Source organism: Magnolia sinica, chromosome 7 (assembly GCF_029962835.1).
Source record: "Magnolia sinica isolate HGM2019 chromosome 7, MsV1, whole genome shotgun sequence".
In the NCBI taxonomy this organism is placed as follows: Eukaryota; Viridiplantae; Streptophyta; class Magnoliopsida; order Magnoliales; family Magnoliaceae; genus Magnolia; species Magnolia sinica.
The window spans coordinates 73,624,677-73,768,855 of NC_080579.1; the positions used below are offsets into that span (position 1 = coordinate 73,624,677).

General features: G+C 41.8%; 1 long non-coding RNA gene across 1 annotated transcript in view; it reads left to right on the forward strand.

Moving 5' to 3' along the window:
• Positions 1-141,581: 141,581 nt before the first annotated feature.
• LOC131252132 (uncharacterized) overlaps positions 141,582-144,179 on the forward strand; it is a 15,082-nt gene continuing 12,484 nt past the window's right edge. Inside the window, exons 1-2 of the long non-coding RNA XR_009174206.1 lie at positions 141,582-141,904; positions 142,269-142,392. This is a non-coding gene — a long non-coding RNA (uncharacterized LOC131252132). The remainder of the gene's footprint in view (positions 141,905-142,268; positions 142,393-144,179) is intronic.

Genomic DNA, 144,179 nt, shown 5'->3' on the forward strand with positions numbered 1-144,179 from the left:
GCTTCAGCCCATAGATTTTTAGGTAAATTCATGCTATTCAACATTACATTAGCCATTTCATGAAGCACATGGTTTTTCCTTTCAACAACCCCATTTTGTTGAGGTGTCTTAGCTGTAGAAAACTCATGCGATATTCTGTGATCGCTACAGAACTTCTCAAAATTGCTATTTTCAAACTTCGATCCATGGTCACTTCGAATTTTAGAGATATTTATTTCTTTTTCAGTTTGGATATGTAAGTATCCTTTTCACTTCATCGAGAGTTTCAGACTTTTCTCTCATGAAAGCTAGCCATGTAAATCTGGAAAAATCATCCACATTACCAGAAAGTATTTCTTTCCACCTCGTCTCTTTGTTCTAGTTGGTCCAGTAAGATCCATATAGAGGAGTTCAAGGGGTTTAAATGTGGTGGAGTTCACTTTCTTGTGACTACTCTTTGATTATTTCCCGATTTGACATTCACCATAAATTTTATTCATTTTCTTCAATTTGGGTAGACCTCTTATTAGATCGGGCTTGCTCAGTGTATATAGATTCCGGTAGTTTACATGTCCAAGGCGTTTATGCCATAACTCGGTTTCATTAGTTTGGACTATGTAACAAGATAATTTAGACGACCTAGAATCACTTAAAATATAACAATTCTCAGATGTTCTTCGACCATTTAATATCATACAACCTTTCTCATTTAAGATCTCACATCCTTGATTAGTGAATTTGACACTATGCTTATTATCGCAGATTTGAGAAATATTCAAAAGAATGTGCTTAAGACCTTCTACGAATAAAAAAATTTTACAAGGAGGAAGATTGAAGAGTTGAACCGTACCTTGGCCAATTATTTTGCAATTGCTCCCATCACCAAATGTGATTGACCCATCAGTCATTTCTTTGTAGTTAGTGAATAAATCTTTGTCACCTGTCATGTGTCTAGAGCAACCACTGTTTAGGTACCACTTTGAAGGCGGTGTGGGCAGCTAGACATGTAACCTTAGGAACTCATTTCATTATCATTTTGGGTTTTAGAGCATTATTCGTTTTCCTTCGCTTATAGTTGTTATTAACTCTCACATTTGAGTTAGATTTGAGAAGCTCCTTGAAGTTGGTCCTATTTGAGTTAGATTTGAGAAGCTCCTTGAAAAGGTCCAATAAGTCCACAATTTTCTCAGCCAAAGGGTTATAATTCTGATTTCTAAGGTTGATATGGTTAGTTTTAACTTTGAAAGCTTGAAATTTTTTAGGATTGTTAAAACTGTTTTAATTTAAGCCTTTTCCCTTTGAGTTGGAAGATTCTCCTTTAACAAACTTAGGAGTTACAATCTTATTTTTCAGAGGCATATTTTTATCATAGCCCAGACTCACTTTATCTCCACATTTTCTAGATGCAGTTAGTAACTTTTCAAGTTTAGGGTATCCCTGGGCATACCTCCATGTATCCTTTGAACTCAAGAGGGAAGAAACTTCAAGTTTTAGTTTCTTATTCTCCGATCTTAAATTTTCAAGTTCAGATGTTTTGAAATTCAAGTCACATTTAGCTTTTTCAAAATAACCAGAAATATGCAACTTTTCTAAAACTAAGTTTTCAAAATTTTCTTTTTGAAGTTTTAAGTTTGATAGCAATCTTACAACTCTCCCTGTATAGGGCATTGTAGGTATCCTGAAGATCATCTTTGTTTTCAGGGTCACTCCTCAGATTTTCATATTTAGATGAGTCACAACTATCTGTGGAAGTGACTCTAGCTAAAGTCATTAAGGCCTTGACTTCACTTGCAGATTCGAGTTCTGAATCATCTAACTCAGCAGAGGCTTCAGAGCAGCACGATTCATCTCATGTGGCCAACATGCCAATTCTCTTTGGTTTGTCCCTTTTAGGGCACTTATTTGCCAAATGCCAATATTCATGATAGTTGAAGCATTGGCTATCTTTTAGTGATTTCCAATTTTTTGTTTTACCCTTTTTTCTTAGAGGGTTTTTGAAAATCAACTCTCTTTTTGCTTTTAAAAATCTTTAAAAAAATTTTAGCTAATAAGGCCATATCATCCTCTGAATTTTCATAATCAGAATTACTATCTTAAGAAATACATTTGGATGATTTAAGGGCTATAGACTTACCTTTTGGAACTTTGAAATTCAACTCGTAGGTTTGAAGTGAACCAACAAGTTCTTCCACCCTCATATTATAAGTGTCTCTAAGTTCCTGAATGGCAGTCACTTTGCAATTGAATCTCTCAGGAAGTAAGCACAGTATTTTTGCACAAACTTTGCTTTCTAGGATGCTATCACCAAGACTCCACATAGAGTTGACTATGTCATTCAGTTTTATATAGAAATCCATGAATGATTCATTTTCTTCCATATGTATTTCCTCAAACCTAGTGTTAAGGATCTAAACCTTAGACTTTTTTACAGTAGTCGTTTCCTCGTGTGTCATTTTTAGGATATCCCAAGCTTATTTTGCAGTATCACAAGATATAATTCTTTTGAACTCATCAGGTGATACTGTAAAAGTGATTGCATTTAAAGCTTTGGCATTAGCACTGCTCTCATTTTTCTGAGGTGTGGTCCACAGATAATAAGGTGATACTTGCATAGACTTGGTTCCATCACTGCCTAAAACTTCAGTCATTTGTGGTTTCCATTTGGTAACCGTTGCTTGCCACACTCTTTCATCAATGGATCTCAAAAATATCCTCATCCTAACTTTCCAATAAGCATAATTGGAGCCATCAAATGGTGGTGGCCTAGTGATGGAGAGGCTATCAAAATTTGACATATTAAGAACTCGACATTTCTTAGCTTAGGAAATTATTTTAATGAAATGGGCTATTAGGCTTTGATACTCCAAGTCCTAGATTTTTTTTTTTTTGGGGGTGAATAGGAGTATGCCAAATAAAAATAAAATGCAGAAAATAAACTCAAATAGCAGAAATCTAAAACAACCTCAAATGCACAAGTATTGAGAGATTGATACAAACGTTGTTCTAAGGACAACCTTATACCAAAAACCAATGGCTTATGGTAGGACAACCTGATTTTTAGAACATCGGTAAGTATCAAAAACTTAAACCGATATAGAGGTGAAAGAAATAAATCAATCTATTACAACATTCACCACATGTACATGAAAATAAATATAACATTCAGCACATCACATACATCACCATCATCATCATCATCATCCAAACTCTAAGAATTATAGTGGTTCGGGTGTACACCAACTGCTCTCAAATAGCCACCCTACTCTACTCCCAATATCCACAACCCACGGGATATCGACTTTCACTAAGAAAGAAGGTTTTCCAAGGTTCACCTTAAAACCTTTACAATTGTGTTTTCAATGGGCTATCACAATTAAAAACCCCACACAATGAGATTTTCTGGCTATCTCAGTCAAAACCAAAATGAAAGATTTTCTGGCAATCTTACAAACCATAATATAATAAATGAAATATACTTAATTGACAATTCTTCTTCGATGTAGCCCGGTAGAACCAATTCTTTGTAGATGTAGATGTTCAATGTTCAATCTCACAAATGAAAGGGTTCTAGGGCTAAATGAATTTTAATTAAATCCAACCTTTGGCTACTTGGATTCAATTTCTTGGATCTCAAAAAGGGTTAAAGCAAAATTCTCTTTATATCAAGTAGAATAAAATAACTAGAGATCAAGAAATTAAGAAACTAAAAAGCTGTTTAAAATGATTATAAATATCTCATAATAGCTTCACAATAGTGGGGACAAATCTCTTAGAGTGATGGCTTGAGTTAGCTTGGAATTAACCTAATATAAATATACAGCATTAATGACCTAATCCTAAAGTCTTTCTAGGGTTAGGTATACCTGAAATGTGAACATTGAACTTGTCAACTTGGTCGCTTTGGTAGATAAAATACTTGAAGTACTTTGAAGTTTGGAACTTGTACACTTTGAAGCTTAAGCTTGAATGCTTGAACTTAAGCTTGAGCACTTGAGCTTGTGCTTGTGTACTTGTACTTGAGCTTGTGTATGAAGTTGTACTTGCACTCTAACTTGTGTATGATCTTTGGTAGTTGAACATGGTCTTTAACTTGAAGATGTAGAAGCTTCTGATTGTTGATGTAGATGACACAAAAACTCATCTTTAAATGAAGGTGAACTTTCCATCTATTAAACTTAAAGGTGAACTTTCATCAATCAATCTTAAGTGGTTTGTCACTAAAAAATTTGACAACACAGGGTGATAGATCTAAAATATAGCACTTATAGGTCGGACATCCCTCCTCTCTATCATGGATGGTCCAGATGAAGGCCAAGATGTCAGGTGTGGATTTCCTATATGGAAGGGCTCGAACAGTGCCCTATTTTCTTGGTGTTTTTGTACGAGCTTTGCGATGAATGTCCTTTTGATTGGCTTGGGTGTAAAAACCAAGGTTTTGGTCAAACTTTCCTTCCGGACAAGATGAACGGTTCAGATCTCTCGAATAACTATGACGGTGGCCCACTAATCACAACACAGATGGTATCTTCGACAGAGAAGTCGACATCAGTCCAATTGTGGCTAGATCCATGTGCATGTGGGAGCTTTTCGGTGTGCGTAATGACCTAGGGTATGGTCACCCTTGCCCTAGCTTCAAGATGGACGGTTTGGATTAACCATCTGATCAAAGGTAGTAGGTCGTCGTCCATTATCTTGCATGTGGTGGGAGGACTCTCTCTCTCTTGTTTTCGAATAACGTCGGGTCAAACTCTTTTTAACCCGACTTCTTACTTGGTGTGCTGCTGGTGCATGTGTGTTGTGCACATGCATTGTAAGTGGGGTCCACTTATGATGTTTGTGAGCGAATACGTTCCATTTATATGAAGTGAAATGCCCCTCTACAGCTACCTATGAAGTTTCTTCACTCGATGGACACCAAAATCAATAGTACAGGCTAATTTGTCGATTGGGTCACTTTTATGATGATCTAAGGGTTGAAATTTAATGTGTATGGCTAATTTATGATACATAAGGAAGGGTTTAGAGTTTCACATTAAACGGATCGGGCGAACCATGTGATCCTGAATATAAGGGTCTAGGTTAATGCCATTTTCATAATTATTCCTAATCTAATAGTTTTGTGAAATTTAATGGGTCTGCATGATTGTAGGAACATTTCTAAGTAATTCTTATAAAAGTGCTTATGCCTAAATCATCATGGATGAAGGGTTATTCGTTGATTTAGTTAGTGGAACATACATGTATTTGACAATGTGATCAACGATCAGATGACTTGATTTGTGGGTGGGGATTGTTCTCAAGGGTTAGATACGTGTTAGAGAATAAATGTAAGGTTAGGATAATTAGATTGATATTGTATACATGTACATACCAAGTTAAAATCTCATGGTAATACTCGAGAACTTTTGATACTCGGGTATTGAAAAGTTTGGGGTGTTACACTTCATCTTTTCTCTAGATAAATTCAGGTCATACTTAATCATATCTAAAATAATAATTTTTACCGATCATACGACACTTAAGTATCTCTTTCAAAGAAGCATGCAAAGCCTCGCCTATCGAGATGGATCCTCATACTCCAAGAGTTTAACTTGGAATATGTGGTAAGAAAGGAGTAGAGAATGTGTTGGCTGACCACTTATCCTGACTTGTTATTTCGGATTCCATTGAGACATGATCGATTAAGGATACATTCCCAAGTGAACAATTATTTTCTATTTCTCAATTACCCTAGTATGCTGATATAGCTAACTATCTTGTGATAGGTAAACTGCCCATCCATTGCACGTCACAGGATAGGAAGAAATTTTTGGCCAAGGTACGTAGTTTTTTCCAAGATGATCCATACTTATTTAAGTATTACTCATATCAAATCATTAGGAGATGTGTTCCTAATAATAGACAAACCAGTGTCATCTCATTCTGTCACTCATAAGCTTGAGGAGGTCACTTTTCAGTAAAGAAAACCACTGCTAAAATTCTTAATGTGGTTTTTATAGGTCAATAATGTTCAAAGACACACATGAGTTTTGGAATGCAAGTGAACGATGTCAAAAGTTAGGAGGAATATTCCATTGAGATATGATGCCCTTAAACCCAATTTTAATTGTTGAAATCATTGATTGTTAGGGCATTGATTTTATGGGACCATTCCTTCCATCATTTGGACTTTTTTATATCCTCCTAATTGTGGATTATGTTTCAAAATGGGTGGAGGCAATTCCTTGTAAAACTAATGATTAGAAAATAGTTTTATGATTTTTGAAAGAGAATGTTTTGTCGAGGTTTGGATGCAGAGAGTCATCATTAGTGATGGAGGCTCCCACTTTCATAATAGGCCATTCAAGAATTTAATGAAGAAACATAGCATTATTGACAAAGTGGCTATATCATACAACCACCAACAAGTGAGCAAGTTGAAAGATCAAATAGGGAAATCAAAAATATATATATATATATATATTAAAAAAGACAGTAAACCCCAAACATAATGATTGGTCCCTAGACTGATTGATGCATTGTACGCTTACTGTACCGCATTCAAAAGCCCTATTGGAATATCTCCCTATAGAATTGTCTATGAGAAAGTTCGTCACTTGCTTGTGGAATTAGAACATAAAGCATATTGGGCCATAAGGAAGTTCAATTTTGACTTGGACAAAGCAAGCTCATTGCGTAAGCTCTAACTTGTAGAGTTAGAAGAAATTAGGAAAGAAGTGTATGATAATGCGAGAACATATAAATACTGCATGAAAGCATTCCATGACAAGAACATGATTAGAAAATCATTTGAACTACATCAGAAAGTCTTTTTGTATAATTATCAATTACATCTTTTTCCTGAAAAATTGATATCTAGATGGACTGACCCTTTCATTGTGAAAACTGTTTATCCCCATGGGGCTGTAGAAATAGAAAATCCAGTGAATGATAGTATTTTTAAAGTGAATGGTCAGTGATTGAACCCATTTGTTGAGAAGTTTTCTCTAGATGATGTGTCCATACCTCTAGAACATCTTGTGTATTAGGATTGATCTCTTAGTCTGCTGGAGATTCATTTTCCCTTACTTTTTAAAAAATTAGTTCCTTTAGTAGAATAGGTTGTTTGGTTTAGTTTAGTTTAAGTTTGTTGAAGTTTCGACCAAAAAGTTACAGTTGCAATTGTATTTGTTGTCTAATAGGTACTCTCTACCCTCTAACTAATTTCATTGTTATTGCTCTCATGTTATTATTGCATATGTTTTTAACATTGATGATATTGTATCATTTAGGTTAGGGGATGAGGTTTTCTTCAAAAAAAAAAAATCTTCAATTTTGGTCAACTTTTGCTTAACATTGTAGTTTTTGTGCTAAGAACTTTTTAAGAAGATTAAGTCCATGAATTCATGTGTTTTCGAGAGTAGTTTGAATATATATTGAAAATGCACTTAGTTTTGAGAATTTTTGAAGCCTAGAATCTAGTTTCTTAGTAGATTTAAAAATTAAGTTCTTTCTTCTTATTTTTCATTTAAAAAGTTTTAAACATTGATGAGTCATATAATTCACTTTTCACATTTAGCTTATATTTTTAGAGATTAAGTTTGATATGGTAATGTTGACTTCATATGATTATCTAAGTGTTAGGAATCAAGTATAATGAACCCTAACTGTGTGTTCTGAAAAAAAAAAAAAAAAAAACAAGAATAAGTGAAAAACTAGTTTAAAAATAGGTACATTGAAAAGGGCTACCCATTGAAATTAAGAAGTGAAAAAGAAGAATAATTGTCCATGAAGAGAATGAAATGAAAAATAAAAGAATGAAATAGATGGGGAATGAGAATAAGAAAAGAAAATAAGGAAATAGTATGAAAGTTGTCGATGAAAAAAATTGAAAAACTCAAATTTTTCATATAAAGGGTCAATTCATTGGATTCATTTATCTGTCCACTTTGGGTGATTTCACCATGCATAATGGAACTCAATGTTTGGGAAGTTTCAATTGAATGATAGATGATTTGAACTTGATTTGAATATTTCTTAAGTGCTAAAATCTAGATTGATAATAATTTCTAAACTTGTGTGCCTTGGAATTCTATTATCTAGATCATTTTATGGATTACAATAATTTATAGAATGAACTATTTCAAATAATATTTTTCTCTTAGATTTTGAAAATCTTTCGCATATTTTGCTAGGGACTAGCAAAATGCTGGTTGGGGTTTGTGTTGAGACTCAAATATTGCATATATATCCTCTCTTATGCATTTTCCCCCTTGTGTCCAAGTATTAAATTGAACCGATTAGATATATTTTCTTCGTGCGGGATGATTTCAAAACCAGAGTTCATTACAAGAAATGTCAAATTAAAGCCTAAAATAATACACTTTGAAGAGTTGAAGATTTGAAGGCTGGAGCTGAAAGATTGAAGTACTAAAGATCCAGGGAAATCAAGTATTGAGGCTGAGGAAAGCAACTAAAGAACATAAGCATTGAATTGAGGAATCAAATCAAAATTTGGGAGATTAAAGACCGAGTTTGATCGATAGAGGAATCCCTGATGCATCTCGACCGATTGTGGGAAAGACTTAAAGAAAAATTTAAAATTATTGCTAGAACTCGTTGGATAAAATTTGCCATGTTCAATCGATCAAAGTCGATGGATCGATCGATCAACACTTAACCGCTTTTCAAATTTTAATTCCAGGATGCTTTTGAGAATCATCGATCAAATGCTTGATCAATCAATCGACGATTCGTGCTACATTATAAATTTTAAGTCGATTTGAAATTTTCCTATATAAGGAGATGTTTTTAAGCTTTTTAATTACAAATTAAGTTATGGGGGAGAGTCCAAGTGAAGGCAAAACTCTTCTGGCGTCGTTCTTCTTCTTCAATCCTTCCTTAGTTTGTTTTTCTTTGATTTTGTTTAAGATGTTAGCCATGCTAAGCTAATATCTTAACTAAGGCTAATGGATGAAACTCTTAATGAATTTTGATATTTAATTCATTTTTAATTCAATTTATTAGTTTTTAATATTGAATTGTGATTGTATTGATTGAATTCCTAAATTAGAGAAGGAATTGAATTGTAAAATTTATTAATCTATTGTGAACTTCGGGTACAGTAGATGTTTTTTATTCTCTATGATCGATTGCCTAGATCAACATAAGAAATCAATCTATCTCAATCCATTTATCTTGTTGGATGTTTGTGATTAAATTTATATAGTCATTTTCTGATAAGAATGGATTGAAATTCGTTTCTAGTTGAGTGATCAACTTGAAGAAGACAAATTAGTTTTAGAATTTGTTAAGTGGGGATTCCTAAATCCTTAATTGTTCTTAATTATTGTTTAAACCCTCCTTTTGTTCTACTATATTAAAAACTAAGACAATCCATTTATTTCTAATTGTGTTCTTAACCACAAATCCTTGTGGAACAATATCGGTCTCACTGAGTTAATATTACCGCGCAATCCTGCACTTCGGATTGTTCAACATAAGACTGTCGTTGTATTTTCTTTTTGTTTTAAATTTTCTTTCGCTCTTTTTTATTTTTTTATTTTTTATTTTTATTTCTCATCTCATAGGTTCCATGGTAGATGACCCACTTTGTCCATTAATTTGGCCATATCATAGTGGGCCCAAGGAGCTTTAGATCAAACCACACTTTGTATTTTCCTTCATCCAGATTTGTGTGAACTAAACAACATGATAAAAGGCAAATAAGCATCACGGTGGGCCACTCAGCATGTCCACATTGTTTGGACAACGTACTTGCACATGTTGTCTTAATAGCATGGGCCACCCTGAGTGGACCCCACTTGAGTTAATAAAACAAGAAGGAAAAAGGGAAAATGAGAGAGAGAGAGAGAGCGTGTGAAGTGAGGCCCCGCGACTATGGGGCCCACATGCATGTATAATACACACATCAAGGAGTACCACACACTGTCCATTTTGGATAGGTGGGCCCCACCTTATAGTAAAAAGAAGGGATGGCATGGATTTACAATATATCCACAAGATGGGTTCCGAATAGTGGGCCAACATTAATAAAACGGGTAAATGACCCGTGCACTCACGTGGACGGTAAGATGGTGTGATCGAACGGTCCAGCAACTCCCCTACTCCTTAAGCCCTCTCTAATCCCCTCTAAATCGCTTTCTTTTATCTCAAACAATCTCTCTAATCTCTCTCTAATCTTTCTTTCTTTCTCACTCTCTCTAATCTTCCTTTCTTTCCCTAATATCTTTTTCTTTCTTTCTTTCTTGTTAGGGAATTGGGGATGTGTGAGGGGTTTGGGGGTTTGTTTGTAGAGATTTAATGATAAAGAGGGAAGAGAGAAAATAATGAACGGTAAAATGGGAGAAGAAAAGAGAGAGGGTGATGGGGTGGTATGAGTTGTGTATGGGTTAGCATGGGAGAGGGGATGGGATGGTATGGGATGTGTTGACCTTTCATGAGAGAAGGCATAGGGTAGGGACATTTTGGGTAAAATAGGTGGTAGGAGGGGGTAATGTAGGGGCATTATAGGTTTTTTGGCCTAAGGTAGGTGTTGAAGGTATGTGTGAAGGTGAGGGGTAGTTTAAGATTTTATGATTATTACTTTTTAGAGATTCCTTACTAGATTCCCTCGATGGGCCCCATGCCACGTGTACATGGCGTGACCTGGCTTGATTTGTGCTCACATACATATCTCTCAAATTAGGTATCGTAACGGATTGTGCCACACGACATTGAGATTGTATTATCTACGTAGTTGCTAGGGTACAAGTCTCGGGTCATTGTAGAACTAAAATAGGATTGCAGTCGGTGCTCGCCGATCTGGTCCATACGAGCCATACCGATGCTTGAAACTAAGCGTACTGTAAGACTCCATCCATTCCGTACCATCCGAGCTATACCGACACCCTTGGCCAGACTTGGACTATCTGTGCATTGTGCACACCCAGTTGATTGGAACCCCAAGACCTCGAAACCTATTTCATATCGATCACCCCATCGCTACGATCTGGAGGTACCACCCGTGCATCTGTACGAAGCTCCATTAGTGAGATATGCTGTGAAGAATCATTAGTGTATCATGTACACATGGCGCCATATATTGCATTACACACATGTGTACAATACATGTTATGCACAATGCGCATGTCACACATGGGTGAGAGAATTTCTACCCATGTGTATGATGTCACCCTCCCATGCCATCCCTTTCTCATGTGCTCCCCAAAGTCAACTTCTCTCCGTACCATACGCTATGCATGACATCATCACACCATGCCATCCCATGCCCCTTTAATCCACCATTAATTCCTAATCATGCATAAATTCCCATAATCCTAGACTAAGTTAACATCAATCACATTAGCCTAACCTAACCAAATTTTTATCCATTTCTCTACAAATACCCCTCCATCCCTTAGCATTTTTACATTTTCCTACAATAAGGGGCAAGAGAGAGAGAGAAAGAGAGAGAGAGAGAGGACTGATCTTGGTGGGCCATCATCTCCATCCATCCCATCCCTTCCATCCATCTCAACCATCCATCTAATCCATCAAGATGAGTACACCCCCCCTCCACTCTTATGGTTTGTTTTCTCTCTTGATTATTTGGATGATTAATAGTGGTGATGATATGATGATAACGATGTGATTAATGGTGTGGATGCATGGGAGAAAATAAAAGAAATAAATTAGTAATTTATTATAGAATTTATGAGGGACACATTGATAGTGGGCCGCACCAGAATTTTGTATGCCTTCAAAACTGTCCAAGTGTGGCCCATTGAGCTGGCCACACACACATACCCATGCACACACGTGCACATATCTAATAAAATAAAAATACAAAAGAGAAGGAGGACATTGCTGCCAGCGTCCCAGCTGCTTTAACCAGGCAGGGGCTGTGGGACCACAGCAAGCCCCTCCCCATGATGTATGTATTCAATCCACAACGTCCATTCAATTTTCCAGCTCATTTTAGCCCTTGAGCCGAACAATGAAGCCAATTTAAATCTTTGATAGGTCACACCATCAAAAAGGTTATTTTAATAGTGATAAACTGTTAGGGCCCACTGTGATGTTTTTGTACGTCAAAACATGCTGAATATTAGGCTCGTTAGATCTGTCATGAGCTAGAGGATGCAACCGATGGACTGGATTATCTTGATGTGGGCCCCACCTATGAAAAACCATGATAAATATATATGTGTGTGTGTGTGTGTGCCTGGATGCCACTTGCTGTCAGTGTCCAGAGGACGCTGTAGCAAGTAGCGACCTGCTGCTAGACCCTGGCAGGGGTGGTGGGTCCCACCATAGGCCCTACCGTGATGTATGTTGATCATCTACACCGTACATTCGATGGGTCCCCTCTATAAATGGGATGTCCCCAAAAATCATCCGTACACGGAACTTAAATGGCCCACACCATCTAGAATCTTGTGAAATTTGCAAGTTCTCTGGGTCTAATCATGAGGTATGCCTTATATCCCAACTGTCCATCCATTTGGTGAGTTCATCTTAAGGTTTGAGAAGAAAAATAAGACAGATCTAACTATCAAGTGGTCCACACTACAAAAAGCAGTGGGGATTGAACGTCTATCATTAAAACCCTTTTTGAGTCATAAAAGTTTTGGACCAATATGAAATTTGTTTTTCCTCTTAATTCAGGTCTTTGTGACCTTATGAACAGATTAGATGGAAAATAAATGTTATGGTGGGCCTTGTGAATTGTTTAACGGTGAAATTATTATCTCCACTGCTATTCGTGGTATGGTCTAGATAATCTTTGGATATGATTCATTTTTTATTTTTTTTGAATAATGCTCTAAAATTATCTTTAAATAGATGAATGATATAGATATAATAAATACATCACTTTGGGACCCATGTAACTTTGATCTCCTTGAACCATTCGTACAACTCGAAGCTTGAGCATATAAAAGCACTTGCTGGGGTCCACCTGAAATTTAGATGTATCTGAAACTTGGTCTGACCCCTCAACCAAGTGGGACACACATAATGATGGGCTAGATTCATGAACCACATCTCTGTGGGCCCAACAAATGATTATGAATATTTAATGGAGGGTAACCCTCTCAACTTGTGTGTGGTATGGCCCACTTTGATGTAGGTATTATGCCACTTAAACCACCCTGGCTATGAAATGATGTATATTTAAGATCCTCACTGTTTATCTATTTTATCAACCCTTTTGATGGTATGTTACCAAGAATCAAGCCCATCCAATGATTAGACAGCCACACGTTCTGAAATAATGTAAATTGAACTCTCATCACTAAAAATTTGTTATGGGCCATCCTGATGATGTATTAGATATTCAACCCATCTAGCCCATGTACCGGGTCCCCTTTAGGCCATTGTCCCAAAGATCAGTCAATCCGACCTGAAATGGACCATACAATACAAGGCTATGAGAATGAATGCCTAACCATTGAATCCAACCAAGACCACCATGATGTATCTATTTAATCCATGCGGACCATCCTCTTCCTCATATCATTTTAGGATTTGGACTAAAATAAAAGTAGACCTAAGTCTTAAGTGGGTTACACATAACTTAACCTCATGGAAAAGACCCATGATCTCCACCACATAGAACCCATTGTAAAGTCCATTGATGTGTGGGCCTAAGAATGTTAAGGCCCATTTTGAGTGAATGCCATGTGGGCTCATCAATGGTAGCCTTTGTTAGGCCAACCATTGGCCCTCTTCGGCAAGAGTTTATGATCTCCATGTGTTGAATTTATGCTATCTTAAATCACTTGAAATTGTGTTGTGTACACCCCTTCATCACTTGGCATGTGATATAGGTTGTATTGTGTTGCTGCCCTAGATTACCTAATTTTATAATGAGTGCATGACCCTTCACCACTTAGCACTTTGTTTAGAGTGTGACCCTAAGTAGTAGGATCATATAACATGTATTTAAACCCATAAACATGTTCAATTATAACAAATATGTAGACTCTAGTGGTGTGAGGGTGGATATACGTGTTTGGCCCCTTAATCATGTGGGCATGTGACGTATGTATGGAGACCTAATCATATACAATTGTGGAGTATATGTAGTTGTCTAACCGTATGATTGCGAAATGCACACAAGGCCAACTAACTACATGAATTCAGTTAGCATTGGTGACCTGTAATACCCCGTACTTTTCAGTACTTAGGTGTTACCAGGAAGACCAAATAATTCATTTTAAATGGGATGTAATTGTATACATATTATAATACAAAAATAATTTTATAATTATTTGTAAAAATACATATGTTACTTAAATTATTTAAATTGTGTATATTATTTAAACTATATATGAAACAAATTATATACCAACACATTATTATATAATTGATGTATATTAATTAACATTTACGTTTTATAATTTTAACTATATACTAATGTATTATACGATATATAAAATATATATCTTTAATAATAATTTTGCCATAGTAATATAAGCATATATAATCACGAAAGTACATTATAAATATTAATGATGGTAAAAAATACTTATCTTTGATTATTAATGTATTATACTAAACAAATATTAAATTATGTTTTTATTATATAATCTAAGACATAATTTACTAATATTATTATAATGAATGTATAAGAATATTACATAAATTAACTATAGTACACTTGGAATATTCTTAATGATAATTATGAATATATATATATATATATTACCAATTAAACTTTATTAATTGATAAATGATATTTAACATAAAATATAATATGTTAGTAATTATATTCAAATATAAAGTATTACAATACACCCACACACACACACACATATACATATTTATATGTAGGATGATATTAATATAAATGGTTAGTGGACCTGATTGGCCCACTAGTTAGGTGAATGGTTCTAATCGCGGGAGTGGACCTCAAATCACCATAACTCGACGGTGGTCGGCACTTAAGGGCCACAAATTAGATGATATGGCCCACCTAAGCCATGGATCCACCTCATTCTTTGGGTCAGGCCCCATTTTAAGTTGACAAAACAGATGAGCGAAGTGGTGTTGTGGCATAAAAAAGAGAGAGAGAAAGACAGTAAGAAGACATTGTGCGCAGAGAGGTACTGTGCGCAGATGATCATTGTGCAAAGAGAGGTATTGTGCGCTGATGATCATTGTTCGTAGTGGAGCATTTTGCGCCAAAAGTCCGCACAAAGGAGTCCGCACAAAGTCGTCTGCACAAAGGAGTCCGCATAGAGGGGAATCGGCACACAAGGGATACCGCGCAATGTCGACATGGCATGTTCACACGTGTGAAAGGGTTATAAATACCCCTTGACACCTTAGTAGGAGGTCTTTAGCAACCAATCAAGGAGAAGAAGATCCTGACGAGAGAGAGAGAGAGAGGTAAAGTCCGCATCCATTGTGTGAGACAGGTGTTGTGCAGCGCACAACACCGTTGGCGTACAACACTATTGGCGCACAACACTAGCAGGCACACAACACTACCGAGTGCACAACAAGGCGGGCACATAACACTATTGCTAAGCACACAGCAAGGCGGGCGCACAACGCTGCTGCCGAGCGCACAACAACCCAAATGCATGATAATACTTAATGCACAACAGTGTTCAGTGCACAACAGTCTGCAATATACGACGCTTCCAGCACATTTTGTCTTAGCGCATGATGTCTTTATTTGTTTTCCATTACAAGTCATGAATATTTTGTTTTGGAATCAAAGGAAAAAATGATGTAAAAGAACATGAAATAAAATAATAATGTGATTGTCTTCTTTATTTTCTTTTGTTTATCATTAAGTGAATGAAATCCCCAAATCAAATGCATTTGTTTCTTGTTCGAAACAAAATGACAAATCTGCTAGGGATTTTACCTCTCATATTCACTTAATGTTAACTTAAGAACAGTACAAAAGACAATCACAACTATTTGGCACCTATTAGGCGCCAAAATGGCGACTCTCAATGGGAACATCCTACCTTTCATCTTCAAAATACAATATGACTTAATATAAGTACTAATTTTTTATCGTTTTGTAAATGTGAGAGATTCAGGAGAAAGAATATTACAACCAACCAATCAATGGCAATCGTTTAGGGAAATACAGTTTTTTACTTCACTATGACAGGGTTTATCGTGGAGTATGCTGATAAACAAAACAGATGCTACAAAGATAAAGTGGTGACAAGCAAGCAAATAGAATCACGGGCAGCTGTTACAGTTGTAACTGCTTCGCCAGTAGCACAGGGAGAAAGATATGACTGGATTATCATCACTCACAGAAGGAGAAGGACCCAGAACGTCACTACAGTAGGAACAAACTCACCACTAAGAAGAGCTAGGGGGCCGATAACACGAAACATAGCTAGGAAACATCTTGAACTTGCCCTGTCAGCAATCTACCCCACACAAGTGATGATTCCTTTAGCCGCACAAGATTTCCCTACTTTACTTGTTAAGAGCCCCCGATGGACAAAAGAGCAGAAAGCGAGGGCTTTACTAACAAGCCCACTGGGATCCACATCTCCAATATCTGTCTTCCTACTCAACTGGTTATTCCGGTAATACATGAGGTTCAAGTGAGTCCCCTCTTTTGGCAACTCCCATAATGTCAATGCACTCCCCTCTTTCGACTACTGCCTCATCAGGGAATGGAGAGGTTGCCGTTCATATGGCTGGAACAAACCAAGGACCTTCTCCGACTATAGAGGATTGTATCGTTGAGATGGCAAAAGCACAAAAAGCATTAATAGAGGAATGTAGGAACCACCAAGAAGCCTTGGGAACTTTGACGCATAATGTGGCACGAATGACGACACCCCCAATGACCGATAACATAAACGAATGAGAACAACATCCTGAAGGGTTACAGCCGCCGTGGACTAGGTCACACGGGTCGGCCCCTATGATGAGAGCATTAACACAAGAAGAGGTATGACAGGTTGGTCGAAGAAGCAGTCAGATCAGAAAAGGAACGTGAGAGTGCAGGAAGATTTAGATATCAGACACCATAATCTAAGAGAAGTCGAAGATATCCCGTTCCAAATAATTTCAAGCATCCAGATTTTCAAAAGTTCAATGGGGATGGGTCGCCAGAGGAACATCTGATGCAATTTATTACTAGCATGGGGAATTTCTCCACAATATCACAATACCGCCTATGTTAGTTTGGATCATCCCTGACAAGTAAAGCGTTCCGATGGTATTCTAGTCTGGCACCAGGATCGATATGCATGTGGGAGTAGATGTTGGATGCCTTTATGTCAAACTTCTTCTCTTTAGAACGTAATGTCAATATTACAGAGTTGGCTTCAGTAAGGCAGAGAGAAGGGGAACCAGTGGAGAAATTTATAGACAGATGGAAGACATTGGGAGCCTCGTGCAGAAAGCTACCAGAAGAAAAAGAACAGGTCAAGATGTGCCTAAATTCCATGGAAATGGAAATTGCGTTCGATCTCACTAGTGCCGATATTAAGACCTTCCGTGACTTAGCCACCAAAGCCCATGCCCTAGAGCTGATGACCCGAAAAATACCAGTGTTTCATTACGAAACGACCAGAAGGGGACCCAGTAGGTTAATCACGAATACTGTGGACCACGATAAAAGGAGTCAAGAAATAAGAGCCTTTAGAGAAAAAAGGACAGAACGAAAGGAAGAATCAAATTGTCATAGAAGCAGGTTCGCCGGAAAAAGGCCCAGATCACTTAATTCTCACGAAGATTTTGCATTTAATAGGGAAGACGTTCTCCCTATGATGAATTAGTTCTTGAAAGTCAGTACGATAGAATTACCGGCGTCCAAACACCCTGAAGATGCAGGAAGATTAAGAGAAAGAGATTTTTGCCGCTACCATCGTTTAGGAGGGCATTCGACAGAAAATTATTACACATTAAAATGCATAATACAAAGAATGATAAACAGGGGGAAAATAGTGATTAGAAAAGAAAATGAAAGGGACGCAAAGGCAACGGTAAATGTATTGATTGCTTGGGAAATCGCACATGAAAGCGCAGAGAAAGAAAGTCACGAGATAACAAGGAAAGCTGCGGTAATTACGTTATGGTCAGGAAAAAGAATGACAAGTCACCCAAGGCAGAAAGTCATAACGACAAGGACTGAGGTCAGCAAGGACCAATGCGATAGTAACAAGAAAGAAGAGAAGAATGAAGTGATAAATGTGACTTATGACGTCATGAATCATTTGAAGGGTATACCAGCTCGGTTAAACGTTTACGACGCATTAAAGTTATCAGAAGATTTCAGGCAAAGACTGATTCAAGCACTATCCGACCACAATGTCAGAGAAACATTGCTGGTAGAAATGGAAAATGAAGAACGCAATGAGCGGGAAGACTGTATGCTAGTAGTCTCCTTCTCTGATGATGATCTAGCTTGTGATGCAGGGCATAATAAGCCATTGATGATAGTAGGTCATATTCATGGTAAAGAAGTAAAAAGGATTATGCTCGATAATGGATCTGCGATAAACCTGTTACCATTAACAATGTTGAATAAATTGGGTTACCGTCATTCTGATCTGCGCCCTAGTTGAATGATGATACTGGGCTTTAATGAAGATAGACAACGTGCACTCGATAAAATTATGATGACATTGGAAATAGGAAACTTAACTACTGATGTCATTTGTCATGTGATCACTGTGTCACGACATATAATCTTCTCTTGGGATGACCGTGGATACATCAGTACGGTATTATACCTTCTAGCCCTCATTAATGCTTTAAATACTATAGGGATGGGATACAGTATAAGGTGACAGCCGAAGCAAGACTGTACATGGAAGGTGAAGCCTTCTTCGTAGATGCCAGTTACTATGATGGATTTTCCAGAGGGGAAGAGAAAAAGAATGATGAAAGCAAAACCCTAAAAAATGCTCTTGTGAAAGCAATAAAAGGAAAATCCAAAAAGGCAGGATCATCTGAAACTTCAGAGGCAAAGAAGAAGCTCTATTTTTTGCTGAAACATTTGAGACAGCCAGGACAACTGCCCTTAACATTACCGTCACCTGAACAGTTGAAAATCCTATAGTCAAACTATACAGTAAATCTTGTAGTCAAACTATATAGTACCATTGCCATATGCCGAGTGAAACAAGCCATTCCTAGCTGTTAAAGGAAAGTTTCATGTCGTAGCCAATGTAAAATATCTGGAGCCGATTGTATTTTACACCTCTTCGAAAGAAAAGATGGAAATAAGGGCTGAGAGTAATATGTACCATGGAGAGTTGACATCTCACAATCTCAAGAATATACAGTCCGGCGAGCAGAAAAATGATTAAAAAAAGGGGGGGCTTCGATGATGATGAACCGACTGGCTTAAATCATGGGAAAGGAATTCAGGTCCCTATTGGAGTAGGGCAGAAGAGGAGAGAAAAATTTTAAGGATTAGGGGTAGAGTCTTCAGTAAATATGGTCACAGTCGATCAGGTATCAGAGGCAGATCTCAAAGTAAATAAACACCCTGAGACAGCTCCAAAGTAGGTAGAAGATGGGGGGCAGCCAACAATCGACAGTTTGTAAGAGGTAAATCTGGGCACGAAAGAAGAACTGAGAAATGCATTCATAAGTGCTGGTCTTCCTGAACAAGAAGCCGAAGAATACACCTGATTGCTGAAAGAAAATAAAGATGTTTTCGCATGGACATATGCTGAAATTCTGAGTTTGGAACCTTCAGTAACAGTACATCGATTAAATACTTCTAAGGACAAAAGGCCAATCAAGCAAGCCTAAAGGTGATTTCATCCAGATTTGGTCCCTCTGATAGAGGAAAAAGTGAGCAAGCTGATCAAAGTCAGATTCATTAGAGAGGTCAAATATCCCAAGTGGATATCGAATATTGTCCTAGTAAAAAAAGAAAAGCGGACAAATCAGGGTGTGCATAGATTTCAAGGACCTGAATGAGGCTTGCCCAAAGGATGACTTTCCCCTCCCAATAATGGAACTGTTGATTAACAGTATGACGCAATACATTGTCATGTCTTTCATAGATGGCTACGCTAGTTACAAGCAACTTAGGATAGCTCCTAAGGATGAAGAAGTAATAATATTCAGAACCTCATTAGGAATTTACTGCTACAAGGTTATGATGTTCAGTCTTAAGAATGTTAGGGTAACATATTAAAGGATGATGCAAAGTATCTTTTAAGATATGATGCACAAACATGTTGAATGTTATGTCGATGACCTGGTGGTTAGGTCAGGTAACCATCAGGAACATCGCGAGTATTTAGCATCGGTCTTCCGTCGACTCAGAAAGAAGTAGTTAAAGATGAACCCAGATAAATGTGCTTTGGGAGTGCTCTCAGGAAAGTTTCTCGGTTTCATCATTAGGCACAGGGGTATCAAAATTGACCCAGGGAAAGTTAAGGCCATCCAAGATATGCCCCTTCTGAAAACATTGAAGGAACTGAAGAACTTGCAAGGGAAATTGGTGTATATTCGTCATTTTATTTCAAATCTGGCAGGAGGATGTCAGCCGTTTTCCCATTTGATGAAGAAAGGAACAGAATTCATGTGGGACAAAGCCTGTCAGAATGCATTCGATTCAATAAAAGAATTGCTGAGATAGCCTCTAGGATTGACAGCTCCTATAAAAGGTAAACCACTTATCTTGTACATATCTATGGCTAAAAACTCGTTGGGAGATCTGTTAGTACAGGTAAAAGAAGATGGAAAAGAAACTGCTCTTTATTATCTGAGCCGAACTTTGATAAGCACGAAATGTAACTATTCTCCGATCAAGAAAGAATATCTGACACTGATATTTGCAGTACAGAAATTGAGACATTATTGTCTCTCCCATGACATAACTCTGATCTCAAGAGCCGATTCGATAAAATTTTTAATGACCAGGCTGATGTTATTAAGAAGATTGGCTAAATGGATGTTGTTACTTTTGGAATATACAATCACCTATGAACCGGCGAAAGCAGTGAATGGACAAGCAGTGACAGATTTCTTGGCAACGCATCTCGTAACAGAAAGTGAGACAATTTATGATGATTTTCCCGATCAGCAGGTAATGATGATTGAGTCACAAGGTTAATGGCAGATGTACTTCGATGGTGCTTCTTTAGTGTTAGGAGCAGGGGCAGGAGTTATTTCCATCACACCTTAGGGTGATTTATTACCATATTCTTTCACATTGGGCACTACTTACATGAACAATGAAGCCGAATATCAAGCTCTCATCATTGGAATGGAAATTGTGCATGAGATGAAAAAAGACGTTGCATATTTTTGGAGATTCCAAACTGATTATAAATCAACTAACGACTGATTTGAAATAAGAAAGCAAGAACTCTTGTCGTACTGTCGAAAAGCCCAGTAGTTACTAGAGCAATTCTGTCATGTTGAAATCAAGCACGTACCTCGATCTGAAAATACAATGGCAGACGCTCTGGCTAGTCTGGCAGCAGCCCTATCCTATTCAAACCGAAGTCCACTTCAGCCTCTCCCGAAGTTGTCAAAGCACTTCCTATATTACGTTTAGAGGTGACAATGGATGATTGGAGGCAACCATTCAAACATTACCTCAAATATGATATCTTCATAGAAGATCCAGTATAAAGGCAGCAAATTAGACAGAGATCAAATAGATTCATCATTTATAGTGAAGTGCTCTGTAGAAAATCTTACAACAGGATGCTGCTACGTTGTCTTAATGAACAAGAAGCAGGTCAAATGCTATGAGAAGCTCATTCTGGAGAATGCGGGGCACACCAGGCTAGATGAAATTTATTTCATCGAATACATCAAATGGGGTATTACTGGCCTACAATGTTCAAAGATGCAATAGATTATGCAAAAAGGTGCCACGAATGTCAAATCCACGGAGATGCCATGCATGTTCCCCCTGAAGATCTCCATCAAACGGTCACTTCTTGGCCTTTCACCGCTTGGGGACTTGATGCTATCAGACCCATAAATCCGCCTTCATCCAAAGGAAAACAGTATATTCTGGTAGCAACAGACTACTTCTCCAAGTGGACAGAAGTGATCGTATTGCACAATGTCAGAGAGAAAGATGTGGTCAATTTCATTAAACATGCGATAATATATCGTCATGGCATCCTGAAGAAGATTGTTACTGAAAATGTGTCAAAAGTTCGGTATCCACCATTCATTTTCAACACCTTACTATCCACCAAAAAATGGATTAGCAAAGTCATTTAACAAAATAATTATGAAAATATTGAAGAAGACGGTGATTGAAAATAAGCGCGACTAGGATGAAAAGTTGCAGGAGGCACTATAGGCGTACATGACCACTCACTTAACGGCAACAAGTGTAACACCGTATTCACTAGTTTATGGCGTAGAGGCGGTCGTTCTAATTGAAACACAAGTTGTATCGCTCAAAGTAGCAGTGCATCGGTCAATTACAGATGATGAAAATACAAAGATAAGGCTAAAAGAACTGGACCTACTCGATGAGAAGCATCTGGCAACCCAGCAGTGTTTACAGTCGTATCAAGCAAGAATATCGACTGCCTTTGATAAACGAGTGAAATATCGCTCTTTCAGGAAAGGGGATATGGTACTGATGTTGAAAATACCAATAGTGGCGACCCGCAGAATAGGGGGCAAGTTTGAACCTAAATGGGATGGGTCCTACATTATAAAAGAAGTATATTCAAATGGAGCATATAGAGTGGTTGATCAAGATGGACGGGGTATTAATATCGGGGTATCAATATACTAGTCAATGCGCGCTTCATCAAGAAATATTATCCTTAAAGATGGTTCCAATTTTAATCTAGAAGACTATCACCATAATGATTCTATATCAAAAGGGGGCACAGACAAGTGAAGTCATGTTTATATATTCTTTATCAAATGATTAAATAAAGGAGGAATTTCAGATATATCATCGAAGATTATATATCAGTGGTTTATTAAAAAGAAAGTAACCATCGTTGTCGTCATCAAATAAGCTTTGCTAAAACTCGTCAAAATTAGTATCATCACCAGGCCAATATATATACTGAGCATAGTGCAAATATCATCAACATTATCAGCAGTGGTGATATATTGATCAAAACACCTATTATTATTACAACAACGATGGCAACTTATCATTTAAGGTAGCCTAGCCAAGCCTATACGGTCAACTATGCATAAAGCCTATCTTCATCCCCATTTGGGCAGCGATGAGAAGCTAGTGGCCCTAAAAAGCATAGGAAAACCATCGTACACATACCTATGCGGGCAGCGAACCAGTGACTAAAAGCCCTAAAGGGCCAAAAAGTCCTCAACGGCTAATCACGCATAACACCCATGCCATCTGTATAGCTTTCCAGCAGCGTCATGGGGAACGGATGAAAGTGCCCTCCCGTGAATGGGTCTGACCTTGTAGATGAAGAAAATGCGGGTTGTAGTGTGCACTTTTTGGCCATTGTCCATAGATAGGCCAACCATGCATAAGTCTCCCCAAATTCTTGCCTTGATTTCAGTAGTAACTCATGAGGAAGGGCTTAAACCTACTCATTGATGGACTGACGGCCCTGGATTTAGTACCCCAAAGGTCGCCTTATGTGCCCTGTGAACTCTAGAGAGTTACCGCGGCCAACCCCGTGCATAAATCCAACCGAGTTCACGGCCTTAGTAGCTTCACTGGGCCTCTCTAATGGATTGCGGCTTGTGAACTCACCTAGTTGTGAGAAGTTTAGTGAACTCATGAGAGTTACTGAGACTATCACGTGAGACCCGACTCCAACTACTTATGAGTCTAAAAAACTGTGATTGCTCCACTACTCAAGAGTTTAAACTGTGTGCAAAGCTAATTAACTAACTTTAAAATGAAATAGTTCCGCCCATTGAAATAAAACATCACATAGGGATGTCATACAATGCACAAATATAAATAGTAGAAAATAACAAAGCATAAGTATGAAAGTGTTGCATCGACATGTATCTAAAAATCAGTTATTGTATTATCAAGAATGCATTTTGCTCTGAATAAAACACCATAGATTGTTTATGTATCACAATACAAAAAGGAGTTTACATACGATGTTTACAGATCTTCAGCTAGGTTTAATATTGATAAGTAATGTTGCAATTCTTCCTTTAATTAAAATTGTGTTGCAGTAGTCGTACGTTCAGCTTCAAGAATAATTCTAGCTTGATCGGGAATGCCAGCCAGTTCTGATTCCAAAGAAGCAACAACTTTCCTATTCTTTACTTGTTCATCCTGCTTAGTATCAATCATTTGAGTATTCATTTCAAGCTCCTCCTTGATTTGACAAATAGATAAATCTTCTGCTTCTTTCTGAGCCTTGAGTAATAGAATCTCTCTTTCAAGTATAGTAATTTGATCGTCAATGATCGCCTTATTTCTATCAGAAACTTTTAACTTCTAATAGAGAGATTGACTAACAGCGCTACGATTAGCAGGGACATCATCTGAATGAGAGAGTTTCTCCTTAAGTAGTGCCAATCCCTTCTGATGATTTAGAATTTCAGGAGCAATGATTATACCTCATGTTGCTTCTAAGTTTTTGGTGGAATCATGAAACTGTGATAAGGAATCATGAAGAGACTAAACATTGATGTGTGTCAAATAAGCCAAATGAGTGAGGACCGCTAGGGCACTATCCAAAAAGGGCTACTGGGCTAAATCTTTAAAGGTGTTGATAATGATAGAATTTGCATGCTTGAAGAGTCCCAGCATAAGAGGAGACACCTTTTCCAATGAGAGTTTATAAAAAACTGTAGCTACCGAGTTAGACCCTTCAGACCCGCTTGGAGTTGGCACAACAGAAGCTAAAAAAGGAAGAAGACAAGATTATAAGTTCAAAAGAAGATAATTATGTATATAATGATATACAATAAGAAGAGAGAATACGTACCCGATCTGGGGGCAATAACGGGAGTAGCTTGAATAGAACAAGTTGTGGGTGCTGCAGAGCTGGGAGCTTCCATAGTCACAACAGCATTGAAAGAAAGCTCTTGAGCTCCTACAATACATGAATTGAGAGTAGTTGGAGTTGGTATGTCAACCGGATCAGAAAAAATTCTAAACTTCGAGCTACTGACTGAATAGGAGAAGGACGTACAGTAAGAGACTTATCAGCCTGAATGGGGACATCAGATGTTGTGGGGACTATCGGTAAGGTTTCTTCTGTACTATGAAGAAGAAGTACATTTCCCATTGTTGCCTGAATTTTAGATGATTGAGCCTTTGTATCCCTTAATGTTGATGGTTCACGAGTAACCATATCAACGGTTTCCATAATACATGGAGAATAAGAGGCATCAAAAGAAAGAAAAATATTTGCACTAGAAGAATGGCCAGATTCTCCGTAATCAAGTTGCTCCTCATCTAGGGAGGTCACCAAAATCAGATGAGAAGCATCTGGATGAGCGACTGGAGCATCGAGAAGTGAAGACTTGACTCTAACATCGCCTTCTTCTCCAATATCCACCTTTGCACCAGTATCTTCATTTAAAGCATCTCCCTCATCAGTTAAGCTCGTAGTAGAAGACGTATCAGCGCTTGTAGTATTCACTAAATATTCTGATGAGCTGTCTTCCTTCGATATAGTTTATTTTCCCTTATAAGTAGTCTTCATAGGGAGAAGATGCGCACTTTAAGTAGGAGAAGGGGCCTGTTGTGCTAAAACTTCAGGAGACAATGACTTGGCATGCAAGTGAATCATGGGAGATGTAGTAATAACAATTTGACGTGCAGCAGGAGAATTTATGGCTGTAGCACGACTTGCTTTGGTTGTTGTAAGGTCCACAACAGGGATAACTGCGGTAGTTGTATGTTCAGTAGTATGAAAAATTGTAGAAGCGACGAGCTCTATAGTAGGAGGGATGATAGGAGCAAGGTGTGTAGGCTGATCTCCTCCTTCACGAGTAGGAGAAGTCAGAACGCCACCTGCAGTTTCAAATTCATTACGAGGAGTGGCTAATCTCTCTCACAATTTTATCAAATCCAAAGGAGAACTAAAAGTGATCCATCCTTCCAAAGTATTTGGAGGCTTTATTTCTCTATTGGGCTCTTCCATAGAAATTTTACGACGAAGTTGTCCCGGAATGGCAGCCTGATCTTGCTCGTTAAAATATCCAATCCCTTGCTCCGGCCTATAATTTCTCAAGAGTGGAGGAACCCAGATAGGCCGATCCACAGGAAAACAGTTGCGCACCAAGTATTAATGATGCGCCCACCACAGCATCCAGGAATATGAAGCTGTCACTCGATGATTATGCCTTGGAAGAAGGAATCGAGAGCCAAAATTCCTTATTAAGAGCTGCTTACATATTAAAGCTCAATTGTAGGGACGGACTCCATTACTTCTCATTGTATGTGTAACCTCCTCACTTGCCCGGGGCATAGCTTGATCATACCCAAATTTCCTGGCAAATCAACTCGGATAGTATGGTTCTTGCCAGAACTCTACTCCTCGCATGGGAAGACTGCAAGAATGAATACAAAGAAAGAAGGTTCTCTCCATAGGTGACATGTTGTTGTTACCCTCAACATCTCTGTCTTAAGCTTGATAATCCAAATAAAAAAGGGAAGATGTCAATAGATTCCATGTTGTCAATTTTATCCACTATCCAGTCATACCCCTTCCTTATCATCTTTCGCTTCAAGAAATGCCACAGGGGAAGATGATTGGGATGGACATAAGCCTTCTCCTAGTCATTATAAGCCCAGGGGAAATAAATGCCAAGCCATCCGAAAAAATAGTGCCATGGAGTAAAAGAAGATGTAACCCCTAATGCCGGGCTTGAGCAGTGCACCGCAGCATGACCAAAAACTCTATATAATGAGCATAAGATAGGAGGGCCCAGAGAATATTTTTTTCTACCTTTCGCCATTGCACATGCCGCCATGAATAAGGTTGGTTGAATGAAGTCTAGGCTTTTTAAGCTAGGAAGCATGACTAAACTCAGCCAGTAAGCGAAGAAGCGGCTAATTCGGTTTCAGTGGTGAATTCGGTCGGGCCCCTTATCTTTTTCCGATTGGCTTCCAGCTCGGCACAATGGCTGTCAGGGAACCTGAAAAAAGGGAAGAAGGGACAATTTATATATCTATAGGCAAGTGTCATTTGAAAGGTAAAAGAAAAATTTTAGAACAATTACACCGAATATTGGGAAAAATGTGCAAGCCATTGAAGAGGGGATATCTTATGGACATCAGCAAAATAAGACATTTCACAAAAAAGTTTGATTGTTGATGTTGTAATCTTAGGTGTTCTGTTAGGAGTAACATAGGCAAATTCCTCATTTGTAGGAACGTATTCATCAAGGAAGGATCCAGAGATAGGCAGGCTAACCATCCTATATAGATCCAATAAGGTGATGCTTACTTCTTCGAACGGAAGATGGAAAGAATTTGTAGTGAAAGACCAGTACTTCAGAAAGCCCTTATAAATCATCGTATCTTTTTGAAAAAACTCTGAGGTGGCTTCTATAGCATGATAAACCTTTGCTGCAATAAGGACGTCTTCGCACTTCTTTAAGATCGCTTTGGCCCATGAGGTGTAATATGGACGATCAGTCCAAAGACCCCACATCCTAAATTCTTCCTTACCCCACAGGGAGTCGCGATGACGAAAACGCTGTTGAATCGTTTTGAAGAAATGAGTGAAGTATAAGGAGTGAGGATTGTAACATGGTGTGAGGAAGCGCATATGTAACGCCCTGAAAATCGAGGGTCGAGCAAAGGCTCAACTCCCGAGATCTGATGCATCACTTATGTAACATAGATCACGATGTTTAAATGTTGTCCATATTAGTGCATTAAACATGAGTGAGATTATACTAAATTAACATATCATACTCTAAGTGCACTTAAATTAAGCAAGCGAAAGACTTAAATACTGGTATTATACTCATGAAAGTATTTCACCAGTCGGAGTATGAATCTGTTCCAAGCTGAATACATGCACGTATTGATCCAAAATTTACAAAATATCAAAATGTAATTGTTCAACTAATCCATGTAATCCCTATAATCCCGGCGACGTAGTTCTAGGTCTACACAAACCTGCTTCAAAGCAGCACATAGGATCCATCTAGGGTCGTCAATCCTAGTTAATCAGATACGATAGGCAAGTTGTAGGGCATCACCCCTAATGAAAGCAGTGGATAGGTAAGTTCATGAGTTTACACTCGAGGTTGTTACGGGGAGGCTCGTCACCTCAGCGTAGGCCTAGTTTATACTCGAGGTCACTATGGGAGGCTCGTCACCTGAACGTAGGCTGACAGCTCGAATACAGTGTCCCATACCACCGTATTCGGCTCACGAGTTTGGGTTACTCATTGGTCACTATGGGGAGGCTCGTCACCCCAACGTAGGCCGACAACTCGACTACGGTGTCCCATACCATCATGCCCGACTCATGAGTCATAGCGGATCGTGGTACCATGGTTGAAACGGGTTTTACATTGGTAAGAGGTACCTTAGATTTAAACAATAATGTCCTCACATGGTAAACACATATTAGGCCAATCAGGTAATTTGACAAGTGCGATTGGTATGAGTGCACGCTGAATTAATCGACATGGAGTGCATAAGCACTCCATGTGGCCTAACCACTATCGACAATCACCATGTGACTCAGATTCATCAAACGTAGTTAATGTGGTGAAACTAGTTTGACCACTCAATTGGGAACCGTTATTGATTGTATGGAATACGTAGTAGTCCCAACCATACTCAAATGTAATAAATAGTCATATATGTTAATCATAACAGCATTTAACAGACAATTCAAACATAATTCTCATTTGAACATTTTATCAAAAATATTGAATAGGTGGGTTATACATATGCATTTCATCCATAAATCAAGTAGTATCAATTTACATTACATGAAGGAAATCGTAGATATGGATGAGGTAGTTGAGAATCTTGTCTTAATACCTCTATTAGAAGCGATTCAACAAATAATTTCTCATTCATACATTTTATCAAACACTTTGACTACACATTACTATATGCACGAACTAATTTAGTTATAGCATATATTAGGGCAAGTCCTTTCACAAAGGAGTTGTCATACATACAACAAACATATATTCTAGATTATTAGTCATGACAAGCATAAATCATAATTGTAATTTCATTCAAACATTTCAACAAACACATGGAATGCATTATATATTCACATAGTTCACACACATGTATAATTTATCAAATGCATCGTAAATAAGATTATATAGCAGCAATCAATTCAGACATAAATCATTGCTGACATCGAAAGCCTTAAAAAACCATAACTTAAACATCTATAATTCGCTCCTTTCATTGGATTGCTCATTTCGAACTCTGTTCGAATCCTACGTTTCCGTCTACATAACAACGGCTACCTAAATCACGAAATAGATTAGTTATTTCGTCGGTTCCTCTTTTTGAATTTCTAAAACAAGATTTGGCTTAGGATTTTTTACCCAAATCGAAGTTAAAATTGATGGTGTAGCGATGGTGGGGTGGTGATTTGGTAGTGGTGTAGTGGGAGTGAATCCCAGTAATGATATACGGATCTCACTCTCTTCTCCTAACTCTTTTCTCTCCTTTTCTCTCTTATCTCTCCTAGGGTTAGAGAAAATTCGTATGGAATGAGAGAGGGGTGGTTTAAGGTCTTTAAATAGGCTTAAAAGTGATGTCAATGGCCCCAAGGCCATGGTATACTTAGGTTATAGCCAAAGGGTGCCTGTTTTTGACAAACAGGGCCCTTAGGAAGGTCCATTTCTCACCCACGTCATGGAGTAAGTTCCCTGACAATGGATCTAAGCCAGGACTATGTTTATTGCGCGATCGGGTTAGTGGATCAATCGTGGAGGACCTATATTAGATCAACAATCATCTTTCCTCGATCAGGGCCATAAGTATACCAATAGGTGAAGGAAAATTTCCCTGATCCATGGGTGTAGTTTGGTCAGAATCTAGCAGTCTGAAGTCTTTAATTTCATCTACAAGCGAACGACCCAATTCACTTAAGTTTGGCTATGTTCTTTAAAGATATTCGTGTTTTCCACACACTTCGTTCAAAGCTCAAGTTGTGCGTTTCTGGACACTAGTTGGGCTTGATTCCCACGATGCTTGTCAAGCCCAATAAGGTGGTCATAACCCTATAGTTTTGCAGTCATCAGACTTTTGACATGCGGTCCAGGTCTGATATGAAGTTTCGATGTGTTTTAGAGGGCAACTGGGTTTTGGAATTTTCCAAGGTTTTCAGGTAATGTTGAGCTAATGATTTTAATGGTTTTGGGTCTTGCAGTTTGTATGGATAGCAGTTTAAGCTAATCCACCGATTAATTTAGTTTAATACTTAGTTAATTTTTGTCTAATTTCAACAGTATATGGTCAGTAGGGATTTCTGCTTGAGGTGGTACTCAAGTCTTAGTACAGATTTTTCTAAGACGTTATAATCTACCCCCCTTAAAGAAAAATTTTATCTCCGAAATTAGTACCTTTTCATACTCCTTCAGGATCTGAGGGTAGCTCTTACGGACTTCGGTTTCTACTTCCCAAGTAGCCTCTTCCTCAATGTGGTGAGTCCACAATACTTTCACAAGTGGGATAACTTTGTTGCGTAGCACTTGCTCCTTCCTACCGAGAATTCGTGTTGGTCGCAGTACATAGGTAGCATCCTCGCTTAGTTGCACCTGCCCCCATTTGATAATATGGGAAGGATCATGAACTTATTTCTTCAGCATCGATACGTGAAATATGTTGTGCACGTCGGCGAGTGGTGTGAGCAAGGCGAGACGACATGCTACCACACCCACTCAATCCAGAATCTGGAATGGGCCTATGAATCTTCATGTAAGCTTCCCTTTCTTGCCAAAACAGAGTACTCCCTTCATGAGGAAAACCTTAAGAAACACATGGTCCCCAACCTCGAATTCCAACTGTCGCAGCCGGGTATCAGCGTAACTCTTTTGTCTACTCTGTGCTGCAAGGAATCGGCGCTTAATAATATCAATCTTTTCTGAGGTCGCCTGAACCAAATCTGGGCCAATCAAGCTCTTTTCGCCAACTTCTGCTGAACAATGTGGTGCTCGACATGGGCACCCATACAATGCTTCATAGGGAGCCATGCCAATGCTCACTTAGAAGCTGTTGTTATAAGCGAACTCGGCATAGAGAAGGCAGTCATCCCAACTGTCCTTGAAATCGAGCACACATGCTCTCAATATATCTTCCAATATCTGATTTACCCATTCTGTCTGTCCATTGGTCTGTGGGTGGAACGCGGTACTGAACTTCTATTTCATTCCCATTGTTTCCTGTATACGGGTCCAGAAAATGGACATGAATCGCGTGTCTTTATCCGACACAATCTACATAGGAACTCCATACGGTCGTACAATCTCCTTGATGTACAACTTGGCCAGATCATTTGCTGAGTTTAAAACTCTAATCGGGAGAAAATGAGCTGATTTTGTCAATCGTTCCACAATCACCCAAATGGAGTCATGTCCCATCCTCATCTTCGGTAACTCGAAAATGAAATCTATAGATATGAAGTCTCATTTCCATTCAGCTATGGGCATGGGCTGAAGTAAACCAAGAGGTCGGCGATGCTCGGCCTTGACCTACTGGCACGTGAGACAACGGGATACATAGTCCGCTATTTGGGCCTTCATTTTATCCCACCTATATGAACACTTCATGTCTCTATACATCTTTGTACTACCCAGATGCATTGTCATCCTTAAATTGTGAGTGGGGTCCAGGACTTCCTTCCTCAAATCATGGAGATTCGGGAGGCATAGGCAGCCACGGTATCTTAAACCTCCATCTAAACCAATTCTCCATTGGAACTCTTCATTGTTACTTGCTCTCTCTCTCATTTTCACCAATAATTCGTCTTCTCTCCGAGCCACAATGATTCAGTCATCAATAAGTGGTTGTAAGTAAATGTGTGTGATGCTCTAGAACGACTCCTCTACGGTAAGCTTCTGTTTGAAGTCTCGTACAAAATCTACCATATTCCATTCTTCTATCATCAGTGGAGCCGTAAATTTTATTATCTTCTTGCGGCTCAATGCATCTGCCACAAGGTTTGCCTTGCCAAGATGGTAGGAAACCTCAAAGTTGAAGTCTTTTAAGGTTTTCATCCAACGACGTTGCCTCATATTCAGGTCTCTCTGCGTGAATATGTATTTAAGGCTCTTGTGGTCGCAAAAGAGCTTGAACTCCTCTCCATAGAGGTGATGTCTCCAGAGCTTTAATGCAAAGATAACTACTGCCAATTCCAGGTCATGCGTAGGGTAGTTTTCTTCATGTTTCCTCAACTATCGTGATGCATAGGTAATCACTCTATCCTTTTGCATAAAGACACAACCCAAACCAACACGAGATGCGTCGGTGTATATAGCATATCTGACCCCTTGCTCTGGTAATACTAGCATAGGTGCAGACGTTAGCTTGTCCTTTAGTTTCTGAAAGGCTGCTTTTGCTTTCTCGTTCCAAGCAAACTTGAGATCCTTTCGAGTGAGTTGAGACAACGGTCTAGATATCTTGGAAAAGTCTTTGATGAATCGACGATAGTAGCCAACAAGTCTGAGAAAACTTCTCACTTCTGTAATCGAACTGAGCTGCTCCTAGTTCTGTAACGCGATCACCCTGGCAATGTCCACGGCAATACCTTCCTTGGACACTACGTGTCCCAAAAACTTGACCTCTTCCATCTAGAATTCGTATTTCTGGTACTGAGCAAACAACTGATTTTTCCTGAGAGTATTGAAGACTGATCGCAGGTGCTCTTCGTGATCCTTTCAGCTTTTGAAGTATATCGAAATGTCATCTATATATACAATGACGAATCAGTACAGATACGACCGAAACACCCAGTTCATAGGTCCATGAACACGACCGATGCATTTGTATGCCCGAACAACATCACGAGAAATTCATAGTGCCTAAAACTAGTTCTGAATGTTGTTTTTTGCACGTCTTCATTCCTGACACGCAACTGATGATACCATGACTGCAAGTTGATCTTGGAAACATACTGTGTCCCTTTCAACTGGTCAAACAGATCATCTATCCTGGGCAAAGGATACTTGTTTTTCATTGTCAATTGGTTCAACCTGCGATAATCAATACATAATCGCAGAGATCTGTCTTTCTTCTTTACAAATAATACGGGTGCTCCCCAAGGAGATATGTTAGGCCGTATAAAACCTGCAGCCAATGGATCATCAATCTGTCTCCTCAACTCCTCCATTTCACATGGAGGCATGCGATACGTAGGTAAGGAAATAGGTGTCGCACCAGGCACAAGGTTGATAGTAAAGTCGATCTCACACCGAGGAGGTAGTCCAGGTATTGTTCTGAATGCGTCTGTGAAATCTTAGACTATAGGGGTGTCCCCAAGTGTTGGACCATCAACATTCTCCAACAAGGAAGCGTAACAACTAATGTGATAGGGCCAACTGACCTGCACTGGGAAAGTAAAGGTCATGCCTTCATATCGGTGAGTCAGTCCATACCGAGGATGACATCCTAATGACATAGTGAGGCAATAATCAGGTCAACGAGCATATTTCTGCTTCCTAAGTCTATCGAGCAATCCTTACAAATCTTGGTAGTGTCTGAGAAGGTCCCTTTGGTGGTAAGGAGTATCACCCCAATCATAGGACTAGTTTCCAATACTAGTCGCTTGACTACTGCAGATGATATTATTGAAATGGTGGACCTGGTGTCCACTAATAGAAATACAGGTGGACCTTGAATGTGGGCAGTGACTTCAAAGGCCAAAGGCATTGCAGTTGCTGACTCATGTGCTTTAGCTGTAAGTGCATGTACATGCGCCTGCTGGGAATGATTAGGTTGTGTTACTATAGGTCATTGAGGTAGCCTACTTCGAGGTGTAGGTGGTCAGAAAAATGGTTGTACTAGTGGTGCAGATTACAGAGGTGGAGCTGATATAACTTGCGGCGACTGACGATTGATCTTTTATGGCGGCATGAAGTCATTGTCCCTCATCTTGGTAAAGCAATGTGTCCGTATGGCCCATCCTCTTACAATAGGTGCACTACAGTTCTGATCACCTCTGCTAGGTCAGTGGAGGTATAAGCCTAAGAGGCGAATCTGCACATGGTCTCTTACCGAGGAACGGTCGGTTTGGCAATTCAGGTCGAGGCCTCGGGCCCATGGGCATACGTGTAGGGGACAGTCTCTCGCCATCCCTCTTAACTTGTAGAGACAAGTTCACTAGCTCAACATAATTGGGAATGCTAACGCAACACATCTTCGTATGGATATCGAGATGCAAACCCTAAGAAAATTACCGCATTCTTATCGGCTCATCTGCTAGGATCAAAGGAGCCTATCTGGCTAGCTCCGTGAAATAATTCTCATACTCCGACACTGTCATTCCTCCTTATTAGAGGCAAAGGAACTCACCCTCCTTTTCATTACGGTAGGTGAGGGGGAAATTCTTTCCATGAAAGCATGTTTCAAATGCATCCCAAGTCCACACGTGTCCTGTGGGGACTGTTCGTAGGATGATATCCCACCATAGACTAGCCTCCGTTTCAAACATATAAATTACCAATTCAACTTGCTTTGTCTCAGTGCAGTGCGACGGCTTCAACATCTTAGAGATGCGATCTAGCTAGTATTCGGCTTCCTTGGGCCTGTGAGTGCCTGGAAAGGTGGGAGGTCAGAAACATTGGAAGAGCTCAAAAAGGCCATTGATATTCACATATCCAGCAGGTTGCACAAGTGGTGTAGGCGGGACCACATTCATGTTCTGGGCAATGGCCTCCACAATAGTGGCCTAAACTTGCTACTGCTGCTGCATCAAGAGCATCATCTACTCCAACCTATAAGGGGGAGGAGCCGCCTGAGGCATGTGTGGCATCGACGTAGATGTACGGTTCTGTTTAAGAACCGGTGGTGCACAAGGTGTTTGCCAATTAGTGGGGCCAGTGGTAGGCTGTGAATCCAGCATTGTCTCAAAGTTCGGGCCCAAGCTAGGGTCCGTATAGCTATTGCTTAGGGGAGGTGCCTCGTCAATCGATCCATCAAGTGTGAGATGTGTAGTGCTCTGAGTGTTCTTAAGGGGCATTCCGTATATACAACATAGGGTGCAACATGTGTGAGATTTAGAATAACAATACTCAATTTTCCAAGCATACTCCACAATCCAAATCAAAAGAAGCCCATGCATTTCATTTAACCAAAATTGTCACAATACATAAGATGTAGTCTTACATAGATCATGATAGAAGATGCATGTGAGCTAATCTAGTACAAGCTCTTAAACACTAAGCATTCTAATATCCAACTAAGCCGATAAGGGCTATTACATAAAAAGTAAAAAATGAAGTAAACCCAAAGACAACTGCAACGTACGCCTGGTCCTCTAACTCTGGTGAAGGTGGAGGAGCACCCTTATCTTACATGCAGCACAGGAGTGTCTTCAGAGTGCGAGACATCCTCTTGAATTTCTATTTCAAATAGGCCTGACTCTCTTAGACCTCTTGTCTCAAGGCGGCCTGGTTTTCTTCGATCTGAGCCATGCGGGCTTCTAAGGAGGCCCAATCACAGCGGTCTTCTTCTGTAGTAGGAGGTCCCCTATCTGAGTCTTGGGACCCCTCCTCTTCTTCCTCACTTCTTCTATTTCATTTTTTTCCTCTTCTTCACTAGTTTCTTCCTCTTCACTTTCCTCTTCTATTTCATCTTCATACTCCTCAAGTTGGGCTTGACGTTATCGAGGGCCAACTCCCATTTTGTTGAGTGTAGTGTCATTAATGAAGTGGATCGGCGCAAGCTCATCCATGTTAAGTCTGTAGCTGAAATTACGAGCAATCTTGCATATAAGTAGGCCGAATGGGAGTGAAGTATCTCCCCTAACAGAGCGTGCGATCTGGATTATCTGTAGAAGGGAGAAAGTAGGCAGACATGACTTGTTTCCCTGCCTAGCTCTGTACAAGAAGTGTACCATCAAACGAGTGCATTCGGTATGGTTGCTCCACCTAGGATACACATTGTACGTGAATATGTGGTGGAGTAGGCGGAAGTCTGTCATCATCTTGGTCGATGGGAGGCAATTGCCTCGCATCCAGTGAACCAGTTGACCACAAAGAAACTACGTGCAGTGATCTCTTTCTCTCACACTAGTGAGACGGGATTCACTAGCATGTACCTTGCCAATTCCAATTCCCATAATTCAGGCCATCACATTTAGATCGACTATGCCTTCCCGCCTTCCCACGAGAATAGTGAACTGTGGAGGCTCCAGTATTGGATTCTGTATATGGGCATAGAAGGCTCTGATAGTGCTTTCATACGCATGAGACTTGCCTTCAAATATGGGACCCCACCCGAATTCCAATAGGAGGTCAATCACTGGATATAGCCCAAATAGCCTCTCATTAATACGTGCTTCAAACACGACTTTATGGCTACGAAACTTACCAAGTCCAATGCCCGGCGGTAGAGATCTTTTGAGCGAAATTTGGGGATCAAGATCCCGTTTCGTCTTCGCTTTCGCTCGATGCTAGTGCTAGCCTCGACACTTGTCTGCTTCATCGAACGAGTAGGGCGGCTAGGCCTAGCTTCATCCGTTGACGCCCTCTTTTTTCCCATGAGGGAAAGGAGTGTGAAAATGGAGAAAATAGTGGTGACAAGCTCAAAAAGAGCCATTGAGTTGGAAAAGCTTGAGAATAGGGTGGATTTGGGAAGTGTGAAAGTTATGAGACGCAAAGGTGTAGGCTTTGTACTCAAATAGGTAAGAAATAGGAAGATGGGGAGTTGTATGAGATGGGTTTAAGGAAGATGGTGGAGGTGGGAGTGTAATGTAAAAGAAGAAGAAGCTTGGGGTGTATGGGAAGGAGATTTGAGAGAGAAAATAAGATTTTGGAGGGGTTTGGAGGGTTTGGAAGCTTGAAATAGGGAGACATGAAGCAAAAGGGAATAAATGGAGTGGCCCCATATGAAAACAAGGCCCCACACATGTGGGTGAGGCCGACGGGCCGCAGAAATAGCAGGCCCGTCATGGGCTGCTGGAGACCCGAGCGGCGCGCCGCGGTTAGGGCGGTGCCGCTAGCCTGGGGTGGTGGCCACCCCCCTCTCGGGGTGCCGAAAACACAAGGGGGACCCCCTGGGTCCCACCGTATTTTGTGGTTTGGACTCCTATACTCATGAGATGTGTTTTCTCATGCAATTTCGCACATATTTACACCCTTTGGCGTGTTTCTAGTTGGGATTTGCCAATTAGTAGCTTAAACCTGTCGATTAATGGTCTAAAAAGGAATTGGGATCATTTCACATGATCTCAGACTCATACAGGTTACATTTCAGCTGTCAATCTCGCCTGTTGGTGAAACTTGGGATCCTACGACTATTTCTACATTTTATCGCTCCCTCCTAAGTCGAAGTACGTCAATGTGTAACTTGTAATGCCCCGAAATTGAGGGTCGAACAAAGGCTCAACTCCCGAGATCCGATGCATCACTTATGCAACATAGATCATGATGTTTAAATGTTATTCATATTAATGCATTAAACATGAGTGAGATTATACTAAATTAATATATCATACTCCAGGTGCACTTAAATTAAGCAAGTAAAAGACTTAAGTAATGGTATTATAATTATGATAGTATTTCACTGATCGAAGTATGAATTTATTCCAAGCTGAATACATATAAGTGTTGATCCAGAATTTACAAAATATCAAAACGTGACTATTCAACTAATCCATGTAATCCCTGTAATCCCGATGACGTAGCTCCAGGTCTACATAGACCCGCCTAAAAGCTACACGTAAGAGAACTCTCCCTCCTCATCTAAGAAGTCCTGCTCCATCGCGTAAGCCTCGCCATAATCTGTATCTAAATCAGGGTCTAGTTGGTGTTTTAAAACACCGTCCTAGTGTGGGAGTGAGTGATCAACTCAGTGGTACTATAAGGCAAAGGTTAACATGTTATCAATTTAATCAAGCAATAATGATAAAGCAATACAACAAACATGTCCTAACTACTCTTGTTAATGTAGGAATGGTATGCTATAATGATGCATGCCCTCGCCTGCACTCCCTCAGCGACTTCATTTCACGATTGTGCATGGCAAACTCCTTAAACATGCGCTTTCTTGCCAAAACAATGTAATGCGGTGCATGGTCATGTTAGCCAAGTAGTTTATTAGGCTTATTCATACAACAGATTCGAGAAGCTAAGGTACCTCCCTTTATATCACTTACCCAAATAAGGATCCATCTAGGGTCATCAATCTTAGTTAATCACATATGATAGGCAAGTTGTAGGGCATCACCCCTGATGAAAGCAGTGGATAGATAAGTTCATAAGTTTACACGCGAGGTTGCTACGGGGAGGCTCGTCACCTCAACGTAGGCCTACTTTATACTTGAGGTCACTACAGGAGGCTCGTCACCTCAACGTAGGCTGATAACTCGAATACAGTGTCCCATACCACTATATTCGGCTCACGAGTTTGGGTTGCTCACTAGTCACTATGGGGAGTCTTGTCACCCCAGCGTAGGCCGACAACTCGACCATGGTGTCCCATACCACCATGCCCGACTGGAGAGTCTTAGCGGATTGTGGTACCATGGTTGAAACTGGCTTTCTATTGGTAAGCGGTACCTTAGATTCAAACAGTAGTGTCCACATATGGTAAACACATATTAGGCCAATTGGGTTATTTGACAAGTGCGATTGGTATGAGCGTACACTGAATTAATCAACATGGAGTGCATAAGCACTCTATGCTGCCTAACCACTATCAACAATCACCATGTGGCTCGAATTCATTGAACGTAATTAATGTGACGAAACTAGTTAGCCACTCAATCAGGAACCGTTACAGATTGCATGGACTACGTAGTAGTCCCAATCATACTCAAATGCAATAAATAATCACATATGTTAATCATAACAGCATTTAATGGATAATTCAAACATAATTCTCATTTGAGCATTTTATCAAACACATTGAATAGGTGGTTATACATATGCATTTCATCCATAAATCACGTAGTAGCAATTTACATTACATGAAGGAAATCGTAGATATGGATGAGGTAGTTGAGAATCTTGTCTCAATACCTTTATTAGAAGCGATTCAACAAACAATTTCTCATTCATACATTTTATCAAACACTTAGACTACACATTACTACATATATGAACTAATTTAGTTATAGCGTGTATTAGGGCAAGTCCTTTCACAAAGGAGTTGTCATACATACAACAAACATATATTCTAGATTATTAATCATGGCCAGCACAAATCATAATTGGAATGTCATTCAAACATTTCAACAAACACATGGAATGCATTATATATTCACATAGTTCACACATATGTATAATTTATCGAATACATCGTAACTAAGATCATATGGCAGCAATCAAGTCAGACATAGATCATTGCTGACAAAGAAAGCCTTGAAAACCATAACCTAAATGTTTATAGTCTACACCTTTCGTCGGATTGCTTGTTTCAAACTCGGTTCGAATCCTACGTTTTCGTCTACAGAACAACGGCTACCTAAATCATGAAATAGATTAGTTATTTCATCGATTCCTCTATTTGGATTTCTAAAACAAGATTAGGGTTAGGATTTCTTACCCAAATCGAAGTTAGAATCGATGGTGTAGCGATGGTGGGGTGGTGATTCGATACATGGTGTAGTGGGAGTGAATCCCAACAACGATCTATTGATCTCATTCTCTTCTCCTCACTCTTTTCTCTACTTTTCTCTATTCTCTCTCCTAAGGTCAGAGAAAATTCGTATGGAATGAGAAGGGGGGTGGTTTAAGGTCTTTAAATAGGCCCAAAAATAATGTCAATGGCCTCAGCATGGTATACTTAGGTTATAGCCAAAAGGTGCCTTTTTTTGACAAACAAGGCCCTTAAAAAGGTCCATTTCTCACCCATGTCATGGAGAAAGTTCCCTGACAATGGATCTAAGCCAGGACTGTGTTTTTGGCACGATCGGGTTAGTGGAATGACCGTGGAGGACCTGTATCAGATCAACAGTCATCATTCCTCGATCAGGGCCACAAGTATACCAATAGGTGCAGGAAAATTTTCCTGAACAATGTGTGTAGTTTGGTTAGAATCTGACGGTCTAAAGTCTTCAATTTCGCCCACAAGCGAACGACCCAATTCACTTAAGTTTGGCTATGTTCATTAAAGATATTCATGTTTCTCACACACTTCGCTCAAAGCTCTAGTTGGGCTCGATTCCAGCAATGCTTATTAAGCCCAATCAGGCGGTCATAACCCTATAGTTTCGCGGTCATCGGACTTTCGACTTGCGGTCCAGGTCTGATACAGAGTTTCGATATGTTCCCGAGGGCAACTGGGTTTTGAGATTTCCCTAAGTTTTTCAAGTAATGTTGAGCAATGATTTTAATGGTTTTGAGTCTTACGGTTTGTATGGATAGCGATTCAAGCTAATCCACTGATTAATTTAGTTTAATACTTAATTAATTTTTGTCTAATTTCCATAGTATACGGTCATTTAGGATTTCTACCTAAGGTGGTACTCGGGTCTTAGTATGGATTTTTCTAAGACGTTACAGCATATATCTTATCTGCCAGGTCTTTTGAGTTAAGCCTTTCTCTGTGAGATAGCCTTCAAGGATTTGCAGTTCTTTGATCACCTAATTTGACACATATAAAAGCCTGTTCTATGTCATATAGTCAGTCGGTTCACTTTGAATTATGGACCGGTGGCGCTGAAGTTGTAAAGGGAGAGTAATAGTCTCGTCTTTATAAGGGTTGCAAAATTTAATCGCTTCAGCATTTAGCTTGATTGAATCCTAGGCATTCTGGAAATGCCCTGGTTATGTTCCCAGATCTGTTCTTGAAAAACTTCATCTTTACTCCTTTCTCTTGTTCGCTTCGAAATCACAGGAGTAGGGGAAGCTTCAGCAGCAGAAGGACGGGTGTCGTCTGCACGAAAGTTGGCTATGGATTTCAACTAATTGTCCCAATCGAATTCCTGTCCTGTATAGGGGGTCCCTCTATCTCCTTCATCAGTACAGTTGTGCGGATGTGTTCAAATAGAAGTTGGATACAATCAGTGAAGTTAATAATGACGGGAGCTGGCTCTTTGAAAAAGGAAGAGTAGCCTTCAGTAGATCTCGGTCTTTTCTGACCACAAGTCTCGGCTGGTTGTGAGTTAGAAGGCCCAGTAGTACTTGGGGAGGCGAGAGGTCTTTTTAAACTAGCCATTGGAGATCTATACAGAAGTCAGTAAATAAATTAAAATTGGGAAGAGAAGTTTATTAAGGTAAGAGGGGAAGTATGAAATATTGTTAAAAAAGAAGGGGGCAAATAAATTTGGGGTCCAAGTCTGTATTTAATCACAAGTCGGTGTGCGTAAAACGTTATGCACAAAGTCATTGTGTGCTACTTGTCCTTGTGCGTTGAATTCTGACTGTGCACAGAGAAGCATTGTGCGTTAAATCCTATTGTGCGAGACAAGTGTTGTGCGGCGCACAACGATGTTGGTGTGAAGAATAGCTTGACATAGAAATAGTGTGCAGCAGGAAAAAAATGAAGTGGGGAAAAAGAGTAGAAGTCCTATATTTATAGGTGAGGTCTGGCCCGTTGTACACAAAACATTGTGTGGAAAATGTTGTGCGCAATTTGGTGAGTGCACAACAGAGAAAATGACTATGCGCCAAAGGATTTAATGATGCGCACAACAGAGGAAAGGAAAGCAAAAAATGGTTAGAATAAATTTTTTATACTGATCCTACATTATTTATTTTGTAGATATTAAAAAAATGCAGGATCAAGGGGGCATCGGTTGAGGCATAAAAAAGAGAGAGAGAAAGACAGTAAGAAGACATTGTATGCAGAGAGGTACTATGTGCAGAGTGGTATTGTGTGCTGATGATCATTGTGTGCAGTGGAGCATTGTGTGCCAAAAGTCTGCATAAAGGAGTCCACACAATGGCGTCTGCACAAAGGAGTCCACACAAAGGGGAATTGGCGCACAAGGGATACCGTGCAATGTCGACGTGGCATGTTCACACATGTGAAAGGGTTATAAATATCTGATGAGCCCTCAGTGGGAGGTCATTAGCAACCAATCAAGTAGAAGAAGAAGATCCCGATGAGAGAGAGAGGTAGAGTTTGCATCCACTGAGCCAGACAGGTGTTGTGCGGTGCACAATGCTATTAGCGCACAATACTAGCAGGCGTACAACACTTCCGAGAGCACAACAAGGCAAACACACAACACTTTGCCGAACGCACAGCAAGGTGGGCGCACAACGGTGCTGCCAACTGCATAGCAACCCAAATGCATGATAATACTTAGTGCACAGCAGTGTTCAGTACACAATAGTCTGCAATATACGGAGCTTCCAGCACATATTGTCTTAGCGCACAATGTCTTTATTTGTTTCCCATTATAAGTCATGAATATTCTATTTTGGAATCAAAGGAGAAAAGGATGTAAAAGAACTTGGAATAAAATAATAATGTGATTGTCTTCTTTATCTTCTTTTATTTATCATTAAGTGAATGAAAACCGCAAATCAAATGCATTTATTTCTTATTCGAAATAAGTGGATGGTTCAAAATCCTCATGGTGGACTCCACTTCACATGATGCATGTGCACAACAAATGCCCACCCGCCGTGCACTGGACCAAGGGTTCCAGTCAAATCGGGTTTGACCGATATTTCTAAAAGAAGGAAATTTCTTCTTTCCTTCTCCCACGCCCAGGTGTTTTTAAATGGGCGGATACCCATCCATTTGTGACCATTGTGGCCCACCATCAGTAAACACTTAGGAGATCCGAACCGTCCATGTTGTAGAGGACATGAAGGAGACCATTCCCTGCCAAATTTCAACTGTCGGATTGCACACGTGTGCACACAAAATGGGAAATCAGGCTAACAAACTCACTCATTTCCAAAATGGGAAATCTCCAATTTTTTCAGCTTTTCATGCTGGTAATTTACATGAAAGCTCGTCCTGGGATCTCAGTCATGCGTTAAAAGTCCATCCCAACCCTTCGTAATGGGACACCCTCGAGTATTGTTGAGTTTTTTCCCTCCGACCCCTCTGTTGGAACCAACCACTAGGAAACGTTAATAACCGTCCATTTTGTGGGTCTCACAAGTCCTTAGGAACCAATCCGGTCCTTCCAAAGATTTCAAATTGGGCAATAAGCTGTCCAACGAGAAACTGCCATGGATGAACCCATCATCTTCTTCGTTAGCTGGAAAAACCCACCACCAGTACATGGGCCCCACTTGCTGATCTAAACTGTCCATCAAGTGGACCATTACACCAGAAAACCATCTGTCTAAATGCCCTATAACCATGCACAAGGGATTCCACACGGTTAGCATTTCTTAAGGCACTTAGTTGGGGTGAAAACGTAGACAATAGCTAATCCCGGATTAGCATTCTAACTCCAACATGTTGCTAGCGTGGCTTATAAAACCCACTCTTTTTAGTGAGAGTGACCATTGTCCATCTCTACTCACTGTCGCCCCAAGCTACAGACTTGGTCTGGTTCCCTCCAACGAAAGAAGTAGAAAGTAGTGAGAGAGAGAGAGAGGAAGGTGTGGTGCCATTGGGTTGCTGCCCAAGTCCCATTCTACCGACTCACTGTGAGCTAGCTTATGGGATCGGTTGCTGACTTATCCGGTCATCAGAGAAGGGAGAAGGAGGAATAAGAAAGAGAAAGAGAGAAAAATAAAGGGAGAAGATGTAATGACCCTGAAAATTTTGTGTCGAGACCCGAGTACTACCTCTAGTTTCCTTAGAAGCTTTTTGGGGTAATTAGCATTATACTTGATTGCTTGTGAAATTTGCATTAATCACTTTAAATTTGATCTGCATGACTCAAAACCTGTAGAATAGTTAGTGTTATGTTACTCTGAAATCTGAGATTCATCGCTACAGCCAGTTGCTCTTAAAAATTTTTAAAAGTTCTGGATCGGACTTGGACCGTGCGTCGAAAGTCCGATAGCGATGATCTTAGGATATTGCGGTCACCATGTTGGGCTTGACCATCACCTCAAAAATCAAGTCCAGATGATGTTCTGGGCCAATTTATTTGAGTTCGGAGTGAAGAGTGTGAGAACGGTTGGAAATTAATTAAGATTTTATAAAATCTGAGTCGTGTCGCTTACGCGATGATTTTAAGCAATCTGACCGTTGGATTCTGACCCAATTTCACCCTCTGATCAGGGAAGGTGGCCCAGGCATGTCCTTGTGCTTGTGGACCTGATCGAAATTCGGTGACCATTGATTTGAGTGTGGTCTGCCACGGCTGATCTGAAGATCCGGTTGGTATGAAAACTCAGCTTGACTTAGATCCATGGTCAGTGAGCTTAAGTCCGACCTTTCGTGGTATTAAGCCCACTGGAAGTGCTTCGTTGGATTGAGAGAGGCTTGTTTTGGTTATACCCTAAGTATACCTTGGCCCTAGGGTTATTTTCATCAATGTTAGGCCTATTTATAGACCTTAAAACCCTAGCTCTCTTTTCCATACGAATTTCCTAACCCTAGCTTAGAAAGAGAGAGGGAAAAGAAAGAGAAAGTGAGAGAGAAGTTGGTGAATCATCTTAGATTCTTTTCTGTTCTTCTTCATCCTTAAACCTTCACTTTAGAATCGTTATTCCGGCGATTCTGAGTTCATCTTTGGGTAAGTTAACCTAACCCTAATCTGTGTTAGAGCTTAGAATAGTCTTTGTGTCATTGTAGCTCATTTCTATTCTTGACTTATGTTATCCTGTCGCCGTTGACGAAGACTTATCGTCTGAAATCAGTTCGGTGTTCTTTTCTAGATTAAGGTGCGGACTTTAATTGTATAGGTTATGGTTTTCAAGGCTTTCAATGTTAGTGAATGGTTTATTCTTGCTATGGATGAGATTTCACATGCCAAATGTTATGTTTATGTTGCGTTCCTGATATGCATGTGTTACATTGAGATTTGTGTATTCTGTGTATGTATAAAGTACTGTATGTGTATAAAATATGAACATGTGATTGCCATGATTATCTGTCGTGTACTTATGCTAATTGTATGTGCGACAACTCCTTAGTAAAAGGAATTGTTCAAATGCGTGTATTTTCAACATACGTCATGTATGTTGAACTAAGTATTCCAAGTGTTCGTAGAAATGTCTGAATGATCTAAAGTGTGATATATCAACCTAGTATGGGCGTTGAGAAGCAATTCTCAACTCTCCCACTAGTGTGTGTGAATTCCTTCATGCGAGTTACATTCCTTGCTGTTTAATTTCAAGTCTTACTTATGTGAAATTCCATGTTAAGTTGATATTCTTCAAATGCTTACGTACTACATGATTTGAGTTGTTGTTCCATTACTATTATAAATTGTAGATATGAATATCTGTTGTAGTGGAATGTGTGTGGGACTATGCATTAGTCCAGAAAATCGATAATCGGCCTTAAGTTCGTGGCTGAGGTTGCTTTCGCCACGTAGGACGTGATTAGAAGAACCCGAGTCGTATTAGAGTTGTCGGCAGTGGTTTGGCTACGCAGAGTGTTTGCGCATTCTATGTCGTTCAACCCAACCTGCACTCGTGCTAGTCGAGTTCGTCAAGTAACCCGATTGTCCGATGTATGTTCACCATGTATGGACGCTACTGTTTAAATCTAGGGTACCGAACTTACCAATGAAATCCTGCTAACCATGGTAGCTTGATCCGCTAAGACTCATGAGCCGGACATGGTGGTATGGGACACCGTGGTCGTGCTGTCGACCTACGCTGGGGTGACGAGCCTCCCCGTAGTGACCTCGAGCATGCCTAGATACCGCATTGAGGTGACGAGCCTTAGTGTAGTAACGATGGTATGATAGGCGTGCATTGATTGGTGACGAGCCCTTTGCAACGACATACAACTATATGATCGTATGAGATGTCTAGGACTAACGACCCTAGAATGGATCACTGTTTGGATGGTGATATGAGGAAGGTATCTTAGCCTCCCAATCCTGCTGTATGAAAAGGACTAATAACAACTTAGTAATCATGTTCATGCACCGCATTTGCATGTGCTTTGTAGACGTGGCGCACTTTGAGGTGATGTCATGCGTAACGTAAGATGAAGACGCTGAGGGTGTACGCGTGAGGGCACGCATCATTCTGCATACATCCTTGCATTAACAAGAGTACTTAGGACATATTTGATTGTTCTGCTTTATCATTACTGCTTGATTGAACTGATAACATGTTAACCTTTGCTTTATTGTTCCACTGAGTTGATCACTCACTCCCACGTTCTGGGGCGGTGTTAAACACCCACCAGACTCTGTCTTAGCTGCTGATGTTGCAGATGTTGATGCGACTTCTGAGGTAGAGCGGGAGATTGATGATGATGAGGCTGCTTTCTCTTTTATGCAGTTTTCAGATGGGTTTTAGTGAGCCTTGTTCTGATGCGCGGGATGCTGGAATTTCTTTTGAAAATTAAATGATGTAATTTGATACTTATAATTTTGATAGCAACACTTGAAATACGACCTGGTATGTATATGTACTTTAGGGATTTGCACCTGTACACATATATTTCTATAAGTCTTCTGCTTACTTTCTTCACTTATCCTTGAATTATATTTGTTATTTGGCTTAATCTATTCCATGTTTTATGCACTAATACAGACAACATACATCCATCATTAAATATGTTGCATAAGTGATGTTTTGGAACTCGGGAGTTAAGTTATGCTTGACCCCCGAATTTCAGGGCGTTACAAGTTGGTATCAGAGCATGATCTGGATTAAACCGGACCTCGGTTATGGTCACTCACCACACGTTGTTGCCACTTTAGTATATTTGGGTGCGAGCTTATCATAGATTGTGTGTTTGTGTTCCGTTGCTTCTATCGGTGAAAGTTTACTGAAAATGATCGCCGAGATCAAGTTTGTGCTCTCTCCCGATCACACACCGCGACCCGAAACCTTTCCTAGACCATATATTAATAAGTCTAGATGGTTTATCATCCCTTTTCAACCCTTTGATCTTCAAGAAATCTCTGTTTGTATCAGATTTCTGCCCGAATGGCCCGATAGGCGTCGAACCAAGCAAAAGGGCCGATCGGGGCATTTCCAGTGGGGCTCAGGGGGGGACCAACATCATTTTGAGCATAAGGGACCAGGAGGACCTCGCCCAAATGGTGAGCCATCGCCGGTCAGTCCAGAGACCGACGATGTCATCGCCGGTTCGGCGAGGGCTCGCCGATTAACGGGCCAGGTCGGGGGGGCCGGCACGGGCCAACGTGATTTTGGCCTAGTGTGGCCCACCCTTCCATGGTTCGATGATTAAAATCCCTTCTATACCCTACTTCCTTCACAAACCTCCCTCCCAAGCTCTCCTTTCCTTCAAGTTATTCTCCAAACTCCTCCAAATCTTCTTCTTTTACCATTTTCGTGCAAACCCTACCTACCCATCTCAAAACCCTCACCCCCATTGCTAATTTCACTCCATTTCCTTCTCATTTGAGCTCTCAATCCTCTTTTGGGATCTATAGTGTGTGGGAGCTTCCCCTTTTCTTCATATTTCTCTCTTTCTCTCATTTCTCATGGCCCTCTTTGAGTTTATCACGGCCATCTTTTCCATTTCCTCCCTTCTTTCTTTGATGGGGAAGAAGAGAGTGCCCGTGGATGAAGCCGAGCCTAGCCACCCAACCCGTGTATGGAGGCCGAGAGGTGTCACCGCGAGCACGACCACCACCTGTGAATTTCAGACCAAGCGGGACCTTGATCCTCGAGCTCTCATTGGTAGAACCTTGTTGGCAGAGTTGTCGCATGGAGTCTATAAAGGCCGTAGGGTCCTTTTTGAGGCTCATGTTGATCTGCGGCTGTTTGGTGAGTTTTTGTTGTTGGAGCGCTTGGAAGGGGCTGGTTGGTGTCCCTTGTTTGAGGGTGAGTATTGCCCGAATGCAAGTACTATTCAAACTTTTTATGTCATTATTCGTGATCCATCGCTGGAGCCTCTGCAATTCAAGATTCCTTGTGGTAGCGGTCGGGAGGCCACGGTCAACGTCGCTTTGATATCCCGACTCCTGAATGTGCCACTTGGTGAAGTGCATGCCAGTGAGAAGAATTTGAACAGTATGCGCGAGAGGGATCATCGCACCCGATCCTTGTGTGGTCGTCTGGTCGAATGGCAGCCTAATAGGAGTCTTCTGGCTACCAACATGACAGACGACTTCTGCTTACTTCACCACATGTGTACGTTCAATGTATATCCAAGGTGGAGCAATCGCAACGAGTGTACGCGCCTGATGGTAGATTTTCTGTATTAGGTGGGGCAAGAAGCGAAGTTGTGTGTGCCGACGTACATCTTGCGTCATATTATTCTCATCGCTCGTTCGACTAAGAGGACCGAATCACTTCCTTTTGGCCGACTCATCTATAAGCTTGCTCATGAGTTTGGCTATAGGCTTAGAGCAGAGAAGTCGATTCCCATTCGTCATATTAATCTGATGACCCTTAAGCAGATGGAGATTGGTCCTCGTCAGCAGGCCTCAGAGAGTGAGGATGAGTCAGAGAGTGTTGAGGATGAGAGTTATGCTGAAGGTGGTGCTGAGATTGAAGAAGAAACAGAGCAGGACGAGGAAGAGGTAGAGGCACAGGATATGAGTGAGAGCTCTCCTCCTGTGGCACCAGAGCAGAGCGCAGATCAGGCTGCAAGGGATGCCCGTATGCTCGGCTTGAAGAAGGGCAGGCTATTCTATGCTAGGATATTATGGATCTTCGAGGCCTTGTGAAGCATCAGTTTAAGAAGGTGACTCGAACTCTGAAGTCTATCCTATGTTGCTTGTAAGATAAGGGTGCCTCACCTCCATCTCCTGATTCTGACGAGTAGTTGTCGTTGTAGTCGTCCTTTGCTTTATTTTTTTGTTTCTTTCTGTGTGTAGCCGTTGTTGGCTTTGTAGTTGGAGTTGGTTGTAGTTGTTTATTGTTGTTGTTTGAAGTGTTAGATGTTGTAGTTCACATGCTTTCCTGTCGTGATTCATGTAATGATGCCCTACTTGTATTGCGACAAATTTTGTTAAATGGAATGCATGTTGTTTATCGTTGAAGTTGTGCTGTGATTGCTGTATGGCTGATTCGACGTATGATAGCACCCCGGTAGTTCGGGAGTTTAAAGATGTGTTTGAGTCAATTCCTAGATTACCTCCTCAGCGTGAGATTGACTTTACCATCAATCTCATGCCTGGTGCGGCGCCCATTTCTTTACCCACCTATCGTATGCCTCCGAGTGAAATGGAGGAGTTGAGGAAGCAGATAGATGGTTTGCTGAATTTGGGTTTTATTCGGCCTAGTGTGTCTCCTTGGGGCTCACCTGTTTTGTTTGTGAAGAAGAAAGATGGTTCCTTGCGATTATGTATTGATTATCGCAGGCTGAATCTGGTAACTGTGAAGAATAAGTACCCTTTGCCTAGGATTGATGATCTGTTTGATCAGTTGAAGGGGGCACGATACTTTTCGAAGGTTGATCTGCAGTCAGGGTATCATCAGTTGTGCGTCAAGGATGGGGACGTGCAGAAGACCGCTTTCAGGACTAGCTTCGGTCACTATATGTTCCTTGTGATGTCGTTCGGTCTTACGAACGCACCGGCCGTGTTCATGGATCTGATGAACAGGGTGTTTCGGCCATTCTTGTTCCGATTCGTCATTATTTTTATCGATGACATTTTGATTTATTCTGCGAGCTGGGGAGAACACGAGGGGCACTTAAGAGTGGTTTTGGATACTCTCAGGAAGAATCAGCTTTTTGCATAGTTCAAGAAGTGTGATTTCTAGAAGGAGGAAGTCAAGTTCTTGGGGCATGTGGTGTCTAAGGAAGGGATAGTTGTGGATCTTGCCAAGGTAGCTGCAGTGCAGGACTGGAAGCAGCCTAGTTCAGTTACTGAGGTAAGGAGCTTTCTGGGTCTTGTAGGCTATTATCAACGCTTCATTTAAGACTTCTTGAAGATTGTCGGGCCGTTGTCGCAGTTGACACGGAAAGATTTAAAGTTTGCTTGGAATGAGATGACGGAGTTAGCTTTTCAAGAGCTGAAGGACAAGTTGACATTTGCCCCTGTGCTAGTATTGCCAGAGCAAAGGGTTAAGTATATTATATATACTGACGCCTCTCGCGTTGGTCTGGGTTGTGTCCTTATGCAGAAGGACATGGTGATTGCTTATGCTTTGCGTCAGTTGAGGAAACACGAAGAGAATTACCCTACGCACGACCTAGAGTTAGCAGCTGTCATTTTCGCATTAAAGCTCTGGAGACATTACCTCTATAGTGAGGAGTTTGAGCTCTTTTGCGACCACAAGAGCCTTAAGTATATTTTCACGCAGCGTGATTTAAATATGAGGCAGCGCCGATGGATGGAAACATTGAAGGACTTTAAGTTCGATGTTTCTTACCATCCGGGCAAGGCGAACCTTGTGGCAAATTCGTTGAGTCACAAGAAGGCTATTGAGTTTGCAGCTCCGCTGATGATAGTAAAGTGAGATATGTTGGAGTTTGTGTGAGATTTTGAGTAGAAGCTTACGGTGGTTGAGCCGTATGAGGTTATCGCACACGTTCGTGTACAGCCCCTTATCGACGAGAAGATCATTGTAGCTCAGGCAGATGATGAGCTTTTGGTGAAGATGAGGAAGCAGGTTGGTATAGATGAGAACTCCGACTGGAGTGTTAGTTCTGATGGGGGCCTACGATTTCGTGGCCGGTTATGTGTTCCTGACATCCCTGATTTGAGATGGGAGGTTCTCGAGTTAGCCCATAGTTCTAAGCTTGCGATGCATCCAGGTAGCACGAAGATGTATCAGGATATGAGGAGATCATATTAGTGGGACAACATGAAGGTCCATATTACTGAGTTTGTTTCTCGTTGTCTCACATGCCAGCAGGTCAAGGCAGAGCATCGCCGACCTCCTGGGCTGCTGCAACCCATGCCCATAGCAGAATGGAAGTGAGACTTTATCTCTATGGATTTTATTTTTGGGTTGCCGAGAACGAGGTAGGGATATGACTCTATTTGGGTGATAGTCGACCGATTAATGAAGTCAGCTCATTTCTTACCGATCAGAGTCACAAACTCTACAGACGAGTTGGCTAGGCTGTATATCAAGGAGATTGTGCGTCTGCATGGAGTTCCCTTAGAGATTGTGTCTGATAGAGACACGCGTTTCACATCTATCTTCTGGACTCGTATTCAGGAAGCGATGGGTGTGAAACTGAAGTTCAGCACCGGGTTTCATCCGCAAATAGATGGGCAGACGGAGCGCGTGAATCAGGTCCTGGAAGACATGTTACGAGCTTGTGTTTTGGATTTCAAAGACAGTTGGGATGATTGTCTCCAGTATGCAGAGTTCGTGTATAATAACAGTTTCTAGGCGAGTATTGGCATGGCTCCCTATGAGGCGTTGTATGGTCGCCCGTGCAGAGCACTGAATTGCTTGGTAGAAGTTGGTGAGCGTAGTTTGCTTAGCCCAGAGTTAGTGCAGGCGACTTCAAAGAAAGTTGACATCATTCGACGTCGACTTCTGACAGCCCAGAGTAGGCAGAAGAGTTATGCTGATACGAGGCGTCGACTGCTTGAGTTTGAGGTTGGAGACCATGTTTTTCTGAAGGTCTCTCCTATGAAGGGAGTTTTGCGGTTCGGTAAGAAGGGGAAGCTTGCGCCGAGATTTATTGGTCCATTTCAAGTTCTGGATCAAGTGGGAGCGGTAGCATACCACCTTGCTTTGCCCACACCTCTTGCGGGCGTGCATAACGTATTTCATATTTTTATGCTGAAGAAGTATGTTCCTGATCCTTCGCATATTATCAGTTGGGAGCAGGTGCATTTGAGTGAGGATGCCACTTCTGTACTACGACCGATGCGTATTTTGGACAGGAAGGAGTAGGTATTGCGTAGCAAGGTTATCCCTCTTGTGAAGGTGCTATGGATACATCATTGTGAGGAAGAGTCTCCTTGGGAATCTGAAGCTGAGGTCAGGAAGAGCTACCCTCAGATCCTTGAGGAATATGAGAAGGTATGAATTTCGAGGACGAAATTTTCATTAAGGGGGGTAGATTGTAATGACCCTGAAAATTTTGTGTCGAGACCCAAGTACTACCTCTAATTTCCTTAGAAGCTTTTTGGGGTAATTAGCGCTATACTCGATTGCTTGTGAAATTTGCATCAATCACTTTAAATTTGATCTGCATGACTCAAAACCTATAGAATAGTTAGCGCTATGTTACTCTGAAATCTGAGATTCATCGCTAAAGCCAGTTGCTCTTGAAAATTTTTGGAAGTCCTGAATCGGACCTGGACCGCGCGTCGAAAGTCCGATAGCGATGATCTTAGGCTGTTGCGGTCACCATGTTGGGCTTGACCATCACCCCAAAAATCAAGTCCAGATGATGTTCTGGGCCAATTTGTTTGAGTTCGGAGTGAAGAGTGTGAGAACGGTTGGAAATTAATTAAGATTTTATAAAATCTGAGTCGTGTCGCTTGCGCGATGATTTTAAGCAATCTGACTGTTGGATTCTGACCCAATTTCACCCTCTGATCAGGGAAGGTGGCCCAGGCATGTCCTTGTGCTTGTGGACCTGATCGAGATTCGGTGACAGTTGATTTGAGTATGGTCCACCACGGCTGATCTGAAGATCCAGTTGGTACGAAAACTCAGCTTGACATAGATCCATGGTCAGTGAGCTTAAGTCCGACCTTTCGTGGTATTAGGCTCACCGGAAGTGCTTCGTTGGATCGAGAGAGGCTTGTTTTGGTTATACCCTAAGTATACCTTGGCCCTAGGGTTATTTTCATCAATGTTAGGCCTATTTATAGACCTTAAAACCCTAGCTCTCTTTTCCATACGAATTTCCTAACCCTAGCTTAGAAAGAGAGAGGGAAAAGAAAGAGAAAGTGAGAGAGAAGTTGGTGAATCATCTTAGATTCTTTCTTGTTCTTCTTCATCCTTAAACCTTCACTTTAGAATCGTTATTCCGGCGATTCTGAGTTCCTCTTTGGGTAAGTTAACCTAACCCTAATCTGTGTTAGAGCTTAGAATAGTCTTTGTGTTATTGTAGCTCATTTCTATTCTTGCCTTAGGTTATCCTGTCGCCGTTGACGAAGACTTATCGTCTGAAATCAGTTCGGTGTTCTTTTCTAGATTAAGGTACGGACTTTAATCGTATAGGTTATGGTTTTCAAGGCTTTCAATGTTAGTGAATGGTTTATTCTTGCTATGGATGAGATTTCACATGCCAAATGTTATATTTATGTTGCGTTCCTGATATGCATGTGTTACATTGAGATTTGTATATTCTATGTGTATGTATAAAGTACCGTATGCGTATAAAATATGAACATGTGATTGCCATGATTATCTGTCGTGTACTTATGCTAATTGTATGTGCGACAACTCCTTAGTAAAAGGAATTGTTCAAATGCGTGTATTTTCAACATACGTCATGTATGTTGAACTAAGTATTCCAAGTGTTTATAGAAATGTCTGAATGATCTAAAGTGTGATATATCAACCTAGTATGGGCGTTGAGAAGTGATTCTCAACTCTCCCACTAGTGTGTGTGAATTCCTTCATGCGAGTTACATTCCTTGTTGTTTAATTTCAAGTCTTACTTATGTGAAATTCCATGTTAAGTTGATATTCTTTAAATGCTTACGTACTATATTATTTGAGTTGTTGTTCCATTACTATTATAAATTGTAGATATGAATATCTGTTGTAGTGGAATGTGTGTGGGACTATGCATTAGTACAGGAAATCGATAATTGACCTTAAGTTCGTGGCTGAGGTTACTTTCTCCACGTAGGACGTGATTAGACGAACCCGAGTCGTATTAGAGTTGTCGGCAGTGGTTTGGCCACACGGAGTATTTGCGCACTCTATGTCGTTCAACCCAACGTGCGCTTGTGCTAGTCGAGTTCATCAAGTAACCCGATTGTCCGATATATGTTCACCATGTATGGACGCTACTGTTTGAATCTAGGGTACCGAACTTACCAATGAAATCCTGTTAACCATGATACCTTGATCCGCTAAGACTCATGAGCCAGACATGGTGGTATGGGACACCGTGGTCATGCTGTCGGCCTACGCTGGGGTGACGAGCCTCCCCGTAGTGACTAGTGAGCAACCAAACTCGTGAGCCGATTATGGTGGTATGGGACACTATATTCGTGCTGTCGGCCTACATTGATTGGTGACGAGCCCTCTGTAGTGACCTCGAGCATGCCTGGATACCGCATTGAGGTGACGAGCCTTAGTGTAGTAATGATGGTATGATAAGCGTGCATTGATTGGTGACGAGCCCTTTGTAATGACCTACAACTATATGATCGTATGAGATGTCTAGGACTAACGACCCTAGAATGGATCACTATTTGGATGGTGATATGAGGAAGGTATCTTAGCTTTCCAATCCTGCTGTATGAAAAGGACTAATAACAACTTGGTAATCATGTTCATGCACCGCATTTGCATGTGCTTTGTAGACGTGGCGCACTTTGAGGCGATGTCATGCGTAACGTAAGATGAAGACGCTGAGGGTGTACGCATGAGGGCACGCATCATTCTGCATACATCCTTGCATTAACAAGAGTACTTAGGACATATTTGATTGTTCTGCTTTATCATTACTGCTTGATTGAACTGATAACATGTTAACCTTTGCTTTATTGTTCCACTGAGTTGATCACTCACTCCCACGTTCTGGGGCGGTGTTAAACACCCACCAGACTCTATCTTAGTTGCTGATGTTGCAGATGTTGATGCGACTTCTTAGGCAGAGCGGGAGATTGATGATGATGAGGTTGCTTTCTCTTTTATGCAGTTTTCAGACGGGTTCTAGTGAGCCTTGTTCTGATGCGTGGGATGCTGGGATTTCTTTTGGGAATTAAATGATGTAATTTGATACTTATAATTTTGATAGCAACACTTAAAATACGACCTGGTATGTATATGTACTTCAGGGATTTGCACTTGTACACATATATTTCTATAAGTCTTCCGCTTGCTTTTTTCACTTATCCCTGAATTATATTTGTTATTTGGCTTAATCTATTCCATGTTTTATGCACTAATACAGACAACATACATCCATCTTTAAAGATGTTGCATAAGTGATGTTTTGGAACTCGGGAGCTGAGTTATGCTCGACCCCCGAATTTCAGAGAGTTACAGAAGAAGAAGGGAAGAAAAGAGGGGGGGACCGTGAGAGGTTGTTGATGTGTTGCTGCTATTGTACTGACACAGTGTCTGAGTTCGGTCTAGACTGAGTCTAGACCGAGTTAGGTACGGTCTGGACAAGCTGTCTAACAGGGAAAGAAAATGAGAAAGAAAGGGAGAGAGAGAAAGGAGGAGCAGGGCTGCTACGTGGTCGAAACCTAGTCCAGCGAGTCGAGTTAGGTTTGGGCCTTGGCCCAGACATTGCTAGACATTCTAACATCTAAAAAAACAGAGAGAGAGGGGAGGAAGAAAGAAAGAAGGAAAAAGGGAAGAAAAGAAAATGAGGGGAAGAGAGAGACTGTGAGGGGTTGCTGTCGCTACCACTGTTCTGCGAGGGCATTGAGGTGGGCCGACTCAACAATAGAGTTTGGGTTGTTACCTCAGTTCAGCCCATCTAAGATTGTTGTCCAGTGGTGGAATTCCGCTGCTTGGAGAATGATAACATATCTTAGCTTGGAGACAAGGTTTGGGCAGAGTTGTGTTCAAGTTCAGGCCGAATTGGGGCTGAGTTGAGTCAAGCGAGTCACTTTACAATATTTGAAATTCGAAGCCTCTAAGTTAGATCTTCCTTATTCAAATTGATTTAAAATCAAGGTGAGTTGATCTCTTATTTCTTTTCCTGGAATGATATTTAAAGCTTGATGTAGGCTAATTAACATTATTGTCTGATTTTAAATTAGGAAATTGGAGCTCCCCAATTTTCATCATTAAGTCGCACTTCAGTGAGTTAAACTGATTCAAATTGAGTTTGAGCAAATGCTAGTTGACAAGACTTGATCTTGAGGTTTGTTTTGGCGTTGCTAGCAGCTTGTGTAGTGAACCCACACTCTAAGGTGAGGACTCACCCATTGAGCTTCCCACTTAAATTCCCCGACCTAGACATGAACGATGCTTTAATTCCATGAAATTAGTAGCTCTAAGTTATTTTGTAGCTTACTTATCTCATGTTATGAATATGCTAATGTGTTGTACTATTGACTCATGTAAGGTATAATTGTTGTGTCTCTTTAAGGTTAGCGAACATTCGGTTGCCACATGTTACCTCGAGTTGTAGAGTTTACAAATTTAGTAGTTGTTGTCATTTGTGATTATCTTATGGATTGAATACCACTTGTTAAGGACTTATCATCTTACGAGCCCTATTTGACTTATATGGGCTTGATCACACACTTACCTTACCTGGCTTGGGCTGTATGTTTACCCTCATGGCTTTGATGGTCTATTTGAGCCTTTTTGTGGCTTATTGGTTATATTTGTATATCCTGCTGTTCCTAGCCATCTTGTGGTGTTCAGTCGTACCATGATTTCTGGGTGGAGTTGAAGTTTGTTTATCGATTTTATACCCATCTTACGGTGTTCACGTACGATATGATTTTCGGATGGTCTAGAGTTTGTTGATTAATTCTCCCTTCATCTTGCGGTATTCAGTTATACCATGATTTTTGGGTAGAGCTGAAGTTCGCTTATCAAATTTCTAGCCATCTAGCAGAGTGCACGTACAATATGATTTTCAGGTGAAGTGGAGGTTAATGGTTGATTTTCTATTCACCGTATGGATTTCGCTTGTACCATGATTTCCGGGTGGAGCTAAAGTTTGTTTATCGATTTTCTAACCATCTTGCGGAGTTCATGTACAATTCGTATCACGCCCCAAACTCTGTGACCGAGCTCACAAGAATCCCGATTGTCGATTCCAGTGCCAACAACCTCCGTAGTACCCCATTCTCGGCTCCTGGCACCTATACAACAAGTTCCGATCCTGAGATCCTACAAAGAGGATTTCTATAACATAAGTCTGGTTCATAAAGAGCATACCCAAGATCATAACATCATAACCACAGGTAATAACTACAGGAACACTATTACAAAATCCACTAAGGATTTAAACTTTTACGAGATACACGGCTCAAAAGGGAAATATAAGAACTATATAAGGGCAATCTCCGAAAGTTCCATGACACACTCCACACTCCTGCCCTTCTACTGCTGCTATCTAGAATCACCTGCACATATCAATCATGCATAAGCTTATAGAAAGCTTAGAGGGCGGTGTAAGTGTGTGTAATACCAGTGCCGGGAATGCAATATCAGAGTATGCGGAAATGCGGCAAGAACCATGTATACCATTAATGTTGTCAGTTATACCAAGGCTATGCTATACCAAGCAGGAATGCTACAAGCCGTCTCAAGGCTATGCAATGAGACATATGAGTACTGGGCACCATACCAAGGCGATGTAACAAGAGGCCTATGTAGCCAATGCTATATGGAAGGTGCAATACAATCATACCAATCCTCATCGCAAATACACATATCAATATAGTTCCACTCTACAGAATCCACCGGGGTCAAATACACTACCTGCTGACTGCTACTCTCCTAGACGCACAGCTTAGTGAGCATAAGAGACCTCACTACCCGCTTGTGGACAACCAATCACCAACAAGGCTCGCCGGTAACGGACCCATTCACGAGCTGGTCCAACTCAACCTACCTATTACCCCCTCACTCAGGTAGGTAAGGCCACACCCCATCTCAACCGACCACGCTATAGTGGGAGTCGCGACCTAATGGTATAAGGCACTTAAGCACTCATGTTTTCCACTTAGTATTGGTGTTGAGGTGTCTTCTGGTACCATGAAGGTTTAGGGGCTTTCACTTAAGGACACTAAGTGCTCTAAATGCTCAAGTAACATTTTCGATGTCCAAATCTAGTCATCCACGATATACCTATGGAGGCTACAACCCTGATGAACAAAGGGTGAATATCCACATGCTATGCAATGTCAGATGCATGAATCACAAATCAGCCATGCATCAATCCCGAGCATCCAATGCACTCAAGAGGGACAACTCCATTCCTCAGGGAATACCATAATATCCTGCCCAATGGCATAACCATGACCAATCATAATCTCAACCAAGCACACATATGATGCATGTGGGAATGACACATGAAGATAAGTAAGTATGTCATGCAGTGATGTTGTACTCTCCTCCTAACCAAGTAGGGTCTGGGTATTTAGATAAATTCCATAAGAAACACAACCTCTAGTGGGGGCCCAATAGCCTAGGGTAGTCCATAAGACTAAGATTGACAATGACGTGGGCCCAAATGATAAGAATGGGCCCAGCAAGAGTCATTGGTGGACATTTAACTACCCATAGATGCAAGTGGGCCTAGCTAGGCCTAGAAGGGTATACAAATGTGGACATTCAACCACCATTTGTCCCAAAGAGGCAGCCCAATAACAATCTACCAAGAATCAAGGCCCGTGGCCCGAGCACAATCATAAACAGGAAATGGGCAGTTATATATATATTACTTACATCAAATGTTGGGCCTCAATAAAGTGGCCCATGACCTACATACATTACATGAGTCCAAAGGGGCAATACATGGCCCTATCCACATACAATCATATCCAAGTTAAGCCAATTGAGCCTTAAAACCTTAGCCCAAAAATGTAGTTAGTTTGGTGGGCAACCAAGAGCCCAACCACACATACATACTTCATCCCAACTAGCCCAACATAATGATGGACATAGCCCATAAATCCACTGGGCCTAGTTAGGACGTCCCAGCCCATTTGGGCCTACAAGGAGTCTTAAAAATCTGGTTGTTTAAGGGTCCTTATAACCCAATTAAAGCATGCCACCAAGATGCATTAATTAAGCATAAAATTAGGGAAACAAAAGCATGAAACATTCCCACAAATCCTCATAATATGGTGGGCCCCACACCCTTAAAACTCCAGCAAAAAATGCATATTTTTAAGGTACCATGCTAGATTTTTAGCCCACCAGCTATCTGGGCCTGCTAGAGCCCAAAAACTACTAAATATGAAGTAGATTTAAATCCCAAGGTGGCCAGCAACATGCACAGGGGGCCCCACCACATAGGGAGTTCACATACAACATATAAAACAAGTGGGCCTTGCTGCTAGACTTTCAGTCCAGCAGCGGCCCAATGTAGTGGGCGTCCCACAAAGGGGTGGGTGGTCCAATGGGCTGGACGATCTGGCCCACATTAAAGGTTAAAGTTGTAAGTGCTATAGTTTATATCCCTGTTTGTTGTCAAATTTGTGGTGCCAAAATCACTGTTATGTTATATATAACCTGCTTAAGTGAAGCTCTCTCAAGGATCAACATACATGAACAAGCTAAGCTCACATCAAGCAAAGCTCTCAAGTACAAGACTCAGGATAGTGAATGAAAGAACTGATCACAAGACAAGATCTTGAATGCAAGAGCTGCTCACAAAACAAGACTCAAGGCAAGACTCAAGCTGAACTCAAGACTCAAGTTGAAAGTCAAGCTGAAATCAAGACTCAAGCTGAAACTCAAGCCACTTTCATGATTGAGCTACTTCAAGGTTTAGTCTACATCAAGACTTCAAGGCTCATTCTTCATGGTCTCTTGTTTCAATGTCCATACTTCATGATTGAGGTTTGTTTGACCATAGGATGACCTTAGAAGTAGGTCATTTCGGATACATAAGTCGAATGTTATTTTACATGTGATTGGTCTGTTCTTCGACTAGCCTTAGGTCTTCTTCGACTAGTCCTAGACTTGCTTCGACCAGTCTAAGAAAATCCTCGACCAGTCGTAAGTTTGTTACATATTCCGGACAAAATCTGTTAGCCTTCGACTAGTCCAGGAATCTGTTCGACCAGTCGTAGAATCTACGACTCGAAGTCCAGCGAACTTTTGCAGGACCTACGACCAGTCGAAGGAAACCTACGACCAGTCGTAGGTGACCTACGACCAATCGTAGGAGGGATACGACCAGTCCTAGAACGGTCTGCGCTTATCCCGCCTAATCTTTCAAATATCTGTTATGGCTTCGACTAGTCGAAGAGCACTCTAGACCAGTCGAAGACCCGATCTTCTCACCTATAAATAGAGCACGAATCTCAGAAGAAATCATCGATTTAATTATAGTATTCAAGCCAATCTTCGTCGAACTTCTGAGAGATAATTTTGTGCTCCATTTAAGCTAAGTGTGCTTATTTAATATCTTCTTTCCTTAGCTTTATTTTAATTGATTTTGTTTCTGCTATTCCAATCTGATTTGAAAAGAGGAATTGTTATTCCCTTTCTTTGGAATCAAAATCAATTAAGGCAAGCCCTGTTTGGTTTAATTTAAAATCAATTAGATCTAGAACCATTGTAATCGAGTACTGGACATTGAACTTGGACATTCAATCATCTACTTTGATTTGGTTCTACCAGGCTGCTACAACGAAGAAGATATTCAGGTATTTTACATATTGTAAATTCCTTTCTATTATTTTGGTTTCTTTCAAGATTTGCCAGAAAAATCTTGTTATATTGGTTATCTGAGGAAAGCCAGGAAAACTCAGATGTGGGGGTTTTTTTAATTGTGTAAGCCCACATACAAAGACACAATTGTAAGGGTTTTGGGTGAACCTGGGAAAACTTATCTTTAGTGAACGCTAATATCCCTTGTGTGAGGATATTAGGAGTGGAGTAGCTTTTTGTGTGGCTGTTGGATAACAGTTGGTGAACACACAGGCGAACCACTATAAATCCTTTGTGTTGTGGTTGTTTATTTTATTCTTTTAATTTTTTTTTATTCTTTTTGTGGGATGTATGTATGGTGGTGAATGTTGTAATTATTTCAAGCTTTGTGAGAATGTTGTAATAGCTTAGAATTTACTTTCTGCTATTCCTTTATAAGCTTGTTTTTCAATTTCATTTGAAAGTTGTTCCAGCAAGGTTGCCCTGCCATTTTTATGGTGTATGGCTGTCCCTAGAACAATACATCTTTAATTACAAGTTATTTCAATTCAGTTCATATTTGTTTTTATATTCCTCTTCGATTTGAGACTTGATACAAAGACCTTTCTAGAAATAAGGTTGTCCTACCATAAACTCTGTTTTTGGTGTAAGGTTGTCCTTAGAATAACGTTTGTATCAACCTCTCAAGATCTGAATTTTGAGGTTGTTTTTCTTTCCTGCATTATTATTTAATTTGGCTATCATTTTCTTTATTATTCCGCTGTTATAAGTTTTTATTTGGCATTGTCCTATTCACCCCCCCTCTAGGACATATAGCTTGGCCTTTTCAAAAGTGGGCCCCACCATGGACATGCCAGTTAGGAGTGGGCCACATCTAAGTGGGCCACACAAATGGATGGATGCATGGATGAAACATTACATCAAGATGGGCCACATGGAGGTGTGACGACCACCCTTGTTGGATGTCAACCAGCTGGGACGTCTAGTAAGGTGGCTGTCCAGCCACTTTCGCCCCAAAATATGATGGCCCCGATGGCCTATGTTCACATAGGGTGGGTCCCAGCTAGGTGGCCACCATAGAGATAAATTTTTGGGGTCAAACACTAGCCCAAACCATCACAAAAAAAAAAATATACAGCAAGGTATTAACTAGAAAAATTCTGCTGCTGAAATTATTGTTGTCCCCATGTTTGACACCTCATGGGGTGGGCTTATGCCTCCCAAATCACTAGGAAAATAGGTGGGTTTGGTGCTCCCATGTATGGACAGCAAGTGGGGTCCACTAGAGTGGCCCACTTTCCCCAAATTCAAGGTATACTAGGTCCATTTTCAACATGCAACATTGCTGGACTGTTCAGAAATTTCTGGACGTCCAGCCCTCTTTGGCCCATTCCATAGGTCTCAATCAAAGGATAATTGATGTGGGCCCCATCCTACATCAAGGTGGGGTCCATACCCCAGAAAACCCCTAAAGATATCGGGGATAAAAAGTCCCACAAATGGGCCTAAAATAATGCCCAAAAATAATGCAGCAAATGGGCCTGAAATTTGGACAGCAACATATGTTGTCCATATTTCAGTCCATAGAAAATATCTAGACGGATTTATACCCAAATACATCAAGTGGGGTCCACTTAAGGGACCATAAAAATTCTAGATCCATATCCTTGCGAAAATCCCCAAGAAAATTAAGGTATGGGGGCCATCCAACCCATGCATGTCAAAGTGGGCCTGGACGTCCAGCAGGTGGGCTGGGATTTTTCTAATCGCCTCAATGGGCCACACACATCAGCAATCCAAAGGGGAAGAATTAGAGAGAAAGGCAGAGAGAGAGGGAGAGAGATCACAACCATAGTGGAGGGTTCCGTCACTATGAACCCTCCACCTTCACATCCACATCGTAAAATGTATATAGATCTTACATGCATGTTATCCTACAAATCAAAGAAGTTGTTGAGGTAGGGATGTTATCCCTACCATGCATGCAAGGTATAGATGACCAATGAAGTGTTAGATCAAAGGAAAAATGCATCATGGTGGGTCCATGGAGAATGGCCCACCATGGAAGTGAACATGCATGAAATAGGCTCTTGGCCTCTCATCATGGAGTCATGTAGGACCTCCACCATTGATTGGTGGGTCCTACATGCTTCCAAACATGCTAGGAAAGAAAAGAGAGCTTCAAGAAACACCCACCTCTAAGATCTCCTCTAATCTTCAAGGTACTAGCTCCAATGGTCCAAAGGGAAGGCATGATGGGAAGTAGGGTCCATGGGATATAGTGCTCTAGGTGGGGCCCACATGAGGAAAATGTGCCCATGGCCTAGGTGGGTCCCACATGCATGATGAATGGCTAAAAATGGTGCGGTCAATATCTCAAGATGTACACATTAGATTTATGCATGAGACGAGGCATTAGAACCGCGGTGTCGATGTAGTTTCGAGTCGATCCCGGTCAAGTTAGCATGATGGGATTTAAGGATGATCGCAAATGAAATCTACAGGTCGTAGGTCACCGAGATTTAACCGGAAGGACCGTTGGATCTAACAGAACAAAACGAATATTTAGGCCAGGGTCTTACATCTATCCCCACCTATAAAGAAATTTCGTCCTCAAAATTTGCCATATCCAGAGCAAAACAAGGGAAGGAAGACAAAAACATCATATATATATATATATATATCAATTATCAACACAAGAGAAGGCAATACATAATGCAACACAATCGATCAATCAACAAATAGATGGGGATAGCGCTCCCGAATCTCTGCTTCACGCTCCCAAGACGCCACTTCCTCTAAATGATGACTCCACTGAACCTTCACCAGGGGAATGACCTTGGTCTGGAGAACCTACTCCTTCCGATCAAGGATGCGAATCGGCTACTCAATGTAAGAAGCATCCTCACGGACCTTGAGGTGCTGCCAGTCAATCACTGGAATAATGTTCGACCCATACTTTCACAACATCGATACATGAAACATGTCGTAGATACCGGACAACTCAGAAGGTAAGGTGAGTCTAAAAGCTACGGCGCCTATGTGCCCGGTGATCTCGAAAGGTCCAATGAATCTCAGGGTAAGCTTGCCCTTCACTCTAAACTACACCACGCCCTTTATGGGCAAGACCTTAAGATACACCATATCCCCAACTGCAAACTCAAGGGGTCGACACTGACAATCAGTAAAACTCTTCTTCTGGCTCTGAGCTATGCGCATCCTTTCCCTGATAATATCAATAATCTCTGACATCTTTTGCACAAGCTCGGGACCTAGGAGACGGCGCTCTCGAACCTCGGTCCAACAACTAGGAGATCTACAAGGTCTGCCATAGAGTGCCTCAGAAGGAGCCATATGGTCATCCCAGCTACCTGCGAAGTCGATCGCGGAAGCTCTGAGCATATCCTCAAGGATCTAGTTGACCCTTTCGGTCTGCTTATCTATCTATGGATGATAAGTAGTGCTGAGCTGCAAAGTAGACCCCAATGCCTCCTAAAAACTCTTCCAAAACTGAGATGTGAATTTGGGGTCTTGATTAGAGATGATCGAAACCGAAATGCCATGCAGTTTCACTATCTCCTCAATGAATACCTTCGCTAGCCGATCTAATGTCTAGGTTGCACGCATCGAAATAAAATGTGTCGACTTCGTTAGACGATCGATGACAACCCAGATGGCGTAGTGACCGCAATGAGTCTTCGGCAAGCCCATGATGAAATCAGTTGACACGTGCTCCTACTTCCACAGTGAAATACTTAATGGCTGCAAAGGAATAGGGGGTCTCTGGTAGTCGGCCTTGACATGCTAGAAAGTGTCACACTTGGCCACAAAACTAGCAATCTGACGCTTCATCCCCGACTAGAAATATTGCCTCTTCATATCTCTGCACATCTTCATGGAGCCCGAGTGGATCGTAAGTCTCAATCGGTGTGCCTCGGTCATCAGATCTCTACGCAACTCTAACACGTCCAGAACACACAATTGGCCTCTGTAGCGAAGTCCACCAACGAAACAAATCTGCTAGTCTGACTACTCCACCGATGATGCCTCTGCTCGGTATCCCTATAACGACTCGTCCGTCTGCTGAGCCTCGATAACCCTTGCGACAAGAGAGGGTTGAATCTATAGGCTTGAAAGCTGAACAATAGAGAACTGTAGGCCAAACTCAAAGTCGACCTCTGACACATCCTCGAGCATCTTCCATTCACGAACCATCATATGTGCATCAGGCCTCGTGGCTGACGGCTGAGCGGGTCCACCACCACGTTTGCCTTGCGCGGGTGGTACTGAAGGTCGAAATCATAATCTTGCAGGAGCTCTATCCATCACCTCTGTCGCATATTCAGCTTCGACTGCGAAAACAAATACTTCAGGCTCTTATGTCCGAAAAGAGCTCGAACCTGACCCCATAGAGATAATGCCTCCATACCTTCAGTGCGAAGACAACTGTTTCCAACTCCAGATCATGCGTGGGGTAGTTCCACTCATGGACCTTAAGATAGCGTGAGGCATACGCCACTAGCCTCCTGTGCTGCATCAGACAAGCACCCAAACCAACTCTGGAGGCATTGTCGAAAACAACAAAACCATCACTCCCTTTAGGGAGAGTGAGGATAGGAGTGGACGTGAGGCGGTCCTTCAGCTCCATAAATGCCTCCTCACAAGCATCACTCTACACAAACTCGGTGCCCTTCCGAGTCAACCTGGTCAGCGGTGCTGAAATACGAGAAAACCCTTCGATGAATTGTCGATAATATCCCTCTAGACCAAGGAAGTTATGGATCTCAGACGCTTTCATGGGCTGGCCCCACAAATGCACTGTATCAACCTTCGAGGGGTCCACAGCGACACCCTCCCTTATCACCACGTGAGCGAGGAATCTCACCTCCTCCTGCCAGAACTCGCATTTCTCCAGCTTCGCATACAACAAGTCGGCACGGAGGGTCTACAACACAATCTGCAAATGCCTCTCTGTAACGACCTTAGAAAATTTTGTGCTAATCTTTCCTTAAGTAGTTGTTTTTGGGGTAATTAGCGCTATACTCGATTGCTTGTGAAATTCGCATCAATCACTTTAAATTATATCTGCATGGTTCTAAACTTGTAGATTAGTTAGCGCTACGTTACTCTGAAACCTGGGATCCATCGCTAAATCCAGTTGTTCTGGTGAATTTTTGGAAGATCTGGATCGGACCTGGATCGCGCGTCAGAAGTCCGATGGCGATGATCTTAGGCTGTTGCGGTCACCGAGTTGGGCTTGACCATCTCCTCAAAAATCGAGTCCATGTGATGTTCTGGGTCGATTTGTTTGAGCTCAGAGTGAAGAGTGTGAGAACGGTTGGAATTTAATAAGCTTTTATGAAATATGAGTCGTGTCGCTTGCGCAACGATTTTAAGCTATCTGACCGTTGGATTCTGACCCAATTTCACCCTCCGATCAGGATAGTTGGCCCAGGCATATCCTAGTGCTTGTGGACCTGATCGAGATTCCGTGACCGTTGAATTGAGTGTGGTCTGCCACGGCTGATCTGAAGAGCCGGTCGGTATGAAAACTCAGCTTGACCTAGATCCATGGTCAAGGAGCTTAAGTCCGACCTTTCGTGGTTATAGGCCCACCAGAAGTGCTTCGTTGGATCGAGAAAGGCATGCTTTGGTTATAACCTAAGTATACCTTGTCCCTGGGGTTATTTTCATCAAATATAGGCCTATTTATAGTCCTTAAACCCTAGCTCTCTTTTCCATACGAAATTTCTCTAACCCTAGCTTGGAAAGAGAGTGGAAAAGAGAGAGAAAGTGAGAGAGATAAGTTGGTGAATCATCTTGGATTCTTCCTTGTTCTTCTTCATCTTTGAACCTTCACTTTGAATCGTTCTTCTGACGGTTATGAGTTCATTTTGGGGTAAGTTAACCTAACCCTAACCTGTGTTAGAGCTTAGATTTGTCTTGGAGTTGTTGTATCTCATTTCTATCCTTGTCTTAGGGTATTCTATCGCCGTTGACGAAGACAACTCGTCTAAATCAATTCGGTGGTTCTTTCTTTGCTTAAGGTGCAGACTTTAAGTGTATAGGTTATGGTTTTCAAGGCTTTCAACGCCAGTTAATGATTTATTCTTGTTATGGATGAGATTTCACATGCCAAATGTTGTGTTTACGTTGTTTTCCTGATATTGCATGTGCTATATTGAGATTTGTGTATTCTATGTGTATGTATAAAGTACCGTATACATATAAAATATGCACTTGTATTTGCCATGATTATTTGTCATATATGTATGCTAGATGCATGTATTACAACTCCTTGGTAAAAGAAATTGTCAGAGTGCATGTATTTCAACATACGTCATGTATGTTGTTCCATGTATGCTAAGTGTTTGTAGAAATGCATGAATGATCTAAGTGTAACTTATTACACTAATTGCGGGCATTGAGAAGTGATTCTCAACACTCCTATTGATGTGCATGATTTCCTTTATGCAAGTTACATTCCATGTTATTTAAATTCAAGCACTACTTGTGCTTACATTTATGTTAAGTTGATATTCCTCAAGTGCTTATGTACCATGATTTAAGTTGTTGTTCCATTACTGTTTTTCATTCCATATGAATATCTGTTGTAGTGTAAGGTGTGTGGGACTATGTATTAGTCTAGGAAATCGGTAATCGACTTTATGTTCGTAGTTGAGATTGCTTTCGCCACGTAGGACGTACTAGACGAACCCGAGCCGTATTAGAGTTGTCGGCAGTGATTTGGCCACGCGGAGTGTTTGCGCACTCTATGTCGTTCAATTCAACGTACGCTCGTGCTAGTCGAGTTCGTCAAGTAACCCGATTGTCCGATGTATGTTCACCATGTATGGACGCTACTGCTTGAATCTAGGATACCGAACTTACCAGTGAAATCCTATTAACTATGGTACTTGATTCGCTAAGACTTATGAGCCGGACATGGTGGTATGGGACACCGTGGTCGAGCTGTCGGCCTACGCTGGGGTGACGAGCCTCCCCGTAGTGACCAGTGAGCAACTAAACTCGTGCGCCAATTATGGTGGTATGGGACACTATATTCGTGCTGTCGGCCTACATTAATTGGTGACGAGCCCTTTGTAGTGACCTCAAGCATACCTGGATACCGCAAGGAGGTGACGAGCCGAACTGTGGTAGTAAGGGCATGAAAGGCGTGCATTGATTAGTGACGAGCCCTTTGCTACGACCTCAAACATATGATCGTATGAGATGTCTAGGATTGACGGCCCTAGTATGGATCACTGTTTGGATGGTGATATGAGGAAGGTATCTTAGCTTCTCAATCCTGCTGTGTGAAATGGACTAATAACAACTTGGTAATCATATCCATGCACCGCATTTGCATGTGCTTTGTAGATGTGGCGCACTTTGAGGTGATGTCATGCGTAACGTAAGATGAAGACGCTGAGGGTGTACGCGTGAGGGCACGCATCATTTCGCATACATCATTGCATTAACAAGAGTACTTAGGATTTATTTAATTGTTCTGCTTTATCATTACTATTTGATTGAACTGATAACATGTTAACCAGTGCCTTATTGTTCCACTGAGTTGATCACTCACTCCCACGTTTCTGGGGCGGTGTTAAACACCCACCAGACTCTATCCTAGGCTCTGATGTTGCAGATGTGGATGCGACTTCGGGAGCTGGATGATGATGAGGCTGCGTTCTCTTATATGCAGTTTTCAGACGGGTTCTAGTGAGCCTTGGTCTGATGCGCGGGATCTCTGGGATTATTTTTGGGAATTTAAATGATGTAACTTGATACTTATAATTTTGTTAAATAACACTTTCATATGACCTATCTTGTATATGTGCTTCAGGGATTTACACTTGTACACATATTTTTCTATAAGTCTTCCGCTTGCTTTATTCACTTATCCCTGAATCATATCTGTGTTTTGGCTTAATCTATTCCATGTATTATGCACTAATACAGTCAACATACATCCATCATTAAATATGTTGCATAAGTGATGTTTTGGAACTCGGGAGCTGAGTTATGCTCGACCCCCGAATTTTAGGGCGTTACAAGTTGGTATCAGAGCATGATCTGGATTAAACCGGACCTGGGTTATGGTCACACACCACACGTTGTCACCACTTTAGTGTATTTGGGTGCGCGTCTATCATAGATTTGGTGTTTGTGCTCCGTAGTTCCTATCGGCGAAAGTTTCCTGAAAACCTTCGCCGAGATCGAGTCTGTACTCTTACCTGATCACACACAGCGACCCGAAACCTTTCCTAAACCCTCTATTAAGGAGTTTAGACGGTCTATCTTCCCTTTTTAACCTTTAAACCTTCAAGAAATCTCTCTTTCAATCAGATTTCTGCCAGAATGGCCGGATAGGCGTCAAATCATACAAGGGGCCGATCGGGGCATTTTCAATGGGGCCCAGGGGGGGACCCACACTTTTCTGAGCATGAGGGACCAGGAGGGCCTCGCCAAAACTGCGAGGCATTGCCGGGATGTCCAGAGACCGGCGATGCCATCGCCGGTCAGCGGGCCCAGCGGGCCAAGCCAACGTAGGCCGATCACTTCTAGGCCTAATGTGGCCCATCCCTCCACGATTTTACCTTAAACCCACTTCTTTTACCTATTTCCTTCACAAATCCCTCTCCCAAGCTTTCCCTTTCTTCAAAATCGTCTCCAAATCCTCTCAAATCTCTCCCAAATCTTCTTCTTCTTCCATTTTTCGTGCAAACCCATCACCCCATCTCCAAATCCTTCCTCCCATTACTGATTTCTTTTTCTTTCCTTCTCATTTGAGCTCTTGCATTCCCTTTTTGGCTAATAGTTGTGTGGAAGATTCACCATCTTCCTATTTCTCTCTTTCTCTCATTTCTCATGGCCCTCTTTGAGATTGTGACGGCCATCTTTTCCATTTCTTCCCTTCTTTCCTTGATGGGGAAGAAGAGAGCACCCGTGGATGAAGCCGGGCCGAGCCGCCCAACCCGTGCACGGAGGCCGAGAGGTGCCGCCGCTAGCACGTCCGCCACGCGTGAATTTCAGACGAAGCAGGACCTCAATCCTCGAGCTCCCGTTAGTAGGACTTTGTTGGCAGAGTTGTCGCATGGAGTCTATGAAGGCCGTAGAGTCCTTTTTGAGGCTCATGTTGATCCGCGGCTCTTTGGTGAGTTTTTCTTGTTGGAGCGCCTAGAAGGGGCTGGTTGGGGTCCTTTGTTCGAAGGCGAGTATCGCGCGAATGCTAGCACTGTTTGGGCCTTTTATGCCAACATTCTGGAGCCTTCGCTGGAGCCTCTACAGTTCAAGATTCCTTGTGGTAGCGGTCGAGTGGGTATTGTCAATGTTGCTTTGATATCCCGACCCCTGAAGGTGCCACTTGGTGAAGTGCATGCCAGCGAGAAGAATGTGGACAGTGTGCATGAGAGGGATCGTCTCACCCGATCCTTATGTGGTCGTCTGGTCGAATGGCAGCCGAATAGGAGTCTTCTGGCTTCCCACATGACAGACGACTTCCGTTTGCTTCACCACATTTTTACGTTCAATGTATATCCAAGGTGGAGCAACCGCAGTGAGTGTACGCGCCTGATGGTGGATTTTCTGTATCAGGTGGGGCAGGAAGCGAAGTTGTGTGTGCCGATATACGTCCTGCGCCAGATTATTCTCATCGCTCGTTCGAGTAGAAGGACCGAGTCGCTTTCATTTGGCTGCCTCATTTGCAAGATTGCACATGAGTTTGGCTATAGGCTTGGAGCTGAGAAGCTGGTTCCTGTTCGTCATATCAATCTGAGGACTCTTAAGCTGATGGAGGTTGGTTCTGGTCGGCTTGCCTCAGAGGGTGAGGCTGAGTCTAAGAGCAATGATGAAGAGAGTTATGCTGAAGGTGGTGCGGAGTCTGAGGAAGAAACAGAGCAGGAAGAGGAAGAGATTGAGGCACAGGATTCGAGTGATAGCTCTCTTCCTGTGGCGCCAGAGCAGGGCGCAGAGCAGATTGCCAGAGATGCCTGTCTTACACGGCTTGAAGAAGGGCAGACTGTTTTACGCCAGGATATTGTTGATCTTCGAGGTCTTGTTAAATATAAGTTTAAGAAGATGACTCGAACTCTGAAGTCTATCCTGTGTTGCTTGCAAGATAAGGGTGCTCCACCTCCATCTCCTGATTCTGACGAGTAGCTGTCGTCGTGGCCGTCTTTTGCTTTGTTTGTGTTTTCTTTCTGTGTGGAGCCATTTTTGGCTTGTAGTTGAAGTATTGTAGTTGTTGTAGTTATTTGTGGTTGTTGTAGTTGTTGGGGTTGTTTGAAGTGTTAAATGTTGTTGTTTCCATGCTTTCCCAGTCGTGATTCATGTATTGTTGCACTACTTGTATTGCGACGATTTTGATTAATGGAATGCATGTTGTTTGCCTTTGGAGTTGTGCTGTGTTGTTGTGTGGATGGATTATGTGACGTAGAATCTGACAGGTTGCATCCCCTGTTGAATGTAGGGATACCTCCTAAGGGTTCGAAGTCTTCGGCCCGTCTCTCTTTGATTGAGTCGCTTGCTGGGGTTCCTCCCTTGAGCGATAGCCAGTCAGATCTGTAGGCGGGTCCATCTCGGGCCGGTGTTAGGTTGACACCGATGGCTCCTCCAGTCACACCCTCGGTTCCTGAGCAGAGCCGTGCACCTTCGTCTGCTTCGCCCGCTAATAGGTTTGAGCAGATGATGCTGTTGATGCAGCAGCAGCAGATTCAGCAGCAGCAGGAGTTCCTCTCTTCCATGGCTGGCATCTTTGCTCGGTCAGTGGGGGCAACTCCACCTGTTTCACCTATGCCTCCATCTGGGAGCGCCAGTGCCAGCGGCACTTTCGAGCGATTCCAGCGCTTGCGACCTCCTACTTTTGCGGGTTCTCATAGACCCGAGGAGGCCGAGTATTGGATAGACCGCATCTCTAAGATGCTGAGACCACTGCATTGCTATGAGGTCGAGCAGGTTGAGCTTGCCACCTTCATGTTTAAGAAGGAGGCCAGTCTGTGGTGGGACAGTGTTCTTCGCACTGTCAAGGAAGGCTTTGAGTGGTCGTGGCAGGCGTTTGAGGCGCGCTTCTACGAGAAGTATTTTCCGGTTACGTACCGACATGAGAAGGAGAGTGAGTTCCTTCACCTCCGCCAGGGAGGGTTGTCGGTGATGGAGTATGAGAACCGGTTTACTGAGTTGGGGCGGTATGTTCCTTTGATCTTGGGTGATCAGCCGATGAGGATGCGGCGTTTCTCTGAGGGACTGAGACCTGAGATCCGATCGAAGATTTGCTGTGCTAGCATTTCTTCTTATGCGGAGCTGGTGAGCATGTCCTTGCAAGCAGAGCAGGACGGAGATAGAGCGTCCCGCATGCGAGCACCGATGGTTCCTAGGCCGCGACCGGACTTTCAGGGTGCACCTTTCCTCGGCAAGAGGCCGCGAGCAGATTCTCCTCCTAGGCATTCAGCGCCGCCCGCTCAGCAGATGAAAGCTGATCTTCGATGTTCCTATTGTGGGAAGGTGGGGCACTTGGACCGTTTTTGCTTCTCCCGTATGCGAGCTGGTGGTTTTACTCCACCGCAAAGGGTTAGCCGTCCGATGCCTCAGGTTATTTCTCCCCCTCCTCTTCGATTAGCGCCAGCTCATCCATCCTTCAGACCTACAGTTCCTAGCTTCAGGCCACCTCAGTGGCCCATGGTTCCTCTGCCGAATCGTCAGCAGCAAGCTCGTGTTCATGCGCTTTCAGCTGAAGCGCCTATGTCTAACTTAGTGTCGAGGTCCTTTGAGGTGACAGCGCACATTGAAGGTATTCCCGTTTCTGTGTTAGTGGATACAGGGTCCACTACTTCTCTTATATCTTATGTGGCAGTTAGGCATTTGGGTTTGAGATCTGTTCCTATGCAAGGAGTAATGCTTACTACCGCTACTGGGATTTCCTCTGCTTTGGGCAAGCGTTGTATGGATTGTTTAGTCGATCTGGGAAGTGGATCGATCCGTGTTGATTTGTGCGATGTTATTATGGGTATGGATTGGCTCACGAGGATGCGAGCTGAGATTGATTGTGAAGCTAGATCAGTGACGATCCATGGACCTGAGGGCGAGACTGTTACTTTCCCAGTTCAGGTCAATTACCCTCTTCGTATTGATTTATATTCTTCTCTGTTGGAGAGTTCGGCCGAATCGGCGTTGGTTAGTACGCCGGTAGTTCAGGAGTTTGAAGATGTGTTTGAGTCGATTCCTGGATTACCTCCTCAATGTGAGATTGATTTTGCTATCGATCTTATGCCTGGTGCGGCGCCCATTTCTTTACCCACCTATCGTATGCCTCCGAGTGAGATGGAGGAGTTGAGGAAGCAGATAGATGGTTTGCTGGAATTGGGTTTTATTCGGCCCAGTGTGTCTCCTGAGCACCTGTTCTGTTTGTGAAGAAGAAGGATGGTTCCTTGCGATTGTGTATTGATTATCGCAGGCTGAATTTGGTAACTGTGAAGAATAAGTACCCTTTGCCCAGGATTGATGATCTGTTTGATCAGTTGAAGGGGGCACGGTACTTTTCGAAGGTTGATCTACAGTCAGGGTATCATCAGTTGTGCGTCAAGGATGGGGACGTGCAGAAGACCGCTTTTAGGACTAGCTTCGGTCATTATGAGTTCCTTGTGATGTTGGTCGGTCTGACGAACACACCGACTGTGTTCATGGATCTGATGAACAGGGTGTTTCGGCCATTCCTGTTCCGATTCGTCATTGTCTTTATCGATGACATCTTGATATATTCGGTGAGCCGGGCAGAGCACGAGGAGCACTTAAGAGCGGTTTTGGATACTCTTAGGGAGCATCAGCTTTTCACACAGTTCAAGAAGTGTGATTTCTAGAAAGAGGAAGTCAAGTTCCTAAGACATGTGGTGTCCAAGGAAGGAATAGCAGTCGACCTTGCCAAGGTAGCTGCAGTGCAAGACTGGAAGCAGCCTGGTTCAGTTACTGAGGTAAGGAGTTTTCTAGGTCTTACAGGCTATTATCGACGCTTTATTCCGGACTTCTCGAAGATTGCCAGACCGTTGTCACAGCTGACACGGAAAGATTTGAAGTTTGCTTGGAATGAGCAGGCGGAGTTAGCTTTTCAAGAGCTAAAGGACAAGTTGACGTTCGCCCCTGTGCTAGTATTGCCAGAGCAAGGGGTTAAGTATATTATATATACTGACGCCTCTCGCGTTGGTCTGGGTTGTGTCCTTATGCAGAAGGACAGGGTGATTACTTATGCTTCGCGTCAGTTGAAGAAACACGAAGAGAATTACCCTACGAACGACCTGGAATTAGCAGCTGTCATTTTCGCATTAAAGCTTTGGAGACATTACCTCTATGGTGAGGAGTTCGAGCTCTTTTGCGACCACAAGAGCCTTAAGTATATCTTCACGCAACGTGATTTGAATATGAGGTAGCGCAGATGGATGGAAACATTGAAGGACTTTAAGTTCGATGTTTCTTACCATCCGGGCAAGGCGAACCTTGTGGCAGATGCGTTGAGTCGCAAGAAGGCTATTGAGTTTGTGGCTCCGCTGATGATAGCAGAGTGGGATATGTTGGAGTTTGTGCGTGATTTTGAGCAGAAGCTTACGATGGTTGAGCCGTATGAGGTTATCACACACGTTCGTGTACAGCCCTTTATCGACGAGAGGATCGTTGCAGCTCAGGCAGATGATGAGCTTTTGGTGAAGATGAGGCAGCGGGTTGGTACAGATGAGAACTCCGACTGGAGTGTTAGTTCTGATGGGGGCCTACGTTTTCGTGGTCGGTTATGTGTTCCTGACATCCCTGACTTGAGACGGGAGGTTCTCGAGTTAGCCCATAGTTCTAAGCTTGCGATGCATCCCGGCAGCATGAAGATGTATCAGGATATGAAGAGGTCTTATTGGTGGGACAATATGAAGGTCCAGATTGCTGAATTTGTTTCTCGTTGTCTCAATTGCCAGCAGGTCAAGGCAGAGTATTGCCAACCTCCTAGGTTGTTGCAGCCCATGCCCATAGCTGAATGGAAATGGGATTTCATCTCTATGGATTTTATTTCTGGGTTGCCGAGGACGAGGAAGGGATTTGACTCTTTTTGGGTGATCGTTGATCGATTAACGAAGTCGGCACATTTCTTACCTATCAAAGTTACTTACTCTGCAGACGAGTTGGCTAGGTTGTATATCAAGGAGATAGTGCGTCTGTATGGAGTTCCCTTGGAGATTGTGTTTGATAGAGACACGCGTTTTACATCTATCTTCTGGACTCGTATCCAGGAAGCAATGGGTGTGAAACTGAAGTTCAGCACCGTGTTTCATCCGCAAACAGATGGGCAGACGGAGCGCGTGAATCAAGTCCTGAAAGATATGTTGCGAGCTTGTGTTTTGGATTTCAAGGACAGTTGGGATGATTGTCTTCAGTATGCAGAGTTCGCGTATAATAATAGTTTCGAGGCGAGTATCGACATGGCTCCCTATGAGGCGTTGTATGGTCGCCCGTGCAGAGCACCACATTGTTGGGCAGAAATTGGTGAGCGTAGTTTGCTTGGCCCGGAGTTGGTGCAGGTGACTTCAGAGAAGGTTGACATCATTCGACGTCGACTTCTGACAGCGCAGAGCAGGCAAAAGAGTTATGCTGATACGAGGCGTCGACCGCTTGCGTTTGAGGTGGGAGACCATGTTTTTCTGAAGGTCTCTCCTATGAAGGGAGTTCTGCGGTTCGGTAAGAAGGGAAAGCTGACGCCGAGATTTATTGGTCCATTTCAAGTTCTGGATCGAGTGGGAGCGGTAGCGTACCGCCTTGCTTTGCCCACACCTCTTGCGGGCGTGCATAACGTATTTCATGTTTCTATGTTGAAGAAGTACGTTCCTGATCCTTCGCATATTATTAGTTGGGAGCAAGTGCAGTTGAGTGAGGATGCCACTTATGTACTGCGACCGACACGTATTCTCGACAGGAAGGAGCAGGTATTGCATAGCAAGGTTATCCCTCTTGTGAAGGTGCTATGGACGCATCATGGTGTGGAAGAGGCTACTTGGGAATCTGAAGCTGAGGTCAGAAAGACCTACCCTTTGATCCTTGAGGATTATATGAAGGTATGAATTTCGAGGACGAAATTTTCTTTAAGGGGGGTAGATTGTAACGACCTTAGAAATTTTTATGCTAATCTTTCCTTAAGTAGTTGTTTTTGGGGTAATTAGAGTTATACTCGATTGCTTGTGAAATTCGCATCAATCACTTTAAATTGTATCTGCATGGTTCTAAACTTGTAGATTAGTTAGCGCTACGTTACTTTGAAACCTGGGATCCATCGCTAAATTCAGTTGTTCTGGGGAATTTTTGGAAGATCTAGATCGGACCTGGACCGCGTGTCGGAAGTCCGATGGTGATGATCTTAGGCTGTTGCGGTCACAGAGTTGGGCTTGACCATCTCCTCGAAAATCAAGTCCATGTGATGTTCTGGGTCGATTTGTTTGAGCTAGGAGTGAAGAGTGTGAGAACGGTTGGAATTTAATAAGCTTTTATGAAATCTGAGTCGTGTCGCTTGCACAACGATTTTAAACTATCTAACCGTTGGATTCTGACCCAATTTCACCCTCTGATCAGGATAGTTGGCCGAGGCATATCCTAGTGCTTGTGGACCTGATCGAGATTCCGTGACCGATGAATTGAGTGTGGTCCGCCACGGCTGATCTGAAGAGCCGGTCGGTATGAAAACTCAGCTTGACCTAGATCCATGGTCAAGTAGCTTAAGTCCGACCTTTCGTGGTTATAGGCCCACCAGAAGTGCTTCGTTGGATTGAGAAAGGCAAGCTTTGGTTATAACCTAAGTATACCTTGTCCCTGGGGTTATTTTCATCAAATATAGGCCTATTTATAGTCCTTAAACCCTAGCTCTCTTTTCCATACGAAATTTCTCTAACCCTAGCTTGGAAAGAGAGTGGAAAAGAGAGAGAAAGTGAGAGAGATAAGTTGGTGAATCATCTTGGATTCTTCCTTGTTCTTCTTCATCTTTGAACCTTCACTTTGAATCGTTCTTCTGACGGTTCTGAGTTCATTTTGGGGTAAGTTAACCTAACCCTAACCTGTGTTAGAGCTTAGATTTGTCTTGGAGTTATTGTATCTCATTTCTATCCTTGTCTTAGGGTATTCTATCGCCGTTGACGAAGACAACTCGTCCAAATCAATTTGGTGGATCTTTCTTTGCTTAAGGTGCGGACTTTACGTGGATAGGTTATGGTTTTCAAGGCTTTCAACGCTAGGTAGTGATTTATTCTTGTTATGGATGAGATTTCACATGCCAAATGTTGTGTTTACGTTGTTTTCCTGATATGCATGTGCTATATTGAGATTTGTGTATTCTATGTGTATGTATAAAGTACCGTATACGTATAAAATATGCACTTGTGTTTGCCATGATTATTTGTCATGTATGTATGCTAGATGCATGTATGACAACTCCTTGGTAAAAGGAATTGTCAGAGTGCATGTATTTCAACATACGTCATATATGTTGTTCCATGTATGCTAAGTGTTTGTAGAAATGCATGAATGATCTAAGTGTAACTTATTAAACTAATTGCGGGCGTTGAGAAGTGATTCTCAACACTCCTATTGATGTGCATGATTTCCTTTATGCAAGTTACATTCCATGTTATTTAAATTCAAGCACTACTTGTGCTTACATTTATGTTAAGTTGATATTCCTCAAGTGCATATGTACCATGATTTAAGTTGTTGTTCCATTACTGTTTTTCATTCCATATGAATATCTATTGTAGTGTAAGGTGTGTGGGACTATGTATTAGTCCAGGAAATCGGTAATCGATTCTATGTTCGTGGTTGAGATTGCTTTCGCCACGTAGGACGTACAAGACGAACCCGAGCCGTATTAGAGTTGTCGGCAGTGGTTTGGCCACGCGGAGTGTTTGCGCACTCTATGCCGTTCAATTCAACGTGCGCTCGTGCTAGTCGAGTTCGTCAAGTAACCCGATTGTCCGATGTATATTCACCATGTATGGACGCTACTGCTTGAATCTAGGGTACCGAACTTACCAGTGAAATCCTATTAACTATGTTACTTGATCCGCTAAGACTCATGAGCCGGACATGGTGGTATGGGACACCGTGGTCGAGCTGTCGGCCTACGCTGGGGTGATGAGCCTCCCCGTAGTGACCAGTGAGCCACTAAACTCGTGAGCCGATTATGGTGGTATGGGACACTATATTCGTGCTGTCGGCCTACATTGATTGGTGACGAGCCCTTTGTAATGACCTCGAGCATACCTGGATACCGCAAGGAGGTGACAAGCCGAACTGTGGTAGTAAGGGCATGAAAGGCATGCATTGATTGGTGACGAGCCCTTTGCTACGACCTCAAACATATGATCGTATGAGATGTCTAGGATTGACGACCCTAGTATGGATCACTGTTTGGATGGTGATATGAGGAAGGTATCTTAGCCTCCCAATCCTGCTGTGTGAAATGGACTAATAACAACTTGGTAATCATATCCATGCACCGCATTTGCATGTGCTTTGTAGATGTGGCGCACTTTGAGGTGATGTCATGCGTAACGTAAGATGAAGAAGCTGAGGGTGTACGCGTGAGGGCACGCATCATTTCGCATACATCATTGCATTAACAAGAGTACTTAGGATTTCTTTAATTGTTCTGCTTTATCATTACTGTTTGATTGAACTGATAACATGTTAACCAGTGCCTTGTTGTTCCACTGAGTTAATCACTCACTCCCACGTTTCTGGGGCGGTGTTAAACACCCACCAGACTCTGTCTTAGACTCTGATGTTGCAGATGTGGATGCGACTTCTGAGGTAGAGCGGGAGCTGGATGATGATGAGGCTGCGTTCTCTTATATGCAGTTTTCAGACGGGTTCTAGCGAGCCTTGGTTTGATGCGCGGGATCTCTGGGGTTATTTTTTGGGAATTTAAATGATGTAACTCGATACTTATAATTTTGTTAAATAACACTTTCATACGACCTGTCTTGTATATGTACTTCAGGGATTTACACTTGTACACATATTTTTCTATAAGTCTTCCGCTTGCTTTATTCACTTATCCCTGAATCATATCTGTGTTTTGGCTTAATCTATTCTATGTTTTATGCACTAATACAGTCAACATACATCCATCATTAAATATGTTGCATAAGTGATGTTTTGGAACTTGGGAGCGAAGTTATGCTCGACCCCCGATTTCCAGGGCGTTATAAAATCCTTATTGCAAATGGCATCCAGATACACCAGAATATCATCGATGAAGACTACAACAAACTGGTTGAAGTAGGGCTGGAAGACCTCATTCATCAGCTGCATAAAGATGGCGGGCGCATTGGTCAGCCCAAAAGACATGACTAGAAACTCGAAGTGACCGTAGCGCATCCGAAAAGTTGTCTTCGGAATGTCCTCCTCTCAGACCGGAATCTGATGATAACCGGACTGCAAGTCAATCTTGGAAAAGAACTGAGCACCCTTCAGCTGGTTAAACAAATCATCAATCCTCGGGAGTGGGTATATATTCTTAATAGTGACCTTGTTGAGCTCGCGGTAATCCACGCAGAGCCTCAACGAGCCATTCTTCTTCTTCACGAACAATACCGGGGCTCCCCACAGTAAACTGCTAGGATGAATAAAACCCAACTCTTGGAGTTCATCTAACTGCTCTTGCAGTTCCCACAACTCCATTGGTGTCATATGGTAGGGGGCCTTCAAAAGAGGCACAGTACCGGGCAACAAATCAATCTGAAACTCTATCTGTCGGCGCAGCGGCAAACCCAGGATCTCTTAAAATGCATCCGGGAACTCACAAACAACTGGCCACTACTCGAAACACTAAGCCATTGACTCCTCAACAACACAGGCCAACAAGCAAGATAGCAGCTCTCCTCTGGGCTTGGTAATGAATTGGAACATAGGCAAGCCATGTATGGAAAACGTGACTGTTCTCGCGACACAGTCCATGACAGCATGGTACTTCGTAAGCCAATCCATACCCACGATGACATCATACTCGACCATCAGCAACATGAACAAATCAGCGTGCAGGAACATCTCGCCAACCAAGATAGGACAAGACAAACAGATACGGCCCCAAAAAGTAAACTTCCCTATGGGAGTCTAAATTGATAGGGCCTCTTGAGTAGACTCCGTTGGAAGACCGGTCGATCAGTAGAACTCCTTGGCCACAAAAGAATGGGATGCTCCGGAATCAAATAATATACAGGCAATAGAAGCGGAGATAAGAAGAATACCCTCGACTACTCCTGACTTTGACTGAGGGTCTGAACCAGTGCCTGCTGCGTGGCATAAAATCTACCTTGGGCGAGTAAAGGAAGCAATCCTGGCAACTGAGAGTCTACAACCTACTGAGTGGCATAAAACCTGCCCTGGGCCGGTGGGGGAGGTGTCTGTCCCCTCTGTCGTGGTCTCTATTACTGTTGTGGTCGCTGAGGCGGTCTACCCTGCTGTCTCTGTTGCTGCGAAGGAGGCCTAGGAGAATAATACTAGGGTCACTGCTGCTGCTATTTGGTGGATGATGCGGGGGTTGATGTGGTGCCCTCTACTGCTGATGAGGATGGGGACACTCGTGCCTACAATGTCCCGTCTGTCCACAACCATAACAGACTCCAGTGAATGGTCCAGAAGAAGATGAAGCTAGCTGAGAAGAAGATGTCGCTAGCTACGTTGCTGGCTGTCAAAACCCTAGACGGCCCTATGCCGATGATGCTAATGTTGATGGGAGCTACTGGAAGGCACCTTCCTCTTCCAGTCCCCACTCTAATCTCTAGCCCTCTGCAAAATGGCCCTATCCTCCTCATAAATTAGGGCCCTGTGTATAACCTCAGCAAATGTAGTCAGCAAATGCCCAACCACACGGCTACAAAGGGTGGGACGCAAGCTGCTCACAAAACGGTGGGCCTTCCGCCTCTCGTCATCAACAAGATAGGTGGTGAATCTGTACAAAGCAACAAAATGCGCCTCTTACTGGAACATGGTCATATCACCCTGAACAAGGGTCTTGAACTCCAAGGCTCGCTGCTCTCGAATGTGCTCTGGGAAGAACTTCTAGTCGAAGCGATCCATAAAGTCCTCCCATGTCCATACGAAACCTGGTCTAGTTGACCTAGAAACAGAAGTCCATCAGTGTTGCGTCTCTCCCTGAAGGAGGAAAACTGCCAACGAAACTCTCTGTTAGGCCATGCACTGCATAGTATCGAAGATCTTCTCCACCTCGGAGTGCCACAACTCAGATGTGGAGGGGTCTGGCTCACCCCTAAATTGTTAGGGATCATGCTGTCTGAAATCTCAAAACAGAGCAATCGCTCACATCTACTCGGCCTGCTCGGGAGTCTCTAAAGGATGCCTACCCTATCCTTGGAGGGCGGCAGTGACTGCCTAGAGCATCTACTGTAACTGTTTAGCTCCAACTGGAATGGTAGGGGTTGTACTGGCCTCAAGTGGAGGCACGGGAACTGTGGGAGCCTCTGGTGTAGGTACGGCAAGCCTCGACTAAGGAATAGGATCAACTAGAGGCGGAATGACAACCTCCAGTATAAGATCGGGACTAGGGTCCACAACGGGTGGAGCAGGATGTGCTCGGGTTGATCGGGTCACTTGAGTATGACGGGTGCCTCTACCTCTCGTGCCTCGACCACAAGTGCCTCATTTATGTGGCATCATCTACACAAGAACAAAGGTGATGGACACCTTGAGATTAAAATTCCCAAGGGACTTAGATACTAGGGAAACAAAATCAAAGAGAGAACGCCCTTGAAGCAGATATGTAATGTTATCCTGAGTTACTTCTAGGTTATTCTGTTATGCTCTGATACCAACAATTGTCGCGCCCCAGACTCGGTGACCGGGCTCACAAGAATCCCGATTGCCGATTCTGGTGCCGACAGCCTCCGTACTACCCCATTCCCGGTTCCTGGCACCCATACACTAGGTTCTGATCCTGGGATGCTACAAGGAGGATTTCTATAACATAAGCCTGATTCATAAAGAGCATACCCAAGATCATAACATATAACCACATGTAATAACTACAGGAACATTATTACAAATTCTACTAAGAATTTAATCTTTTACAAGATACATGGCTCAAAAGGGAAATAAAAGAACTATATAAGGGCAATCTCCAAAAGGTCTACGACATGCTCCACACTCCTGCACTACTACTGTTGCTGCCTAGAATCACCTGCATACATCAATCCTGCATAACCTTATAAAAAGCTTAGAGGGCGGTGTAAGTGTGTGTAATACCAGTGCTGGGAATGCAATATCAGAGTATGTGGAAATGCGGCAAGAACCATGAATACCATCAATGATGTCAACCATACCAAGGCTATGCTATACTAAGCAGGAATGCTACAAGTCGTCTCAAGGCTATGCAATGCAAAATATGAGTACTGGGCGCCATACCAAGGCGATGTAATAAGAGGCAATCATAGCCAATGCTATATGCAAGGTGCAATGCAATCATGTCAATCCTCATCATAAATACACATATCAATATAGTTCCACTCTATGGAATCTACCGGGGTCAAATACACTACCTGCCAACTACCGATCTCCTAGCCGCATAGCCTAGCGAGCATAAGAGACCTCACTACCCGCCTATGGATAGCTAATCACCAGCAAGGCTCGCAGGTAGCGAACCTATTAACGAGCTAGTCAAACTCAGACTACCTATTACCCCCTCACTCAGGTGGGTAAGGCCACACCCCATCTCAACCGACCACGCTATAGTGAGAGTCATGGCCTAATGGTATAAGGCACTCAGGCGCTCATGTTTTTTCACTCAGTCTTGGCATTAAGTCATCTTCTAGTACCATGAAGGTTTAGGGGCTTTCACCGAAGGACATCCTAAGTGCCCTAAATGCTCAATTAATATTTTTAGTGTCCAAATCCAGCCATCCACGATATACCTATGGAGGCTACGACCCTGATGAAGCAAGGACGAATATCCACGTGCTATGCAATGCCAGATACATGAATCACAAAATCAGCCATGCATCAATCCTGAGCATCCAATGCTCTCAAGAGGGGCAACTCCATCCCTCAGAGAATACCATGATATCCTGCTCAATGGCATAACCATGACCAATCATAATCTCAACCAAGCACACATATGATGCATATGGGAATGGCGCATGAAGATAAGTAAGTATGTCATGCGGTGATGTTATACTCTCCTCCTAACCAAGTAAGGTCTAGGTACTTAGACAAATTCCATAAGGAACACAACCTCTAGTGGGGGCCCAATAGCCTGGGGTAGCCCACAAGACTAAGATAGATATTGACATGGGAAGAAATGATAAGAATGGGCCTAGCAAGGGTCTATGGTGGATATTTAACCACCCATAGATGCAAGTGGGCCTAACCAAGCCTAGAAGGGTACACAAATGTGGACATTTAACCACCATTTGTCCCAAAGAGGTAGCCCAATAACAACCTACTAAGAATCAAGGCACGTGGCCCAAGTACAATCATAGACAAGAAATGGGTAGCTATATATATATATATACTACTTACACCACTTGTTGGGCCTCAATAAAGTGGCCGAAGGCCTACATACATTACATGGGTCCAAAGGGGCAATACATGGCCCAATCCACATATAATAACATGGGCCCATAGGGGAGGTTATGGTCCAAGAATAAGGTCACCAAATCCATACATTATGGTGGGCCTAGTGGACAACCCATTATCCCAAACACATGGGCAAGAATCACATCCAAGTAAAGCCAATTGGGCCTTACAAACTTAGCCCAAAAATCTAGTTGATTTGGTGGGCAACCAAAGGCCCAACCACACATACATACTTCAACCTAACCAACCCAACATAGTAATGGACATAGCTCATAAATCCATTGGGCCTAGCTAGGACGTCCCAGCCCATTTGGGCCTACAAAGAGTCTAAAAAATATGGTTATTTAAGGGTCCTTATAACCCAATTAAAGGGTGCCCCCAAGATGCATTAATTAAGCCCAAAATTTGGAAAACAAAAGCATGAAACATTCTCACAAATCCTCACAATATGGTGGGCCCCACACCCTTAAAACTTTAGCCATAAATAATGCATATTTATAAGGTACCATGCTGGATTTTCAGCCCACCAGCTATCTAGGCCTATTGGAGCCCAAAAACTACCAAATATGAAGTGGATTTAAATCTTAGGGTGGCCAGCAAAATGCATAGGGGGTCCCACCACATAGGGAGTGCACATACAACACATAAAACAAGTGGGCCTTACTGCTAGACTGAAAATCCAGCAGTAGCCTAATGTAGTGGGTGTCCCACAAAGGGGTGGGCGGTCCAATGGGCTGGACAGTCTAGCCCACATCAAAGATTAAAGTGGGCCCCACCAAGGACGCCCAGCTGAAGAGTGGGCCACGTCCAAGTGGGCCACACAAATGGATGGACGCATGGATGAAACATTACATCAAGGTGGGCCACATGGAGATGGGACGGCCACCCATGCTGGACGTCAACCAGCTAGTACATCCAGCAAGGTAGCTGTCCAACCACTTCCACCCCAACATATGATGGCGCTGATGGCTTATGTTCATATAGGGTGAGTCCCAGCAAGGTGGTCCACCATAGAGATAAATTTTTCGGGTCAAACACTAGCCCAAACAAACACAAAAAAGAAAAAAAATATACAGCAAGGTATTAACTAGAAAAATTCTACTACTGAAATTGTTGTTGTCCCCAGGTTTGACATGTCATGGAGTGGCCCTAGGCCTCCCAAATCATTGGGAAATTAGGTGGGTTTGGTTCTCCCATGTATGGACATCAAGTGGGGTCCACTGGAGTGGCCCACTTTCCCCAAATTCAAGGTATATTAGGTCCATTTCCAACATGCAACATTGCTGAACTATCCAGAAATTTCTAGACATCTAGCCCTCTTTGGCCCATCCCATAAGTCTCAATCATGGGATATTTGATGTGGGCCCCCATCCTACATCAAGGTGGGGTCCATACCCCAGAAAACCCCCAAAGAAATCAGGGATAAAAAGCCCCACAAATGGGCCTAAAACAATGTCCAAAAACAATGCAACAAATGGGCCTAAAATTTAAACAGCAACATATGCTGTACATATTTCAGTCCATAGAAAATATCCAGAGGGATTTATACCTAAACACTTCAAGTGGGGTCCTCCTTAAGGGACCATAAAAATTTCAAATCCATGTCCCTGCAAAAATCCCTAAGAAAATCAAGGTATGGGGGCCTTCCAACCCATGCATGTCAAAGTGGGCCTGAACGTCCAGCAAGTGGGCTTGGACGTCCTAAATTTCTCATGGATCTGGGATTTTTCTGATCACCTCAGTGGGCCACACACATCAGCAATCCAAAGGGGAAGAAATAGAGAGAGAGAGAGGGAGGGAGGGAGAGAGATCACGGCCATAAGGGAGGGTTCCGTTAGTATGAACCCACCACCTTCACATCCACACCGTACGATGTACATATATCTTACATGCATGTTATCTTACAAATCAAACAAGTGGCTGTGGTAGGGTTGTTATCCTTACCAGGCATGTAAGGTCTAGATGACCAATGAAGTGTTAGATCAAAGGAAAAATGCATCATGGTGGGTCCATGGAGAATGACCCACCATGGAAGTGAACATGCATGAAATAGGCTCTTAGTCTCTCATCTTAGAGTCATGTAGGACCTCCACCATTGATTGGTGGGTCCTAGATGCTTCCAAACATGCTAGGAAAGAAATGCAAGAAGAAGGAGAAGAAAGAGAGCTTCAAGCAACACCCACCTCCAAGATCTCCTCTAATCTTCAAGGTACTAGCTCCAATGGTCCAAAGGGAAGGTTTTAATGGAGGAGATAATGTTGTGTGATTGGGAGAGAGAAGGAAGGAAAACTTGCTCGAAAATGGAAGAAAGGTAGACGTTTTTCACCATGGGAGAGGGAGAATGAGAGAAATGAGAGAGGAGAGAGAGGGAGGAGGGGTTTCTAGCAAGGTAATGAGTAGTTTTTGGGAGATGTGTAGCTTAGGGAAGGGTCATAGCATGGGTTAGGGAGAAATCAAATGATGGATTTTCTTTTTAAGAAAACCACCATTGCTAGCTATAGGTTAGGCATAATGGGAAGTAGGGTGCATGGGATAGAGTGCTCTAAGTGGGGCCCACATGGGGAAAGCGTGCCCATGGCCTAGGTGGGTTCCACATGCATGATGAATGACCAAAAATGATGTGGTCAATATCTCAAGATGTACATGTCTGATTCATGCATGAGACATGGCATTGGAACTGCGACGTCGATACGATCGCAATGGCATAGGTTTCGAGTTGATCCGGGTCAGGTTAGCATGATGGGATTTAAGGATGACCGCAAATGAAATCTACAGGTCGCGGGTCACCAAAATTTGACCGGTAGGACCACAAGACTTAACAGAATAAAATGGATATTCAGGATAGGGTCTTACATTTCGGGTGTAAGATAAAGTCATATGTTTGATTATTTGATCATCTGAACATATTCCCAAATCTTGTAAATGTTATTATATTTTTCTTATGATGAGATTCCATTAATTGTTTTAATTTTTGAGTATATGAGTATGATCATGAAATGCCCTGTTTAATATATCTAAATTCATGACTTGCGTTCTATATTAATTATGAATGATGAGTGCCCAATCTTAAAGGGTGCTCCTCACTGTGATAGCCATTGACGCTATCAAATTGTAATAGTTAATGCAGGTGTAGAGCGAGTCGATGTCATTCACTGGGTTGCTAGAGCATATCGATAACTGAGGAGCTAGATGGGGTTCCTACGACCCATATCGATCCTCACTGCTAGATGATAGATTCCTACTTTGGTTTAATGAACTTTGCTATTTGAGGGTTGTATAAGTCCTATATGGGCACTACATTTGAAATTTTATAATAATTAGAAAATTTTTACTCAATGCATGGTTTATTCTAGCTTCACTGCTGTTAACTCTGATTAATGATAAGCGATTTAAATTTATAATGAATTTTTGAGGTTAACACTCAAGTTTTTGAGAAACGGGTCATATACTCGGGTCCTGAAAACACGGGGCGTTACAGTTGGTATCAAAGTGAGTCTAGATAAACCAGGCATTGGAGAAAAAAAGGGACTTATATGACTTCGAATACTTCAAAGTTCATTGATGAAATTAGAGACTTTAAGCTAGATTTAATTCCCTTAGCTTTAAGATATCTTGTGAATATAGAAATCTAAATTTTAGGCTCCCTTGAAACACTTAGGGTTAACCATTTGAACTTAGAAACAAAAACCTAAGTTCCTTTATAAATTATGATTGTTGAATTCAGGAAATAAAGGACATTGTACATTAGATCAAATATAAGCTTTCGATAAACTTAAGAATTCGTACTAGGAATTATAATTCGAATTCCTTAAGATGTCTCTTTACTTAGAAGCGACATTTCCTCGCATGTTCCAACAATCATAAGTAACTAATAGTAAAATTTTAGAGTTTTAGGTAAAATTGTCAACCCTAGACCATGCTTATTGAGACTAAACCTTAAAATTTTAGATAAGTTAGCAGATCCTAAACCCAAGATTTAGGCGTTGAAAGAAGCCTGGTTAAACTTAAGAACTCACCATTTTAGACCCCTTGCAATACATTTCAAGACATAAATATAACCTTAAGATTTTTGTAGGACCTTAATTGTAGGTCGAAGACTAAAAGACATGGGTAGAAGGATGCTTAAATGGTCATCTTAGGACCTTGGGAGTCTCATTGCACCTAATCACAGAAGATAAGGAGTTGTCAAGCACCCATCGACTTGAACAATACTCCAGTTGTATGATTCTTATGAGTTGTCTTACGATCTTAGTTTAAGACTTGTTAAACTTAGGAGGATGTGACCACGATAAATCCTTTCTTTTAACAGGATTATGGCCCCATCCCATCACCCGAGACCGTAGACTGTTCATTTGCTGACTTCGCTAACAAATGAGGTTGTTAGGGAAGAGGGTCCTAAGCGCTCTCTCGTACCTCTAGTTAGGCCGAGTGGTCCTAAAAGAGGGTCAGCATCAGGAACCATCCCATCTCAACCATCTAAGGGTCTTGTTGGAACACCTCCACCAATTGCACAACCTGAAACCTCACCTGGCGATGTTATTAGTCAGCTGACGATTGTCATAATACAACAACAGGCTTCGATCGCCACTTTGTTACAAGCTCTCCAATGTCATATGGATGCATCGGCCTCGAAGACCGAAGAAGTTAGTGGGGCAAATATGTTTAAACAGTTTCAGAGACCGAGGCCACCGTCCTTCTCATGAGTACCAGATCCAGCTCTAGCAGAACATTGTTGAATAGAATAGCCAAGATGATCAGATTGCTAGGTTGTTCGGACACCTAAAAGGTTATTTTCGCCACTTATTCCTTGGAAGCTGAGGCTGATATATGGTGGGAAGGCGTGCTAAGAAGAGTCTCATCTGATTATGAGTAGACCTGAACTGAGTTTAAGAAAAGGTTCAATGAAAAATACTTTCCTTTAAGCTATTGTCACAAGAGAATATCTGAGTTTCTCAAATTGGAACAAGGAAATACAGTAGTGTCGCAATATGAAGCGCGCTTTGACAAATTGTCATGATATGTACCAAAGGCTATCGAAGACGAGAAATATATATTGCAAAAGTTCAAGGAAGGTCTCCGACCTGAAATCCAGTCGAGATTGTGCACCTTCGATTTTACTGACTTCGCTGGTATCGTGGACAAGGCCATACGAGTAGAGGATTTCGAGCGTAGGGCCAAAACATATACTCTTATTCGAGGTTCAGCAAGCAAAGCCAAGAAGGCACCAATTACATCTCCTATGGTTGAAGAGAGGATGGAATTAATGTCCCACCCGACTCATTCTTCGGGTCAGGATAAGCTTTGCGACTATTATGGAAGGCTAGGTTACTTCTTGAAATTGTGTTTTAAGAAACAACGAGACGAGAGGATCTTCCCCTCAATACAACAACTTCAGTCACCAAGGTACGACCTTTATAGATCTTCCTTAGTAATAAAATAGTTCGTAAGAATTATAAATTTTTAGGAATGCGTAGTAACGTGACTAAAATGATTAGAAATGATTAAATTATAGATTTTAGGATAGTACCCCAGATAGCTAAATCACAATGTTGAAGCGCAATGAATCATTTAGGCTTATTCTTTAGGGAAGTAGGAAATTAAATAGCCTATCTCAAAAGACTAAAATAATCAGGAACACGAATTGACAGAACCATGTCCAAGAAAGATATGCGCGGTTTGACGTGAATTCTAGATCCCAATGATTAAAATGATCTTAATGCCCTGATTAAGCACAAGATCGTAGTCACTAGGATTGAGAAGGATACTGGTAAGACTCACTGCTCCGCCAGGCAGAAGTTTAGCGTATCGGGCTCAGGTCAACCATAATTGTCTGTTCGTGTTAACCCGAACATTGAGAGCATAAACTACTATACTTATTCTAGATTATGTGAAATTGTCATTGTGAATTTCAAACTCATATATATATATATATATATATATATATAGGATAATCATAATAATACTCTTCTTTACGACATGTGGGCAAACTCTTGTTCTTAACTGATACTAAAGGAAATTGGGTGGACCATAATCGAATCTCGTGGGCGAGATTCTTCTTTAAGGAGGGTAGATTGTAACAACCCCAGTCCTAACAATTGATCGTGAACACTTGCGTACATAAATACAAGTAGTAGAAAACTAGTAAATGCATAGGGACATTGTTGCACCCATCTAAGGTACAAATATTTAATTTCGAGGGAGAAATTCTCTTTAAGGAGGGTAGATTGTAACACCTCATACTTTTTAGTACTTGGGTGTTACCAGGAAGGCTAAATAATTCATTTTAAATGGGACAATTATATATATATATATATATATATATATATATATATATATATATTATAATGCGAAAATAATTTTATAATTATTTGTAGAAATATGTATGTTACTTAAACTATTTAAATTATGTATATTATTTAAACTATATATGAAACAAATTTTACACCAACACATTATCATATAATCGATGTATATTAATTAACATTTACATTTTATAATTTTAACTATATACTAATGTATTATACTATATATAAAACATATATCTCTTAATATTAATTTTTCTATACTAATATAAGCATATAAATCACGAAAGTACATTATAAATATTAATGATTGTAAAAAAATACTTATCTATGACTATTAATGTATTATACTAAGCGAATATAAAAATATGTTTTTATTATATAATCTAAGACAATTTTTACTAATATTATTATAATGTATAAATAGGTAGTGGACCTGATTGGCCCACTAGGTAGGTGAATGGTTCTGATCACAGGAGTGGACCTCTGATCATCGTAAATCGACAGTGGTTGGCACTTAAGGGCCGCAAATTAGATGATATGGCCCACCTAAGCCATGGATCCACCTCATTCTTTGGGTCAGGCCCTATTTTAGGCTGACAAAACAGATGAGTGAAGTGGATGGGTCGAAATCCTCATGGTGGACTCCACTCCACACAGTGCATGTGCACAACAAATGCACACCCACCGTGCACTGGACCAAGGGGTCCAGTCAATACGGGTTTGACCAATATTTTCAAAAGATGGAAATTTCTTCTTACCTTCTCTGGCGCCCAGCTATTTTTGAACGGACGGATACCTGTCCATTTGTAACCGTTGTGGCCCACCATCAGTGGATACTTAGGAGATCCGAACCATCCATGTTGTAGAGGACACGAAGGAGATCGTTCCCTGCCAAAATTTAGCCATTGGATTGCACATGTGTGCACACAAAGTCAGCCGTAAATTAGGCTAACAAACACACTCATTTCCAAAATGGGAAATCTCCATTTTTTATCTTTCCACGTTGGCAATCGGCGTAAAAGCTCCTCCTAGGATCTCAGTCATGCGTTGAAAGTCCATCCCAACCCTCCGTAATAGGGCACCCTCGAGTATTGTTGAGTTTTTTCCCTCCGAAGCTGCTGTTGGGACCAACCACTAGGAAACGTTAATAACCATCCATTTTGTGTGTCCCACAAGTCCTTAGGGACCAATCCGGTCCTTCTAAAGGTTTCAGATCTGGCAATAAGCCGTCCAACGAGAAACCACCATGGATGAACCCATCATCTTCTCCGCTAGCTAGAAAAACCCACCACCTGCATGTGGGCTCCACTTGCTAATCTAAACCGTCCATCAAGGGGACCATTATACTAGAAAACCATTTGTGTAAATGCCCTATAACCATGCACAAGGGATTCCACACGGTCAGCATTTCTTGAGGCGCTTAGTTGGGGTGAAAACACGGACAATAGCTAATCCCAGATTAGCATTCTAACTCCAACAGGTTGCTAGTGTGGCTTATAAAACACACTCTTTTTAGGTCAACTATTCAAAAAAAAAAAGAAGAAAGAAACAGAAGGAAAGAAAAGAAAATGGAGAGAAAATGAGAGAGTGAGAGTGACCGCTGTCCATCTCTGCTCGTTGACGCGCCAAGTTGCAGACTCGATAAGTTGTGGTTCCACTGGGTTGCTGCCCAAGTCCCATTCTACCGACTCGTTGTGAGTCAGCTTATGAGATCGGTTGTTGACCTGTCTGGTCATCAGAGAAGGGAGAAGGAGGAACAGGAAAGAGAAAGAGAGAGAAATAAAGGGAGGGAGGGACCGTGAGAGGTTGCTGATGTGTTGCTGCTACTGTGATGACTCAGTGTCTGAGTTTAGTCTAGATTGAGTCTAGACCGAGTTGGGTGCAGTTAGGATGAGCTGGTCTAGCAGGGAAAGAAAATGAGAAGGAAAGGGAGAGAGAAAGGAGGGGTTGTTGCCTGGTTGAAACCGAGTCGACTCGGCTGGATCCGAGTCCAGCGAGTCGAGTTGGGTTTGGGCCTTGGCCCAAATGTTGCTGGACATTCCAACATCTAAAAAAAATAAGAGAGAGAGAGAGAAGGGAGGAAGAAACGAAGAAGGAAAATGGAAGAAAAGAAAATGAGGGAGAGAGGGAGAGACTGTGAGGGGTTGCTGTTGCTACCACTGTTCTGCGGGGCCAGCAAGTTGGGCCGCCTTAGCAACCGAGTCTGGGTTGTATGTACTTCAGTTCAGCCTATCCGATATTGTTGTCTAGTCATGGAATTCCACCACTAGGAGAATGATAGCTAATCTCCGCTTGGAGACAAGGTTTGGGCCGAGTTGTGTTCAAGTTGAGGCCGAATTGGGGCTGAGTTGAGTCAAGCGAGTCACATTAAAAATTTTGAAATTCAAAGCCTCTAAGTTAGATCTTCCTTATTCAAATTGATTTAAAATCAAGGTGAGTTGATCTCTTATTTCTTTTCCTAGAATGATATTTAGAGTTTGATGTAGGCTAATTAACATTATTGTCTGATTTTAAATTAGGAAATTGGAGCTCCCCAATTTTCATCATTAAGTCGCACTTGAGTGAGTTAAACTGATTCAAATTGAGTTTGAGCAAATGCTAGTTGACAAGACTTGATCTTGAGGTTTGTTTTGATGTTGCTAGCAGCTTGTGTAGTGAACCCACACTCTAAGGTGAGGACTCACCCTTTGAGCTTCCCACTAAAATTCCCCGACCTAGACATGAACACTGCTTTAATTCCATGTAATTAGTAGCTCTAAGTTATTTTATAGGTTACTTATCTCATGTTAAGAATATGCTAATATGTTGCACTATTGACTCATGTAACGTATAATTTTTGTGTCTCTTTAAGGTTAGCGAACATTCCGTTGCCACATGTTACCTCGAGTTGTAGAGTTTGCAAATTTAGTAGCTATTGTCATTTGTGATTATCTTATGGATTGAATATCACTTGTTAAGGACTTATCATCTTACGAGCCCTATTTGACTTATACGGGCTTGATCACACACTTGCCTTGCCTGGCTTGGGTTGTATGTTTGCCCTCATGGCTTTGATGGTCTATTTGAGCCCTTTTACGGCTTGTTGGTTCTATTTGTATATGCTGTTATTCCTAGCTATCTTGCGGTGTTCAGTTATACCATGATTTCCGAGTGGATCTGAAGTTCATTTATCAATTTTCTAGCCATCTTGCGATGTTCATGTACGATATGATTTATGGATGGTCTAGAGTTTGTTGATTAATTCTCCCTTCATCTTGCGGTATTCAGTCGTACCATGATTTCTGGGTGGAGCTGAAGTTCGCTTATCGATTTTCTAGCCATCTTGTGGAGTTCACGTACGATATGATTTCCGGGTGAAGTGGAGGTTAATGGTTGATTTTCTATTCACCGTATAGATTTCGCTTGTACCATGATTTCCTAGTGGAGCTAAAGTTCGTTTATTGATTTTCTAGCCATCTTGGGGAGTTCACGTACAATGTGATTTCGAGTGCAATACAAAGTTGTATGTTTGATTATTTGATCATCTGAACATATTCCCTTATCTTGCGAATGTTATTACATTTTGCTTATGATGAGATTCCATTGATTGTTTTAATTTTTAATTATATGAGTATGATCATGAAATGCCCTGTTTAATATATCTAAATTCATAACTTGCGCTCTATATTAATTATGAAAGATGAGTGCGTAATCTTAGAAGGTTCTTCTCACAGTGATAGCCATTGATGCTATTAAACCATAACAGTTGATGCAGGTGTAGAGCGTGATGATGTTGTTCACTGGGTTGCTAGAGCAGATCGATAGCTGAGGAGCTAGAAGGGGTCCTTACAACCCATATCGAGCCCCACTGCTAGATGATAGATTCCTACTTTGGTTTAATGAACTTTGCTATTTGAGGGTTGTATAAGTCCTGTATGGGCGTTACATTTGAAATTTTATGATAATCAGAACGTTTTTATTCAATGCATAGTTTATTGTAGCTTCGCTGCTGTTAACTCTGATTAATGATAAGCGGTTCAAATTTACACTAAATTTTTGAGGTTAACACTCAGATTTTTAGGAAACGGGTCATATACTCGGGTCCTGAAAACACGGAGTGTTACATGACCACCCAATGATATGACCACGTGCTTATGGGCATAGCCACGGTCACCTAAACCATGAACAATCAGGTTGTACGTGCAGATTTTCTTAGTCATGAGAATTATAATATAAGTTGGATTATACAACTTTATAATGGAGTGGCCCTTAATTCGGTGTCATACGACATAAATACAACCCTTACATTATGCTCATAGGTGAGGCAGATACGGGGACCACTAAACTATATGCGATGTGATGGAAGGTAGTCCTTGGCCCTTAACCATGTGACACTGAATATGAGTCATTAGCTATGTGACGTGTGAAGTGGTTGTGGTATAAGACTTAGTATAACGTAGTGTAGCCATGAATGGCAGGTGCGATTGTGATTGTTCAACTAAGTTTGGATATTTTGAAATGTCTATGGATACTAGATCATGATAGTAATCGTATATATACTAAACTATGTGAAATTACAGTATTTGCTGCCTAAACATGTGAAAGTTTAATAAAGTAGTTGCCCCATTATGTGAGCTATGAGGTAGTGAAAGTACATAACCATCTAATCTTAAGTCCTTTATTATGGCAAGTAGAGTGACATTTGTGTGGCCACTTAACCATATGGAATTCTGATAATGGAGTGGCCATAAGACCATATGGGCATATGAGAATTATGTGATTACTCAGACTCGTGGACTATGTTGATGGTGTAACCTCTTGGGTATGGAGTGACCATAAGATCATGTGGGCATATGAGAATTGTGTGATTACTCAGACTCGTAGACTATGCTAATAGTGTAACCTCTTGGGTATGTGAACTTAGGACATGTATCAGATTGATTATGGACCCTACCTTAATCTAAGTATTGCATATTTCGCCATTTATCCATTAGGCTAGCTAATTCTAGAACATGAATCCAAAATGACCTAGATCTAATTCATAAATAAGTCAGACGATATGAAATAATGTTAATTGAATGTATAACTTTCGAACACTTGTGAACTCACTTAATGTTCGTATTTTATCCGCACTATTCAATTGTTTTGCCAACCAAACAGTTCGATCATGGAGCCCACTGACGTGTGGCTTGTACATATGAATTGTTCTTCCTTGTACTACCTTAATGTATGTGAGTTACCTATACTATCTACTTGTTGGGACCCACCGTAATATTTGTGTGTGGACCTATCTGCTTATAGTACCACTTGGAAGTAGGACCCACTACGTTGTATGAGACAAACCCATATCATCCAACCGTGACTAACTCTTATGTGTATATTATATACCTAAGTCGTTCAACTTAGGGCTCACTGTATCTTATGAGGTTTACCTGTGCCTTTCAAACCATTGTAGAACTACTATGATAATTTTTTGCAATCCAACCTACTAACAACCCACTTGAAGGTGAAGCCCACTACATTATATGAGTTGCACCAGCACCATCCATCCTGTGGCTTATTTACTATGTGTTATATCTATGCCTTTCATCTCATAACCACTTGGTGCATGTACTTTGCACCACCACCACTCATTAACCATAAGGCCCAGATAGGGTATAACCATGTGGTCCTAATAGAAGAAAATCATATCGGCCCAAAGCCACTAATGGAATATCTATCTTGCGAAAGATATGGTGTAACTCTGAATACAATTAATGCTTGTAATTATGATTGCTATGGATGATATTAGTGATGTTAGTTATTATGGTTAATAAAAGTATATGATTTAATATCTTGATTAATGTTGTTCCACTTCCTAGCATACTAAATTCATCTACTTAACCATGTTGATATTGATCATACTTATGCACCATGGAATCATGGTATGTGCAAGTGTACTTCAATACATTTGTTTATGTTTAAGATATATCCTCTTCAGTTTAGTCACATGACCATGGATTGATATAGTTGATAGTGGCACATGATGATTATATGTCATTTTTGGCTTAAAGGTTAACTAGACCCTAAACTCATGGCATTATATGCATACCACATGCCCTTGAACATATGCCTTATCATAATTGCTTGAATTCATGCATAATCATGACATACATGATGATCGAAATACCACAGTCGTGCCGTATAACATGAGTTGGATCTTGACGATGAGATGTACATCTATAATGATGACTTGAGTTATCCGTGAAAATGAATGGGATACCGAAAGTGTGGAAATAGTAGGGGATGATGTGCCCCTTAGGTTGAAAGTCCCTAAACCATGATGCAATCTAGGGTGCGAGACCCATATCATAAATCGTACCATTACATAGGCTTCTGCGATATTCTCGATCGAATTTTGACAACCCTTGACTTATATCCAACATTTGCTGTATACCGAAGTCGGCACGACCCGAAACTTGTACCTTAGCGACCGTGCCGTTACCGCAGTTCCAATGCCGCGACTCGCGCACCGATCTGATACCTAAGCTAAAAGATGTGGGCCCATGTTCATTTCAAGGAAAACACTGCGTGTTAAGAATTTTGAGAAAATCTCTACAACATGTCCCATCAATCAATTAATACACCCCATACTTCAAGTATAAGCTCCATCCCTCCTTTTTCCACAAGTCAACTCTCTCTCTCCCATACCCATCCCTCCTTTACAAAATTTCAAACATACCCATGCTTCTCCATTTCCTTTCCTTACAACCACCACTCCACCCATCCCTTAATCCATTATTTCTATCTCTCCCTCTCATTCTCTAGCAATTTCTCAAAATCCCATGAGAGCTCTAATATCTAAGCTCTCTCCCAAATAGTAAGTGTGGCCCACCTTCTCATCTCTCATCTCAACCTTCCAATACCCATCAACCTCCATCAAAGTGAAGGCAAGGAGCTAAGGAGGCTAAGGGATCAAGGAGGAGTGCAATAGGTGGGTGATCCACTGTTGATTTCGATTTCTAAGGGTCCACTTATTGTAGGACCCACTTGATGTATGCATTGTATCGGGAGAGCCCATTAGTGGCGGGGTCCCTCCCCTTTCACATTTTTCCTCTCTCTCTCTCTCCATCCCTCTCCCCCTTAGAATGATGTGGGCCCCACCGATATGTGATAAATTTACTCCATCCATCAGATGGTGTGGCCCACCACATTGCAGGTGAAATCCATACCATCCACTATTGGGACGGTGGGACGTCCCACACGCTGGACCTAATACCCCCCCTTTTATTTGTATTTTATATATTATATATAATATATATAATATAAGATATATATTAAAATAAATATCTGGTGGGCCACCACGTGGTCCCATCCCACCTTGACAGTATGAGATTAAGGCATCCAGACTGTCCAGCGTCCCTGCTGCTGGATGCTGGGCAGAATGATATAATATATATATTATATAAATATATATATATATATATAATATTAATATTATATTAATATTGTAAATGCTTGATGATGGTGGGCCACTCCTACATGGGACCCACCTTTGAACATGATATTTGCACCATCCAGATGCATCTAGACGGTGAGTTTGGACATTCTAAATAAATATATATATATATATATATATAAGGTATAACAATATATCTTAATATATATATTATATTATATATATATATATATATTTTTATATATTTCAGCTGACGTCTGCAGCATCTATGGATCCCACCAGGATGTGTTATATCAAGCCGTCCATCCATCTACCCAATCGTTATGTATTGTTCTACCCACGCCGTCCATCCAAATCACGTGTGGACCCACGATGATCTAGTGCGTTAGATCAGCATCGTCCAAAGCATCAAGTGGTCTTCGGGCGGTGGGTTTTTTTATGTTTTATATATGTCATGTTATATTATAATATAATCTATTATATTATATTATATGATATTATATTATAATATATATGTTATAGTGGGCCACTACGTAGACCACACCATGATGCATGTTTTATTTGCACCGTGTAGTTGTTGTACAGCGCAGCAAGCATGCCTGCCATGACGTCCATCCATTTTATGGTGGAGCCCGCCATGATGTAAGCTGTGTCGTCCATCCATTTGGCATACACCCCACCATGATGCATGTGTTGCATCCTTACCATCCGTCCATTTGGTGACTGGCCCCACCCTCTGATGCATGTGTTACATCCTTACCATCCGTCCATTTGGTGACTGGCCCCACCCTTTGATGCATGTGTTGAATTTGACCATCTATCCATTTATTGAGCCTGTCACCAGGCTTAAGACTAAAAGGATTAAGTAGATCCAATATCAAGTGGACCACACTGCAGAGAAAAGTGGGACGAACGCCCACCATTGAAAACCCCTTTGGGTTAATGGACGCTGGACCAATGTGATATTTGTTTCCCCTCTATATCTAGGTCTTTGTGACCTTATGAACAGTTTGGATGGGAAATAAAACTAAGGTGGACCCCTCTAAATTTTTAGCTGTGGAAATCATTATCACCATTGTCATTCGTGGTATGGTCCAGATGATCCTTTGGATATGATTCATTTTTTTATTCTCTATAATGATCTCTAACAAAGGATGAATGGTGTATTTGATCGGCCCATTTGATTTGGCCCATTCGATCGGCCCATTTGAAGCGGCCTATTGATTTGGCCCATTTGTATCGGCCCATTTGATTCGGCCCATTGATTCGGCCCATTTGAATCAGCCCATTTGATTCGTCCCATTGATTCGGCCCATTTATATCGACCCATTTGATTCGGCCCATTTGATCGGCCATTTGACTCGGCCTATTTGATTCAGCCCATTTGTATCGACCCATTTGATTGGCCATTTGACTCCGCCCATTTGATACGGCTTATTCGACTCGGCCTATTTGACTCGGCCATTTGACTCGTCCTATTTAATTTGGCTCATTCGATCGGCCCATTTGATTCGGCTATTCAATTGGCCCATTTGAATCGGCCCACTTAATTCGGCCCATTTGATTCTTGATTCGGCTTGATGTTATATATATATATATATTAGCCCATGAGTGAGGCCCAATGTGATGCATATATTCCTTATAAGCGAGGCCCATGATGATGTATATTAGGCTCTTGTATGAGGCCGTGGATCCACTATACGATTAGCCCAATGTGGGTCATTCCTTGGGAGCAATGTTGGTTAAAGGTCCACATTGATGGGCAATGATGATTGGATGTCCACATTGTGACCTTCCCTTAGGACTTGTTAGGCCCAATTCTCATAATTCTCTTGTGGGTTAACCTAGATAAGTGGGCCACATTCACCATAGATGGATGGTTTTGTATTATCGAATTTGATATAACCACAACTGAGGGACGATCTTTATATTATGGTTCGATCAACTGTTTATATATGGACCCTGCCTTGCTTATAGGCCGATTATCGGTGCCGATTATCGATGTTGTTTATTGGTACTGATTGTTGAGGCCGATTTCGATTATTGAGGTCGATTCTGATTATCGAGGCTGACTCCGATTATCGAGGCCAGATATTGAGGCCGATTGCCGAGGCCCATTTTAATGTATATACGACCCATATTTGAGGACTATTTTGATGAGCATTCGTCCTCAGCTTGATGCATGTGAGGACTATGTGATGAGGCCCATTGTGGTGCATTTGAGGGCCAGGCGATGGAGCCTATTGCGTTATATATTAGGCCGATGTGAGGCCCATGTGATGTATATTAAACTCTTGAGTGAGGCCTATGGTGTTGTATATTAGGCCCTTGTGTAAGGCCCTGGGTCCACTGTATATTAGGCTCTTTGCGGGCTATTCCTTGGAGGCAATGATGGTTAAATGTCCACATTGTTGAGGCCGATTCTCGATGTCAGTTATTGATACTAATTATGAGTATGTGACAGCACAGCATCATGATACATGCCCATGCGCATCATCTGTATATTTGTTATGAGATGTGGTTGACGATTGCATATATCATTGGGCAGGTTGTTATGAGACTCCTTTATAGGCAGAGATTGTCTCACATGAGTGCACGGTACGTGCAGGATTAATGCATTACTAGATTATATGACTCATGCATTTGGCATTGTGTATTGTGATTACTGTACGCCTTAGCGACTTCAGGGCCATAACCTTCACAGGCATATCGTGGGTGGCCAAATGGGACACTGAAAATATGTTAGCAGCATTGGGCTGCCATAGATGACCCTAGGTGAAAATTCTTAAACCCTCTTGGTACTAAAGGATGCCCCAACCTCGAGACCGAGTGGATATATATATATATATATATATATATATATATATATATATATATATATATATATATATGAGTGCATAAGGGTCGTATACCAGTAGCCCGCGTCTCCCACTGTGTCGTGGTCAGTTGGGAGGGGGTGTAGCCTTACCAGCATGAGGGAGTAGGCATAGCTAGGCTAAGTTTACCAGCTCGTGAATGGGTCCGCTATCGACATGCCGGGTAGATATTGGTCAACTAATGACCAGGCAGATAGTGAGGTCTCTTCCACTTACCCAGTTGTGTGCTTGATGGGGCGACAAGCTGGTGTAGAGTGTACTAGACCTCGGTGATAATCCCAGAAATAAATGGTACTGATATGTGGACTTATTGGGCAGGAGTTGCATACTCATTCATTCATTCATTCACTATCCACTCGGAATGGTGGTGCGCAACTATTTGTTACGTGTGCCTTCGCAATGGCCAGGATTTTAGTTGGGGCGTCCCACTAACTTGAGATCAAGAGTTTACTACATTGAGTCTGACTATCTAAGTTTTGGTATGAGACTGATTTGGATAGAAGTCCCTTGTGATGGACCTCATGGCCTGCGATACTACGTACTATCATGCTGACTTCACACTCCAGCATGGTCATTTCATTGCACAACATATTGCATATTGCATTACATCATCGGCATATGGAATTTTGGGTTACTATGTTTCTGTATTCATGTGACTTAGATGAGACTGATGGTATTCGTTAGCTCTTTCAAATTACATATTGCATTGTATCATCGGCATCTAATATTTGATTCTTTATGACTCCTCATTTGCATAACTGATCTGTATTACGTATTCTGATATTGATTGACTTCTGGACTTGTCAGTATGTTCACTTACTCTGATATCGTACGATTTATGTTCTTACCAGTATTTCTGATCTTGTATGATTATGGCATTATATTAAATGCTTAACACTTATCTTGTGCACACACTTACACCACCCTCTAAGCTTTCTATAAGCTTATGCACGATAGATGCATGCAGGTAATGATAGGACGTAGTCGAGCTGGGGCAGGAACGTGTAGCAAAACTTTTGGAGATTTTATTATATACATGTATTTCCTTTTCAGTATTGTACTCAAATGATTATATTAGTGGATATGTGGCGATGATGTTGTTCTTATGATTTGGGTATACTTGTGGTTATACTTATTACGAGATAAATCTACATTGAAAAATCCTCCTTGTAGGATCCTAAGATCGGAACCTGGCATATGGGCGATGGGAGCCGAGAATGGGGTACTATGGAGGCTTTCGGCACCGGATTCGGTGATCGGGGTTCCTGTGAATCTGATTTCTAGGTTTGGGGTATGACAAAAGTTGGTATCAGATCATAACTTGGGAGTACCTAAAGATAACATCACATATTTGCTGATAGCTACCCTTTACTCTTTCATTATTGAGAACTTAGAATGATTAGGTCCCTGAGATTTAATAACTTAGAGACTTTCTGATTGAGCTCACCGTCATGTTTATATTCAAGATTGTTTAAGGATAATAGGCACCTTTGTTCCTTCCTATAAGACATGCTACCCAGGAGAGCGACGCGAGCGACTCCCACTCCACCATTAGAGATCCCTGCTCCCAAGCCTGAGGATGTCGTTCTTCCACCTGAGACCGATACAGATCCGACTATACCTGTGAGTGTCTCTCAGTTACAGCAGATGTTACGGGGCTGTGATGGTTGTGCTTCAGGGACAGGGTAGGCACCATGTTGTTTCGCCAGCCTAAGCAGAGCAGGAGCATGAGAACGCCCTTCTTGGAGAGTTTAGATAATGCGATCCTTCGCGTTTCTAGGGCGAGTTAGATCCGATAGCAGCCGAGAGGTGGCGCTCTAATGTGGAGAAGGTTTTTGAAATGATGGCATGTATGACTCAACAGCAGGTCAGGTTAGCTGTATTTTTTCTATAGGGTGAAGCTGAGAACTAGTGGACATCCATTACCTATGTTATAGGGCCTAATTTTGTCTGGACATAGGAGGATTTCATATAGCAATTCGACCAACAGTATTTTCTCGACTACTCTCGTCGGCAGCGAGCATTAGAGTTCGAGACCTTAGTACAGGGAGACATGTCTGTGGCGTAGTATGCGGCTCATTTTAAAGCGTTGTCTAGATTCGCGCCATATTTAGTTAATGATGAGGAGTGGAAGGCTCGTCGTTTCGAGAACGGCTTACGTTATAGTCTCTGAGGCCGTGTTGTTGGGCATGAGCTCCCAACTTTTAAGAAGGTAGTACGAAGCGCCCAGATTTATGAGGACGAGTGGGCCATTTTGCAGAGGGATCACGATCAAAGAAGAGACTGGAAGAGGCAGGCCCCCTCTGGTAACTCCCAGCAGCAGCAACGTCGATGGCTGTAGAGGCACAGGAATCACCCAGCCATCCGAGCATCAGCAGCACCCCTAACACCACCTCTGAGGTAGTTCACCGGTGTCTGTCATGGGTGTGGCGAGGCAAGACACCGTTGGCGGGAGTGTCCCCACCTTCAGCACCGGCAGCAGTGACAACAACTCCTTCCATTGGGACCCCAGTAACAGTCGTGGTAGTGACAACCACAGAGAAGACATACACCTCTCCAACAGGCATAAGGCAGACTTTATGCAGCACAGTAGGACCCTCAGTCGTAAGAAAGAGTTGCTGACGATTTGCGTGACCAGTTCTTAGGACAGTCTTGTTAGATTAATCGTTGATAAAATTCTAAGGCTGTAAGGTATCCTAGTTTCAATCGCTTCTGATCCAGGATCTGCAGTTCAGTAGGGGTCACCATCATGTTAATGAGGCATCTTAGGAGCACGAGGTTAAGATTAGAGAGCGTTATCCCATCTTTTTGTAAACTGATTGTGCTTTGACATATATATATATATATATATATATATATATATATATATATGATAATGTCATGTTTCCTCTTCCTGATGAGTTATGTCTAGTTACGATAATTATGTAAATTTCAAGGATAAAATTTTTATTAGGAAGGGAGAGCCGTGAGAACCATATCCTAAACCGTACCATTCCGTAGGCTTTTACAGTACTCTCGGTCGAATTTTGGCAACCCTCGACCTATATCTAATATTTACGCATGATCCTAAGCCGAGGCCTACATACTGAAGTCGGATCGACCCGAAACTTGTACCTTAGCAACCGCACCGCTGCCGAAGTTCCAACGCCACGACCCGCACACCGATCCGATACCCAGGCTACAAGATGTGGGCCCGTGTTCATTTCAAGGAAAATGCTGCGTGTTGCGAATTTCGAGAGAATCTCTACAACATGTCCCATCAATCAATCAATCAATACAACCCATACCTCAAGTACAAGCTCCATCCCTCCTTTTTCCACAAGTCAACTCTCTCTCTCCCCTACCCATCCCTCTTTTACAAAATTTCAAACACACCCATGCTTCCCCATCTCCTTTCCTTACAACCACCACTCCACCCATCCCTTAATCCATTATTTCTATCTCTCCCTCTCATTCTCTAACAATTTCTCAAAATTCGATGAGAGCTCCAACATCCAAGCTCTCTCCTGAATAGTAAATGTGCCCCACCTTCTCATCTTCCATCTCAACCTTCCAATACCCATCAACCTCCATCAAAGTGAAGGCAAGGAGCTAAGGAGGCTTAGGGATTAAGGAGGAGTGCAATAGGTGGGTGATCCATTGATGATTTCGATTTTTAAGGGTCCACTTATTGTGGGACCCACTTGATGTATGCATTATAACGGGAGGGCCCATTTGTGGTGGGGTCCCTCCCCTTTCACATTTTCCTCTCTCTCTCTCTCTCCCCCTTAGAATGATGTGGGCCCCACCGATATGTCATAAATTTACTCCATCCATCAGATGGTGTGGCCCACCACATTTCAGGTGAAATCCACACCGTCCACTGTTGGGACGGTGGGAAGTCCCACACGCTGGACCTAATAACCCCCCCCCCCCCCTTTATTTGTATTTTATATAATATATATAATATAAGATATATATTAAAATAAATATCTAGTGGGCCACCACGTGGTCCCATCCCACCTTGACAGTACGGGATTAAGGCATCCAGACCGTCCAATGTCCCTGCTGCTAGACGCTGGGCTGGAGGATATAATATATATATATATATATATATATAATATTAATATTATATTAGTATCATAATTGCTTGATGATGGTGGGCTACTCCTACGTGGGACCCACCTTTAACATCATATTTGCACCGTCCAGATGCATCTGGACGGTGAGTTTGGACATTCTAAATATATATATATATATGTGTGTGTGTGTGTGTGTGTGTGTGTGTGTGTGTGTGTGTGTGTGGTATAACAATATATCTTAATTTATATTATATTATATTATATATATTTTTTCATATATTGCAGCTGACATTTGCAGCATTTGTTGATCCCACCAGGATGTGTTATATCAAGCCGTCCATCCATCTGCCCCACCATGATGTGTCGTTCTACCCCCGCCGTCCATCCAAATCACGTGTGGACCCACGATGATCTGGTGCGTTAGATCAGCACTGTCTAGAGCATCCAGGGGTCTTTAGACGGTGGTTTTTTTTGTGTTTTATATATGTCATGTTATATTATATTATAATATATTATATTATATGATATTATATTATATTATATTATATTATATATGATATATTGGGCCACTACGTGGACTGCACCATGATGCATGGCTCTATTCGCACCGTCCAGTTGCTGGATGGTGTAGCAAGCATGCCTGCCATGTCGTCCATCCATTTTATGGTGGAGCCCACTGTGAAGTAAGCCGTGTCATCCGTCCGTTTGGCATACGCCCCACCATAATGCATGTGATGCATCCTTACCATCCGTCCATTTGGCGATTGGCCCCACCCTCTAATGCATGTGTTGAATCCGACTGTCTATCCATTTGGCGAGCATGTCTCCAGGCTTGAGACTAAAAAAATTAAGTAGATCCAATAACAAATAGACCACACTGCAGAGAACAGTGGGACGAACACCCACCATTGAAAACCCCTTTGGGTTAATGGACGTTGGACCAATGTGATATTTGTTTCCCCTCTATATCTAGGTCTTTATGACCTTATGAACAGTTTGGATGGGAAATAAAACTATGGTAGACCCCTCTAAATTTTTAGTTGTGGAAATCATTATCACCATTGTCATTCGTGGTATGGTCCAGATAATCCTTTAGATATGATTCATTTTTTTATGCTCTATAATGACCTCTAACAAAGGATGAATGGTGTATTTGATCGACCCATTTGATTTGATTCATTCGATCAGTCCATTTGAATCGGCCAAATGATTTGGCCCATTGATTCGGCCCATTTGAATCAACCCATTTGATTTGTCCCATTGATTCGACCCATTTGTATCGGCCCATTTGATTGGTCATTTAACTCGGCCTATTTGATTCGGCCCATTTGTATTGGCCCATTTGATCGGTCATTTAACTCCGTCCATTTGATACGGCATATTCGACTCGACCTATTCAACTCGGCCATTTGACTCATCCTATTTAATTCAGCTCATTCCATCGGCCCATTTGATTTAACCATTCGATCAGCCCATTTGAATCGGTCCCTTTGATTCAGCCCATTTGATCAACCCATTTGAATCGACCCACTTAATTTGGCCCATTTGATTCTTGATTTTGCCCGATGTTATATATATATATATATATATATATATATATATATTAGCCCATGAGTGAGGCCCAATGTGATGCATATATGCCCCATAAGCGAGGCCCATGATGATGTATATTAGGCTCTTGTATGAGGCTGTGGACCCACTATACGATTAGCCCTATGAGGGTCATTCCTTGAGAGCAATGTTGGTTAAAGGTCCACATTGATGGGCAATGATGGTTGGATGTCCACATTGTGACCTTCCCTTAGGCCTTGTTAGGCCTAATTCTCATAATTCTCTTGTGGGTTAACCCAAATAAGTGGGCCACATTTGCCATAGATGGATGGTTTTGCATTATTGGATTTGATATAACCACGACCGAGGGACGATCTTTATATTATGGTTCGATCAACTGTTCATATATGGACCCCGCCTTGCTTATAGGCCGATATCGGTGCCTATTATCAGTGTTGAATATTGGTACTGATTATCAAGGCCGATCCGATTGTTGAGGCCGATTTCGATTCTCCGATTGTCGAGGCCAGATATTGAGGCCGATTACCGAGGCCCATTTTAATGTATATGTGACCCATATTTGAGGAACATTTTGATGAGCATTCGTCCTCGGCTTGATGCATGTGAGGACTATGTGATGAGGCCCATTGTGGTGCATTTGAGGAACAGGCGATGGAGCCTGTTATGTTATATATTAGGCCCATGTGAGAAGCCCATGTGATGTATATTAAACTCTTGAGTGAGGCCCATGGTGTTGTATATTGGGCCCTTATATAAGGTTATGGGTCCACAGTATATTAGGCTCTATGCAAGTCATTCCTTAGAGGCAATGATGGTTAAATGTCCACATTGTCGAGGCCGAATTGTCGATGTCGGTTATTGATACCGATTATGAGTATGTGGCAGTATAGCATCATGATACATGCCTATGCGCACCGTCTGTATGTTTGTTATGAGATGTGGTTGACCATTGCTTATATTATTAGGCAGGTTGTTATAAGACTCCCTGATATGTAAAGATTATCTCACATGAGTGCACAGTACGTGCAAGATTAATGCATGAGTAGATTGTATGACTCATGCACTTGGCATTGTGTGTTGTGATTACTGTACGCCTTAACGACATTCGGGCCATAGCTTCCACAGGCATATCGTGGATGGCCAAATGGGACACCGGAAATATGTTAGTAGCATCGGGCTGCTATAGATGACCCTGGGTCCTAAACCCTCTTGGTACCAGAGGATGCCCCAATGTCGAGACCGAGTGGATAAATATATATATATATATATATATATGAGCGCATGAGGGCCGTATACCAATAGCCCGCGTCTCCCACTGTGTTGTGGTCGGTTGGGAGGGGGTGTGGCCTTACCCACCTATGTAAGTTTGTATAGCTAGGCTGAGTTTACCAGCTCGTGAATGGGTCTGCTATCGATGTGTCGGGTAGATATTAGCCAACAACTGGCTAAGCGGATAATAAGGTCTTTTCCACTTACCCAGTTGTGCGCTTGATGGGGCGGCAAGCTGGTGTAGAGTGTACTAGACCTCGGTGATGATCCCAGAGATGAACTGTACTGATATGTGGACTTATTGGGCAGGAGTTGCATACTCATTCATTCATTCATTCACTATCCGCTCGGAATAGTGGTACGTAACTATTTGTTATGTGTGCCTTCACAATGGCCAAGATTTCAGTTGGGGCATGCCACTAACTCAAGATCAGGAGTTTACCACATTGAGTCTGACTATCCAAATTTTGGTATGAGACTAATTTGGATAGAAGTCCCTTGTGATGGACCACATGGCCTGCGATACTACGTACTATCATCCTGACTTCACACTCTAGCATGGTCATTTCATTGCACAACATATTGCATATTGCATTACATCCTCGGCATATGGCATTTTGGGTTGCCTTGTTTCTGTATTCATATGACTTAGATGAGACTGATGGTATTCATTAGCTCTTTCAAATTACATATTGCATTGTATCCTCATCATCTAATGTTTGATTCTTTATGACTCCTTATTTGTATAGCTGATCTGTATTACGTATTCTGATATTGATTGACTTCTGGATTTGTCAGTATGTTCGCTTACTCTGATATCGTACGATTCATGTCCTTACTAGTCTTTCTGATATTGTATAATTATGGCATTTTATTGAATGCTTGACACCTATCTTGTGCACACACTTACACCACCCTCTAAGCTTTCTCTAAGCTTATGCACGATAGATGAGTGCAGGTAATGATAGGACGCAGTCGAGCTGGGGCAGGAACGTGCAACAAAACTTCTAGAGATTTTATTATATACATATATTTCCTTTTCAGTATTGTACTCAAACGATTATATTAGTGGATATGTGGTGATGATGTTGTTCTTATGATTTGGGTGTACTTGTGGTTATACTTATTATGAGATAAATCTACATGGAAAAATCCTCCTTATAGGATCTCAGGATCGAAACCTTTCATATGGGCGATGAGAGTCGAGAATGAGGTACTACGGAGGCTGTCGGCTCCGGATTTGACGATTGGGGTTCCTGTGAATTCGATTTCTAGGTTTGGGGTGTGACAAAAGTTGGTATCAGATCATAACTTGGGAGTACCTAAAGATAACATTACATATTTTCGGATAGCTACCCTTCACTCTTTCATTGTTAAGAACTTAAAATGATTAGGTCCCTAAGATCGATTAACTTAGAGAATTTCTAATAAAGCTCACTGTCGTGTTTATATTCAAGATTGTTTAAGGATAATAGGCGCCTTTGTTCCTTCCTATAAGACATGCTACCCAGGAGAACGACGCGAGTGGCTCCCACTCCACTACCAAAGATCCCTGCTCCCCAGCCTGAGGATGTCATTCTTCCACCTGAGACCAGTACAGATCCGACTATACCTGTGAGTGCCTCCCAGTTACAACAGATGTTGCAGGCTGTGACACCTGCACATCAGTGATATAGGCACCATGTTGTTTCGCCATCCCAAGCAGAGCAGGAGCGCAAGAACGCCCTTCTTCAAGAGTTCAGACAATGCGATCCTCTGCGTTTCCAGGGCGAGCTAGATCCGATAGCAGCCGAGAGGTGGTGCTCTGATGTGGAGAAGGTTTTTATATGATGGCATGTATGACTCAACAGCGGGTCTGGTTAGCTGTATGTCTTATCCAGGGTGAAGCCGAGCACTGGTGGACATCCATTACCTGTGTAACAGGGCCTAATTTTGTCTGGACAGAAGAGGATTTCATAGACCGATTTGACCAGTTATATTTTCCCGACTAATCTCGTCAGTAGCGAGCGTTAGAGTTTGAGACCATAGTACAGGGAGACATGTCTATGGCGCAGTATGCGGCTCGTTTTACAGTGCTATTCAGATTCGCACCATATTTAGTTGATGATGAGGAGTGGAAGGCTCGCCGTTTCGAGAACGGCTTACGTTATGGTCTCCGAGGCTGTGTTGTTGGGCATGAGCTCCCAACTTTTAAGAAGGTAGTACGAAGGGCCCAGATTTATGAGGACGAGTGGGTTAGTTTGCAGAGGGATCGCGACCAAAGAAGAGATCGAAAGAGGCAGGCCCCCTCCGACAACTCTCAGCAGTAGAAGCGTTGACGGCCACAGAGGCGCAAGAATCACCCAGCCATCCGAGCATCGGAAACACCCCTAGCACCACCTCTAAGGCAGTTCACCAGTGTCTGTCATGGGTGCGGCGAGGCAAGACATCGTTGGCAGGAGTGTCCCTGCCTTCAACACCGGTAGCAGCGACAACAACTCCTACCATTAGGACCCAGCAGCCGCCGTGGCAGCGACAACCATAGAGAAGACACACACCTCCCCAACAGGCATAGGGCAAACTTTATGTAGCACAGCAGGACCCTCAGTCGTAAGAAGGACTTGCCGAAGATTTGCGCGACCAGTTCTTAGGACCGTCTTGTTAGATTAATCGTTGATAAAATTCTGAGGCTGCAAGGTATCCTAGTTTCAATCGCTTCTAATCCAGGATTTGATGTTCAGTAGGGGTCACCATCATGTTAATGAGGCATCTTAGGAGCACGAGGTTAAGATTAGAGAGCGTTATTCCCATCCTTTTATAAACTGATTGTGACTTGACATACATACATATATATATATATATATATATATATGTATGATAATGTCATGTTTCCTCTTCCTGATGAGTTATGTCTCGTTACGATGATTATGTACATTTCAATGATGAAATTTTTATTAGGAAGGGAGAGTTATGAGACCCATATCCTTAATTGTACCATTCCATAGGCTTTCGTGGTACTCCTGGTTGAATTCCGCCAACCCTCGACGTATATCCAATGTTTGCACGTGATCCTAAGCCGAGGCCTGCATACCGAAGTCGGATCGACTCGAAACTTGTACCTTAGCGACCGCGCCACCGCTGCAGTTCCAACGCCGTGACCAGCACACTGATCCGATACGCAGGCTAGAAGATGTGGGCCGGTGTTCATTTTGAGGAAAATGCTGCATGTTGTGAATTTCTAGGGAATCTCTACAACATGTCCCATCAATCAATCAATCAATACACCCCATACCTCAAGTACAAGCTCCATCTCTCCTTTTTTCACAAGTCAACTCTCTCTCTCCCCTACCCATCCCACTTTTACAAAATTTCAAACACACCCATGCTTCCCCATCTCCTTTCCTTACAACCATCACTACACCCATCCCCTAATCCATTATTTCTATCTCTCCCTCTCATTCTCTAGAATTTCTCAAAATCCCATGAGAGCTCCAACATCCAAGCTCTCTCCCGAATAGTAAGTGTGGCCCACCTTCTCATCTTCCATCTCAACCTTCCAATACCCATCAACCTTCATCAAAGTGAAGGCAAGGAGCTAAGGAGGCTAAGGGATCAATGAGGAGTGCAATAGGTGGGTGATCCACCGTTGATTTCGATTTTTAAGGATCCACTTATTGTGGGACCCACTTGATGTATGCATTGTATCAGGAGGGCCCATTAGTGGCGCGGTCCCTCCCCTTTCACGTTTTCCCTCTCTCTCTCTCTCTCTCTCCCCCTTAGAATGATGTGGGCCCCACCAATATGTCATAAATTTACTCCATCCATCAGATGGTGTGGCCCACCACATTTCAGGTGAAATCCACACCGTCCACTGTTGGGACGGTGGGAAGTCCCACACGCAGGACCTAATACCCCCCCTTTTATTTATATTTTATATAATATATATAATATAAGATATATATTAAAATAAATATCTAGTGGGCCACCACGTGGTCCCATCCCACCTTGATAGTACGGGATTAAGGCATCCAGACCGTCCAGCGACCCTACTGCCAGACGCTGGGGTTGATGATATAATATATATGTATATTATATAAATATACATATAATATTAATATTATATTAATATCATAAATGCTTGATGATGGTGGGCCACTCCTACGTGGGACCCACCTTTAACATGATATTTGCACCATCCAGATGCATCTGGATGGTGAGTTTGGACATTCTATATATATATATATGGTATAACAATATATCTTAATTTATATTATATATATATATATATATATATATATATATATATATATTTTCATATATTGCAACTGACGTCTGCAGCATCTGTGGATACCACCAGGATGTGTTATTTCAAGACGTCCATCCATCTGCCCCACCATGATGTATCATTCTACCCACATCGTCCATCCAAATCACGTGTGGACCCACGATGATCTGGTGCATTAGATCAGCACCATCTAGAGCATCTAGGTGTCTCTGGACGGTGGCCTTTTTTGTGTTTTATATGTCTTGTTATATTATAATATAATATATTATATTATATGATATTATATTATATTATATTATATTATATTATATATGTGCACCATGATGCATGGTTCTATCTGCACCGTCCAGTTGCTAGATGGTGCAGCAAGCATGCCTGTCATGCCGTCCATCCATTTTATGGTGGAGCCCACCATGATGCAAGCCATGTCATCTGTCCATTTGGCATACGCCCCACCATGATGCATGTGTTGCATCCTTACCGTCCGTCCATTTGGCGATCGGCCCCACCCTCTAATGCATGTGTTGAATCCGACCGTCTATCCATTTGGCGAGCCTGTCTCCAGGCTTGAGACTAAAAAAATTAAGTAGATCCAATATCAAGTAGGCCACACTGCAGAGAATAGTGGGATGAACGCCCACCATTGAAAACCCCTTGGGTTAATGGACGCTGGACCAATGTGATATTTGTTTCCCCTCTATATCCAGGTCTTTGTGACCTTATGAACAGTTTGGATGGGAAATAAAACTATGGTAGATCCCTCTAAATTTTTAGCTGTGGAAATCATTATCACCATTGTCATTCGTGGTATGGTCCAGATGATCCTTTGGATCTGATTCATTTTTTTATGCTCTATAATGATCTCTAACAATGGATGAATGGTGTATTTGATCGGCCCATTTGATTTGATTCATTCGATCAGCCCATTTGAATCGGCCCAATGATTTGGCCCATTTATATCGGCCCATTTGATTTGGCCCATTTGAATCAGCCCATTTGATTTGTCACATTGATTTGACCTATTTGTATCGCCCATTTGATCAGCCATTTGACTCGGCCTATTTGATTCGGCCCATTTGTATCAGCCCATTTGATCGGCCATTTAACTCCGCCCATTTGATACGGCTTATTCGACTCGGCCCATTCAACTCGGCCTGTTCGACTCGACCATTTGACTCGTCCTATTTAATTCGGCTCATTCGATCGGCCCATTTGATTCGGCTATTTGATCGGCCCATTTGAATTGGTGCCTTTGATTCGGCCCATTCGATCGGCCCATTTGAATTGGCCCACTTAATTCAGCCCATTTGATTCTTGATTTAGCCTGATGTTATATATATATATATTGGCCCATGAGTGAGGTCCAATGTGATGCATATATGCCTCATAAGCGAGGCCCATGATGATGTATATTAGGCTCTTGTATGAGGCCGTGGACCCACTATACGATTAGCCCTATGAGGGTCATTACTTGGGAGCAATGTTGGTTAAAAGTCACATTGATGGGCAATGATGGTTGGATGTCCACATTGTGACTTCCCTTAGGCCTTGTTAGGCCCAATTCTCATAATTCTCTTGTGGGTTAACCCAGATAAGTGGGCCAAATTCACCATAAATGGATGTTTTGCATTATTGGATTTGATATAACCACGACCGAGGGACGATCTTTATATTATGGTTCGATCAACTGTTCATATATGGACCCCACCTTGCTTATAGGCCGATATCGGTGCCGATTATTGGTTTTGATTATTGGTACTAATTGTCGAGGCTGATCCGATTGTCGGGGTCGATTTCGATTATTGAGGCCGATTCTGATTATCAAGGCCAACTCCGATTGTCGAGGCCAGATATTGAGGCCGATTACCGAGGTCCATTTTAATGTATATACGACCCATATTTGAGGACCATTTTGATGAGCATTCGTCCTCGGCTTGATGCATGTGAGGACTATGTGATGAGGCCCATTGTGGTGCATTTGAGGGCCAGTCGATGGAGCCCGTTATGTTATATATTAGGCCCATGTGAGAGGCCCATGTGATGTATATTAAATTCTTGAGTCAGGCCCATGGTGTTGTATATTAGGCCCTTGTATAAGGCCATGGGTCCATAGCATAATAGGCTTTATGCGGGTCATTCCTTGGAGGCAATGATGGTTAAATGTCCACATTGTCGAGGCCGAATTGTCGATGTCGGTTATTGATATCGATTATGAGTATGTGACAGCATAGCATCATGATACATGCCTATGCGCATCGTTTGTATGTTTGTTTTGAGATGTGGTTGACCATTGCATATATTATTTGGCAGGTTGTTATGAGATTCCCTGATATGCAAAGATTGTCTCACATGAGTGCACGGTACGTGCAGGATTAATACATGAGTAGATTGTATGACTCATTCACCTGGCATGGTGTGTTGTAATTACTGTACGCCTTAATGACATCAGAGCCATAGCCTCCACAGGCATATCGTGAATGGCCAAATGGGACATTGAAAATATGTTAGTAGCATTGGGCTGCCATAGATGACCCTGGGTCCTAAACCCTCTTGGTACCAAAAGATGCCCCAATGTCGAGACCGAGTGGATATATATATATATATATATATGAGTGCATGAGGACCGTATACCAATAGCCTGTGTCTCCCACTGTGTTGTGGTCGGTTGGGAGGGGGTGTGGCCTTACCCCCTAAAGAGGTTTGCATAGCTAGGCTAAGTTTACCAGCTCGTGAATGGGTCTGTTATCGACGTGTCGGGTAGATATTAGCCATCAACTGGCCAGGCGGATAGTGAGGTCTCTTCCACTTACCCAGTTGTGCGCTTGATGGGGCGGCAAGCTGGTGTAGAGTGTACTAGACCTCGGTGATGATCATAGAGATGAACAGTACTGATATGTGGACATATTGGACAGGAGTTGCATACTCATTCATTCATTCATTCACTATCCACTCGGAATAGTGGTGCGTAACTATTTGTTATGTGTGCCTTCGCAATGGCCAGGATTTCAGTTGGGGCGTGCCACTAACTCGAGATCAGGAGTTTACCACATTGAGTCTGACTATCCAAATTTTAGTATGAGACTGATTTGGATAGAAGTCCCTTGTGATGAACCCCATGGCCTGCGATACTACGTATTATCATCCTGACTTCACACTTCAGCATGGTCATTTCATTGCACAACATATTGCATATTGCATTACATTCTCGGTATATGGCATTTTGGGTTGCCATGTTTTTATATTCATATGACTTAGATGAGACTGATGGTATTCGTTAGCTCTTTCAAATTACATATTTCATTATATCCTCGGCATCTAATATTTGATTCTTTATGACTCCTCATTTGCATAGTTGATTTGTATTACGTATTCTGATATTGATTGACTTCTGGACTTGTCAGTATGTTCGCTTACTCTGATATCATACGATTCATGTCCTTACTAGTATTTCTGATATTGTATGATTATGGCATTATATTGAATGTTTGACACTTATCTTGTGCACACACTTACACCACCATCTAAGCTTTCTATAAGCTTATGCACGATAGATGCGTGCAGGTAATGATAGGACGCAGTCGAGCTGGGGCAGGAACGTGCAACAAAACTTCTGGAGATTTATTATATACATGTATTTCCTTTTCAGTATTGTACTCAAATGATTATATTAGTGGATATGTGGTGATGATGTTGTTCTTATGATTTGGGTATACTTGTGGTTATACTTATTACGAGATAAATCTACATTGAAAAATCCTCCTTATAGGATCTCAGGATCGGAACCTTACATATGGGCGATGAGAGTCGAGAATGGGGTACTACGGAGGCTGTTGGCACTGGATTCGTCGATCGGGGTTCTTGTGAACCAATTTCTGGGTTTGGGGTGTGACAGAAGTTGGTACCAGATCATAACTTGGGAGTACCTGAAGATAACATCACATATTTTCGGATAGCTACCCTTCACTCTTTCATTGTTGTGAACTTAGAAAGATTAGGTCCCCGAGATCGATTAACTTAGAGAATTTTTGATAGAGCTCACCATAGTGTTTATATTCAAGATTGTTTAAGGATAATAGGCACCTTTGATCCTTCCTATAAGACATGCTACCCAAGAGAGCGACGCGAGCGACTCCCACTCCACCACCAAAGATCCCTGCTCCCCAACCTGAGGATGTCATTCTTTCACCTGAGACCGGTACGGATCCGACTATACCTGTGAGTGCCTCCCAATTACAACAAATGTTGCAGGTTGTGACAGCTGCACATCAGTGATAGGGTAGGCACCATGTTGTTTCGCCATCCCAAGCAGAGCAGGAGCGCTAGAACGCCCTTCTTCAAGAGTTCAGACAATGCGATCCTCTGCGTTTCCAGGGCGACCTAGATCCGATAGCAGCTGAGAGGTGGCGCTCTGATGTGGAGAAGGTTTTTATATGATGGCATGTACAACTCAACAGTGGGTCTGGTTAGCTATATTTCTTATCCAGGGTGAAGCCGAGCACTGGTGGACATCCATTACCTGTGTAACAGGGCCTAATTTTGTCTGGACAGAAGAGGATTTCATAGACCGATTTGACCAGTTGTATTTTACCGACTAATCTCATCTGTAGCGAACGTTAGAGTTTGAGACCATAGTACAGGGAGACATGTCTGTGGCGCAGTATGCGGCTCGTTTTACAGTGCTATCCAGATTCGCACCATATTTAGTTGATGATGAGGAGTGGAAGGCTCGCCGTTTTAAGAACGGCTTACGTTATAGTCTCCGAGGCCGTGTTGTTGGGCATGAGCTCCTAACTTTTAAGAAGGTAGTACGAAGGGCCCAGATTTATGAGGACGAGTGGGTCAGTTTGCAGAGGGATCGCGACCAAAGAAGAGATCGAAAGAGGCAGCCCCCTCTGACAACTCTCAGCAGTAGCAACGTTGACGGCCATAGAGGCGCAGGAATCACCCAGCTATCCGAGCATCGGCAACACCCCTAGCACCACCTCTGAGGCAATTCACCAGTGTCTGTCATAGATGCGACGAGGCAAGACATCGTTGGCGGGAGTGTCCCTGCCTTCAGCACCGGTAGCAGCGACAACAACTCCTACCATTGGGACCCCAGCAGCCGCCGTGGCAGCGACAACCACAGAGAAGACACACACCTCCTCAATAGGCATAGGGCAAAATTTATGTAGCACTGCAGGACCCTCAGTCATAAGGACTTGCCGACGATTTGCCCGACCAGTTCTTAGGACCGTCTTGTTAGATTAATCGTTGATAAAATTCTGAGGCTGCAAGGTATCCTAGTTTCAATCGCTTCTAATCTAGGATTTGATATTCAGTAGGGGTCACCATCATGTTAATGAGGCATCTTAGGAGCACGAGGTTAAGATTAGAGAGCGTTATTCCCATCCTTTTAGAAACTGATTGTGTCTTGACATATATATATATGTATGATAATGTCATGTTTCCTCTTCCTGATGAGTTATGTCTCGTTGCGATGATTATGTACATTTCAATGATGAAATTTTTATTAGGAAGGGAGAGTTATGAGACCCATATCCTAAACTGTACTGTTCCATAGGCTTTTGCGGTACTCCTGGTTGAATTTCGCCAACCCTCAACCTATATCCAATCTTTGCACGCGATCCTAAGTCGAGGCCTGCATACCGAAGTCGGATCGACTCGAAACTTGTACCTTAGCGACCGCGCCACCGCCGCGGTTCCAACGCCGTGACCAGCACACCGATCCGATACCCAAGCTAGATGATGTGGGCCCGTTTTCATTTCGAGGAAAATGCTGCGTGTTGTGAATTTCGAGGGAATCTCTACAACATGTCTCATTAATCAATCAATCAATACACCCCATACCTCAAGTACAAGCTCCATCCCTCCTTTTTCCATAAGTCAACTCTCTCTCTCCCCTACCCATCCCACTTTTACAAAATTTCAAACACACCCATGCTTCCCCATCTCCTTTCCTTACAACCACCACTCCACCCATCCCTTAATCCATTATTTCTATCTCTCCCTCTCATTCTCTAAAATTTCTCAAAATCCCATGAGAGCTCCAACATCCAAGCTCTCTCCCGAATAGTAAGTGTGGCCCACCTTCTCATCTTCCATCTCAACCTTCCAATACCCATCAACCTCCATCAAAGTGAAGGCAAGGAGCTAAGGAGGCTAAGGGATCAATGAGGAGTACAATAGGTGGGTGATCCACCGTTGATTTCGATTTTTAAGGATCCACTTATTGTGGGACCCACTTGATGTATGCATTGTATCAGGAGGGCCCATTAGTGGCGCGGTCCCTCCCCTTTCACGTTTTTCCTCTCTCTCTCTCTCTCTCCCCCTTAGAATGATGTGGGCCCCACCAATATGTCATAAATTTACTCCATCCATCAGATGGTGTGGCCCACCACATTTCAGGTGAAATCCACACTGTCCACTGTTGGGACGGTGGGAAGTCCCACGCGTTGGACCTAATACCCCCCCTTTTAATTATATTTTATATAATATATATAATATAAGATATTTATTAAAATAAATATCTTGTGGGCCACCACGTGGTCCCATCCCACCTTGATAGTACGGGATTAAGGCATCCAGACCGTCCAGCATACCTGCTGCTGGACGCTGGTCTCGATTATATAATATATATGTATATTATATAAATATATATATATATATATATATATATATAATATTAATATTATGTTAATATCATAAATGCTTGATGATGGTAGGCCATTCCTACGTGGGACCCACCTTTAACATGATATTTGCACCATCCAGATGCATCTGGACGGTGAGTTTGGACATTCTCTCTCTCTCTCTCTCTCTCTCTCTCTCTCTCTATATATATATATATATATATATATGGTATAACAATATATCTTAATTTATATTATGTTAAATTATATATATTTTCATATATTACAGCTGACGTCTGCAGCATCTGTGGATCCCACCAGGATGTGTTATATCAAGCCATCCATCCATCTGCCCCACCGTGATGTATCGTTCTACCCACGTCGTCCATCCAAATCACATGTGGACCCACAATGATCTGGTGCGTTAGATCAGCACCGTCCAGAGCATCCAGGGGTCTCTGGATGGTGGCCTTTTTTGTGTTTTATATATGTCCTGTTATATTATATTATAATATATTATATTATATGATATGATATGATATGATATTATATTATATTACATTATATATGTGCACCATGATGCATGGTTCTATCTACACCGTCCAGTTGCTAGATGGTGCAACAAGCATGCCTGCCATGCCGTCCATCCATTTTATGGTGGAGCCCGCCGTGATGCAAGCCATGTCATCCGTCCATTTGGCATACGCCCCACCATGATGCATGTGTTGCATCCTTACCGTCCATCCACTTGGCGATTGGCCCCACCCTCTGATGCATGTGTTAATGGACGCTGGACCAATGTGATATTTGTTTCCCCTTTATATCCAGGTCTTTGTGACCTTATGAACAGTTTGGATGGGAAATAAAACTATGGTAGACCCCTCTAAATTTTTAGTTGTGGAAATCATTATCACCATTGTCATTCGTGGTATGGTCCAGATGATCCTTTGGATATGATTCATTTTTTTATGCTCTATAATGATCTTTAATAAAGGATTAATGGTGTATTTGATCAGCCCATTTGATTCTGCCCATTTGAATCGACCCATTGATTCGGCCCATTTGAATCAGCCCATTTGATTCAGCCCATTGATTCTGCCCATTTGTATCGGCCCATTTGATTTGGCCCATTTGATCGGCCATTTGACTCGACCTATTTGATTCGGCCCATTTGTATCGGCCCAATTGATACGGCCCATTTGATCGACCATTTGACTCAGCCCATTTGATTTGGCTTATTCGAATCGGCCTATTCAACTTGGCCTATTCGACTCGGCCATTTGACTCGGCCTATTCAATTCGACCATTTGACTCGGCCTATTTGATTCGGCCCATTCGATCAGCCCATTTGATCAACCCTTTTGATTTGGCTCATTCGATTGGCCCATTTTAATCGGTCCCTTTGATTCGGCCCATTCGATCGGCCCATTTGAATCAGCCCACTTAATTTGGCTCATTTGATTCTTGATTCGGCCTGATGTTATATATATAGGCCCATGAGTGGGGCCTAATGTGATGCATATATGCCCCATAAGCGAGGCCCATGATGATGTATATTAGGCTCTTGTATGAGGCCGTTGACCCACTATATCATTAGCCCTATGACCGTCATTCCTTGGGAGCAATGTCAGTTAAAGGTCCACATTGATGGGCAACGATGGTTGGACGTCTACATTGTGACCTCCCCTTAGGCCTTGTTAGGCCCATTCTCATAATTCTCTTGTGGGTTAACCCAGATAAGTGGGCCTCATTCGCCATAAATGGATGGTTTTGCATTATTAGATTTAAAATAACCACAACCGAGGGACGATCTCTATATTATGGTTCGATCGGTTGTTCATATATGGACCCCACCTTGCTTATAAGTTGATTATCAATGCTGATTATCAATGTTGATTATTGGTACTGATTATCGAGGTCGATTGTCGAGGCCGATTTCGATGATTGAGACCGATTCTGATTGTCGAGGCCGGATATCGAGGCCGATTGCCAAGGCCGGTTTTGATGTATATACGGCCCATATTTGAAGCCCATTCTGATGAGCATTCGTCCTCAGCTTGATGCATCTGAGGCCTATGTGATGAAGCCCATTGTGGTGCATTTGTGGACCAAGTGATGAAGCCCGTTGTGTTATATATTAAGCTCATGTGAGAGGCCCATCGTGATGTATATTAAACTCTTGAGTGAGGCCCATGGTGTTGTATATTAGGCCCTTGTGTAAGGCCATGGGTCCACTGTATATTAAGCTCTATGCGGGCCATTCCTTGGAGGCAGTGATGGTTAAATGTCCACATTGTCGAGGCTCATTGTTGATATTAGTTATTGATACTGATTATGAGTATGTGATAGCATAGCATCATGATACATGCCCATGTGCATCATCTGTATGTTTTTTATGAGATGTGTTTGACCATTGCATATATCATTGGGCAGGTTGTTATGAAACTCCCTAATAGGTAGAGATTGTCTCAGATGAGTGCACGGTATGCGCAGGATTGATGCATGACTGGATTGTATGACTCATGCATCTGGCATTGTGTGTTGTGATTACTGTACGCCTTAGCGATATCAGGGCCGTAGCCTCCTCAGGCATATCGTGGATGGCTAGATGAGACATCAAAAATATGTTAGTAGCATCAGGCTGTCATAGATGGCCCTAGGTGAAAATCCCTAAACCCTCTTGGTACTGGAGGATACTCCAACATCGAGACCAAGTGGATATATATATATATATATATATATATGAAAGCATGAGGGTCATATACGAGTAGGCCGCGTCTCCCACTGTGTCGTGGTCTGTTAGGAGGGGGTGTGGCGTTACCCGCCTAAGGGAGTAGGCATATTTAGGTTGAGTTTGACCAGCTTGTGAATGGGTACGCTATCGACGTGCCGGGTAGATATTGGCTGACTACTGGACAGGCGGATAGTGAGGTATCTTTTACTTACCCAGTTGTGCGCTCGATCGGGCGGCAAGCTGGTGTAGAGTGTACTAGACCCTGGTGATGATCTCAGAGATGAACATTACTAATATGTGGACTTATTGGGCAGGAGTTACATACTCATTCATTCATTCATTCACTATCCACTCAGGATGATGGTGTGCAACTATTTGTTGCGTGTGCCTTCGTAATGGCCAGGATTTCAGTTGGGATGTGTGACTAACTTGAGATCAGGAGTTTACCACATTGAGTCTGACTATCCAAATTTAGGTGTGAGACTGGTTTAGATAAAAGTCCCTTATGATGGACCCCATAACATACGATACTATGGACTATCATCCCGACTTTACACTCCAGCATGGTCATTTCATTGCACAACATATTGCATATTGCATTACATCTTCAGCATATGGTATTTTGGGTTACTATGTTTCTATATTCATGTGACTTAAATGAGACTGATGGTATTCGTTAGCTCTTCCGAATTGCATATTGCATTATATCTTTAGCATCTGATATTTGATTCTTTATGACTCCTTATTTGCATAGTTGATCTGTATTGCGTATTCTGATATTGATTGACTTCCAGACTTGTCAGTATGTTCGCTTACTCTGATATCATACGATTCATGTTCTTACCAGTATTTCCGATATTGTATGATTATGGCATTATATTGAATGCTTGACACTTATCTTGTGCACACACTTATACCACCTTCTAAGCTTTCTATAAGTTTATGCACGATAGATACGGTAATGATAGGACGTAGTTGAGCTGGGGCAGGAACGTGCAGCACAACTTCTGGATGTTTTATTATATGCATGTATTTCCATTTTAGTGTTGTACTCAAACGATTATATTAGTGGATATGTGGTGATGATATTGTTCTTATGATTTGGGTATACTTGTGGTTATGCTTATTACGAGATAAATATACGTTAAAAAATTCTCATTGTAGGATCCTAGGATCGAAACCTGACATATGGGCACTGGGAGCCGAGAATGCGGTACTACGAAGGTTGTCGGCATCGGATTCGACGATCAGGGTTCTTGTGAATCCGATTTTCGAATTTGGTGCGTGACATAGGGATACCTTACCATCGGGCCGAGTGGATACATGTAACGCCCTGAAATTCGGGGGTCGAGCATAACTCAGCTCCCGAGTTCCAAAACATCACTTATGCAACATAATTAATGAATGATGTATGTTGACTGTATTAGCACATAAACATGGGATAGATTAAGCCAAAACATAGATATGATTCAGGGGTAAGTGAATAAAGCAAGCGGAAGACTTATAGTAAAATATGTGTACAAGTGTAAGTCCCTGAATTACATATACAACCAGATCATGTAAAAGTGTTATTTATCAAAATTATAAGTACAAGTTACATCATTTCAGTTCCCAAAATAATCATCCCATAGATCCCGCATCAGCACGAGGCTCGCTAGAACCCGTCAGTGCATATAGGAGAAGGCGGCCTCGTCGTCATCCGGCTCCGCTCTGCCTCGACGTCGCATCCACATCTGCAACATCGGGGCCTAAGAGAGTCCGGTGGGTGTGTAACACCGCCCGAACGTGGGAGTGAGTGATCAACTCGGTGGAACAATAAGGCACTTGGTTAACATGTTATCAGTTCAATCAAACAATAATGATAAAGGAGGACAATTAAATAAATCCTAAGTACTCTTATTAATGCGGTATGAATGCAATATGATGCGTGCCCTCACGCGTACACCCTCGGCGTCTTCATCTTACGTTACGCATGACATCGCCTCAAAGTGCGCCACATCTACAAAGCACATGCAAATGCGGTGCATGGATATGATTACCAAGTTGTTATTAGTCCAATTCATACAGGCAGGATTGGGAAGCTAAGATACCGGCCTCAGATCACCATCTAACAGTGATCCATACTAGGGTCGTCAATCCTAGACATCTCATACGATCATAGAGTTGAGGTCGTAGCACAGGGCTCGTCACCAATCAATGCACGCCTTTCATGCCCGTACTACCACGGATCGGCTCGTCACCTCCTTGCGGTATCCGGTATGCTCGAGGTCACTACAAAGGGCTCGTCACCAATCAATGTAGGCCGGAAAGACGAATATAGTGTCCCATACCACCATAATCGGCTCACGAGTTTAGTTGCTCACTTTGGTCACTACGGGAGGCTCGTCACCCAGCGTAGGCCGACGGCTCGACCACGGTGTCCCATACCACCATGTCCGGCTCATGAGTCTTAGCGGATCGGGTACCATGGTTATTAGGATTTCACTGGTAAGTTCGGTACCCTAGATTCAAGCAGTGGCGTCCATACATGGTTAACATACACTGGACAATCGGGTTAGTTGACGAACTCGACTAGCACGAGCGTACGTTGAATTGAGCGACATAGAGTGCGCAAACACTCCGCGTGGCCAAACCACTGCCGCCAACTCTAATACGACTCGGGTTCGTCTAATGCGTCTCACGTGGCGAAAGCAATCTCAACCACGACCAAAGGGTCAATTACCGATTTCTTGGACTAAGGCATAGTCCCAAACATCCTACACTACGACAGATATTCATATGGAATGTAAAACAATAATGGAACAACCACTCAAATCATGGTGCATACACATCTGAAGAATATCAACTTAACATAAATGTAAGCATAGGAATGCTTGAATTTAAATAACTTGGAATGTAAATGCATAAGGAAATCATGCGCATCCATAGAAGTATTGAGAATCACTTCTCAACGCCCGCATTTAGTGTAATCAATTACACGTAGATCATTCATGCATTTCTACAAACACTTAGCATTCATGGAACAACATACATGACGTATGTTGAAACACATGCACTTAGACATTTCCTTTTCCCAAGGAGTTGTCATACATGCATCTAGCATACATACATGACCAATAATCATGGCAAGCACAAGTGCGTATTTTATACGTATACGGTACTTTATAAATACACTTAGAATACACAAATCTCAATATAGCACATGCATATCGGAAAGCAATGCAAACATAACATTTGACATGTGAAATCTCATCCATAACAAGAATAAATCACTAACGGGATTGAAAGCCTTGAAAACCATAACCTATACACTTAAAGTCCGCACCTTAAGCGAAGAAAGAACCGCCGAACTGATTTAGACGAGTTGTCTTCGTCAACGGCGCAAGAATACCCTAAAATAAGGATAGAAATGAGATACAACAACACCAAGTCTAATCTAAGCTCTAACACAGTTTAGGGTTAGGTTAACTTACCCCAAAAGAACTCATAATCGTCAGATGAACGATTCAAAGTGAAGGTTCAAAGGTGAAGAAGAACAAGGAAGAATCAAGATGATTCACCAATCAATCTCTCTCACTAACTCTCTCTTTTCCACTCTCTTTCCAAGCTAGGGTTAGAGAAAATTCGTATGGAAATGAGAGCTAGGGTTTAAGGACTATATATAGGCCTTAAAATGATGGAAATAACCCAGGGTCAAGGTATACTTAGGTTATAACCAAAGTACGCCTTTCTCGATCCAACGAAGCACTTCGGGTGGGACCTATAACCACGAAAGGTCGGACTTAAGCTCACCGACCATGGATCTAGGTCAGGCTGAGTTTTCGTGCCGACCGGCTCTCAGATCAGTGTGGCGGACCACACTCAATTCAACGGTCATGGAATCTCGATCGGGTCCACAAGCACTAGGATATGCATGGGCCACCATCCTGATCGGAGGGTGAAATTGGGTCAGAATCCAACGGTCAGAATGCTTAAAATCGTCGCGCAAGCGACACGACTCAGATTTCATAAAAAGCTTATTAAATTCCAACCGTTCTCACACTCTTCACTCCGAACTCAACCAAATCGACCCAGAACATCAGATCGACTTGATTTTCGAGGTGAAGACCAAGCCCAACTCAGTGACCGCAACAGCCTAAGATCATCGCCATCGGACTTTCGACGCGCGGTCTAGGTCCGATCCAGATCTTCCAAAAATTCCCCAGAACAACTGGATTTAGCGATGGATCCCAGATTTCAGAGTAACGTAGCTCTCACTAATCTACACGTTTAGAGCCATGCAGATACAATTTAAAGTGATTGATGCGAATTTCACAAGCAATCAAGTAGAGCGCTAATTACCCCAAAAACAACTACTTAAGGAAAGATTAGCACCAAAAATTCCAAGGTCGTTACAATACATGGGTCATGGATTTCACTCCCATTGATGAGGTCGGGTTGAGAAGAGGTGGGTCTAACCTGCTTAAGGGCTGATGTGCAAACAAGGACCGGTCTGACTCGCTGGCGAGGAGAAGCACGAATGAGGTCTGCTACTAGCGTGCCGGGTGGAAGTCCACCGTAGGGTGGGTAGCGAGGTCAATTGCTAGTGTCTGGTGCATGGGTGTCGACCACGGTATTTTTCAAGATATATAGTTATGATATGACATGACAATATGATGATGATGATGTGATTACGGATGCGTGTAATACGGTTATAGTTGTGGTATAGGAGAAATGAAAATATGACTTGGTGATGTTGGTAGCATTGACTCGGAGTAATATTATGATGTATATGCATTGCATTGGCATTGGCATCATACCTTACGTACTACACACCTTTCACCATACATGATTTTTTTATGACATATTTAACTTGCTTGCATGTAGGATACATTGCGCACACGTGTGTACTCACCAGGCTTTTTGCCTAAGCTTCTTATTTCTTTTTTTTTTTTTTTACGGCAGGAGTAGCTTGGAAGACTTAGCTTTCTCAATACATTGTATCTATTTTTCGATTTGGCAATGTTGACGTTGTGTACTTTTTGGAAAATATTGTACTTATAACTATCAGGATTTATAATAGAGAGTGTTGCTTGGTATTTTGATCATGGATCTTCATACTCTGGTATTTTATATATATATATATATATATATATATATATCAGTTAAAAAACTTCCTTGTGGTGCACCAAAATCGAGACTTGGTGTATGGAAGTCGAGTACTGAATTCAGGGCATCACGGAAGCCGTCTGTCTCCAGATTTGGGACGTGACACGTACGGTCGGTCTCACAAGGGCAGGGGTCTTACTATATATCTTTGATTCTAATCAATTTTCTTCTCTAAATTTCTCATTTCACGATCTTCGGGTATGCATGGCTAATTAATCCTAGCCACATGTACTTGGGTATTGTCGTGGCATCAAACATGTCTTCAGTCATGTATACGTCCTTGAGCATCCTAACGCTTTGGTATAACACATCCGCAGAAGAGGTGCTTGAGATCCTTGCCATCTCTCATTTCTTACGTCTCCCTAGTGTTGACACGTGGCAACATTCTACTTGTTTCATCTGACTGTGACAAGTTATGTGTAAAGGTGTTGTACCTCCTTCATTATTCTAGTGACACAATTACCAAAAACTAACAATATTTGCCGTTAACATGGTCCTAGCTTTGTGCTTTATAGCGCACCACGAAGATCACAAGGTGGCGGTGACCAAGTTCTTGTTGAGTGCGGATCGTCTACGTTGAAGGCATGGTAAAGTCAGCACCATCGCTTCACTTCTCATTTGTCCACATCATCGTCAATGACCCTAGGTTACAATACGCACTTATTCTCTATAGGTCATAATACACACCTATTCTCTATCTCTATCCTAAATAGAGTCCATGCTGCATAATCTTACTTTTAATGTGTGTAACTTCTATGGCCCACTATAATTTATGTTTTAGATCCACACCGTCCATCAATTTTTATGGATCATTTTAGAGCATGAGACTAAAAATGAGGCACATCCAAAGCTCAAGTGGTTGACATGACAGAAAGCAGTAGGGATTAAACGACTATCGTTGAAACCTTCTTAGGGTCCACTATGGAGGTTTATTCACCTCTAATCTCTTAACAAAGTTGCATAGACTTGGACATAGAGAAAACACAAATATCAACTTGATCTGAGCGTTTTGTAGCTTCCAAAAGTTTTCAACAGGAGGTGTCCAATTCCCACTATTTCCCGTAATGTGGCCCAGTTGAGCCTTGGATTTTCTTGGTTTTTGGTCTTATATTCTAAAATGGTATGGAAAAATGGATGGACAATGTGGATCTGATACATACATTATGATGGGGCCATGTAAGTTCCACATGTCAACACTTTCAGCTTTCTTCTCCCCCCAGTGTGTTGTACCACAACAGAATTTCTCAACGTGTGAAATTTACACAGGCCCGTGATGATGTATTTCTTAGATCTATACTGTCCATCCATATTTTTTCAAATCATTCTAAGATATGAGTTTATAAATAAAGTAGATCCAAAGCTAAAGTGGACCACACTACATGGAATATTAAGAATTAATGCGATGGTTGAAAACTTCTTGAGACTAAAAAAGGCTCTTATCAAGCTAATATTTGTGTTTCACCTTCATCAAGGTACGTGTGACCTTATGAATACGTCATATGATAAATAAGCCTCGTAATTGGTCCCACAAAGGTTTTAATATAGTTTGTTCAATTTTCATTGCTTTTATGTGGTGCGGTCCACTTGAACTTTGGACGTATGTCAATTTTGAGCTCATCCTCTAAAATTAGCCGGAAAAATTGATGGATAGTATCTAAAACAAAAATCATGGTGGACCCAGAAAGTACTGCACGTTAAAAGTTGTGTTGTATGGTACCCAGTCTATTTAAGAGAGAGATTCCACGTATTTTTAAAGCTGGAGTCATCGCAAATGATGTGGACAAATGAGAAGCAACAGCACTGGAATTTCCAGTGCCGTTAACATCGGGTAGGAAAATAACGGGACGTGAATATCAAGCCGTCTGGTAATCAAGTAGAATGCATTTGCACATTGAATCCGGACAAAGAGGTGTATCAATCCAGTCCATTCATCTATGGATCCTGTTTTGTACGGCTTATGTTTAAAAAATCACGGCTGTAAGACAAATCTCTGTGTTTTTCGCCTTTATTATATCTCCCCAACCGAAAATTTGACGGGTAATAATTCGTAACGCTGATTTGGTTTCATGTTCACATCGTATCAGCGATTGGATTGAAGATCCATAGTACCAACGTCCAGTCTTTGGCCTTTAACCATAAGGGGTAGTTTGGCCATGCGGATTTACAGGTCGATTTTAGTCATGCAGAAGTCATGAAAAAAAAAAAACATGATATTTTGAAAATTAGAAAAAATAAAAAATAAAAATAATTCTAACTTGATCAATAGTAGTATAGACAGAGAGATGCCAATGGGACCGATACATTCTGAAGGGTCAGGATTGGTGTGCATGCATGCCAAAGATTTTACCTTTAATCAGGCGAACCTAACCCAATTATTAATTGGGCGAAGACTCAGGCCCAGTCATCCAATTTCATGTCCCAAGATTTGTTCTTAGGTTCTGGTCCAAGATCCGAAGGATTGTCCGAAACTAGTGTGTATCGCTCCATACATACTGGCATTGTCCGCTTTATTAGCCCAACAAAGCTCGAAACAGGACGATAAAGAGCCATACCGGTTTTGAATGAGACGTTACTGGATACGCGGCTTTCAAACAGGGTTCGGGTTGTTAGACCTAATTTGCAGATTAATAGACAGTGTATGCATCAACAATGGAGATCAGCAAGATTATAATATGAAGTAAAAGATCATGCCTGCTTAAGAGGCCATTAGTGTTTGTCATGGGACCTGACTTGATCTTCCACTCCATACACGCCCAAGGAAAACATTTCAATTGGACTTCAATTTCGTATGTGTTAGTGAGGGAACCAAGATCATAGTTATATAGATTAGGGTGGGAAAAAGTTAAGCCCATCACAACTTGAGAAAGAGCTCCGTGTCTATCCAAATTACTATGGATAGGAACACATCACTAGCATAACCCCTTTGGACCTATCTTTACCAATCATGCATATGATGGGGCCCACCAGTATTCTCATCAAAGTAATCCAATCATACGATATAGTCCAGTAATCATGTGGACCGCACCAAATAGAGGTCCTACATTTTTCCACTTGGGCCACAATCAAAGGAACTATTCTAAATGGTTACCCACTAGATCAATTTATTAATTAGTATTAAAATCCAGGCCCATAATAGATACCAGGACCTTAAATCCAACGAGCCAGCCAGCCTTTCTTATCTAGCGGGCCACAATATAGATGTGCTACATTTAAACGGAGAGAGAGAGAGAGAGAGAGAGAGAGAGAGAGAGAGAGAGAGAGAGTCATCCGTAGAGGCATTGTCCATGTTGTGTTTGGATGGGCTTTCAATGGCTCGATCCTTAACTGGGATGAAAATCTGCCTAGATAGGGCCCATTTAATTAATGGGTCTTCAATATCAGGCCCAAACCATCCATTAAAGTCAACAAAAGAGCGCGTTCATCGACTCAGTCCATGTTTCAGGGAAAAGTTTGTGAAACCTTGGTCCAACAATCGTTTATTAATCGGACCACACAATCAGGCCCATACTGCAGGTCCGAGCGTGACCTGTAGTGGGTTGGAACCTGAAATTTGATAGGCCGCACCCACTATTTCTATCATCTTCCAATGCTCGATTCCCTAGTCCTAGTGGGGGTGGCTAACAGTGATGTGTGAACTGACAGTGGGGTGTACTAACAAGCTAACAAAAAAAAAATAAAAAATAAAAATGAATTTTCAGTCTCAATCGCTTGAGCAATGGCGTTCGGACAAGGGGTGACAATGGGTCAAGTTCAGCTCAGGTCAGGTTCAACCCAGCATGACCACGGCCTGTTTGCTAAATGGACTCAGAGTCTAGGTCCAAGTCCAACAAGTCATCAAGATGAGATCACAAGGTCCAACCCATAAGCACCATTCTCAGCCCAAGCCCGGCCCATTTAAGACAAACTGTATCAGGATTGAACACAGGACGTTATGACTGGCTCTAGCATCCCTACCACAAAGGCCAGGCCCGTCAGATCGGACCCACTGGATCGGTTCTGTTTACTTATAAATCATATATATATATATATATATATATATAAAGAAAAACTTTGATACTCTGGCAGAGTGTGACGGATGATAAACAGTCACTCAAATATTGGACACATGTATACGTGCAGCTCAAATAAAACCGTCCAGTTAATGGGCCTCTTGGTAGGTGGTTTATAAAACACCATTCAGTAAATGATACTCAACCAGCCGACTGTCCACGTTAGAAGCATATAATTCTTTTAGTGCAGCTCGCTTGAGTTTTGGATCTACTCATTTTTGGCCCTATGCTCTAAAATGATCTCACAAAACGGATGGGCGGAGTAGATTTCTTACAAACGTCATTGTAGGCCCCACCTAGGTTTTCAGCGCAGGAACTTCCTGCTAAAGGCTTTGGCAGGAAATCCGCGTCCAGGCCAAGTGCACGGTAGAAAAGGGAAGCCGATTGGCTGGTCCACGGCACACAGGAGCTCACTGTTGACGTCACCAAGTTCTATAACCCTACCATGAGGTACGTGTTATATTCAAACTGTCCATTTTGCAAGATCCTTTTAAGAGTTGAGTACAAAAACAAGACCGATTCAAAAATCAAGTAAACCACGCTATAAAAAGCAGTGGGAGACTGAACCTCTACCTTTGAAACCTTCCTAGGGTCGAAGTTTTGGATCAACCTGATGCTTGTTTTCTTTCCTCTTTATCAATGTTTGTGAGACCTTATGAACAGATTAGATGGAGAAAAAACATTTATGGTGGCCTCATGTATGTTTTAATGGTGGGAATCATTGTCCTCACTGCTATTTGTGATGTGGTCCACTTGAGATTTTGAAATGACTCATTTTTTATGATGCACTAAAATGATCTTGTCAAATGGATGGACAGTGTGAATATAATAAATAAATCATTGTGGGGACCACATAACTTTGAGATAATGAAACCGATCAACAATCTCTAATAAGTCGGAATCATGATCACAACCACTTATCAGACTTGTAGGACAACCAAGACGGTTCCTCCTAAACCATCCCCAACAGATCCCCATCCTAATTATGACCATTGAAACCCAAGCATTGAAGCAAAATTCTAAAAGCCATAATCCCAAGCCGAGTCAATTTAGATCGCAACCATCATGTCACAAGAAAACGCCCAGCCTAACCCCTTGCAAGTTTTCAATAAAAACAAGATTACTAGCAATCACATAGGCATCCCCAATGGAGGTAACCGAGTAAGTTGGACTCGTTCCAAAAGTCATTTTGTAATTAAAACCCTCACAGAGTATCACTCCCCAGAGTGGGATGACTTTCAAAATCACAAAAATATTTTCACAACCAAAGCAACAAGCTTCCAAGGCACTAAGAGATCTTCCATATATCTTTGGGTGTGAGTCAGCGCAAAATCGAATAAAATTCGATGTCTCGCAGTTTCCCTAGAAATTATCTGGATCCAAATACACATCAAAGTACAATCAGACTGAAATCTAGTCTCAATTCCATCGTATCAAATGCCAATACTAAGAACGACGATAGGCCAAGACTGGTTAGAAGAATTCTTCAAAATGGCGAAAAAGACAAATTGTAACCTAAATATAAAAAATAGAAGATTGAGTGAAAAAAGATCACCCGCACATACTTAGGCATAGATGCTTAAGAAACTTGATTGAGTACAAGTCGGTGTAGTGAGATCCTCATAAGGTCACATAAAGTGTAGGGTAAGTTGACCACTTTGACGATCTAGTTAAACAAGTACTCTTGGGTGATGTGGGAAGCAACAAAATTTTTAGTTTAGGTCAGTATCCTTGTAAGGCCACAGAAAGTGCATGGGGTATATTGTACCTTTGCGATGTTACTACCGATCAGGGTCGAAACGGATGTAATTGGTTACCCGTAAAGCCGCAGAAGGCATAAGGATAATCACAATTTTTTCCCCAAACCCTCGAGATATGCGTGACTTATCTATTTCCAGGCAACCAACTAACACACACAAAGGCCGATAATGAATCCAGACCTTAATTCATGACTGACTGGTAAAGGTGGGGTGTTCACTCACTTTGGCATTCGGTTGCACATAATCTCTGCCAAAGAAGGGCATCTATAGAAACCTCACTTTGAGCCAATAAGCAAAATAAATTTGAATCATTGGATGGTCAACTTAAACCCTAACCCTAATCCTAAATACTAAAGTTGACCCAACTCAACCTAGTCAATTTGCTCCTAAACTTTAAAAATGTGAACCCTAGAACCTTAAGTCAACTCGGTGAGTCGGCTCACCAAGTCAACTCATCAACTCGTCTCACTCGGTTAACCTACCTAGTCCAACAACCTAGTCAACTCACCTTGTTAAGCCCAATCTAAAATCAAGCCCGAATTAAAGCCCAAGACAATCCAATCGGAGTACAACGCATAACAACAATACAACATCCTTCACAACAGAGCCTCTGCACGAGTGTGGGAGGTAGCTTGCGGAGAAAGGAGGTCCATATGAGGACTGGCGGCACCCTGGGTGCCGTCGGCCATGTGGCATGCCTCCTCTCTAGCCAGTCACACCTCGAGCATGTGGAATGCCTCTTTTACAACCCCCAAGTGTGTGGCCAATGTGTGGCTATGTAACAATCTCAAATCTAAACCATCCAACCACATTTTTCCATCGGACTTTACATGAATTATAAAAAAAAACCTAGCTTAGGGACTATAAATAGTCCCCTCCTCTTTTCATTTAGATTAACCATAATCCCATCATCCTCTAAATCCTCAAGTATCCTTCCAACAAAAAATCAAGTAGAGTGAAAGCCTCTTCATCCCTTAAGGTCTTAGTCATCTAGCCATCCATCCCTCCATCAAGGAGAGTGAGAGTGTGAGAGAGGGTGCATCCCTAGTCTAGCCAAACATATATAGATTCCAAGCCTCCTGATCCACTTAATCTTTATCCAAGCCACTCGATCTATCATTGTGATACTACTGTCTATCCAAGCATTCAATCGTCAATAAGCTTCGTCGGATTCTAAGCATTAGCATCGTGCAATACTCATTCCCTTCTTAACCCCCTGCTTGTCATATATATCATCTATAATCACAACATGTCACCTCCTACACATTATTAGATTAAGCTTATGCCCTATGGCTGCCGATATAATCAGATCATGCACATAAGAAACCCCATTAATTGACCCACACTTGGTCATAAACATGCATGTGACTCAGCACCATAGATCCATATATATAACACTTAACACTTGGTCAGTTTGAACGTATGCTCTATGCTTGCCAGCGTAGATGGATCCCACTCATCAGAAATTGGGATTGATTAGCCATCACTATTGTTGCCTTCAATATATTTCATTATTTGTATGTGAGAACTAATTTAATCCCTTATAAATTAGTCGGATCTTTTGAAGTAGACCTGTATGTTCATATAGGCAGAGTGGGTGCCTAACACCTTCCCTCTCTGTAACTGTGGTCTTTATCTTAAAATCTCTGAATGCAACCTCAAGAGTCATTTTAAGACTAAAGATCCTTGTATTCTCAGTCCTAAACATTTCTACAAGGTCTAACCGACTATAAATTTGAAAAAACTGGTTAGTGGTGACTCTGGTCAAACATAAAACTCTCTTAACCATAACCCCAAAAGCCCTTGAAAGGGGCACCACGGAAGTGAATCGATTCCATTCAGGATCCAACGTTCACACTAATATCTATTAGTAACAGGAAAAAAATTACCTCAAGATTTACAAGTCACACGCCGAATTTTGGACTCGATGTATGGGCGTCGGGTGCTAAATTCGGAGTTCGACATGTCGTGTGCCAAGTTTGGAACTATGTAATAGTTGTATAGGACACCAGATTTAGGGCACGATAGAGGATCTCCATTATGCATTTCCAACAGGATCCACGTTGAGCTTAGTCCAATGATCTTTATCGTACATTTCCAATAGGATACTCATTAAGCTTGGTCTCAGGATCTCCATTGTACATTTTCCACAGGATCTCCATTTAGCTTGGTCTAAGGATATCCATTGTGCATTTCCAATAGGATCCCCATTGAGCTTGGTCCAAGGATCTCAGTTATACATTTCTAAGAGGATCCCCATTGAGCTTGGTTCAAGGATCTCCGTTGTGTAGTGAGGTCAGACAACTTTCTAGGAATATAGTCCAAGCAAAACCCAATTCTCTCTCATACATCAGATCCATTGTACATGACGAATAAACTATTAGCGTAGATAAGTTTATAGAACATAAACTATGAAATTCTAGTGGCCAAGTGGAATCACAAATGCCATGTGGGATCTATAGTGATCTAGTGGCATTTATAGAGGCTATATGGGATCCACAATGGCCACGTGGGATCTACAGTGGTCAAGTGGGATCCATAGTGCCTAGGTGTGATTCACAATGACTAAGTGGGATCCACAGTGCCTAGGTGTGATCCACAGTGGCTAAATTGGATCCACATTGGCCAAGTGGGATCCTGTAATGCCTCAAGTTTTCAAAACCCAAATATTTGACTCATTTTCCAAAAACCCGAGTGTTAACCTTTAAAGATAACTAAATTCCATGTGTGTGTGTGTATATGTATATATATATATATATGTATATATATATATATATATATATATATATATATATAGACACACACACACACAAACTTTTCTTTTCTCAGAGTTAGCATTTTAGTGGAAGAGGAACAAATCAAGCATAAAGGAAATTCCATATACATTCAAAATATACGAGCAACTGCCCAAATGACTCATATAAACCAATGTCTCTATGTTAACAATTATAAGAAATACATAATTTAACACATGAGAAATAATAAAATGCGTATAAACTTGAGCTGCAAGATTGTGTAGCTTTTCTTGGCAGATACATCCATGCATTTATGATAATTGTACTTTACTCTTCGTCAATCTGGACATGGATATTATTTAAACCATTTGCGCTACCTATACGGTTATATATTTGATAAATGATTGGCCAGCTCAGTATGAATTCCCCTTAAGATTACGCACCACCGCATTAGTCAAGCATAATTTTAAAGAATAAGGCATCTACAACAATATATGATGTGGTCTTGTTTAAATGCATGGATGCGTGAATGCACATTAACTAGGGATGCTCATCCAGTTGGCTTTTGGGCGAAACCTATGCATGTGGCCGGTCACCAGTGAAAGTACATCCTGTACATGCATAGTGCTAAACTCACCAGAAGTAGGCCGATAGTCGATGGTCCGGGAGCTAGCAAAATGATACCACGACTAAGGGCACATGCTATAGCATGCAGAATTATCCACCTGTATTATCGGTGGTTTGGGAGCTAGCGAAACGATACTAGGGCACGTGCTAGAGAATTCAGAATTAGCCATCTGTCATTGCTCGTATGCTATGAATGCATGATTAGCCTAACCGTTATTATTCTGATTACAACTAGCCAATTTAACAACACTTAAAGGTCACTACGGGAGGGGGGGGTGGGGCTCATCACCCAGCGTAGGCCGAAAACTCGGGCATAGTGTCCCATACCACCATCTTCGGCTCATGAGACTCCCACATTATAATGTTTTATGGAAGCCCATCAACTAGTGGCCAATCATAATTCAATATGTGGGACTTACCACCGCATGTTTATATGGGAATGAACTGTCAAAGCCACATAAGGAAAATATCAAATCAAAGTGACTAGAAGGTCGCATAGGACAAATATCAAATTGAAACGGTAAAAAGGTCATACGAGGTAAATGTTAAATCAAAGCGATAAAGAGATCATGTAGGGCATGTTAAATCAATGTGGTAAAGAAGTTATCCCCAAAGGCCACATAGGCATAACAACTTATGGGTGGTAAACCCACGTTAATATTCCACCATCCAAGGTAACCTCCAAGTCGAGGGTCCATTTCTAACACATTTTGTCCCATTACATCCTAAGCGTGGGTTCATATATATAAGCGGAGCTTTCCACTAATAGATGTAGTGATTTGAATTCCATAAGTGACTCATAAGCAATTCATAAGCACGAGAAAGTGTGTAGATACAACATGCAAGATAAACGTTGATAATAAAATTCATAACTATCATAAGAAATCACGAGGCATAAGCTATCAATTGGAATTTAAATGGAAACTAATATGTAAGATTTAATAACTATTGCATGTGATCATGGTCTACAAATTATCAGTTGTAGTTCAAATGTATTTCTTAAGATTCAATAAGTAGCATAAGTGATCACAAATTATAAAATAATAACTGTGATTCAAACGGAATCTATAGCATAGACTAATTTGGAAATGGAAAGCTCAAGGGGAAGAAATCATCACCTCTCACGAGGACACTCTTACATCACAGGTACCTAGGTCTTTCTTTTGAAAAGTTAGATCACCTATCATTCAAATAGGATTAAGATTCTTTATAATCAATGAAGGGTTAGAGAATTAACTTACTTCTTGTTAATTAGCCTACACCGTTATCCATAAGTCTAGGAGTTTAGTAGTGTTAGGAACTTGCGCCATCAGTCCCTCAATGAACTCCCTTCTTAAGAATTGAACCCAGAGATACTTGACCGGGCCAACCTGAGTTGACTCGGTTTGAGTCATTACACCCATGGCCATTTTCTCAATGGCAGAGTGGTGGAACGAGTTAACTAGGGTTGGTGTGGACCCAATTTCTGGTTGAACCGTTTGCATTATCATGGCCCACTAAGTCAGCCCTGGAGTTGAGTTGTCCTCTAGCTTGACTCAGTAAGGACCATGAACCAGGGAAGGCGACACTCTAGCTGGTGGGTCAGGCCCTAGCTTGGGGCCCCAGTAGCGACATGTCAAACATGAGCTGAGTTCAGTCTCGACTCAGCCCAGAACTCATTGGGTGACCGAGTTTGGCCTTGCATTTGTTAAAATGGGTTTTTCAAACTCGATTGCACCAACCGAATCAACCTGGTTGTGTCACACTGGGTTGGAATGCGATGAGTTGGATCCTAGCCGTGTTCCAAGGATGACCCTAGGCCACACCTGCTACCACAACCTGATGGCTTAGAGAGTTTGCTTGGCAAACGACTTCACCCGTTGCTGCTGACTATCCCAAGCTTGGTTTGTTGGGTGAATCTGAGCAGGTGAACCCACTTACTCAAACTAGAGACAGGCGTTCAAGCATTACTTGAACAAGTCCTGGCCGAAGTCGACAGTCGACTGAGTCGCTGTTGTGGCCCGGTGGCTAGGAGGGCCGATTCAGTGAGTCGGGTCGATCCGACAGACTCCCAATGCACTAGCAACAACCTCCCCCCTCACTCCTTATTTCTCTCCTTCTTGTTTCTAGCACAGGGCTCCCAACTCGCCCTAAGTCAGTCCGGTTCGGGTCGACTGTGTTGATTCTACGCAGTAGGGTAGCGAGTGTGGTGGCAGCGCCCACACTCTATCCTCTCCCTCTCTTTCTCTTCTCTTCCTCTCTCTTTGTCTCTCCTTTCTTCCTATATTTCCCAGAACTAGGGCTTCTGAACTCGCCTTAACTCGACCCAAACAAGCTGGCCTGGTCGACTCGGTGCAATGCAGCACCGAGCTTAGCGCCAACACTCGAATTCCTTCCCTATTTTCTCTCCTATTTTCTCTCCTATTCTGTCTATCTACCCCTTGGCACCTTGGTGGGAATCCTGAGAAAACAGGGCCCCTTTTATAGGCTTAGGGCTTACTTGCAACCGCCCCTACCCATTACAACGAACTGTCAAGATGAGATGGCCACACTCGCTCTCATTTTTGTTTCCTATATGCATGGGGTCAATACACTACGAGGGATGGATTTCCATCACTCTGGCCCATCGAACAAGCATCTTCAATATGCAAATGGGGCCCACACCAACATGGTGGGTTTTCAGCTTGACGGAAAGATGAGGTGGCTGTAATGGCCGATTTTCATCCATGGCCTAACAGGTCGATCTGGTCCATTTGAATGGGTCAGATGGGACCATTGATCATTGTGGGGGCCACCAATCCCACCAATCATTGCAGTTTCCCCACTACTCGTGAAATTTTCCATCATTTATGATCTTCTCACGAGATGAGAATCTCTTTTCGGAACGATTGAGATTTATCTACAGAGCTCGGCGGAAGGCTCGGATCGTGCTAACACAAATTTCTCAAAGTGGAAAGGCTTCCCATGCCGGTTTTTCCTAGCAGTCGGTTGCCTGCCCTTTTTTTGTGCCTAGAGAAGCATTGGGATAGGCTTCAAACGGGCGACCGAGATTGAAGGTGGGCTATTACCTTAGATTGCCAACGTGGCAGTGAAGAAATCACCTTTTCAGGAGGCGAGTTGTGCACGCACCTCTCATTAGGCTGACGTCCGTACTCTTGTACGTGTGCATGGGACCACACCAACAAGTAGCTCTAGTCAGATTTGTTGTCCCGTCACGATGGACGGTCCAGATCATCCTTTCGAGTGATTGCAATGGGCTAGCAATGTCATCCGTTCGGTTTGAAATCAAGCGGGAAAGGAGGGAGAAACAATCCTTTTTCGGGTAGGCTCGGGTCAAAGACGTTTGATCTTGCCCCTTGGCTCAGTGCACAATGGGTGCACACCTTATTGTGCATGCCCATGATCTAGAGGTGGGGTCCACATGGATGGTTGGACAAATCGACACCGTCCATTTTGTTTGGAGTTTCCCAAGCAGGGCCCTATATCGAAGATTCGGCAGATCTAAAGCCTAGGTGGGGCCCATAACTCGATACGGGCCTTATTTATGGATTCTCACCGATCTGACGGTTAGGTAGTCTCGAATTTATACATCAACGGTTAAAAGGGGTCCTAAGAATCCTAAGGAATGTCACTACATGAAGAAGGGGAAAATAAGATGAATTTTGAGACGGTTGCGAACCGTCTCTAAAATCCCTTAGTTTAAAGACAGCTATGGACCGTCTCTAAAATTTCAGACGGCTCTTAACCGTCTTTAATATGAAGAAAAATCTTCTTATAAATGTTGAACATCCACAAATCATTTAAGACGGTCGAAATCTGTCAGTAACTGCAGAGAAAAGATGATTATCGACCGTTTAAATAAAATACGGTCCTTAGCTGTCTTATAAGCTGTCATCTAAGACGGTCCTTAGTTGTTTTATAGGCAGTCATGTAAGACGGTCAGAGATAGTCTGCATTAGAGACGGTCCTTAGCCGTCTTATAGTGGTTATTTGAGATGGTCAAAGACCGTCTGCATTAGAGACGGTCCTTAGCCGTCGTATAGTGGTCATCTGAGACGGTCATGGACTGTCTGCATTAGAGACGGTCCTTAGCTGTCATATAGTGGTCATCTGAGACAGTTAAAGACCGTTTGCATTAGAGATGGTCCTTAGCCATCTTATAATGGTCGTCTGAGACGGTCAGAGATCATCTACAATAGAGACGGTTCTAAACCGTCTTACCCTTCTACTTACATGACTCCTCTAGACAAGGTGGAGCATGCCTTAACATGGGGTTACTATGGGGGCCACCTTGATGTATGTTTAAGTGTCCAGGCCATTCTTTAGTTCTTTCAAATCAATGTTGGGCATTATCCCAAAAAATGAAATAGATCCAATTACCAAGTGGATCATACCATTTTGAAAGTGGTGATTGACTTTCCTCACCATCCATTTTCCATTGCATTTTAGGAAATGAGACCAAAAGTTAAACAGATACAAGGCTCAAGTGGACCACATCATAAGAAGCAATGGTGATAATCATACTCACCATTATAACTTTCCCAGGGGCCATCGTGATGTATATTTACCATCCAACTGATACATAAAGTTGTGTACATCTAGATGAAAGTAAAACACTAATATTATTAGCTCAATCCAAAACTTTCATGGATCCCAGAAAGTTTTCAATGTAGGAATGTAATCACCATTATATAGTCTGATTGTATCATGGATATGCCTTAATTTTTAGCTTATTTCAGGAAAAATGGATGAATGGCGTGAAAGGACCACATACATCACGGCGGCCAGTTGGTGCCCCTGTCCGTTTTGAGCTGGAGACAGCTGAGGGTAAGATGCAATCCGCGTTTGTCATGTGGGCCGTGATCTCACATAATCCGTGTGGAAACGGATTGGCTAGTGTACCACACACACCACGCACCTATCCATTTTTCAAGATCATTTTAGGATATGAGACGAAAAAATAACGTAATCCAAAACTTAAGTGTGTCACGCAAAGGAAACAGTGGAGAAAGAAATTCTGACTGTTGGAACCTTCCTGGGCTCCACTTTGATGTTTATATGACATTCAAACTGTTTATAAGATCAATCCCACTGGGATGAAGTGAAAATATAAAAAATGTAATCCCGATACAAAATTTTTATGGTGATAAGATAGTTTCAACGACGCTCACTGAATCCCCATTGTTTCCTCTCGTGTGGGCCAATTGAGTTTTGGATCCACCTCATTGTTTGTGGCATGTCCTAAAATGAGCTATAAAAATGGATTGACGGGTGGATTTCTCAAGAATATCTTAGTGGGCCCCATCCTAAATCCTTGTGCAAGAACTCCCGAAAGCCTTTAGCAGGAAATCCGCGTCCATTGAGTAGCCAGACTCGCTACTGAAGTGATGTCACCAAGTTTTGTGGGAGCCACCATGATGTATGTGTTGTATCCACACCGTTAATCCATTTGAAGATATCAATTTAAGGCATGAGCCAAAGAATGAGTTAGATCCAAAGCTTGAGTGGACCACACCGTAGAAAAGAGCGTAGAGAGTGACACTCACCATTAAAATTTTTAAGGGCCACAAAAGTTTTCGATCAAGACAAAATTTGTGTTTTCCCTTCTTTCATGTTTGTCTTAACTTATGAACACATTGGATCACAGATAAACATCATAGTAGACCTTAGGACGGTTTCAATGGTGGGCGTCACTCTTTCCACTGTTTTCTGTGATGGGTCCACTCAATCTTTGGATCTGACTCATTCTTTGGCTCATGCCTTAAATTGATATCTTCAAATGGATGCATGGTGTGGATATAACACATACATCATGGTGGGTCCCACAAAACTTGGTGACGTCACTTCAGTAGCCAGTCAGTATCTAATCTCGCGTCCCTCTCATACTTCCTCACCCTAGCCCTCTCCCTCTTGTTCCCTCTCCCTCTTATTCCCTCTCCCTCTCGCAATCTCGTGACAACTCTCCCGATGATCCATCGTCAATTAAAAATGGAAGGTTTCTTCTTGTCAAGTAAAAACGGAGGATTTCTTTCCCAAATCCAATTATCCATCGCGTTGCTCTCTCTCTCTCTCTCTCTCTCCCAAACATTGAATGTCAAAACCTAGTTCATTTTCTTCTATTTGTTTTCTTTCATCTCTCTATTTTTCTTTTTAATGCCCATTTGGTTGATTCAAATATCATAAACTTTATGAGATTTTGTACCAAATTAGACTGATTAATCATGATATTTGGTGCATTTCCGTCCAATATCTCTGTACATTTTCATCTAATATCTCTGTGCATTTCATGAGATTTCTTTGTAATGCCCTTTGGTTTATTCAAAGGCTTATTGAATATTTTTAATGCACTTTTATGAGATTTCTAATATCACTGATTAATCTTTTTAATGCCCTGCCAAAATGTGATGGTGTTGATGATTATGTGAACAATAACTAAGTATTTGTTAAGAAAATGTATGGTTATTTGAATTGGTTCTGAACCATCTAGATGGTTTGAATTGGTTTTGATAATGGATTTGAACATTTTTGTTGTCAGCATGGTATTCACATCTTGAATGCTCCTTTTTATTGCATCATCTAGGCAGGATTAATCTGAAGAAATATATAGATTATAGAGCATTCTACTTATTTTATTGTACTTCTAAATAAATGTTTAAGTACCTTCATCATATGAACCTCATTTTATAGTTCCATATCCAAGTATGAATGCCACTTCAATAACATCCATTGATTTTTTATTTTTTTTTGAGTGGACAAATCTAGTTCTCTTCACTGAGTTTTTTAACAATCAGATTCCTGCTTAATTGGAACATTATATTAATTTAGCAAGCGACATCCTCACAGGTTGTTGAGTTAGTTTTGGGAAAAAAAAAGTGATATTTCAGGCATCTCAAAAGCCATTACATATCTCTGTGGTCATTCTTAACAAAGTTTTGAATGTTCCCTAGCCCTACTAATACTACAACTGATTCATGATATGTTAGATTATCTTATTTAATTTAGTTTTAGTATTATTTTTTTTCCAAGTCCTGTATGTGGTATTCCATTCCATAGCTTGTGCTTTTGACAGAAATTTGATTACTTGACATTAGGTTTTCGAAGGATAGTTTGGGTCTCAGGGATCTTCTTTTCTAAGTATGAAATGCTGATTATACATGGTTTAATGGTTATCTTGAGTAAAATTTGATTCAAGGTTGTTGTAGATATCAATCTTTTCTTTGTTGTTTACTTTTTGAAGATGATGTAGTTGATTGTCTGATAGTCTTGGGTTTTGATTCTAGTATTAGCTATTTACTTGCTTTCTTGATTATATGGTTCATGCAATTGAATAGCTTCTCTGTTTTTTTTTTTTTAGCAAGGTGTATTGGGAATTATTCTTGGAGGCGGATGTAGGTAATATGAATCTATCAACGTATCTGATGTAGGTAATATGAATCTACCAATGTATCCGTCCTAAGCTTTTAATCTGCAGGGCCACAAATTTGGTAAAGGACTTGCCTTGGAATTCTAAACATTGCACTAATCAAACAATCTCAATTCTTAACCATGTCAGCCATTGAATTCTGATTGCTGACCATTTTCTTTTTAATTCTCTATTTGATAGCCACCACTGAGATGTTTAAGGTCATTTGATAAGTGGGATCTGTTCTATCCACAACATCCCAATTTTGGGTTGGTCTGCGTTAGCCCGTCATTTCTTGTGTTTGGTGGATGAGTGACCGTCATTTAAGAAATGGAGTCCCATTGTTGCATAACTTCCAAGCATTGATCTTAGCCTTTGTGTTGTAGTGGATGGATAGTGTCCTATCCCGAGGTGATGAAGTTGATTTCTTCCACGACAAGTTTCGTTGTCCAGTTTATGTCAAGGATGTCGTGAATGTCATACAAGCTTTGACTAAGATGTGGATTTCAGGTATGGATACAACAAGGCATTTTACTCTCTCTCTCTCTCTCTCTCTCTCTCTCTCTCTCTCTCTCTATATATATATATATATATATATATATATATATATATATATATATATATATATATATATATATAAGGAAAAGGTACTATGCGGTCAAGCTCATGGGATAGAGGGTGTGTGAATAGGACTATGCCAAATTAAAAATAAATACAACGGAATATGAAACAAGGAATAGATAACACATACACCAATCACAATATAGGAATGGAAAACAACTTAAAATAGAGAAATTTAAACAAAAATTGTTCTAAGGACAACCTTACACCAAAAACCAAAGTTTATGCTAGGACAACCTTATTTCTAGAACAAATAGAGAAACTGAAGCTCAACGCAATAAAGAGATAGCAAAAATATAATGTTGAAATGTAAATCTAAATTATTATAACATTCCCCACTGTGCTTGAAATGAAATGATTACAACATTCACATTCACACATACATTCCACAATTCAGAATGATAAAAGATAGGAAATATAAATCACACATCCACAACACAAAGAATTATAGTGGTTCGCTTGTGTGTTCACCAACTGTTAAACAACAGCCACACAGAATGCTACTCCACTCCTAATATCCTCAGATAGGGGATATTAACATTCACTATCAAATAGGTTTTCACAGGTTCACCAAAAACCTTCACAATTGTGTCTTTTTCAAAGGGCTTACACAATTCAAAAACCCTCACTTCTGAGTTTACTAGCTCTCCTCAGATAACAAACAACTTTAAGATTTTTCTGGCTTAACCTCATATAAAACTAAACAATGTAAATTACACAAATTGTAAAAAACCTAATTTTCTCCTTCATTGTAGCGCCCAGAAGAACCAAGTCGGAGTAGAGATTTGAATGTCAAAGTTTAATGTCCAATACTCACTTTATAATGGTTCTAGGTTCTAATAGATTTTAAATTAAAACAAAAGGGCTAGCTCTAATTGATTTTGATTCCATAAAAAGGAAAACAACAATTCCTCCTTTTAGATTAGATTAGAATACAAGAAACAAAATCAATTAAGAAAGCTAAAGAAAGAGAATATTAAATATGCACACTTAGCTTAAATGGAGCACTGACTTATCTCTCAGAAGATCGAATTAAATTAACTTGAATTACCTTTTTTTTCAATGAAATAATTCTAAGATTCGTGCTCTATTTATAGGTGAGCAAATCATGTCTTCGACTGGTCATAAAACCAACAGATAATTGAAAATTCGAGCGCGATAAGATTTGGCAGTTTTACGATTGGTCGTAGGTGGTCTACGACTGGTCATAGGTTGTTTAATTTCAACGTTGTTCTTTGATTCATAGGTTTACGACTGGTCGTAGATGCAGCGACATTGTTCCCACAACTGGTCGAACAGTCCCTAGGACTAGTCGTAGCCTAACAAAAAATATTTGAATTTTGTAACAAACTTACGACTGATCCAGGAATTTCTTAGACAGGTCAAAGCAGTGCTAGGACTAGTCTAACAAAGTCCAAGACTAGTCTTAGAACCGACCAAATGCACATATAAAAAACATATGAATTATGTATCCAAAATGACCTACTCTAAAGGTCAACCTAAGGTCAATCATACCTCAGGAGTGAAGTAAGGACATTGAACATAGGAAACAAGTGACCTTTGAAAGTAGTGAATCTTGAAGTCTTGATGGAGCTCAAACTTGAAAGCTTCTTGAGATCTTGAGGTAGAACTTGAAAGCATCTTGAGATTTTTGACTTGTGAATAGTGCTTGTCAA